Here is a 119,071-nt window from a genome sequence, read left to right as displayed (position 1 = left end):
ATAGTACAGGAGGCTGTCAAAAATTAGCACAACAGTCAGGCAGCAACCGAGGAGCAGGAAAATCAACATTGCCCGAAAAATGTTGATTTTCCTGCTCCTTGGAATGCTGCCTGACCTGCTGTGCATTGCCAGCACCACTCTAATCTTGATTCTGATCAGCAGTTCTCACTTTCACCTGTAAGAAATTAGCAGTTTTAAAACAAAAACCTGTTGCAATTCAAAGCTCTCAATGAGAGTCTGAGCTCGGCGTGAAGTTCAGGTAATCTTTACTGCGACCCAACTTTGTTACAGCTTCAGAATCTCCCAGCAGAAAGGCATCAAAAAAAGTAGCAATGTTTTAAAAACAGCTCACAGCCAAAAGTGCACACACTCCCTCCAACCCCTCACTTTCTTCATTATTGGTCACCACCAAGTTATTCCTTTGGAATTGGATCCTGGTACAGCCTTAACCCGGAGAAAGTATTGCCTCACTCAGCATTTTCAACCTGTATCCTTTATCCAAGTTAGTTGGATGGGCATTGCAGAGTCAATCATACTGCTATGGGTCAGGAGTCACGTGTAGGCCAGACTGGGTAAAGGATGCAGCTGGGACGACTGAGTGAATCCTCTCCCACAACAACAGTTCCCTTCAGTAAAAAAGAACGGGGACTTCTTCCACCCCACCCCACCGACAATGGTTTTACCATAGTTTCTGAACTCCAGATTTCTAACCAAATTCCAATTCCACCATCTGTCACGGTGGGATTCGAACTCAGGAGTCCCCAGAACTGAGTTGATAGTCCAGTTGGTAACGGCACTCGGCCGTCATTCCTTCAATACACCCGGGGTGGCTCATGAACTCGCTGGTGCTTCAGCAGGTACGAGGAGCGGGTGAAGGCCCTCCTGCACTTGGGGCAGCTGAAGGGCCTCTCCCCCGTGTGGACCCGCTGGTGCCTCAGCAGGTTAGAGGAATTGCTGAAGGCCTTCCCACACTCGTGGCAAGGGAACGGCCTCTCCCCTGTGTGGACCCGCAGTGGGTCAGCAGGTTGGTGGAATGCCTGAAGGCCTTCCCACACTCGGGGCAGCTGAAGGGCCTCTCCCCGGTGTGGACCCGCCAGTGGGTCAGTAAGTGAGAAGAATACCTGAAGGCCTTCCCACACTCTGTGCAAGGGAACAGCCTCTTCCCAGTGTGGACCTGCTGGTGGCTTAACAGGTTAGAAGAATTGGTGAAGGCCTTCCTGCACTCAGGGCAGCTGAAGGGCCTCTCCCCCGTATGGACCTGCTGGTGCCTCAGCAGGGCGGAGGAATTACTAAAGGCCTTCCCGCACTCAGGACAGCTGAAGGGCTTCTCCCCGGTGTGGACCCACTGGTGCCTCAGCAGGTGGGAAGAATTGCTGAAGGCCTTTCCACACTCAGGGCAGCTGAAGAGCTTCTCCCCGGTGTGGACCCACTGGTGGCTCCGCAGGTGGGAAGAATTGCTGAAGGCCTTCCCACACTCGGGGCAGCTGAAGGGCCTCTCCCCCGTGTGGACCCACTGGTGGCTCCGCACGTGGGAAGAATTGCTGAAGGCCTTCCCACACTGGGGCAGCTGAAGGGCCTCTCCCCCGTGTGGACTCGCTGGTGCCTCAGCAGGTGGGAGGAATTGCTGAAGGCCTTCCCACACTCGGGGCAGCTGAAGGGCCTCTCCCCCATGTGGACACGCCGATGGGTCTGGAGGTTGGAGGCCTGGGAAAAGGCCTTCCCACACTCGTGGCAGCTGAAAGGCCTCTCCCCCATGTGGACCCGCTGGTGGGTGTGGAGGTTGGTGGAATTGCTGAAGCCCTTCCCACAGTCAGGGCAGGGGAATGGCCTCTCCCCAGTCTGGCTGTGCCGATGAGTATCCAGGGCAGACGGGAAATGGGAGCCTTTCCCGCAATCGCCACACTTCCACGGTTTCTCCACACGGCGGGATTCCTCTGGTTTCTCCATGGCCGGAGCTTCAGCCACACACACACGTGTGCAGAGCCTATCCCCAGCGTGAATTCCTCTTTCCAGGCCATATAACTGCTTCAGGCTCCACACTCAGTGCACTGCAATGGTAGGGTCTCTCATCCAGTCCCATGATGCTGAAAATGTACTCAAACAGAAACCAAAAAGCTTTGCTCCTTCTCACAGAATCATAGTTGAAAACTGTTGCAGTCCCGATGGACTGAGTGACTGTCGAAGTGAGGACTGCAGACACTGGATAGTCAGATTTGAAAAGTGCAGTGCTGGAAAAGCACAGCAGGTCAGGCAGCATCTGAGGAGCAGGAGACTCAATGTTTTGGGCAAACAGCCTTCATCTGTTGATTTTGAAACTTCCGTCTTCAGATCTTCAAATACTCTGTAAAAAGAGATTATAAAGGTCATCACTGTCAGTGCAGGTAGAAATTCTGAACAAGGAATTTTACTTTCTGTGGAATATTCTTTTCTTTTGTTATTCCACAAAATTGAAAGCACCATCCCACTCTCTCTCCCCCTCTGTTCTGACTCCACTCTAACTAATTCCCTGAAGGTGCTGATTCAGGATCTTTCAGGGGCAGACAAACAAAAACATCAAGACTAACATCTCTCTGCATTTTGGATAACTCCACAACACTGGGATACTGTTGACAGTGAGCAGGTCTGATTCTGGGAAGCAAACATATGTGTGTCAATTCATGGGGTAACCTGCAATGCAGCTATTTGTGGAACAAAATGGTTAATGATCCCAGGAAGGTGGGAGCAAATTGAGACATCAAGGCATTAACACCAATACACTTCAGTGAAACTCTTCTGCTCCCAGTCAGGGCAAAATATCTTTGAAAGCTGCTCTGAAAGTCCAGTCTTCACAACCACACTTCTGCTTTTACCAAAGACAACTAGTGTCATACAGCACGGAAACAGACCCTTTGGCCCAACTTGTCCGAGCTGAACAGATATCCTAAAGTAATCTAGTCACATTTGCCATCACTTGGCCCCTATGTGGGCTGGGTGCTGGCAGTTAGGACTGAGTTGGGTTGGCCCAAAGGGTCTGTTTCCGTGCTGTACATCTCTATGACTCTAGTCGCATTTGCCATCACTTGGCCCTGATCCACTGAAACCTTCGTATTCATACACCCATCCACGTGCCTTTTAACTGTTGGAATTGTACCAGACCCCACCACCTCATCTGGCAACTCATTCCATAACTGCATCACCCTCTCCATCAAAAATAGTTGTCCCTGAGATCTCTTTTACATCTCCACACCCCCCCCCCCCCCCCCGCCTCACCTAAAACCTATTACCCTCTCGTTCTGGACTCCCCCATCCGAAGGAAAAGACCTTGAGGATTGACCCTATCCATGCCACTCAGAATTCTATAAAAAGTCGAGAATGTCACCCTTCAGACTCTGGGGAAAACAGCCCCACCCCATCCTTCCGTCCTTCCTCGCCCAGGTAATTAAGTTTGCAGAATCTGCTCCCTCCCTGGATTCACTCCAGCTGCTACGTGAACAGATTCCCCCCTCCCCTCTCCCCTCTCTCTCCTTCCCAGGATGAACAGTTGTCCAGAGGGAGGGAGTTTCACTCTGAAACTGACAGGGCCACTTCCTCGTTGTGACGTCATAGATGAAGCGAGGGGGCGGGGGAGTATGGGAGGCGGGGCAAGAGAAAGGGGCGGGACGAGACGCGGGGCTCGGCCGGCAGCGGGACCCCGCACTGCGCCTGCGCTGCCCTGCACAGTTCGCAGGAATTCCTTCCCTTCAGAGAATCCCCAGTGCAGAAGCAGGCCACGCGGCCCAACGAGTCCACACCCACCCTCCAAAGGGTAACTCACCCTCAACCATTCCCCGAGCCGTATTGCTCAATACTGTTAGAAATGGGATAAAGTGTTGATTTTGCAGATATAGAAAAAGCATACAGAAAAGGGCTACAGCAAGAGAACTATTAACCCTGCAGCTATTTAGGGACTTTTCAGCGTATAATTGTGGTTAATTAAATACTAACTTTGGTGTGTAATTACTATAACAAAACGTTCTTTTTGTAAAAGTATGCTTTCAGCAAAAAGCTGAGATAACCGAAATGCTTGAGCTGTACAAACCGATACAAGTCAATGAAATGTCGGAGGATGGAATGTACCAGCAGAATTGATACAAAATGTTAAACTAGATCTTGACAAAATAAATGTGTGTGTCAGCATTTACAGAAAGGAAGGTTGCCAACCTGGGGAAGGGGGAAGTAATAAGGGTGGGGCACAGCTGGGCAGTGGTCTGGTACAGTAAGAGAGGCTGGGTAATTAGGAGGCTGGAGAGATGACCTCACTCAGCTCAAAGGGGATAACTGTACACTAACCCAAGTTCTAATTTGCTCATTTGCTTCTGCATTTGATGCCCTTTCTTGCAAGATCATAGAATAAATTGTCTTGTTTCCAGTTTTGGTGGTCTCGTCTAAATGTTATTAAACCTGTTCCGGGATCCCAAGCTCCGGTCGCTCGGCATTCTTGGAGAAACGGAGAAGGTGCACCTCGCTGATTTCGGCGGTCTCTAGTTTCCCCTTGTTGCTGAGGTGGCTCTGGGAGAGCGTGATCCGGACCGGGAGACCCTGGAAACCAGACGGGCAGACGCGACGTTGCGGGTTCGGTCGGGTAACTCTTGTGCACAAGACCCGGGTCAGAAAAAGGTCTTAAATAAGTATTATCCGGGCGACTGGGGTAGGCAGCGGGTTTTGTTTTGTTGTCAGTCTTTGCCACGAGCGAGGCGCACTGAGACACGGCGGGTTGGTCGGGTAACTCTTATGGACTTAAGACCCGCATTCGCGGCCGGCCGGGATTTACAGCATTATTTGCTGTTTTGCTGTGGTTCTGGGTGTGTGGAGAGGTGGTGGGTTGGTCGGCATTCGCGGCCGGCCGGGATTTGTAGCATTACTTGCTGTTTCGCCGTGTTACGAAGGACACTAAGACGTGGTGGTTCGGTCGGGTTACTCTTGTGTACATAAGATCCGGGTAAAGGTAAATTTCGGGCGACCTAGATTGACAATGTATTTTGCTGTCTGGTATTGCTGCGGGATGGGGCGCGCATTCGACCGGGTAACTTCTGTGCACAGACTAAGATACGAAAATTGACCTTTAAGTATTAGCTTGGTGGTCAGTTCTGTACAAGAAGTACAGAGGAATTGGCAACTTAAAAAGATAGAGAATAAAGGTCTTTAATTGGCTAGATTAATCTAACAAGTAAGGTGTCTAGCTGATTCGATAACCCAGCCTCAGACCGGTTATTAAGAGGGGAAACCCCCACCCGGAGATTAGAACCCCGAAGTGGGTGTGGAAGAAGGTAACACCGAACTTCAGAGAGGTTATATAAAGAAAATGAGTATTAAAATGGGAAATAAGAATAGCAATATAGATGTAGAAGGGGAGATGAGAGGGACGTCCGAGGACCACACCCCAACGGACAGTCCTTTAGGAAAAATGTGAAGAGATTGGAAGGACAATCCTCGGACGTGAGGAAAGGATAAAAAACAAATGATCAAATGTCAATGAAAAACAGCCTTCCAGTCAGGAGGAATCAGATTATGCTTCGTGTCAGAAGGGCTAGTAGCTGAAGGGCTACTGAGGGTGCACTTCGTAACTAACGTATGGCCAGACGCCCAGAAAAATATTCAAAAGCTAGAGGAGTCGTTGCGGGAAACTCCAAGTGTCTGTGAGACATGGTGTCTGTGTGTGTGTGTGTGTGAGAGAGAGAGAGAAGAGCTGTTCAGCTAGTCGAAAGTTTAACCCTTTGTGATTCAGTCTGAATGCACATTTGTTTGTTGGTGATTGAATATTCCCGGGAGCTTGAGATCCGGGACTGTTTTGAATCTGATTTCTATTATGGAAATTTTAGCATGATTTCTTTTAAGGTTAAGGATTTTGCAAGGTTATGAAATAAAGTGTTCTTTTTACAGGTCATGACTGCCTTACTATCAGTTTCTAACTAATCTCTTTTATCCTTATGTAAAAGCGATTTATGGAGGACAGTTGAAGTTTTAACTTGAATAGACAAATCCTTTTAAGGCAGCTCTGGTTATTTCACGACCTATAGCATTGTAATTGAGCAATGACTGGTCAGGACCACTTGGGAGGACTAGTTTTGGATTTGAATCAGGGGACTGGAACCGGGTGATTGTGGTGGATTTCAGAGTTGGGTACTGAGTACATTTTGCATTTTGAATATTAAACACTGAATAAATGAATTTAGAATATATAAATATATATTTACAAGTAAGATTCCACAATGTATAGTTAGGAACAGGCTTTAAAGAAAAGCAAGCATAAATTGATAAATTGTATTTGAGATTACAGGGAGCAAGAAATATTGCAATATTTCTTTAAAAGAATCAAGGTCTAAACAAAACATTGGGTGATGAGGAATGGCCATGAGGTGGCCCTAAAGCTGTTCAGTTGGTTTAATCGGCTCAGCAATTGATCTGGCAACGTAACATCAGAAACAGAGACAGAAGGCAAAAATAACGATAAGTTAGTGAGGTAATAAAGAAAAAGACAAAACTAAAAGGAGAATGAAACCGGAATGGTGGCGGGCAGCTTGTTGAAAACAAAGGGAGGAGAAAGGATCGGGGAGGAGATGTTCCGGGGTTTGGTAGGAACAAGGATCAGAGTGGAACTCCCCACAGGCGGGATGTTATTAAGGTGGAAAGACAGGGCACTGTAAGAGAGAGTGTCCAGATTCGTGTATGAACCTTGATGATAAATAGGGGTGTCAGGAGTTCCTGTTCCCGGGGACCCACCAGGAACCCTTGATAAATTTAAAGATGGGACCTTACAAAGAGGACGTAGTTTCCTAGTCGATACAGGGGCAGCAAGGTCATCCTTAAATTTTAAGCCCAAGGGAGTGGGAACGAAAAAGTTAATTGGATTATGGCAACAGTTTTGTGATGAGAGGCACGAAGAATCGGTTTTGTGCTCATGACGAGGTATTGCCACCAAATTGGGGATCGAATTAACTGCAAATGGTGCTGTGGAATCTGTTGAGGTTCTTAAAAATGAATGTGCTCGAGCAAAACAATGACAGAGACAGAATGAGAAGTCACAAGTGACTGGTAAACAAACAGAACTGCGCGATTACAGGTTTTAAAATGTTTTCATCACTTGTTGTGTTTCCATCCTGAATTATATAATATATATGATTAATAATTAATATTTATAATAGTTCAATTGTGTTGGCCTGAATCAATATTAATTGGCAGGATTCCTTCATACATTCTCAATGACCTGTCATATTGATTCGTGGTTAATTTAAACCATGACTGCATTAATTCATTGTTAATTAAAGAATGGAAAGCTACATTACTGGCCAGAGTGTGTGCAGGCAGTGGTAGCAATAGCCTGATTGGTAGAGGAGAGTCGGAAACTTACTTTTAGGGGAGCCTGAGTAGTCAGCACCTCACACCAGGTACGGTCAGGAGAAGAAAGGGGCATGGTTAGAAGAGCTGCTCTGAGGGAATGGAAAAGAGACATCCGGTGGGTGTGGGAGTGATACCAGCCAAAAACAAATTCCCCAATGTGGACCCACGTTGGAAGGGTATGGATGAACACGATAGAGGAAAAATTAGGGACTTTTGAGAAATGGTCATTTTGGGTATTAAAGAAGCAGCACCTAAATCTCAGAATTTTTTAAAAGGATTTGAAGGAAGACAGGAAAAGGAGCAAGCCCCATCAGCCTTTTTACAGGGATTAAGTGAAGCGACTAGAAAATATTTGGGAATGAATCCCGATGATCCGGTGGCACAGGGACTTTTAAAGGTCCAATTTGTGACTAAATCATGGCCAGACATAAAAGAAATGACAGAAATTAGATGGCTGGAGTGAACAACAGATCGAAGATCTGTGATATGAGGCACAGAAAGTGTCTGTGAAAAGGGAAGAGGAGAAACAAAAACAAAAAGCTAAAATAATGGTTGCAGTGGTTGAAGAAATTACGATGAGAAAGTTAGAATCAGAGAACAGAGGAGGACAAGAGAGACAGAGAGCAGATGGTAGGGGGAAGGAAGCAACTGGCAGGATGTTATTACTGCGGAAAAACAGGACATTTTAAAAGACAATGTCCAAGGTTGGGACAACAAAGAGAAGCGGGATCATTGATGGTTTTTGGTGAAGATTAGGGGAGTCAGGGGTTCCCTTCTCCTGAGACCCACCGGGAACCCTGGATAAATTTAAAGGTGGGACCTGAAGGAGAGGAAACAGTGTTTTTAGTGGATACGGGAGCAGCACGATCATCTCTAAGCTTTAGACCTAGCGGTGTTAAATTAATTAACAAAAGTCTCAAGGTTTCTGGAGTAAAAGGCAAAGAATTCTTAAATCAGAATGCAGGACAATGGCTCACAGACTCTAGGATCTTAAAATAAGAGACAATCTTAATAGAACAGGATGACCTTGTGTTAGTCACAGACAGTTGCTTGAATCCAGCTGCATTTCTGTGGCGGAGAGAGAGGGGGGTGGCCCCTGGCAATCCAGAACATGACTGCCTTGATATTACTGAATATCAGACTAAAGTGCAAATGAACTTAAGAGACGTACCGTTGCATGCGAGAGCTCGGTTGCTTATCGACGGGTCCTCCCCGATGATTGAGGGTAAAAAGCACAATGAATATACTGTAGTAGACGGGATAGAGGGAAGCATTATCGAGGCTGAAAGACTGCCTAACGGCTGGTCAGAGTTCAATGAGAAGTTTTGAAAGAACTATATTGTGGCGCTCGGCTCGTCTTTGTCTATTCTTAGGAATACAGGCCTGTTGGTGCAGGCACTGCCACTTGAGTTTGCAGTACATCGAATACAACCGGGTGATTGGGTCCTGATCAAGACCTGGAAAGATACCAAACTGCACCCGCGCTGGGAGGGACCATTCCTAACCGTCCTAACTAGTGAAACAGTTATCCGGACTGCTGAGAAAGGGTGGAGTCATCACACTCGCGTTAAAGGTCCTGTGAACACCCCATTGGTGGAGTGGCACGCTCATCCTACAGACAACCCTCTGACAGTTCAGAAAGAAAGAATGAACTGAGACAAAAGACTCTTTTAACGTTTGCTGATATATGGGTTCAGAGATGGGTAGATATTGGTATAGTATTGTAATGTTAGTAGTACGAACCATTCAAGGAAGTGGGCAAAATCACTTCACTACGCTGTGCCAGAATTATGCTAAACAAGAGGGACTTGCCGACTGTTGGGTCTGTGCAGAGGTCCCACACCATGGCGAATCTGGAATCCCCACCTCAGTAATACCACTCACTAAAAAGAAATATACGATGTACAATAATTTGATGTGGGTTCAAATAATACAAAGTGGAGATCTGAAAGGAGCAATTATAACTTTGCGGGATGGTTCCCAAGGCCAGCCCCGAAAAATCAGGGTGCTACTGATAGTCTTAGAGTTTCCCCACCGAAAGGAGCAGTGAATCCCACCTGTTTCTGTGATCAGAATGATGCTGCACCTTTCCAACTGGGAACATCATCTTGTGTCCACACCAGTCAAGCCACTGCCACGACCACTCCCCGAATATTAAATGGAACATATTGGGTATGCGGTCTGAAGGCCTATCCATTTATTCCCGGGGGAAAATATGTTGGTGTGATTGAATGTGTCATGTTATGAAGTTGATGAAATACTTCCTCAAAACCAGAAAGGTTGGAGTGGCTGCTGTTACCTCGCTTATATAGTCCCTCACCTCCGAATAGGAAAGCATGAGGCCAACCTGAGAAAGGAGACGGGGGATAAGACATAAGACCCGAGAGGTCTCAGAAGGAGACCGTCTACTGTGGACACTACTCCCAAACTACGGCACTACAAGGGCAGGGGTGGAAATACAGAAAGTGGCGGCTGCAGTGATGGGAGAAACTCCATCCCAAATATCGGCCATAACCACCGAAATGATTGCCACAAGACTGACAGCTTTATGGAATTGAATGGTTTTAGACTATCTTTAGGCCAAAAAAGGGGGAACCTGTGCTCTGATTGGTAAAGAATGCTGCACCTTCATCCCAGACACCTCTTCCATAGTGGAAGGTAAGGCAGAAATAGTAAAGAAAAAGATAAGCAATATAAGAGAAATTGGAGATGAACTCCGAAAAGATGAAGGATGGGGATGGGGATGGGGTAACCCGAGATTGACCGGGTGGGAAAATGGTGAGTGAATTTAGGCATTTATGTGCTCCTCATAATTGTAGGTTTACTGATAGGGTTTAATGTGTTAAAATGGATAATGACTAAGCTAGTAATGTCTTTGGGAGGACAACAACCAATAATGATACAAACTTAGAAGGACAGAAATGACGAGATTGTGAACCTTGACGCCATAGGGTGAAAAGAGGGCAGAAAATAAGATTGCAAAAACAACAAAGGGTTAAGAAAAGAAATGGGAAAATTGTTAGAAATGGAGTAAAGTGTTGTTTTTGCAGATATAGAAAAAGCATACAGAAAAGAGGTACAGCAAGAGAACTATTAACCCTGCAGGTATTGAGGGACTTTTCAGTGTATAATTGTGGTTAGTTAAATACTAACTTTGGTGTGTAATTACGATAACAAAAAGTTCTTTTTGTAAAATTATGCTTTCAGCAAAAAGCTGAGGTAACCGAAATGCTTGAGCTATACAAACCGATACAAGTTAATGAAATGTCCGAGGATGGAATGTACCAGCAGAATTGATACAAAATGTTAAACCAGATCTTGACAAAATAAATGTGTATGTCAGCATTTACAGAAAGGAAGGTTGCCAATCTGGGGAAGGGGGAAGTAATAAGGGTGGAGCGCAGCTGGGCAGTGGTCTGGTACAGTAAGAGAGACTGGGTAATTAGGAGTCTGGAGAAATGATCTCACTCAGCTCAAAGGGTATAATTGTACACTAACTGAAGTTCTAATTTGCTCATTTGCTTCTGCATTTGATGCCCTTTCTTGCAAGATTGTAGAATAAATTGTCTTGTTTCCAGTTTTGGTGGTCTCGTCTAAATTTTATTAAACTTGTTTTAACAATACTAACGCTCCTGACTAATACACCTAACCTGCACATCCCTGGGCACTATGGGTAATTTAGAACTGCCAATCCACCCTAACCTGCACATCCCTACACACTATGGATAATTTAGCATAGCAAATCCCTCCTAAAATGGATAAAGTTAATAATCACACCACACCAGGTTGGCGACCAACAGGTTTGTATGGAAGCACTAGCATTTGGAGCCCTGCTCCTTCTTAGGTGGTTGTAGAGAATAAGGTCATAAGACACAGAATTTATGGAAAAACATGACAGTATCCTGCCACTGAAATGACATGTTAAACAACTCATTTTCGAATGGGTTGCAGGCATCATTAACATGCAAATCCCAGAACTACATGTAAGGCACCTTCTCAAGAGAACTTAAAGTTTTACAACAAAAAGTGACATTTCAGCCCAGCTTTGCAATTATAATTTTGCAAACATACACAAACAAGTCACTGGAGTGAATGTGTGTGTGTGTGTACATGGCAGAGAGAAAATGGCTATTTCCATCCTGTATGTCTCTACCTATTTGAGAACAGATGCCTTACTTCTGTTGGTGTAAGTATAGTGTAAATCATAGCTGGGTACTAATAGTTAGATACAAAGGGGAAGAGAATTCCTCAAGTAGGGCAGTATAAGAATCCTGGGAGAGCCCCATTTCTGGTTTACTTCCTAATGAACAAACATTAAACACAAGCACCTATTTATTTCAAATTTGGTTTCATTTTTCTTGTGTGATTCCTTACTGTGACGACACTGTGCCTGGATGGTTGACAGGCTGGGAGATTGTGGGTTGGGCCTTGATTGACTGAATGTTTTATTGTTTCAGAAGGTGTAGAATGAAACAGGGAGATCAACAGAGGACAGAGAAATCAGAACCTGAAATCCAAGCTGAACCAGACTACCCTGTGGTCAGTGCTTTGATGAGCAGTGCCAACCCTCCACCTTTACCGAGCTTCCCATTTGGGGACACCCTCAATATTAAGGATCCAATCCTTGTCATTCTGAAGCCATGTCTCTGTAGGGAGTGTCAGATTGCAATTATTCACTTCAATGTGTGTAGTTAATTCCTTCACTTTTGTCACAATGCAGCACACATTCAGACACACCATTTTTAGTTTCAATTTTTGTGATGTTTAGAATCCAGTTTTGATTGCTGGTACATTTATTCCCCTTGTCCCTTTCAATTGTTCTCTGATGTTCATTTTCCACATCACTACATTACTCACTGGCCTTGAGTTGGATTGGCCATAATATCCAGGGGCATGCTGGTTAGGTGGGTTAGCCATGGGAAATGCAGGGTTATAGTTTCAGAGTAATAGAAGCAGGAGTTGGCCATTTGGCCCATCCAGCCTGCTCTGCCATTCATTAAGATCATGGCTGATCTATCCATCATCTCAGCTCCTCCTCCCTGCATTGTCCCAACTACCCTTAATTCCCCTACCATTGCAAAAACCCATTCAACTGTGTCTTGAATATACTTAATGAAGCTGCCTCTACTGCTTCTTTGGGCAGAGAATTCCGAAGATTCACTATTCTCCAGGAAAAGCAGTTCCTCCTCATCTCTGTCCTAGACTTACTCCTCCTAATTTTGAGGCCTGGTTTCATTCACCAGCAGAAACGACTCAATAAGTAGAGCTTCATCCCCACAGTGCAATGAATTCCCACTTTCCACCAAAATCCTGGATGTACTCACTCACTTAGTTGTTGTCTCACAAATGCAGGATTTCATTGTAACTTCTTCTGCTCCCATTAAGGGCAAAACATCTTTGAAAGCTGCTCTGAAACTCCAGCCTTCACAATCACACTTCTGCTTTCACTGAAGAAGATTAAAGTCATACAGCACGGAAACAGACCCTTTGGTCCAAGTTGTTCAGCCAAACAGATATTCTAAATTAATCTACTTCCAATTTGCCTGCATGTGGTTCATATCCCTCGAAATCCTTCCTTTTCATCTACCCGTCCAAATGCTTTTTAAAATTCCCCCTCACCTCAAACATATGCCTTGGACTCTGGGGAAAAGACCTTGGATATTCACCCTATCCATCTATAAGGTCACTCCTCAGCCTCCAGTGCTCTAGGGAAAATATCCCCAGCCATTTGAGCCTCTCCCTGTAGCTTGAACCCTCCAACTCTGACAGCAGCCTTATAAATCTTTTCCAACCCCTTTCAAAGTTTCACAACATCTTTCCTATAACAGGGAGACCAGAAATGAATGCAGTCTTCCAAACATGGACTAACCAATGTCCTACACAGCCACTACATGACCTCCCAATTCCTGTATTCTCTGCTCTGACTAATAAAGGAAAGCATACCAAATGCCTTCTTCACTATCCTGTCTACCGGTGACTCCACTTTTAAGGAACTATGAATCTGCACTCCAATGTCACTTTGTTCTGCAACATCCCCCTTAACTGTGTCAGTCCTGCCTGGATTGCTTGACCAAAATGCAAACCACACACTTCTCTAAACTAAACTGCTATTCCTTGGCCCATCAGCCCACCTGATCAATTCTCATTCATAGTGAGCTTTCTTTCCTCTCTTATTCCTTTGAAGTTGAAAATCTCCATCCCACACACTCTCCCTCCATTCTCAGTTTGCTGAACCTAATCCTGCTGTAACTCATCCTGAAGGGTCTGCTTCATGCTGATTAACAGGCCCACACTCGGTGGGGGACCTAATTGAAACAAGGAATACTGAACAGCCTGGACAGAGTGGGAGTTGGAAAGGTGTTTCCATTGGTTGGAGGGACTAGAACTAGTGGGCACAGCCTCAGAGTAAAGGGAAGACCTTTCAGAATGGAGGTAAGGAGAAACTTCTTCAGCCAGAGAGTGGTGAATATATGGAATTCACTGCCACAGAAGGCTGTGCAGGCCAGGTCACTGAGGATATTTAAGATTGAGATGGATACGTTCTTGAGTTTCATGGTGATGGAGGGTTATGGTGATGAAGTGGGAGAATGTGGCTGAGGAACCTATCAGCCATGATTGAATGGCAGAGCAAACCTCGAATGGAACAATTTCTGCTCTGATGCCTTATGTTCTCTTGCTGTCCTGGACACACACACAGAGCACATCAGAAGCAGGAGTGGACTGTTTGGTCTTTCAAGCCTGCACCAACATTCATCAGATTGTTGGCAGATTCACAACCATCGAGGTGAATAGGTTGGGACTTGTTCACTGGATCACAGGAGGTTGAGAGGTGACCTGACAGAGGTTTATAAAAGCACGAGGGGCATAGATGAGGTGACCATTGGGTATCCTTTCCCTAAGGTGGGGGTTTCAAGATTAGGCAGCAAATTTGAAGGTGAGAGGAGAAAGATTTTAAAAAGGTGGGGGAGGGGCACTTTTCTTTTTACACAGAGTGGTTTGTACGTGGAATGAATGTGGATGCAGGTTGAGTAACAACGTTTAAAAGACATTTGGATAAGTATATGAGTAGAAAGGTTCAGAGGAATATGGGACAAATGCAGGCAGGTGGGACTAGTTTAGTTTGTGAATATAGTCGGCCTTAGACTAGTTTGACTAAAGGATCTGGTTCTGTTGGTGTCTGACTCTATACTGGTGTTAAATCATTTACTTGCCTTCCCCCAGAAACACCCACTTCTTTGGTGTTCAAAAATCAGACAAACTCAGCCTTGGATAATGTTCAATGACCCCCTAACGCAGGGAGACATCCCCACTTCTGAACTCAGTTCCTCTCGCTAATGTACCACTTGCCTTGCTGATTGCTTGCTGCACCTGTCCAGGCAAAAGTGAGGACTGCAGATGCTGGAAATCAGAGTCTAGATTAGAGTGGTGCTGGAAAAGCACAGCCGGTCAGGCAGCATCTGAGGAACAGGAAAATCAACATTTCAGGCAAAGGCTCTTCACCTGCACCTGTCTGACAACTGGCAGTGACTGGTGTAGAAGGACGCTGAGGCCCCTTTGTACATCCACATCTCATTCCTGATGGAATGCTCGGGACCGAAATGTCGACTCTCCTGGTCCTTGGATGCTGCCTGACCTACTGCCTTTTTCCAGCACTGCACTTTGACTCTAAATCTCCAGTGTCTGCAGTTCTCACATTCTCCACATCCCAATATATCACCATTTAAACAATACACCACCTTTCTGCTTTTTTTTCCCACAGCAATGGCTATAACTTCACATTGAGATACTGCATTTGCCACGTGTTTGTAAATTGTGGTCTTCTCAACATCGGGAAGACCGAGTGTAAACTTGGGGAACAGCTGGCACGCGATGAGCATCCCCCAGAGTTTTGCTGACACCAGTGGGCATGCGTACTGTGTTACTGACACCGGATAACATGCGCAGTATGCTCACTGGGCATGCAGGTGTTCGTGTCAGATTTTAAGAGTCCAAATGCCAAAAGGTAAAAAAGGGGTAGAGCCACAATTTGTTTTTCCCTGTGGTTCGACACTTCATTACTTTTGCATTCTGTCTGGCTGCTCAACTTTTGTATGTCTTTTCCCCACGTTGGGGGGCGAGTCCAGTACTGGAGGGCGCGGGTTTAGGGTGAGAGGGGGAAGGTTTCTGAGTGGTAATCTTTTTGCACAGACGGTGGTGCGTGTCAGCCAGAGGAAGTGGTGGAGGCTAGTACAGTGATAATATTTAGAATGCATCTGGATGGGGATATGAAGAGGACAGATTGAGGGATAAGGGGTCAAATACTGGCAAATGGGTCACTGGATTAATTCAGGATATCTGGTCGGCACAGGATATCTGGTCGGCACAGACCGAAGGATATGTTTCTGTGCTCTGTGACACTATTTCTAGATAGTTGGAACAACTTCACTCGGCCATTCACCCCTTACAATCAAGATCAGAGTGGTGCTGGAAATGCACAGCAGGGCAGCATCCAAGGGAGCAGGAAAATCGACGTTTCAGACAAAAGCCTTGAATGCTGCCTGATCTGCTGTGCTTTTCCAGCACCACTCTAATCTCCAGCACCTGCAGTCCCCACTTTCGCCCATTCACCCCTCCCAGCCTCTCCTGAGCTGTGGCCTGACTGCGCTTATTTCAGTGAAATTTTCAGAAAGATTTCAGCAGCTCTTTGAAAAACTTGAATGTGCATTCTGACTTTAATGATGTTTCTGAAGATATCATTTTAGGTATTCTCAATTTTGAAGATCAGCCATTTCTCACCAATCCCGACTCCCAGGTAGAGTCATCATTTTGTGTGTGTGTCCTTTGAAGAGCTTGATCCAGCGGTCAAAGCTGGTTCGAGGCACGAGAAAGGACGGGTGTGGTGGGGGCTGGGGAGAAAAGAGACAGAATGGATGTGGGACAGAGAGAGAGAAAATGGCGGTCAGAGGGTGGGGGTAGAGACAAAGAATGAGTGGGGTTGATAGAGTGATTGGGCAGGGGAGAGAGAATGGACGTGGCGGAGAAGTGGGCGATGGCACAGGGCAGGGTGACACTAGGCACACGGATACACAGGATGGTCACTGAGCCATCAGTTGGCCAACTTGACACACAAGATGGCCGCCGGATCACAATACTGAGAGAAACAGCAGAGCAGATACAGACACTGCCGGGGGCCACCAGAATGCCAGCACAATGGACTCACAACCCAGGTGATTAGCTTAAGGCGGGTGGGGGAGAGAATACACATGAGTATTGAACACTGCCCGCCGAAGTGTCTGGGTCCAGCCAACACCTCTTATAGAAATGCTAACAGCTTGATACAGACTCAATACCAAATGCTAATAGCCAGGGCTGCAGGAATCCTCCTTCTCAGGAAGAGCAATTAGCGCCCATTACTACAACAATGGATTTCCATGCAGACATTGAAATGGACAATGTCTTCACTGAAACTGACAACGACTGTGCGGAAATTAACAAAGGCTGTGCCTGAACTGACAATGATTGTATCAACTGTCAACGATTCTGCAAGGACTACCATAAACAAATCATGTTACAAAGACAATAATCTCATCCCTGACCGATTGTATCACAAGATAGAAAAAAGTTTCTTGACGTGTGTTCCGGGTTGAGAGAAGTCTCGCAGCTGACACTGTGCTGTTGGTGTCTTTCTCTCCCCGGAGCCCCGGGATTTCCTTGTGCAATCAACTCTGTCATTGAACCGCAATTCTGACTCCGAGCCTGGTGTTTTTCCCCACAACAGGGGAGAGAGAATGGACGGGGGTGGGGGTGGGGAGAGAGAATGGAGGGTGGGGGAGAGAGAATGGGAGGGAGAGAGACTAGGGGAAGGGAGGAGAGAATGGAGAATGGGCGGAAGGGACAGAGAATGGGGAGGGGGAGGGGAGAGAGAATGGGGGAGGGGAGGGGAGAGAGAATGGGGGAGGGGAGAGAGAATGGGGAAGGGAGAGAGAATGGAGAGAGAATGGGGAAGGGAGAGAGAATGGAGGAGGGGAGAGGGAATGGGGAGGGGAGAGGGAATGCGTGGGTGGGGGAGAGAGAATGGGCGAGGGGAGAGAGAATGGGGGAGGGGGAGAGAGAATGGGGGAAATGGGAGAGAGAATGGGGGAGGGGAGAGAGAATGAGGGGAAAGGGGAGAGAGAATGGGGGAAAGGGAGAGAGAATGGGGGAAGGGGAGGGAGAATGGGGGAAGGGGAGGGAGAATGGGGGAAGGGGAGGGAGAATGGGGGGAGAGAGAATGGGGAGGGGAGAGAGAATAGGGAGGGGAGAGTGAATGGGGGAAGGGAAAGAGAATGGGGAAAGGGGAGGGAGAATGGGGGAAGGGGAGAGAGAATGGGGAGGGGAGAGAGAATGGGGGAAAGGGAAAGGGAAGAGAGAATGGGGGAAGGGGGGAGAGAGAATAGGGAAGGGGAGAGAATGGGGGAGGGGAGAGAGAATGGGGAGGGGAGGGGGGAGAGAATGGGGGAAGGGGAGGGAGAATGGGGGAACGGGAGAGAGAATTGGGGAGGGGAGAGAGAATAGGGGAAAGGGAAAGGGGAGGGAGAATGGAAGGGGAGAGAGAATGGGGAAGGCGAGAGAGAATGGGGGAAGGCGAGAGAGAATGGGGGAAGGGGAGAGAGAATGGGGAGGGGAGAGAGCGTGGGGAAAGGGGAGAGAGAATGGGGGATAGGAGAGAGAATGGGGGGATATTATTGTGTATCTTAAGTGTTAAGGTATATCTGGCATATAGAGAGATGGCTTTGGTTGTTGGAGGTCAGTCATCTCAGTTCCAGGACGTCTCTGCAGGAATTCATAGGGTAGTGTCTTAGGCTCAACCATCTTCATCAATGACCTTCCTCCATCATAAGGTCAGAGATGGAGATATTCGCCAATAATTGCACAATGTTCAGCACAGTTCACAACTCCTCACAAACTGAAGCAGTTCAGTTTGAAATGCAACAAGATCTTAACAATATCCAATGGGCTGATGAGTGGCAAGTAACATGTATGCCATTCCAATGCCAAACAATGACTCATCCCCAAAAGAGATAATCTGACCACTGTCCCATGATATTCAACAGTGTTGCTGTCACTAAACACCCCACTATCAACATCATTGGGGTTTACCATTGACCAGAAACTCAACTAGACTAATCACAGACACAATGGCAACAAGAGCAGGCAACAGGTCAGGAATACTGTGGCGAGTGACTCACCTTCTGACTCCCCAAACCCTGTCCATCTTCTACAAAACACAAGTCAGCAGTGTAATGGAATACTCTCCCACCAGCTTGGATGGGTGCAGCTTCAACAACATTCAAAAAGCTTGATACCATCCAGGTCAAAGTCGCCTGCTTGATTGGCACCATCTCCACATACATCCACTCCCTCTGCCCACTGTTAAGAAGCAGGAATGTGTACGGTGTACAAGATGTACCACGGAAATTCACCAAAGATCCTTAGAAAACACCTTCCAAACCAATAACCACTTCCATTTAGAAGGACCAGGGCAACAGATAGATTAGATTACTTACAGTATGGAAACAGGCCGTTCGGCCCAACAAATCCACACCGACCCGCCGAAGCGCAACCCACCCATACCCCTACATTTACTCCTTACCTAACACTACGGGCAATTTAGCATGACCAATTCACCTGACCCGCATATCTTTGGACTGTGAGAGGAAACCGGAGCACCCGGAGGAAACCCATGCAGACATGGGGAGAACGTGCAAACTCCACACAGTCAGTCGCTGTGAGGCAGCAGTGCTAACCACTGTGCCACCGTGCCACCCACAAATACTTGGGAACACAACCTCTTGCAAGTACCCCTCCAATCCACTCACCATCTTGACTTGGGAAACATATTGCTGTTCCTTCAGTGTCCCTGGGTCTATATCCTGGAATTCCCACCCAAAGGACATTGTGGGTCACCGTACCATTATGGATCACAGCAGTTGAAGAAAGCGGGTCACCACCACCTTCTCAAGGGGAACTAAATGCTGGCCAGCCAGCGATGTACATGTACCATGAGTAACTTTTAATAAATGATTGAAACAGAGGTTTGGAACCCGCAAACTAAACAAAAATCGAGGTTCAGGTGGAACAGAAATAGGGCTTTGATTCTGTCCTGATGTGAGGACAAATAAAGAGTGCTGCACGGACACCGAATTGGAAATAGTGTTTAGAGTTGAATGCCTGCAGTGTTTCACTCAGTGTATCAATCTAATATCGATTAAAGATTAGTTCCTGACGTATACGTCACCAACATACGAAAAAGGACGGTTAAGAAGGCATATGGGACGCTTGAGTTCTTCTCTTTAATGGCTGATATACCACCCACAATCCCATGCGATCCATAAACCGTTCTATTGGCCGTGAGCAGTGCTGATAGTGCGCATGTGTGAAATCGATTTGGGGCCCCGCCCCTCATCGCTCTGATGGACGGGGAGACGAACCTTTGGGAAACCCTGAAGGACCGGAAGGAGCCTGGTCCTCCTGCCAATCAGAGCCCTCCTATTGTCTCAATGCGGAGGTTGGACCATGAGCTTCTGAAGCTGCTATTTCTGCTCCTGTCTCTGAATGAAGATTGAGCTTCACCCTGACTGTAAATTCCTTCCTCTGTTCAAGATCTGTGAGCACGGCACTCTCTTTTCTTGCCCCCTTTTCCATTTCTTTTTCCACTCTGGTGTTCAATTGTTGACTTGCAGCAACTGAAAGCAAAGGGAGTGAAACCGGGAGGAGACAGACTCTGGAAACATTGGTCTGAGTCTGTGTCTCAATTGACAAAATAGACAGGCAGGAGGCTGGAAGAACACAGCAAGCCAGGCAGCATCAGGAGATGGAGAAGTCGACGTTTCGGCTGTATCCCTTCTTCAGGACTGGGGATGGGTGTAGGGGAGATGCAGATAAAGGGGGTGCAAGGGGCAGTGTGGTGAAGTGGGGATAGGTGAAGACAGGCTGAGGGTACGACCTGGTTCGTCAAGGGGAGGAAGGAAACTGGTTGGTGGCAGGGAGGATTGGAAATGAGGGGTCGGGGCTTTGAAGGTAGTTGGGGATGGGAAGTGAGGTTATTTGAAATTGGAGAATGTTGAGTCCTTCGAGTTGTAGGTTGCACAGGCGGGAGATGAGGTGTTGTTCCTCCAAGTTGTGGTTTGGTGTGGTGTGGTAAGGCTGGAGGCCAAAGATGGTCATGTCAGGAATGGAGTGGGAAGGGGAATTAAAATGGATGGTGACTGGGAGGTCCAGTTGGCCTCTGTGGACCCAGCTGCGATGCTCGGCGAACCGTTCCCCAAGTATATGCTCAGTCTCCCCGATGTAGAGAAGACCACCATTGACAAACACATGGCAAATGCAGTACCACAATGTGAAGTTAGAGCCTTTCTGTGGAAATAAAAGCAGAAAGGAGGTGTATTGTTTAATTGGTGATGGATTGGGATGTGGAGAAAGTGAGAACTGCAGATGGTGGAGATCAGAGTCAAAGTGTGGTACTGGAAAAGCACAGTAGGTCAGGCAGTATCCAAGGAGCAGCAGAGTTGACATTTCGGGCACGAGCCCTTTATTAGGAATGATGTGTGGACATACCAAGGGGCCTCAGCGTCCTCCTACACCAGTCACTGCCAGTTGTCAGACAGGTGCAGCAAGCAATCAGCAAGACAAGTGTTATATTCGCAAGAGGAATTGAGTTCAGAAGTGAGAATGTCTCTCTGCAAGGCTGTGTTCATCTGATTTTAGAACAACAAAGAAGTGGATATTTATGGAGGAAGGCAAGAAAATGATTTTAAGACCAGTACAGAACAGTTACAGGGTCATACAGCACAGAAACAGACCCTTCAGCCCAACTAGTCCATGCTGACTATATTCACCAACTAAACTAGTCCCACCTAGATTGGCCCATATCCCTCTGAACCTTTCCTATTCATGGACTTATCCAAATGTCTTTTAAATATTGTTACTGTACCTGCATCCACCACTTCCTTTGGACATTTATTCCACACACAAACTATTCTCTGTGTTGAAAAAAAGGTGCCCCTCCTGCCTTTTTGAAATCTTTCTCCTCTCGCCTTCAAATTTGCTGCCTAATCTTGAACCACCCACCCTAGGGAAACAATACCTGGCGGACACTTCATCTGTCCCCCTCATGATTTTATAAACCTCTGTATGGTCACCTTTCAACCTCCTGTGGTCCATTGAACAAGCCCCAACCTATTCATCTAGATGTCGGCAGAATCACCACCAATCCGTTGAATGTTGGTGCAGATTTGTAAGACCAGATGGCCTACTTCTGCTTCCAATTCTCTGTCACTGTCCAGGACAACAAGAGAACATAAGACATTGGAGCAGAAATTTAGGCCATTCAGCCCCATCAGGTCTGCTCCATCATTCAATCATGACTGATAAGTTTCTCACTCACATTCTCACACTTTGTCTCCGTAACCCTCCATTGCCTTGATACTCAAGAATGTCTCTATCTCAGTCTTAAATATTCTCCGTGACCTGGCCTCACGGCCTTCTGTGGCAGTGAATTCCATATATTCACCACTCTCTGGCTGAAGAAGTTTCTCCTTACCTCCATTCTGAAAGGTCTTCCCTTTACTCTAAGGCTGTGCCCACTGATTCTAATCCCTCCAACCAATGGAAACATCTTCCCAACTTCCACTCTTTCCAGGGGGTTCAAGATTCTGTGTTTCAATTAGACCCTCCCCCTCCTCCCCCCCCCCCCCCCCCCCCCCCCCCCGCCCCCGTCCCGAGTGTGGGCCTGTTAATCAGCATGAAGCAGACCCTTCAGAATGAGTTACAGCAGGGATTAGGGTCAGCAAACTGAGAATGGAGGGAGAGGGTGTGGGATGGAGATTTTCAGCTTCTGGGGAATAAGAGAGGAAAGCGAGTTCACTATAAATTAGAATTGACTGGATGGGCTGATGAGCCAAGGAGTGACAGATGGAGTTGAATTTGGAGAAATGTCAGGTTTGCATTTTGGTCAAGCAATCCAGGCAGGACTGACACCGTTAAGGGGAGTGTTGCAGAACAAAGAGACCTTGGAGTGCAGGTTCATAGTTCCTTTAGAGTGGAGTCACAGGTAGACAGGATAATGAAGAAGGCATTTGGGATGCTTTCTTTTATTGTTCAAAGCATTGAGTAGATGAGTTGGGAGGTCATGTTGCAGCTGTACGGGTCATTATTTGGACCAAGTTTGGAATACTGTATTCAGTTCTGGTCTCCCTGCTACAGGAAATGTGTTGTGCAACTTTGAAAGGGATTGGTAAAGATTTGCTAAGCTGTTGCCAGAGTAGGAGGGTTTGAGCTACAGGGAGAGTCTGAATAGACCAGGATATATTATTGGTCGCCATTCAAAAGTGAGAACTGCAGATGCTGGAGATCAGAGCCATGATTAGAGTGGTGCTGGAAAAGCACAGTAGGTCAAGCAGCATCCTCCTGCCCGAAATGTTGATTTTTTTGCTCCTTGGATGCTGCCTGATCTGCTGTGCTTTTCCAGCACCACTCTGATCATGGCTCTGATCTCCAGCATCTGCAGTTCTCACTTTTGCTGAGCACAGAAAAAGACCCTTCAGCCCAACTAGTCCATGCTGACTATATTCGCAAACTAAACTAGTCCCACCTGCGTGTGTTTGGCCCGTATTCCTCCAAACCTTTCCTATTCATGTACTTATCCAAATGTCTTTTAAATGTTCACCTCATCTATACCCCTCATGATTTTATAAACCTCTGAAAGGTCATCTGTGCTCAAGTGAAAGTAGTCCCAGCCTCTGCACCGCTATGTAGGGAGATCCATATCCATTTATGATCTGTTCAATGCTGGTGCAGGCTTGAAAGACCAAATAGCCTACTCCTGCTCCCAATTCTCACTCTGTGTCCTGGACAGGAAGAGACCATCAGACATAGGAGCAGAAATATGACCTCCCAACTCCTGTACTCCTGGAGGGTAAAAAGACATAGCTTTGGCAAATACGGTGAAGGAGAATCCAAAGGGTTTTTACAAATACATTAAGGGCAAAAGGGTAACTAGGGAGGAGAAAGTGAGGACTACAGATGCTGGAGATCAGAGCTGAAAATGTGTTGCTGGAAAAGCGCAGCAGGTCAGGCAGCATCCAAGGAGCAGGAGAAACGACGTTTCGGGCATGAGCCCTTCTTCAGGAAGCTTCTTCAGAGAATAGACCCCTCCAAGATCAGCAAGGTGGCCTTTCTGTGGATCTGCAGGAGATGGGGGAGATACTAAACGAGTATTTTGCATCAGTGTTTACTGTGGAGAAGGACATGGAAGGTGTAGAATGTAGTCAAATAGATGGTGACATGTTGAAAAATGTTCATATTACAGAGGATGTGGTGCTGGATGTCTTGAAATGCATAAATCCCCAGGACCTGATCATGTGTATCCTAGAACTCTGTGGGAAGCGAGGGAAGTTGCTGAGATTTTGTATCATTGATAGTCACAGGTGAGGTGCCAGAACATGGTGCCACTGTTTAAGAAGGGCAGTAAGGACAAGCCAGGGAACTATCGACCAATAAACCTGATGTTGGTGGTGGGCAAGTTGTTGGAAGGAATCCTGAGGGACAGTATTTACACATTTGGAAAAGCAAGGACTGATTAGGGATCGTCAACATGGCTTTGTACATGGGAAATCATGTCTCATGAACTTGGTTGAGTTTTTTGAAGAAGTAACAAAGAGGATTGATGAGGATAGAGTGGTGGACGTGATCTATGTGGACTTCAGTAAGGTGTTTGAGGTTAGATCTCGTGGAACACAAGGAGAACTTGCTCGAAGGTAGAAGGCAGAGGGTGGTGGTGGAGGGTAGATTTTCAGACTTGAGGACTGTGACCAGTGGAGTGCCACAAGGATCGGTGCTGGATTCACTACTTTTCATAATTTACGTAAATTATTTTGATATGAACGTAGGAGGTATAGTTAGTGAGTTTGCAGATGACACCAAAATTGGAGGTATAGTGGACAGCGAGCAAGGTTACCTCAAATTTACAACGGGATCTTGATCAGATGGGCCAATGGCTGAGGAGTGGCAGATGGAGTTCAATTTAGATAAATGTGAGGGGCTGCATTTTTGGAAAAGCAAATCAGAGCAGGACTTATACATTTAATGGTAAGGTCCAGGGGAGTGTTACTGAACAAAGAGACCTTGGAGTGCAGGTTCATAGCTCCTTAAAAGTGGAGTTGCAGGTAGATAGGATAGTGAAGAAAGTATGCTTTCCTTTATTGGTCAGAGTGTTGAGTATAGGAGTTGGGAGGTCATGTTTCAGATGTATCACACCTCAGTTAAGTCACTTGTGGAATATTGCGTGCAATTCTGGTCTCCTTCCTTTTGGAAGGATGTTGTGAAACTTGAAAGGGTTCAGAAAATATGAACAAGGATATTGCCAGGGTGGGAGGGTTTGAGCTATAAGGAGAGACTGAAGAGGATGGAGCTATTTTCTATGGAGCATCAGAGGCTAAGGGGTAACTGTGTAGAAGTTTATAAAATCATGGACAGGGTAAATTAGACAAAGTCTTTTCCTGGGGCGGGGGAGTCAAGAACTGGAGGACCTTAGTTTAATGTGAGGGGGCAAAGATGTAAAGTCCCCCACCATAACCACTGTATTATTCTTACTGATAACTGAAATCTCCTTACAAATCTGTTTCTCAATTTCCCGCTGACTCTTAGTGGGGTATATAATACCATCCCAATAAGGTGATTATCCCTCTCATTTCAGTTCCACCCAAATAACTTTCCTGGATGTATTCCCAAGAATATTCTGCTTAAATACAGCTGTAATACCAACCCTTATCAAAAACACCACTCCCCACCTTGCTTGCCCCCTTTTCTACCCTTCCTATAGCATTTGTATTGTGGAACATTAAACTCCCAGTCCTGTCCATCACTGAGCCACGTTTCTGTGATTGCTGTCATATCCCATGCCCTGACTTCATCTGCATTTCATGTTAGGCCTCTTGCATTGAAGAAAATTCAGTTCAATTTACCAATCCTAACTTGTTCTCTGCTTTGTCCCTACCTACCCTGACTGCTTGACTCACTCCCTTTCCCAATTGTCCCAGTCTCAGATTGATCTCTTTCCTCACTATTCCCACCTAACTAGTTTAAAACCTCATGAGCAGCTCTCACAAATCTCCCTGTCAGTATATTAGTCCCCTTCCAATTCAGGTGCAATCCGTCCTTCTTGTACACGTCACTTCTACCCCAGAAGAGATTCCAACAATCCAAAAATGTGAGCCCTTCTCCCCTGCACAAGATCCTCAGTCATACATTCATCTTCTCTATCCTCCTATTCCTACCCTCACTAGCTCATAGCACCGAGAGTAACCCAGATATTACAACCCTCGTGGACCTTCTTATTTCAATTCCTGCCTAATTTTCTTTGACCCTTCAGAATCTCATCTTTTTCCCTTCTGATATCATTGGTTCCAGTGTGTACAATGATGACCTGCTTGTCCCTCTCCCCTTTCGGAACATTCTGCACCCTCTCTGAGACGTCCTTGATCCTGACACAAGGGAGGCAACACACCATTCTGATTATTCGCTGCTGGCTGCAGAAATGTCTGTCTGTGCATCTGACTAGAGGGTCCCCTGTCACAATCGAACACTTGGACCCCAGCATGCCCCTCATTACATTAGAGCCTGTCTCAATACCAGAAACTTGGCTGTTCATGCCACGTTCCCCTGGGAGTTCATCACCCCATACATTTTCCAAACCAGTATACTTGTTTGAAACGGGGATAGCCACAGAAGATTCCTGCACTAACTGTTTACCTCTCCTACCTTTCCTGGTGTTACTCCATCTATCTAACTGTATCTGCAGCTTTTCTCCCTTCCTATAACTATCTATTACACCCCCTAGCTCTTGTAAATTCCTCATTGCCTCGAACTGTTGCTCCAACAGATCCAGTCGATCTGATAGGAATCGTGACCAAGGACACTTGCTGCAGACAATCCTCAGTAACGTGGAAACTCTCCCTAATCTCTCATTTCCGACAGGAAGAATATATCGCTATACTAAAGGCCATTTTAGCTCATCCAAAATCTGCAGACCCAGATAACAACAATTTCTTTTTGCTCTTAAAAAGACGCACTCCAGGCTAAGTTAGCACTTATCACTTATACTTTTAAAATTTAATCAAGAGGCATTTTAATAAAACACTATAATCAAGAAAGAATCCATTCTGCTCACTTCTGAACAGGCTGAAAATTGAATAAAAAAAACTACCTTCGAACCCAAAAGAAACCCAACTTTTAGGGGCGGGGGCGGGCACAACTATCGCCCCGCCCCCTATTGTGTCCGAATTCTTGGAGGACTCCTCCAACCACGCCCCCTGAACTGGCGAAGACGTCACTCTTTATGACCCCGCCCCTATACGAGCTGGCGCATGTGCAGTGTAGCTCCCGCAGCCGGACGGCGGCCGAAGGAACAAGGACCGAAACCGCTGGGTCCAGCAGCGCGTTCCGGGTCCGGGGATCCTTCTTCAGAACACGGACAGGCCTCAGAGACATCCCGGGGGAGGTCGCCAGGCCCGAGCGCCAAGACCTGGCTCCTGCCCCCGGGGAGAGGAGATGGTGAGACAGGGTAGGATTGGGAACCGCGGGAGGAGGGAGACTGGGGAGTTTATAAACTCCTCGGGGGATGCCTGAGGTCTCCAATAAAAGCCGCCCAGGCCCACTGTTTACTTCACCGGCGAAGGACCCCTCGGGTTGCCCGGGCAACCGACGGCCATCTTTGTGAGGGTCAGGCGGAAGTTGTCTTTGGGCCGGGCTGGCGGGCGGCCATCTTGGTGAAGGCACCGTATGTCGTCATTTCCGGGAGGTAATTCCAACCTTGGGGCAGCCTTTGTGTCAACTAGAATTTCCTCATCTCACTCTCTGGGAGACCTGGCCCTGAGCTCGGTCTGTGTGCCCTTAAAACAGGAAAAGGAAGTGGGAGACAGGTCCAGAAAAAAAACAACACTTAGATGGGCTGTGAATTTGAGGTGAATTAATGTGATAATTTGTGGCACTGGAACAGGATGTGGGTGTTTCCGAGATGGCAGTGAGCAGGAGGGCATTGACGTGTTGGTGTTAGTTTCAGTTTGTAGACAAGAGAAAAGGGCGAACACCAGGAGTGGAGGAAAGACATGAGGATGGATTTGAATTTCAATGCAGGGGGAGGGATAATGTGTAGGATTCGAATTTAATACATTCAGCAAGTAGGTAGGAAAAGTGTTCTGTAGAAAGTTGAACTGTCCCCTCAGTCTTTTTTCCATCTTGTGCGCACAGTGATGTCTTTTGGACATTTCTTTTATAGGATGATGCGAGTTTCAGATGGGAAACTCAAGACAAACATCATAGCGTGGGAACAGACCCTTCAGTCCAACTCATCCATGCTAACCAGATATTCCAACCTAATCTAAATCCACTTGGCAGCAGCTAGCCCATATCCCTCTGAACCCTTCCTAGTCATATACCCATCCAGATGCCTTTTACATGTTGCAATTCTACTAGCCTCTACCACTTCCTCTGGCAGCTCATTCCACACATGCACCATCCTCTGAGTGAAAAAGTTGTCCCTTGGGTCTCTTTTATATCTTTTCCCTCTCACCCTAAGTCTATGCCCTTTAGTTCTGGACGTCCCCCATCCCAGGGAAAAGACTTTGTCTACTTATCCTATCCATGATTATGATTTTATAAACCTCTCTATAAGGTCAGTCTCCAATGCTTCAGGGAAAACAGCCCCAGCCTATTCAACTTCACCCTATAGCTCAAATCCTCCAAATCTAGCAACATTTTTGTAAAGCTCTTCTGAACCCTTTCAAGTTTCACAACATCCTTCCGATAGGAAGGAGACCAGAATTGCATACAATATTCCAAAAGTGGCCTAACTAATGTCCTGTACAGCCACAACATGACGTCCTAACTCCATTAATTATTGCTCCGACTAATAAAGGAAAGCATACCAAACACCTTCACTATCCTATCTGCAACTCCACTTTCAAGGAGCTATACACCTGCACTCCAAGATCACTTTGTTCACCAACACTCCCTGGGACCTTACCATTAAGTGTATAAGTCCTGCTAAGGTCAGCTCAAGATTTGACAATAGGATGACTTGGGCCATAGTCTGGCGTTTGGATCAACAGGTGCTGGGGATTTGTAAACTTTTAATCCCATCAATTTCCCCCAACACCATTTATACACAACTGCTCATTTCATTCAGTTCTGCTCTCAATGGGCCATGTGTTCCCCAACATCTTGGGGATGTTACTTGTGTCCTCCTTTGTGAGGATCAGAGCAACGTATGTGGTGAATTGGTCTGCCATCTCTTTATTCCACATGAGACCTTTGCCTGTTTCTAAGTGTAATTGTTTTCACTAATGCTTTTTTTGCCTCTTCACATAAACCCATTTCCCCTTCTAATCAATCCTTTTGTTGAAACCTAAGCTGCTCCCAGTCTTCAAATCTGCTGCTTTATTTTTAGCCAATTTGTACGCCACTTCTTTGGATCCAGTGCGATCCATAATGTCCCTTGTTAGCTGTGGCTAGGCCACCTTTTGTGTTTTATTTTGTCAGACAGGAAAGAACAACTGTTCCTTCTGGTGCTATTTAAATGTTTGTCATTTCTTTCAATAATGTTCCCTCATTTGTTGTAGCCAGTTCTTGTTTCTGCCTGTTCTTGCTTTAGATTTAAGTCCCCAGTCTCTGAATCAACTCTGTTCCTCTTCATCTAAATGGAATGTTCTCTCACTCAGTTCTTCACTCTTCTGCAAGGGGCCTCTCACAGCTACATTGCTGATTATTCCCTTCTCATAAAGAATTAACACTTTGGAATTAAATTGCCATTGTCCAACAGAACCACGGCCACTTCTGCAATATCGTGTCTCCCTCCTATTGGAAGGATGTTGTAAACATGAAAGGGTTCAGAAACGATTTGCGAGGATGTTGCCAGGGTTGGAGGATTTGTGCTATAGAAAGAGGCTGAACAGGCTGGGGCTGTTTTCCCCGGAGCATCGGAGGCTGAAGTGTGACCTTGTAGAAGTTTATAAAATCATGAAGAGCATGGATAGGGTAAATAGGCAAGGTCTTTTCCCTGGGGTGGGGGAGTCCAGAACGGGAGGGTAATTGGTTCAGGGTGGGGGAAAGGGGCATGTGTAAAACTGACCAAAAGGGCAATTTATTAACCCAGAGGATGGTACGTGTAAGGAATTAGCTTCCAGAGGAAGTGGTGGAGGAAAGTACAATTACAACATTTAAAAAGGCATCTGAATGGGTATATGAATAGGAAGGGTTGAAAGGAATATGGGCTAATGCTGGCAAATGGGATTTGATTGATTTGGAACATAGGCAATAGGTGCAGGAGTAGGCCATTGTGCCCTTTGAGCCTGCACCACCATTCAATACGATCATGGCTGATCATCTTTAATCAGTATCCTGGTCCTGCCTTATCTCCATAACCCTTGATTCCACTATCCTTGAGAGCTCTATCCAACTCTTTTTTTTAAAAGAATCCAGAGACTGGACCTCCACTGCCCTCTGGGGCAGAGCATTCCATGCAGCCACCACTCCCTGGTGAACAATTTTCTCCTCATCTCTGTCCTAAATGGTCTACCCTGTATTTTTAAGCTGTGTCCTCTGGTTCGGCACTCACCCATCAGCGGAAACATGTTTCCTGCCTCTAGAGTGTCCAATCCTTTAATAATCTTATATGTCTCAATCAGATCCCCTCTCAGTTTTCTAAACTCAAGGGTATACAAGCCCAGTCGCTCCAGTCTTTCAGCGTAAGGTAGTCCCGCCATTCCAGGAATTGACCTCGTGAACCTATGCTGCACTTCCTCAATAGCCAGAATGTCTTTCCTCAAATTTGGAGAGCAGAACTGCACACAATACTCCAGGTGTGGTCTCACCAGGGCCCTGTACAGCTGCAGAAGAACCTCTTTTCTTCTATACTCAATCCCTCTTGTTATGAAGGCCAGCATGCTATTAGCCTTCTTCACTACCTGCTGTACCTGCATGCTTACCTTCATTGACTGGTGTACAAGAACACCCAGATCTCTTTGTACTGTTTGGTACAGGCGTGTTGAACCAAAGGGTGTTTCTGTACTTTATGTCTCTATGACCCTGGCTTTCCAACGATGTTTGCCACGTCTGTATGTTCAGTTTTTCTCTGGTGTCGGTGTTAATGCCTCGATGTCTCATTTTGTTCCCCCCTTCCCGGGTCGTTAACCATTTTGTGTCTGGTTCTTCCTCAAGAAGCTGCATTGCAGGTTCACCCTGAATTGGCACTTTTTTTTTTGCTTCCCAAAATCAGACCTGCTCACTCTCAGCAGTATCCCAGTGTTGTGAAAGATATTACCTTCCGGGTGGAGTTATCCAAAATGCGGAGATGTCAGTCTTGATGTTTTTGCTTTTCAGCCCCTGGAAGATCCTTCAGGAGAATTAGTTAGAGCGGAGTGAGATGGTGCTTTCAGTTTTGTGGAATAAAAAAAAGTATTCCGTAGAAAGTAGAATTGCTTGTTCAGAATTTCTACCCTGGACTGACAGTGATGACCTTTGTAATCTCTTTCTTTTTACAGAGTATTTGAAGATTTGAAGACGGAAGTTTCAACATCAACAGATGAAGGGTTATGCCCGAAACGTTGACTCTCCTGCTCCTCGGATGCTGCCTGACCTGCTGTGCTTTACCAGCGCTGCACTTTTCAAATCTGACTTCCAGCGTCTACAGTCTTCACTTTGATGTCAATGTCTGACAGTCACTCAGTCCATCGGGAACGTAACAGTTTTCAACTATGAGTCTGTGAGAAGGAGGAAAGCTTTTTGTTCCCATTTGAGTACATTTTCAGCATCAATGGGATTGGATGAGAGACCCAACTGTTGCAGCGCACTGAATGAGGTGTGTGTAGCAGTTATACAGCCCGGAAAGAGCAATTCACGATGTGTTTGTGCGCGGCTGAAGCTTTGGCCATGGAGAAACCCAAGGAATCCCGCCCCATGGAGAAACCATGGAAGTGTGGTGACTGTGGGAAAGGCTTCCGTGCTCCGTCTGCCCTGGAGATTCATCGGCGCAGTCACACCGGAGAGAGGCCATTCTTCTGCCCTGAGTGCAGGAAGGCCTTCAGCAATTCCTCCGCCCTGCAGGCCCACCAGCAGGTCCACACAGGGGAGAGGCCATTCCCCTGCACTGAGTGTGGGAAGATCTTTAGCAATTCCTCCATCCTGCTGAAGCACCGGCGGGTCCACACGGGGGAGAGGCCCTTCAGCTGCCCTGAGTGCGGGAAGGCCTTTACACAGGCGTCCATCCTGCTGACCCACCGGCGGATCCACACTGGGGAGAGGCCATTCTCCTGCCCCGAGTGTGGGAAGGGATTCAGTCAGGTGGGCAACTTGCGTACGCACCAGAGGGTCCACACCGGGGAGAAGCCCTTCAGCTGCCCCGAATGTGGGAAGGCCTTCACCTATTCCTCCGACCTGCTGAAGCATCAGCGCGTCCACACCAGGGAGAGGCCCTTCAGTTGCCCCGAGTGCGGGAAAGGCTTCAGCGATTCCTCCGACCTGCTGAAGCACCAGCGGGTCCACACGGGGCAGAAGCCCTTCAGCTGCCCCGAGTGCGGGAAGGCCTTCAGCGATTCCTCTGCCCTGGTGAAGCATCGGCGAGTGCACACGGGGGAAAGGCCCTTCGGCTGCCCCGAGTGCGGGAAAAGCTTTGCCCGGTCCTCCAACCTGCTGACCCACCGGTGGATCCACACGGGGGAGAGGCCCTTCAGTTGCCTCGAATGCGGGAAATGCTTCACCCGCTCTTCCCACCTCCGGAGCCACCAGCGAGTTCACATGCCATCGCAGGGGGATTGAAGGAGTGACGGCCGAGTGCCATTATTGACTGGACTATCAACCCAGTTCCAGGGATTCCGGATTCAATTCCCACCGCGACAGATGGTGGAATTGGAATTTGGTCAGAAATCTGGAGTTCAGAATCTAACGGTGAAACCATTTTAGGGGTGTGGGGGTGGAGAAACCCCCATCTGATTCACTCAGTCGTCCCAGCTGCATCCTTTACCCGGTCTGGCCTGTATGTGACTCCAGGCCCACAGCAGTGTGGCTTATTCCCCCCGCCCCCCGCCCCCCCAAAAGCCCCTGGCAAATGGGCGAGGAGAAACTTACTTGGACACAGGGTATGGGTTGAAATTGCTGAGTGAGGCAATACTTCCTCCGGGTTATGGTTGTAATGAGGATCCAATTACAAAGAGACAATTTCGTGCTGGCCAATATTAAAGAAAGGGGAGGCAGGGGTCTGTGTGCACTTTGATCTTGAGGTGTTTTGTTTTTTAAAAATCTGCTTTGCTTTCTCTGCCTTTTTGCTGGAGAGAATCTGAAGCTGTAACAAAGTTGGGTCACAATAAAGGGTTACCTGAACTTACCCCCGGCTCAGACTCTCATTGAAGGCTTTGAGCTCCAAGAGGTTTTGGTTTTAAAGCTGCTCATTTCTTTCAGCCTCATGCAGAGTTTCCAATGTTGTGTATCAGATGGAGCAGTGAATGAGGAGCCAGTATCGTTAGAATTTTTTCAGGAGTACAGAGTGCACCGTGTCATCGGCATTGTAAGGTTTCCTGGCAGCACCAGGAGCTGTGGGCTGTATTCACTGGGAACGATGTGGAAGTGCCGGTGTTGGACTGGAGTGGATAAAGTGGAAAAAATTACACAGCACCAGATTATCATCCAACAGATTTATTTGGAAGCAGTAGCTTTCGGAGTGCTGCTCTTTCATCGGGTAGCTATGGAGCAGGAACATATCGCAACCGATCAGTGTCATACTACTGATAGGATATATTGAACAAATCAAGATTGTGGTTTAGTCTTTCATCTTCTAGAATGGGTTGTGGGTTTTGTAATTAATATGTAAAGCTCAGAAGTACTTTTGAGTCACATTCTTGAGATGACTTAAGGTTTTATAAAAATCAGTGACATCTCAGCTCAGTAAATGAAGAATGTGAGGTTTGACTCTGTCTGTATCCCAATCTTGAATTTCCAAAGTAGGAATGTATAAAATATTACATGGATTGACTGCCTGCCGATTGTGTGCTTTTTTTGATCAAAATTGAATGTATCTGCAATTGCAAATTTACCCCATTGACCTGTGTGTGTCTGTGCATGCATCAGAGTGTGTGTGTGTGTGACTTTGTGTGTGAGAGTTTGCCTAAGAGTATATGTTTGCCTGTGTGCATGCATGGTAATGTATGAGGAGTATAAACCTGTGAGAGTGTTGAGTGGTGTGTGTCTGTGTTTGAGAGAGAGCGTGTGTACGAGAGAGAGGTATAGATAAAAGCGAGGAATTGCATTTTGCTTAAAAAAAGAAGGGGAGGAATTGCAGTTACTGGCAGGGCCCTGGGTTATGTTGTAGAACAGAGACATGGAAGTATGGTTCAGGTACATAGTTCTTTGAAAGTTGCATCACTGGTAGACTAAGTGGTTAAGAGTTGTTTAGCCCACTTGCCTTCATTGTACACACCGTTGAATGTTGGAGTTGGGACATCATTTTGAAATTGTACAGGATGTTGGTGACGCTACTTTTACAACAGAGTACAGTTCTGGTGGCTCTGTTCTGGGAAGAATACTATTAGAGAGGGTTCGGTAAAGAGTTACCAGGATGTTGCCAGGACTGAAGGGTTTGAGTTATAAGGAGAGGCTGAGACTTTATTCTCTGGAGTGGAGGAGGTTGAGGGGTGACCTTATTGAGATTTGTAAAATAATGAGGGGTGCAGGCAAGGTGACTAGCAAAAATAGTGAGGAGCATGTTTGGTTAGGTCGAGTCACGGGGGAAAAGAAATATTGGTTCTACCGTTTCTTTTTCTCCTATTGGCATTTGGAGACTTAAATTTGTCAGTAATCGCAGCATTGCCACCGAGTGTACGGCGCATGCTCCTCCGTGTCAGCAAGAACGGCACATGCTCCTAGCTGTCCGCTGCAACGGGGGCGATCTTCTTTAGAAGCCAATGGAGAGCCTTGGAGGACCGAACGGAGAGTAGTCCTCCTGCCAATGAGAACATCCCCTATTGTCTGAATGCGGAAGTTGTCCCATGAGCTTCTGAAGCTGCTGCTGCACCTCTCTCTTTGAATGAAGATTGAGCTTCACTCCAGAGTGCAACCTCCTTCCTCTGTTTAACATCTGGGAGTACGGCACTCTCTTTTCAATTTCTTATTTCATTGTGGGCTTCAATTGTTGACTCGCAGCAACTGAATGTAAAGGCAGTGAATCCAGGGAGGAGCAGTCTCAGGAAATGTTGATCCAGGTCTGCGTCTCAATTGGCAAACAGTCCCACAGTGTGAAGTTATAGCCTTTGCTGTGGGGAAGAAAACAGCAGAAAGGAAGTGCATTGTTTAATTGGTGATATATTGGGATGTGGGAAAGGGGAGGACTGCAGGTGTTGAAGATCAGAGTCAAAAAGTGTAGCACTGGAAAAGCACAGCATTCAGGCAGCTTCCAAGGAGCAGGAGAGTTGAAGTTTCAGGCCCGAGCCCTTCATCAGGAATGATGTGTGGATGGACAAAGGGGCCTCAGCGTCCTCCTACACCAGTCACTGCCTGTTGTCAGACAGGTGCAGCAAGCAATCAGCAAGGCAAGTGGTATATTAGCAAGAGGAATTAAGTTCAGAAGTGGGGATGTCTTCCTGCAGTTCGGGGGTCATTAAATATATTCAAGGCTGAACTCATCTGATTTTTGAACAACAAAGAGGTGGATGTTTCTGGGGGAACACAAGAAAATGGTTTCAAGGCCAGTATAGAACAATTACAAGTCGGACAGCACAGAAACAGACCCTTCAGTCCAACTAGTCCGTGCTGACTATGTTTACAAACTAAACTCATTCCACCTGCCTGTGTTTGGTCCATATCCCTCCGAATCTTCCGGCTTTTGCTGCTCCTTGGATGCTGCCTGAACTGCTGTGCTCTTCCAGCACCACGAATCCAGAATCTGGTTTCCAGCATCTGCAGTCATTGTTTTTATCTCCCTCTGAACCTTTCCTATTCATGTCCTTATCCAAACATCTTTTAAACGCTGTTACTGTACCTGCATCCACCATTTCCTCTGGACATTCATTCCACACACAAACCACTCTCTCAAAGGAAAAAGGTGCTCCTCATATCTCTTTTAAAATCTTTTCACCTCGCACCTTTAAAATTTGCTCCTAATCTTGAAACAACTCCTGCCATTCACCTCATCTATGCCCCTCATGATTTTATAATTCTCCTATAATGTCGCATCTCCACTTCCTGTGTTCCATTGAAAACATCCCAGCCTATCCACCTAGATGTAGGTAGATTAATATCCAGTTATGATCTGTTCAAAGCTGGTGCAGGCTCGAAAAACCAAATGACCTACTCCTGCTCCCAACTCTCTCACTTTGTCCAGGAAGATAAGAGACCATAAGACAGGAGCAGATATTTGGCCATTCACCACATCGGGTCTGCTCATACCATTCAATCGTGGCTGATCGGTTTGTCAACCCCATTCACCTGCTTTCTCCCAATACGTCTCGATCCCCTTGATACTCAAGAACCTACCTGTCTCAGTTTTAAATATACCCAGTGACCTGGCCTCCACAGCCTTCTGTGTCAAGGAATTCCATAGATTCACCACTCTCTGGCTGAAGTTTTTCCTTTTCTCCATTCTAAAAGGTCTTCTGGTCCTAGTCTCTCTTACCAATTGAAATATCTTCCCAATGTCCAGGTCGTTCAGTATTTGGTATGTTTCAATTAGATCCCCCTCCTGGTGAGTATGGCCCTGTTAATCAGCATGAACCAGACCCTTCAGGATGTGGTACAGCAGGGATTAGGTTCAGCAAACTGAAAATGGAGGGAGAGTGTGTGGGATGGAGATCTTCAGCTTCTCTGGAATAAGGGTGGAAAGAGATATAAATGAGAATTGATCGGATGGGCTGATCGGCCAAAGAGTGGCAGGTTGAGTTTAATTTAGAGAAATGTGAGGTTTGCGTTTTGGTCAATCAATCCAGGCAGGACTTGAACAGTTAAGGGGAGTGTTGCAAAACAAAGAGACCTTGGTATGCTTTCCTTTATGGGTCAGAGCATTGAGTACGGGATTTGGGAGGCTGTTGCGGCTGTGCAGGACATGTGGTTAGGCCACTTTTGGAATACTGCATTCAGTTCTGGTCTTCCTGCAATAGGAAAGGTGTTGTGAAACTTTGAAAGGGGTGGGAAAACTTTATAAGGCTTGTTGACAGAGTTGGAATGTTTGAGGTACAGGGAGAGGCTGATAGGCCAGGGATATTTTCACTGGAGCATCAGAGGCTGAAGGGTGACCTTATAAAAGTATATAAGGGGCATGGATCAGGGCAAGGTGTTTTCACCTAGTCCAGAACTAGAAGAACATAGGTCTGAGGTGAATGGGGAAAGGGAAATGAGCAGAATTTTTTTCTCACAGAGGGTAGTGGAGGTGTGGAACCTGCTGCCAGAGGAAGTGGTGGAGGCTGAAATAATGACACAATCTAAAAGGCATCTGCATATGTGAATAGCAAAGGTTTGGAAGAATGTGGGCCAAATGCTGGCAAATGGAACTGCGTTAATTTATGATGTCTGGCTGGCGTCTGTCTAGGTTAGGGTGGATTAACCATAGGATGTGCAGGTTAGGTGCATTAGTAAGGGTTAAATGCTGAGCAATAGGAGTTGGAGAATGGGTGTGGATGGGTTACCCTTCGGAGGGTCGGTGTGGACTCCCTGGGCCGAGTGGCCTGCTTCCATACTATGGAACTTCTCCGAAGGGAAGAGGTTTTGCAAACTGCGCAGGCGCACTGCGGACCAGACGGCCGCCGCCCGGAGCAGGCGCAGTGTGGGGGCTCCCGCTGCCGGCCTTGCTCCATTGGTGACGTCACAACGCGGAAGTGGCCATGTCAGTTTCAGAGTGCAACTCCTTCCCTCTGGGGAACTCTGCATCCAGGGAGGGAGGGGGAATCTGTTCGCTTGTAGCAACTGGAGTGAATCCAGGGAGGGAGCAGACTCTGCAAACTAAAGGTGAGGAGAGACGGATAAAGGGAGGGGGGGTGACCTGAAAGACTTTTATAAAATGAAGAGGGGCGGGGAGAGGGTAATTAGACAAGGTCTTTTCCTTGGGATGGGGGAGTCCAGGCCTGGAGGTTAATAAGTTAAGGGTGTGGACGGGGGTGGGGGCGTTTGTGATTTAAGCGGCCTAAAGGGGTATTCTTTTTACGCAGAGGGTGGTGCATTTATGGAATGAGCTGCCAGAGGAAGTGGCTCAGGCTGGTACAGTTGCAGTATTTTAAAAGTCATCTGGTTGGGGATATGAATAGGAAGGGCTCAGAGGGATTTGGGCCAAGTGCTGGCAAATGGGACTAGATTAATTTTGGATATCTGGTCAGCGCCGAAGAGTTTGATCCAAGTGTCTGTATGTCTGTGACTCTGGCTTTCCACAAACATTTGCGACATCTTTACCTTCAGTTTCTCTCTGGTGTCTGTTAATTCCTTGATGTCTCATTTTGCTCCCCCGCTTCCCGGGGACGTTAACCATTTTGCGTCTAGTTCTTCTTCAAGAAGCTGTATTGCAGGTTCACCCTGAATTGACACTCTTCCCAAATCAGACCTGCTCACTCTTAGCAGTATCCCAGTGTTATGAAAGATATTCACTTTCAGGTGGAGGTATCCAAAATTCAGAGAGATGTCAGTTTTGACGTTTTTGCTTTTCTGCCCCTGTAAGATCCTGAATCAGCACTTTCAGGAGAATTAGAGTGGAGTGAGATCGGGGTTGGGGGGGGGGGGTGAGATTGGGATGGTGCTTTCAATTTTGTGGAATAACAAAAGAAAAGAATGTTCCACAGAAAGTAGAATTAATTGCTTGTTCAGAATTTCTACCCTGCACTGACAGTGATGACGTTTGTAATCGCTTTTTACAGAGAATTTGAAGATCTGAAGACAGAAGTTTCAAAATCAACAGGTGAAGACCTTATGCCCGAAACGTTGATTCTCCTCCTCGGATGCTGCCTGACCTCCTGCGCTTTTCCAGCGCTGCACTTTTCAACACTGACTCTTCAGTGACTGCAGTCCTCACTTTGATGTCAATGTCTGACAGTCACTCAGTCCATTGGGAACGCAACGGTTTTCAACTCTGATTCTGTGAGAAGGAGCAAGGCATTTTGGTTCCTGTTTGGGTACATTTTCAGCACCAGTGGGACTGGATGAGAGACCCTACTGTTGCAGTGCTCTCAGTGAGGATCGTGTAACAGCTATACGGCCTGGGAAGAGGAATTCATGTTGGGGAGGGTCTCCACACGTGTGCAGCTAAAGCTTCGGCCATGGAAAAACCCGAGAAATCCTGCCCTGTGGAGAAACAGTGGAAGTGTGGCGACTGCGGGAAAGGCTTCCGTGCTCCGTCTGCCCTGGAGGTTCATCGGCACATCCACACGGGAGAAGCCGTTCTCCTGCCCCGAATGCTGTAAGGGCTTTACCCAGGACTCTATCATGCTGATCCACTGGCGTATCCACACAGGGGAACGGCCCTTCCAGTGCCCGAGTGTGGGAAAATCTTCAGGAATTCTTCAAACCTGCTCAGGCACCAGCGGCTCCACACTGGGGAAAGGCCCTTCAGCTGTCCCGAGTGCGGGAAGGCCTTTGTCCGGGCCTCCCACCTCCTGACCCACCAGCGGGTCCACACGGGGCAGAGGCCCTTCAGCTGTCCTGAGTGTGGGAAGAGATTTACCCAGGCCTCCAACTTGCTGACCCACCAGTGGGTCCACACACAGTAAAGGCCCTTCAGTTGCCTTCACCTGCTCCTCCCGCCTGCGGAGGCACCAGCGAGTTCACGTGCCATTGCAGGGGGATTGAAGGAGCGACGGCCAAGTGCCATTATCGACTGGACTATCAACCCAGTTCCAGGGACACCCAGGTTTGAATTCCACCGCAGCAGATGGTGGATTTGGAATTTGGTCAGAAATCTGGAGTTCAGAATCTAACGGTGAAACCATTTTCGGGGGTTGGGGGTGGAGAAACCCCCATCTGATTCACTCACGTCCTTTTTAGGGAAGGAAACTGTCGTTGTGGGAGAGGATTCACTTGGTCATCCCAGCTGCATCCTTTACCCGGTCTGGCCTACACGTGACTCCAGACCCACAACAGTCTGGTTGACTCTAACTGCCCTCCCCCCCCCCCCCCCCCCACCCCCCCCCCCACCCCCCCCCACCCCCCCCACTGGCAAATGCGTGGAGAGAAACTTACTTGGAGACAAGGTATGGGTTGAAATTGGTGAGTAAGGCAGTATTTCCTATGGGTTACGGCTGTAGCAAGGACCCAATTACAAAGGGACAACTCGGTGCTGACCAATAGTAAAGGAAGAGAGGGGGGTGGCAATGTGTGCACTTTGACCTTGAGCTGCTTATTTAAAAAACAGCAACTTTTTCTACGCCTTTTTGGTGAGGTGGGGGGGGGGGGGAATCTGAAGCTGTAACAAAGTTGGGTCACAATAAAGGTTACCTGAACTTACTGCCGGGCTCAGACTCTCATTGAAAGCTTTGTGCTCCAAGAGGTTTTTGTTTTAAAGCTACTCATTTTTTTTGCAGCCTCCTGCACTGAGTTTCCAATGTCGTGTATCAGGTGGAGCAGTGAATGAGGAGCTAGCATCGTTAGAAATTGTAAATTTTTTGTGAGTGCAGGTACTGCATCGTTTCATCAGAATTGTAAAGTTTACTGGCAGCACCAGGAGTTGTGGGTTGTGTTCACTAGATACGCGTATCTTTACAATTAAGAATACCTAAAATGATATATTCAGAAACATAGTTGAAGTCTGAAAGCATTTTAAATTTTTTAAAAGAGCTGTTGAAACCTTTCTGAAACTTGCACTGAATTATATGCAGTTTAACCACATATTGGAAGGGGTGAATGGCCTGTTCCTAGTCTTGTGAAATTGGTTCTGACTATGTAGAAATAGAGTCATAGAGTTGTACAGCATGGAAACAAACCCTTCAGTCCACGCCGACCAGATATTCTAAATGAACCGAGTGACCCATTTGCCAGAATTTGGCCAATGTCCCTCTAAACCCTTCCTATTCATATCCCCATCCAGATGCCTTTTAAATGCTGTAATTCTATCAGCCTCCACCACTTCCTCTGGCAGCTCATTCCATAAACGCCATAAACGCACCACCCTCTGCGTGAAAAGGTTGCCCCTTAGGTCCCTCACAAATCTTCCACCCCCTCCCCCCAACTCTATGCCCTCTAGTTCTGGACTTCCCCCCTACCCCCAACTCTGGGGAAAAGAGATACAAAAGTTCATTTACTCCCCCCACAGGATAAAGAGTTGCCCAGAGGGAGGGGGTTTCACTCTGAACCTCACAAGACCAGTTCTGTGCAGTGACATCAACAATGGAGTGAGGGGGTGGGGTAAGGTGTCTGGGTAATGGGGTGGGGCCAAGCTGAAAGCAGTCCATACACAATTTGCAAAAATCCCAACCCGAGGAATCCACCCGAGGCAGATGGGAAATGGAAGCCTTTCCCACAGTTGCCACACTTCCACGGTTTCTCCACGGGGCGGGATTCCATGGCTGAAGCTTCAGTTACACACAAACGTGTGTGGAGCCCCTCCCCACCCAGAATTCCTCTTCCCAGGCCCTATAACTGTTTCAGGCTCCACACTCAATGTGCTGTAACAGTAGGGTCTCTCATCCAGTCCCACTGATGCTGAAAACCTACTCAAACAGGAACCAAAAAGCTTTGCTCCTTCTCACAGACTCATAGTTGAAAACTGTTGCAGTCCCAATGGACTGAGTGACTGTCAGACATTGACATCAAAGTGAAGACTGTAGACGCTGGAGAGTCAGTCGAAAAGTGCAGCGCTGGAAAAGCTCAGCAGGTCAGGCAGCATCCGAGGAGCAGGAGAGTCAATGTTTCAGGCATAAGGCCTTCATCTGTTGATTTTGAAACTTCCGTCTTCAGATCTTCAAATACTCTATAAAGAGAGATTACAAAGGTCATCACTGTCGGTGCAGGGTAGAAATTCTGAACAAGCAATTCTACTTTCTGTGGAATATTCTTTTCTTTATTATTCCACAAAATTGAAAGCATCATCCCACTCTCCCTTCCCCTCTGTTCTCACTCCACTCTAACTAATTTCCCTGAAGGTGCTGATTCAGGATCTTACAGGGATAGAAAAGCAAAAATATCAAGACTGACATCTCTCTGAATTTTGAATAGTTCCACCTGGAAGTTAATATCTTTCACAACACTGGGATACCACTGAGAGTGAGCAGGTCTGATTTTTGGAAGCAAAAAAAGTGTGTCAATTCGGGGTGAATCGGGAATACAGCTTCTTGAGGAAGAACCAGACACGAAATGGTTAACGTCCCCAGGAAGGTGGGAGCAAAATGAGACATCAAGGCATTAACACCGACATTAGAGAGAAAGTGAACCTATTGACGTGGCAAATGTTAGTGGAAAGCCAGAGTCATAGAGATGTACAGCACAGAAACAGACTCTTTGGTCCAACTCATCAGTACCAACCAGATATTCTAAATTAATCCAGTCCCATTTGTCAGCACTTGGCCTATGTCCTCTAAACCCTTCCTATTCGTATACCCATCCAGATGCCTTTTAAATACTGTAATTGTACCAGCCATCACCACGTTTTTTGGCAGCTCATTCCTTACATACACCACCCTCTGAATATAGGAGTTGCCCTTTAGGTTCCTTTTAAATCTCACCCTCACCCTGAACCTAAGACCCATCCAGGGAAAAGACCTTGTCTATTTACCCTATCCATGCCCCCCATGATATTATAAAAGTTTGTAGGGTCACCCTCAGCCTTTGGCGCTCGACAGAAAACAGCTCCACCCTGTTCAGCTCAAACCCTGACAACATCCTTGTCAATCTTACCTGAATCCTTTCAGGTTTCACAACATCCTTCCTCTAGCAGAGAGACCAGAACTGCACACAATACTCCAAAAGTAGCCAAACAAATGTCCTGGAGAGTGCACAACGTAACCTCCCAACTCCGATACTCAGAGGACTGGAAAAGTTTTCAAAACCCACAAAAGACAACCGGGAAAGAATGGAGGGACAAACCGATCTTGGACATCGGGGGGGGTGGCGGATGGGAATGAGGGATGGAAGCTGAATGTGCTGGAGCCAAGGCAGAGGAAGAACAGAGGATGAAAAACCGACTTGAAGGAATACTACATGTGCTGTACTTGTACCTGTTGCAGTTACTGGTGGGAATCGGGTTCATTTTAAACATTGAAACAGAAAACTATCTACCCCTCCGCCTTCCCAACGTCGATCCTTCCGTCCCTCCTCACCCGGGTAACTAAGACACATACCTGAGTTTGTGGAGTCTCCTCCCTCCCTGGATTCACTCCAGTTGCTACAAGTGAATAGATTTCCCCTCCTCCCATCTCTGTCTCCCTCCCGGGATGAAGAATTGCCCAGACAGAGTGAGGTTCACTTAAACGGACAGGGCCACTTCCCTGCTGTGACATCAACATATCAAGAGGCGAGTCACAGTTTGCAAAACCCCTTCCCTTCAGAGAATCCCCACAGTGTGGAAGCAGGCCACTCGGCCCAAAAACTCCATACCGACCCTCTGAAGGTTAACCCACCCACACCCATTCCCCTACACCTGTTGCTCTACATTTACCCCGACTAACCTGCACATCTCTGGGCACTAAGTAATTCAGCATGGCCAATCCACCTTAACCTGCACATCCCTGGGCACTATGGGTAAGTTGGCATGGCCAATTCCCCCGGACCTGCACATACACACACACATCTATGGGGGTGAATTTGTGTGTGTGTGTGTGTGTGTTTGCATGAGAGAGAAAAAAATCTACATCAGTTTATCTCTGCCTATTTGCTAACAGGTGCTTTATTTCTGTTGGTGTAAATATTGTTGTAATTCATAGCTGGGTGCTAACAGTTAGATGGAAGGGAGACAAAATTCCCCAAGTAGGGCACCATGAGAATCCTGGGAGAGCCCCATTTCTGGTTTACTTCTGAATGAACAAACATTAAGCACGAACACCTATTTATTTCTAATTTTGTTTCATTTTTCTTGTTTAATTCTCTGTTATGACTACACTCTGTGCCTGGATGGTTGACAGGCTGGGAGATTGTGGGTTGGGGCTTGATTACTGAATGTTTTATTGTTCCAGAAGGTGTAATAGGGAACAGGGAGATCGACAGAGGACAGAGAAATCAGGCCCTGAAATCCGAGGTGACACCAGTGTACCCTGTGCTCAGGGCTTTGATGACCTTTGCCAACCCTCTGCCTTTACCTCACTTCCCATCTGACTACCCCCTCGATATTCAGGATCCAATCCTTGTCATCCTGAAGCCATGTCTCTGTTAGGAGTCTCAGATCATAATTATTCTCTTCAATGTGTGCAGTTAATTCATTCACTTTTGTTACAATGCAGCACACATTCAGACACACTGTTTTTAGATTCAAGTTTTGTGACCTTTAAAATCCAGTTTTGATTGCTGGTACATTTACTCCCCTTGTACCTTTCTATCATTCTCTGATGTTCATTTTCCACATCACTATACTGCTCACATGCCTTGATTTGGATTGGCCATGCTAAATTGCCCAGAATGTCCTGGGATGTGCAGATTAGGTGGGTTAGCCATGGGAAATGAAGGGTTATAGTTTGATAGTAATAGAAGCAGGAGTTGGCCATTTGGCCCATCCAGCCTGCTCCACCATTCATTAAGATCATGGCTGATCTATCCATTGACTCAGCTCCTCCTCCCTGCATTGTCCCAACTACCCTTCATTCCCCTACCATTGCAAATACCCATTCAACTCTGTGTTGAGTTTAGAGTCATAGCAATGTTCAGCATGGAAACAGACCCTTTGGTCCAACCCGTCCATGCTGACCAGATATCCCAACCCAATCTTGTCCCACCTGCCAGCATGTCACGAACCATGTCTCTCCAAACCCTTCCTATTCATATACCCATCCAAATGCCTCTTAAATGTTGCAATTGCACCAGTCTCCACAACTTCCTCTGGCAGGTCATTCCATACACACACCAGCCTCTGTGTGAAAAAGTTTCCCCTTTAGTCTTTTATATCTTTCCCTTCTCACCCTAAACCTATGTCCTCTAATTCTGGACTCTCCACCCCAGAGTAAAGATTTTGTCTATTTATCCTATCCATGTCCCTTATGATTTTATAAACCACTATACGGTCACCCTTCAGCCTCTGACGCTCGAGGGAAAACAGCCCCAGCCTGTTCAGCCTCTCCTTATAGCTCAAATCCTCCAACCCTGGCATCATTCTTGTACATCTTTTCTGAACCCTTTCAAGTTTCACAACATCTTTCTGATATGAAGGAGACCAGAATTGCACGCAATATTCCAACAGTGGCCTAACCAACGTCCTCTACAGCCGCAACATGACCTCCCAACTCCTGTACTCAGTACTCTGACGAATAAAAGAAAGCATACCAAACACCATCTTCACTATCCTATCAACCTGTCACTCCACTCTCAAGGAGCTATGAACCTGCATTCCAAGGTCTCTCTTAGTGAAGATGCCTCTCCTGCTTCCATGGGCAGACAATTCCATAGATTCACTACTCTTTGGGAAAAGCGGTTCTTCCTCATCTCGGTCCTAAATCTGCTCCTCCTAATCTTGAGGTCTTATCCAGCAGCAGAAATAACTTGATAGCGTAGGGCTTCATCCCCACCGTGCAACAAATTCCCATCTTCCATCAAAATCCCGGATGTAGTTACTCACTCAGTTGCTGTCTCACAAATGCAAGATTTCATTGTAACTTCTTCTGCTCCCATTAAGGGCAAAACATCTTTGAAAGCTGCTCTGAAACTCCAGCCTTCACAATCACACTTCTGCTTTCACTGAAGAAGATTAGAGTCATACAGCACGGAAGCAGACCCTTTGGTACAACTCATCCATTCTGACCAGATATCCAAAATTAATCTTGTCCCATTTACTAGCATTAGGTCCACATCCCTCTGCATCTGGATGGGTACATGAATACGAAGGGTTTTGAGGAATATGGGCCAGATGCTGGCAAATGGAATAGATTGATTTCGGATATATGGTTGGCAGAGACGAGGTGGGCTGAAGGATCTGTTTCTGTGATGTATGACTCTAACTGTCTTCGGTGAAAACAGAAGTGTGGTTGAGAAGATGGGACTTTCAGAGCAGCTTTCAAAGATGATTTGCCCTTACTGGGACGAGAAGAAGTTACAATGAAATCTTTCATATGGGAGACAGCGAGCAACTAAGTGAGTACATCCGGGATTTTGGTGGCAAGTGGGAATTCATTGCACTTTGAGGATGAAGCCCAATCCTATCCAGTCATTTCTGCTAGTGGCTGAGACAAGGCCTCAAGCTTTGGGGGAGTAGGTTTAGGACAGAGATGAGGAGGAGGAAGTGAGGGCAGTTGCTTTTCCCAGAGAGTAGTGTATCTGCGGAATTCTCTGCCCGAAGAAGCAAGCTCCAAAATGCCCCGGTCCTAACTCTTCGACTTGACATACCCGTGAATGTAAACTCTGAAGTGTTTTGGTTAACTGATGCAAATATTTCCACTTGTTCAACAATCCAGTGTCAGCTGTTTCAGTCATTAAGATGGTTTTGATTCATCTACTAAGAAAATCTATTCCTATGAGACAATATTCATGACAATGTACACGAGGTGATACTATATATGCAAGTTGTAGACAATTAAAAAAGGCCAACCAAGCAAGGAGGTGGTTAACAAACCCAGGCCATCCCTCTTAGAGTATGCATCATGTTTGTTTACAAATTAAACACACTTCAGATCTTTTCCTAGCTGCTTTCCGAAAATCTGGGTGCCACCAGGTTTGTGAGTGTGTCCAATAATGTACGTAATCAACAGAAATAGGCAGCAGCAAAGAATGAACACAAACCCGTCCAGCAGGGGGCACCCACATTTTGGTTTGAGTATTGAGGGAGTACCCTTTTTGAGGCCCCTATGATATCAGTACCATACCCAGGCTAATCTGCATTGAAACCAGATTATGAAGTTTTAACCTTTCTGCAAACTTCTGCCTGTGTGTGTGTCTCTGTAACATTTTCCAACTTTCTTCATATCTCAGTTTGTCAGCTTTTGTTTATTCCTTCCTTCCTTCCTTCCAAGGGTAATGAGGCACTCACATTCCAGAACAGCCCAAGTTAGGGAGTTGAGCCTCCTAAATCCTGGCTGTGACACATTGCTGCTTAACCAAGTGTGCAAACTCTAAATCCCTCTCAGCTGTTCCATTTGCAAATCGAACACTGAATTCAAGGCAAGTTGTTCATGTCTCTGCATTAGTCCACAACCTGGGGAAATACAACGGAGTCTTTAATAGTTGCCCAATGTGTCCTGTATACCAAATTCATTCAAGTCTGGACGTCCTGAAGCGAGCAATTATACTTCAGATTTCTACTCGCCAATTAAAACTAATGTTGGGCACTCAAACAGATCGGAGGCATCTTGAAGCATGCCACGGTCCTCAGTGTGGGTCCAGGAGTTATCAAATAGGGTTTCACCTCTCGTAACCCTGGGGCAAGCCAATTCATTATTACTAACTTTGGAAAGCGCAAGTGCTCTCAGCAACATTACATCCAGACACTAGGACCCTGTTGAGTTCTCTCACTAGTATCTTGTGGCTGAGTAGGGAGAATTGTATCAACATTTCTAACAGCACTTTTGTCCATGGCCAGCTTTCCTCTTTATTTTGGACACATCAAAAGTAGCAACCACCCTCTATATTTCATCTCTCAAAGGATATCAGCCAGTGACCTGAGAGGACCAGGGTATCTCCTGCCTGACTCGCCAACTGTGGGGGATGGAAATAAAGCCCCATGTCAGGAAAGCATTTGTTTATCAGGAAGCAGTACAGCTGCAAGGCCAACCGTCTCCGCTGAGCCTGGGAAACACAAGCTTTAGCAAACAGGCACTAAGCTGAGATTCGAAATGGTTTCCAGGTTTAATATGTGACAAAATGGCTGACCCAAATCTAACAATTCTCCCACATCATCGCAGGGAATAAAACAAGAAAAATGAAACAAATGAGAAATAAATAAGCGATCGTCCTTAATGTTTGTTCATTACGAAGTAAACAAGAATTAGGGGTCTCCCAGGATTCTTAGGGTGCCCTACTTGAGGAATTCTGTCCAACAAGTTTAATTGGAAGCAGTATCTTTCGGAGTGCAGTTCCTTCATCAGGGGATTGTGGAATATAAGATTGTAAGACACAGAATTTATAGCAACAGTTTATAGTGTGATGTAACTGAAATTATATATTGAAAATGACCTGGATTGTTTGTTAAGTCTCTCATCTGTTCGAATTACCATGATAGTTTCAGTTCTTTCAAATGTAAATCACAAAACTTTTTTAAATAATTAAATCCTCAAGTGAACTTTACCAATTGGTGTCACGTCAGCCCAGATAATGTATTGAAGGTGTGAGCTCCCCTGTGTGAGACTGTCTGTGCCACAATGGTTAAACTGACTTATAGAATCTTACATGGATTCATGCAGTTTTTGAGCAAAGTAAGACATAATTCTGCAAGTACAAATTCACCCAACAAATTTGTTTGTATGTGTGTGGGGATGTATATTTGCAGATACATTCTATGTGCATTTTTTTAAGAAAAAATCTGCAGGCAGTCAATACATGTAATAGTTTGTAAATTCGACTTTGGAAACAGAACCAGTCTGACACCAGATTGGGATACAGGCAGACTCTGACCTCACACCTTTAATGCATTGTCTGAGCTGAGATGTGAGCTTTTGCTATAAAACCTTGTTATCTCGAGAAGGTGACAAGAAGTTCTGGGATTTACATTGTAATGAGACCTGCAACCTATTTGAAAAGGTGGAAGACTAAACAATCCAGGCTTGTTCAGTATACCATTTCAGTGGCAGGACACTGGAATGTTTTGCTCTAAATTGTGTCTTAGGATCTTATCCTCCACAGCCACCTGATGAAGAGGCAGCACTCCAAAAGTTCCTGCTTCCAAAGAAGCCTGTTGGACTACAGCCTGGAGTTGTGTGATTCTAGAATCTGGTTCCCAGCATCTGCAGTCCTTGTTTTTACCTAGTTGATTTAACCCTTGCAAGGATGCCTGCCTTGAAGAAGTTTTCCTCCTCTCTCTACAAGAATCTCAGGGAGTCCCTCTCCCACTGCAACTCTCAGATCATTTCCTCTGCCCTGAAGCTCTTCAACCATGTCCTGAAACAGACTCACTACCACAGCCACATTTGCTTCCTCAGTGCCTGCCTCCGTAACCAACTCATCCTACACAGATTCCAGACCATCTTTAAACCAGTAGAGTTCGGATCCGAACAGGCCAATCCACCCTCCTATCTGGCCTATCACCTTCATCCCCACCCCCATTCACCCATTGTAGTCTTTGCTACCATCCCCCACCCTCCTCCCTGACCTATCCCCTCCATTCACACCCCCATTTACCTATTGTACTCTATGCTACTTTTTCCCCACCCACACCCTCCTCTCATTTATCTCTCCACCCTGCAGGCTCTATTCATGATGAAGGGCTTTTGCCCTAAACGTCGATTTTCCTGCTCCTTGGATGCTGCCTGAACTGCTGTGCTTTTCCAGCACCATTCTCATCAAAAGTGGATTGGCCATGTTGAATTCCCCATAGTGCCCAGGGATGTGCAGGTTAGGGTGGATGGCTATGCTAAATTAGGCATAATGTGCAGGTAAGACGCATGACTCAGGGTTAAATGTAGGGTAATGAGTGTGGGTGGGTGACCCTTGGAGGGTCGGTGAGGCCGAGTGGCCTGCTTCCACACTGTGGGGATTCTCTGAAGGGAGGGGGTTTTAGAAAGCGTGTTCTCCTCCCGTTCTGCTGCAGGCGCAGCGCATGCGCAGTGCGGCGTCCCGCTGTCGGTCTTGCCCCGCCCCCTGCACCGTCCCTTTTCCTCGCCCCGCCCCGTTCCCTTGTGACGTCACAACGCGGAAGTGACCCTGTCAGTTTCAAAGTGAATCTCCCTCCCTCTGGGTAACTCTTCATCCTGGGAGGGAGGCAGAGATGGGAGGAGGGGAAACTGTTCACTTGTAGCAACTGGAGTGAATCCAGGGAGGGAGGAGACTCCACAAACTCAGGTATGTGTCTTAGTTACCCGGCTGAGGAGGGACGGAAGGATAGAAATTGGGAAGGGAGAGGGCTGGATATCTTTTCTGTTTTGATGTTTAAAATGCACCCGATTCCCACCATTAACTGCAACAGGTACAAGTATAGCACATGCAGTATTCCTCATTGCAGCTTCAAGCCGGTTTTGCATCCTCTGTTCTTCCTCCACTTTGGCTCCAGCACGTTCAGCTTCCTTCCCTCATTCCCTTTCCCCCGCCCTGATGTTCCAAGCTGACCCGCAAAAGATCGGTTGGTCCTTCCATTCTTTCCCGGTGGCGCCCATTACTCTTGTAATTATGGTTGCAGAAGTAACACTGTAGTTGTTGTGGGAGGAAACCCACGCACACATGGGGAGAATGTGCAAACTCCACACAGCCAGCCGCCCCAAGGCTGGACTTGAACCAGGGACCCTGGTGCTGTGAGGTAGCAGTGCTAATCACTGGGCCACCAATGAGTATCCCCAGAGTGCCAGAAGAATCTGCCGACTTCCTCCCAGAGTCCAAAGATGCGCAGGTCAGGTGGATTGGCCATGCTAAATTGCCCATAGTGTTAGGTGTATTAGTCGGAGGGAAAATGGGTCTGGGTGGGTTACTCTTCTGATTCACCGATGCTGAGGCAAACCTTCTTCATTGCCTTACAGCATCCTGTTATCACTTGGTGAGCCCAGGTGTCCCTATCTTTAAGTTCTTTCTTCTTTCTGAGCCTTCCTGCCTGTTTATTTCCTAGTGCAGGAAATGTACACAATAATATAATAACAGAAGAATATTCCACAGAAAGTAGAATTGCTTGTTCTGAATTTCTACCCTGCACTGATAGTGATGACTTTTGTAATCTCTTTTTGCAGAGTATTTGAAAATCTGAAGACTGAAGTTTCAAAATCAATGGATGAAGGGCTGACGCCCGGAACATTCACTCTCCTGCTCCTCGGATGCTGCCTGACCTGCTGTGCTTTTCCAGCGCCACATTTTTTGACTGACTCTCCAGCGTCTGCAGTCCTCACTTTGATGTCAATTTCTGACAGTCACTCAATCCATTGGGACCACAACAATTTTTGACTGTGATTTCTGTGAGAGGGATCAACACCTTTTGGTTCCTGTTTGAGGACGTTTTCAGCATCAGTGGGACTGGACGAGAGACCCCACTGTTGCAGCGCACGGTGTGTGGAGCCTGAAACAGTTATAAAGCCTAGGAAGTGGATTTCACGGTAGGGAGGGGCTCTACACGTGTCCGTGAGCAGCTGAAGCTCTGGCCATGGAGAAACCTGAAGAAGCCCGCCCTGTGGAGAAACCGTGGAAGGGTGGTGACTGTGGGAAAGGCTTCCGTGTCCCGTATGCCCTGGAGACTCATCAGCATAGTCACACCGGGGAGAGGCCATTCCCCTGCACCGACTGCGGGAAGGCCTTCAGCACATCCTCCCACCTCCGGACCCACAAGCGGGTCCACACGGGGGAAAGGCCCTTCACCTGCTCTCAGTGCGGGAAGGGCTTCAGTACTTCCTCCAATCTGCTGACCCACCAGCATGTCCACACCGGGGAGAGGCCGTTCACCTGCTCTCAATGCGGGAAGGGCTTCACCTGCTCCTCCACCCTGCAGAGCCACCAACGGGTCCACACGGGGGAGAGGCCCTTCAGCTGCCCCGAGTGCAGGAAGGCCTTCAGCACTTCCTCCAACCTGCTGGCCCACCAGCGGGTCCACACCGGGGAAAGGCCATTCACCTGCTCTCAGTGCGGGAAGGGCTTCACCTGCTCCTCCCGCCTGCGAAGCCACCAGCATGTGCACACAAGGGAGAGGCCCTTCAGCTGCACCACGTGTGGGAAGGGCTTCACTTGCTCCTCCACCCTGCGGAACCACCAGCGTGTCCACACCGGGGAGAGGCCGTTCACCTGCTCTCAGTGCGGGAAGGGCTTCACTTACTCCTCCACCCTGCGGAACCACCAACGTGTCCACATGGGGGAGAAGCCCTTCAGCTGCCCCGAGTGTGGGAAGGGCTTCACCTGCTCCTCCACCCTCCAGACCCACCAGCGTGTCCACATGGGGGAGAGGCCCTTCAGCTGCTCTCAGTGCGGGAAGGCCTTTACCCATGTCTTCTCCCTGATGAGGCACCAGCGGATCCACACGGGGGAGAGGCCTTTCAGCTGCGCAGAGTGCGGGAAGGCCTTTACCCAGGCCTCCACCCTGCTGACCCACCAGCGGGTCCACACGGGGGAGAGGCCCTTCAGCTGCCCAGAGTGTGGGAAGGCCTTTACCCAGGCCTCCAACCTGCTGACCCACCAGCGGGTCCACACCAGGGAGAGGCCATTCACCTGCTCTCAGTGCGGGAAGGGCTTCAGGTATTCCTCCCACCTGCTGATCCACCAGCGGGTCCACACGGGGGAGAGGCCCTTCAGCTGCCCCGAGTGCGGGAAGGGCTTTAGCACATCCACCATCCTGCTGAGGCACCAGCGGATCCACACCGGGGAGAGGCCGTTCATCTGCTCTCAGTGCGGGAAGGGCTTCACCTACTCCTGCAACCTGCGGAAGCACCAGCGAGTTCACGTGCCGTCTCAGGGGGATTGAAGGAGTGACGGCCGAGTGCTATTGTCGATTGGACTATCAACCCGGTTCCAGGGACTCCCGGGTTTGAATCCCGCCACGACAGATGGCAGAATTGGTATTCGGTCAGAAATGTGGAGTTTGGAATCTAATGATGAGAGCGTTTTTTTAATCCTTGTGCTGTTTACCCTCACTATTTTTTTAATCCTTGTGTCTTTTATTCTTGCTTTTACCTGTGCAACTGTTTATAGTAACGTGTAAACACTAGTGAAGGAGATTATGCACCAGCATTTTATGTTCCTCAGTCATTGATTAGTAAAGCAGGTTGTGCACTAAGCCTTGTTAACATCGATATAGTTTGTTCATTGGAAAAGTAGACTTTTTATTATTTCGAGTCATAGAGATGTGCAGCACGTAAACAGACCCATTGAGTCGAACCTGTCCACGCCAACCAGATATCCTACATTACTCTCGTCTCCTTTGCCAGTACTATATCCCTCTAAACCATTCCTATTCATATACCCATCCAGATACCTTTTAAAGGCTGTAATTGTACCAGCCTCCACCACTTCCTCTGGCAGCTCATTCCATCCCTGCACCACCCTCTGCATGGAAACATTGCCCTTCAGGTACCTTTTGGTACCAACTATGTCCTCTAGTTGTGAAGGTCACCCCAACACAGAGGAAATGACTTAACAACATTGAGTAGCCAGCCAAATGCAAAAGCAATCAAATATCGAGCCACATGGGGGAAAAAATATTGCTCTGCCCTTTTTGATCTCCGATAGGCATTTGGAAACTTAAAATCTGTCAAAAACACCAGCATTGCTACACCTCATATTGTGTACACTCCTCGGTGTCAACAAGCAGGGCACATGTTTGCCAGTGTCACCAAAACACTGGGCGTGTTCCTCGCTGTCAGCAGAAAAGGGACGAAACCTACTTTTGATGAACAAATAAGGATCACTGGAGGACCGGAAGGAGACTTGTCCTCCTGCCATTCGGAGCTCCCCTATTGGTGAATGCGGAAGTTGGGCCATGAGGTTCTGAAGTTCCTGCCCCTCCCCTCTCTCAATGAAGATTGAGCTTCACTCAGACTGCAGCTTCCTTCCTCTGTCCATCATCTGTGAGTACAGCACTCTCTTTTCTCACCCCCTTTTCCATTAACGTTTCATTCTGGGGTTCAATTGTTGACTTGTAGCAACTGAAAGGAATGGGAGTGAATCCAGCGAGGGCACAGACTCTGGAAAAGTTAGTCCAGGCCTTTCTCTCAATTGGCAAAATAGACAGGCAGGAGACTGGAAGAACGCAGCAAGCTAGGCAGTATCAGGAGGTGGAGAAGTCGAGGTATCTGGTGTAATCTTTGTTCAGGATTGGAGGTGGGTATAGGGAGAGCTGTGGATCAAGGGTGATGAAGTGAGGATAGGTGGAGACAGGTAGAAGGTACAATAGGTGCAGGAGTCGGCTCTTCTGCCCTTCGAGCCAGCACCACCATTCATTATGATCATGGCTGATCATCCTCAATCAGTATTCTGTTCCTGCCTTATCCCCATAATCTGGTTGGTGAATGGGAGGAAGGAATCTAGTTGGCAGGGAAGAGTGGAAGGGGCTGGGAAGTGAGATTATTTGAAATTGTAGAATTCAGTGTTGAGTCCTCCAGGCTGCGGACTGTTCAGACAAGATGAGGTTTTGTTCCTCCAATTTGTCAGAAAGGGGGTGGGAAGGGGCATTAAAATGGGTGGAGACTGGGAAGTCCGCAAAGCCTCTGTGGACCCAGCTGTGACGCTCGGCAAACCATTCCAAGTTTACGCTCGGTCTTCCTGATGTAGAGACGACCACAACTGGCAAAGCACAGTGGGTCGAGCAGTAGGACAGTCGTAGTTTGGGGCACAAGCCCTTCATCAGGAATGATGCGTGGATGTTCAGAGGGACATCAGCGTCCTTCTGTGCCAGTTGTCAGACAGGTGCAGCAGGCAATGAGCAAGGCAAGTGGTGCATTAGCAAGAGGAATTAAGTTCAGAAGTGGAATGTCTTCCAGCAGTTAGGAGGTCATTGAATATATTCCAGGCTGAGTTCACATGATTTTAATGTGGATGCTTGTGGGGGAAGGCAAGAAAATGGTTTTAAGACCAGTATCCAGTTTTAAGACAGTTCCAGAGTCAGACAGCACAGAAACAGATTCTTCAGTACAACTAGTCAATGCTGACTACGTTCTCAAACTAAACCAGTCCCACCTGTCAGTGTTGTGGCCCGTATCCCTCCAAACCTTTCCTATTCATGAACTTATCCAAATGTCTTTTTAACGTCATTACTGTATGTGCATCCGCCACTGCCTCTGGACATTTAGTCCTCACGTGAACCACTCTGTATAAAAAATTGTGCCCTTCAAGTCTTTTTATAATCTCTTTCTCCTGTCACCGTCAAAATTTGCTCCCTAATCTGAAACCCCAACCCTAGGGGAAGGACACCTGTCGTTCACCTCATCTCTCCCCTCATGATTTTATAAATCTTGATAAGGTCACATCTCCACCTCCAATGCTCCAGTGGAAAAGTCCCAGCCCATCCACCTAGATGAAGGTAGATCCATATCCAGTCATGATTGGTTCAATGCTGGTCCCAATTCTCTCTCGGTGTCCAGGACAGCAAGAGACCACAAGACATAGGAGCAGAAATTAGGCCACCAGGTCTGCTCATTCTATTCAATCATGGCTGATAAGTTTCTCATTTACATTCTTCCGCGATAAGCAAAGTGAAAATGGAGCGAGTGTGGGATGGAGATTTTCAGCTTCCAGGGAATGAGAGAAAGAGTTCACTATAAATTAGAATTTATGGGATCAGCTCATGAGCCAAGGAGAGTCAATTGAAGTTTAATTTAGAGAAATCAGAGGTTTGCATTTTGGTCAAGCAATCCAGGCAGGACTGACACAGTTAAGGGGAGTATTCCAGAATAAAGAGACCTTGGAATGCTGGAGTCTCAGGTGGACAGAGTAGTGAAGGCAGCGTTTGGTTTGATTTCCTTCATTGCTCATGGCATTGACTATAGGAGTTGCGAGATCATGTTATTCACCCTTCCCACTCGAATGTGTGCTATCTAACTGCTTAACTGTTTTTAGTGAGTATAGTCCACACCTCCCGCTGCTGCCATAACGTGGTTTGTTTGGAAGCCCTAGCTTTCAGAGTGATTAGATTTACTTTAGATTTTATTACTTAGTGTGAAAACAGGCCCTTCAGCCCAAACCGACCCTTCGAAGAGCAAACCACCCAGACCCATTCCCCTACATTTACCCCTTCACCTCACAATATGGGCAATTTAGCATGGCCAATTCACCTAACCTGCGCATCTTTGGATTGTGGGAGGAAACCGGACCACCGGAGGAAACCCATGCAGACACGGAGAGAATGTGCAAACTCCACCCAGACAGTTGCCCAAGGAGGGAATTGAACCCAGATCTCTGGCGCTGTAAGGCAGCAGTGCTAACCAACAGTGCTGCTGCTGCTTCAGGTGGTTGTGGAGAATACGATGATTAGACGATTTACAGCCAAAGGAATCCAGTGTCATGGAGATGTGATACATTCAACAATTTAGATTAAATCGTTCATCTTTTAGAATGGGGTTCTGTTCTTTGGTATGTTAATCCCAGAACCTGTTTCAAGTAATTTTCTCAAGAATGTAATTTAAATGCAGAGCTTTTCTATCAAAAATGTCAGGCTGACTCGACGTTGGGACCCAGACAGAATTCACACCTATTGAAGAGTAGGCTGGGACTTTTATTCACTGGAGCACAAGAGATTGAAAGGTGAAGGTGTCGGGTGCCTCATTAGCGAGTTCGTAGATGACATTTAGATTGATGGAATATCAGATAGTGAAGGGGACTGTCAGACGATACAGCAGAATATATAGATTGGAGAGTTGGGAAGAGAAATGGCAGATGGAGTTCAATCCAGACAAATGCGAGATGATGCATTTTGGAAGATGCAATTCAAGAGCAAGCTATACAGTAAATGGAAAGGTCCTGGGGGAAATTGATGTAGAGAGAGATCTGGGTGTTCATGTCTATTGTTCTCTGAAGGTGGCAATGCATGTCAGAGTGGTCAAGGCAGCATACAACACACATCATCAGACAGATTGAGTAAAAGAGCTAGCAGGTCATGTTAAAGATATAAAAGATTTGGGTTTGGCCACATTTGGAATACTGCATACAATTCCAGTCGCCAGATTTCCAAAAGGATGTGGATACTTTGGAGAGAGTGCAGAGGAGGTTCGCCAGGATGTTGCCTGTTATCGAGAGCGCTAGCTATGAGGAGAGGTTGAGTAGATTAGGATTATTTTCATTGGAAATAAGGAGGTAAAGGTGGGGGGGGGGTTCTGACTGAGGCCTATAAACCATGAGAGATGTAGACAGGGGTGGATAGGAAGAATTATTTTCCCAGAGGGGGAGACTTAATTACTCAGGCTCACAAGGTCAAAGTGAGAGGGGAAAGGTTTGAGGGAGATATACGTAGAAAGTTTTTTTACGCAGAGGGTGGTGGGTGCCTCGAATGCATCGCCAGCGGAGGCGGTAGGGGTGGGATTGACAGCATCATTTAAGATGTATCTAGACAGATACATGAATGGGCAAGGAGCAAAGGAATACAGATCCTTAGAAAATAGGTGACAAGTTTAGATCGAATATCTCGATCAGCAGAGCCTTGGAGGGCTGAAGGGCCTGTTCCTGTGCTGTAAGGTTCTTTGTTCTCTTTTATAGAGGTTGACAAAACCATGAGGGGCAAAGATAAGGTGAACAGCATGCGTTGTTTCAAGATTAGGGAGCAAATTACGATGAGAGGAGAAAGATTTAAAAAACATACGAGGAGCACTTTTTTTTAAAAAAGTGGTTTGTGTGTGGAATGAACGTCCAGAGGAAATGGTGGATGCAAGTTGAGTAACAACGTTTAAAAGACATTTGGATAAGTACCTGAATAGGAAAGGTTCGGAGGAATATGGGCCAAACGCAGGCAGGTGGGACGAGTTTAGTTTGTGAATATAGTCAGCATGGATCAGTTGGGCTGAAGGTAAAAACAATGACTGCAGATGCTGGAAACCAGATTTTGGATTAGTGGTGATGGAAGAGCACAGCAGTTCAGGCAGCATCCGAGGAGTCCAATTTAGTTGGGCTGAAGGGTCTGTTTCTGTGCTGTATGACTAATTGTTCTGTACTGGTCTTAAAATCATTTTACTTGCCTTCCCCCATCAACATCCACTTCATTGTTGTTCTAAAATCAGATGAACTCAGCCTTGAATACATTCAATGACCCCCTAACTGCAGGAAGACATCCCCACTTCTGAAATCAATTCCTCTTGCTAATATACCTCTTGCCTTACTGATTACTTGCTGCACCCGTCTGACAACTGGCAGTGACTGGTGTGGATGGATGCTGAGGCCACTTTTTACATCCACACATCATTCCTGAGGAAGGGCTCGTGCCTGAAACGTCGATTCACCTGCTCCTCGGATGCTGTCTGACCTCTTGTTCTTTTCCAGTGCCACACTTTTCGACACTCATCTCCAGCATCTGCAGTCCTCACTTTCTTCACATCCCAATATATCACCATTTAAACAACGTACCTCCTTTTGGCAGTTATTTTTTTCATTAGAGGCTATCACTTCACACTGTGGGACTGCATTTGCCATGTGTTTGCCAATTGAGACACAGACCTGGACCAACGTTTCCCGACTCTGTCCCCTCCCCGGATTCACTCGCTTTCTTTTCAGTTGTTGCAAGTCAACAATTTAACCCCAGAATGAAAAAGATGAAATGGAAGAGAGTGCCGTACTCACAGATGGTGGATAGAGGAAGGAAGTTGCAGTCTGAAGTGAAGCTCGATCTTCATTTGGAGAGGAGCAGCAGCTTCAGAACCTGATGGTCCATCTTCCGCATTCAGACAATTGGGGAGCTCTGATTGGCAGGAGGACCAGGCTCCTTGTCTGGCTTCTCATTGGTCCATTTGAAGAAGGATTTGCATACAGCGAAGAGCATGCGCGGCTTTCGCTGAACCAGCACAGAGCAATAGAAATGTACAGCATGGAAACAGACCCTTCAGTCCAACCCGTCCATGCTGACCAGATATCCCAACCCAATCTAGTTCCGCCCCTCAACATCTGGCCCACATCCCTCCATACCCTTCCTATTCATATACCCATCCAAATGCCTCCTTAAATGTTGCATTTGCACCAGCCTCCACCACTTCCACTGGCAGCTCATTCCATACATGTACCACCATCTGTGTGAAAAAATTGCCCCATAGGTCTCTTTTATATCTTTCCTCCCTCACTCTAAACCTATGCCCTCTAGTTCTGGACTCCCCGACCCAAGTGAAAAATCTGTGTCTATTTATCTTGTCCATGCCCCTCAATATTGTAAACCACTATAAGATCACCCCTCGGCCTCTGACACTCCAGAGAAAACAGCCCCAGCCTGTTCAGCCTCTCCCTCTACTGCAAATCCTCCAACTCTGGCAACATCTTTGTAAATCTTTTCTGAACCCTTTCAAGTTTCCTAAGTTTCCAATAGAAAGGAGACAGAATTGCACGCAATATTCCAACGGTGGTCTAACCAATGTCCTGTACAGCCGCCACATGACCTCCCAATGCCTATACTCCATATTCTGACCAGTAAAAGAAAGCATACCAAACGCCACCTTCACTATCTTATCTACCTATGACTCCACTTTCAAGGAAGTATGAACCTGCACTCCAAGGTCTCTTTGTTCAGCAACGCTCCCAAGGACCTTACCATGAAGTGTATAAGTCCTACTAAGATTTGCTTTCCCAAAATGCAGCACCTCGCATTTATCTGAATTAAACTCCGTTTGCCACTTCTCAGCCCATTGGCCTATCTGGTCACGGTCCTGTTATAATCTGAGGTAACCCCCTTCGCTGTCCACTACACCTCCAATTTTGGTGTCATCTGCAAACTTACTAACTGTACCTCTTATGCTCGCATCCAAATCATTTATGTAAATGACAAAGTAGAGGACCCAGCACCGATCCTTGTGGCACTCCAGTGGTCACAGGCCTCCAGTCTGAAAAATAACCCTCCACACCACCCTCTGTCTTCTACTTTTCAGTCAGTTCTGTATCCAAATGGCTAGTTCTCTCTGTATTCTTTGAGATCTAACCTTGCTTATCAGTCTCCCATGGGGAACCTTGTCGAACGCCTTATTGAAGTCTATATAGATCACATTATTGCTCTACCTTCCTCAATCCTCTTCGTTACTTCCATAAAAAACTCAATCAAGTTTGAGAGACATGATCTCCCAGCACAAAGCCATGTTGGCTATCCCTAATCAGTCCTTGCTTTTTCAAATACATGTACATTCTGTCCCTCAGGATTCTCTCCAACAATGTGCCCACCAGTGATGTCAGGCACACTGATCTATAGTTCCCTAGCTTGTCCTTACCACCCTTCTTAAACAGTGGCACCACGTTAGCCAATCTCCAATCTTCTGGCACCTTACCTGACATGCACAATATGCTCCATGATGGATTTAAAGTGTCCAAATGACACAATTTCTCCCCCCCCCCACCCACTTGACACAACCGTGCAGGCTCCTCGCTATTTGATGTTCATGTTACTTAGAACCCTCATGATTATATCAATGAGGTTACCCCTCAACCTCCTGTGCTCCAGTGAAGACAGCCTCAGCTTCTCCTTATAACTCAAACCCTCCAGTCCTGACAACATCCTGGTAAACCTTTACTGAACCCTCTCTAGTAGAATTCTTCATATTACAGGGCCACCAGAAGCCTTCTCAGTACTCTACAAGTGACTTCACCAACATCCTGTACAACTTCAACATGATGTCCCAACTCCTTTATTCAATGGTGTGAACAATTAAGGTAAGTGTGCTGAATGCCTTCTGAAGCACCCTTTCAACCAGTGATGCAACTTTCAATGAAGTATGTACCTGAACCCCGCCCCCCATATCCCTCTGTACAAGCCCTGCCCTTCCTTATTTTAGGAAAATGCAATCCCTCACTTTTATCTATACTTCTCTCATACACACGTTCTCTCTCAGACATACACAGTGTCTCTCAGGCCTCTCTTCCATCACACTCACTTTACAAAGCATGTGCACACATACCCTTACGTGCACACACACAACGATAGGGTGCATTTGCAGAATTGTATTTGCAGATATATTCAATGTCGCACAAAAAGCATACAACATGCAGGTATTCAATCCATGTAATATCTTATAAATTCCTAGTTTGGAAATAGAACCAGTCCGATTTAAGATTGGGATACTGACACACCTTTCATGCATTGTCTGAGCTGAGCTGTCATCTGTTGTTTTTAAAAAAAACCTTAAGTTACCTTGAGCATGACTTAATAGTAGTATTGCGATGTACACATTAATGAACTAAAACCTGCAACCCATTCTAAAAGATGAAAGACTTACCATCAATCTACATTTGTCAATATATCATATCTGTTGCATGACAGTGACCTTTTGCTCTTAACTCTGCATCTTATGATCCTGCTCCACAGCTACCCGATGAAGGAGCAGCACTCCAAAATCTAGTGCTCCCAAATAAAACTGTTGGACTATAACCCGGTGTTGTGATTTTTAAACCATGTCCCACCTAGTCCAACAGCAGCACCTCCACCTTCTTTCTAATGAACACAGCCCATACCTCCCGGTGCTGCCAGTAAACTGCCGATGAAACGATGCAGTGCCTGCACTCCTGAAAAGTTTATAATTTCTAACAAAACCAGCTACTCATTCACTGCTCCATCTGACACACTACTTTGGAAACTTATTGCAGGAGGCTGCAAGAAATGAGCAGCTTTAAAACAAAAACCGCTTGGAGCTTTCAATGAGAGCCTAAGCCCAGCAGTACGTTCTGGTTACCTTTTTGTGGCCCAACATTGTTACAGCTTCAGATGCCCCCAGCAAAAGGGCAGAGAAAGAGTAGCTGTGTTTTAGACAGCTCAACAACAGAGGGAGGAGCAAGGGGCAGGGCACGACGCCTACGTTGCCTTGCAGTTTACAAAAACCCCTTCCCCTTCAGAGGCTCCCCACAGCGTGGAAGCAGGCCACTCGACCCAAAGGCTACACACCGATCCTCCAAAGGGTAACCCACCATGCAATTCCCCTACCCCTATTGCTCAACATTTACCCCTGACTAATGCACCTAACCTGCACATCCTTGAGCACTATGGGTATTTCAGTACTGTCAATCCACCTGAACCTGGACAACTCGCATATGCCAACCAGATATCCCAACCCAATCTAGTCCCACCTGCATGGGGCCCATATCCCCCCATTTGCCTTTTAATTGTTGCAGTTGTAGCAGCCTCCACCACTTCCTCTGGCAGCTCATTCCATATACGTACCACCCTCTAAATGAAAAGGTTGCCCCTTAGGTCTCTTTCATATCTTTCCCCTCTCACCCTAAACCTATGACCTCTAGTTCTGGACTCTCCCATCCCAGGAAAAGACTTTGTCTATCTATTCTATCCATGCCCCTCATGATTTTATAAACCTCTATAAGGTCACCACTAGGCCTATGACGCTCCAGGGAAAACAGTCCTAGCCTGTTGTCTCTCCCTATAGCTCAAATCCTCCAGTCTTGGCAACATCCTTGTAAATCTTTTCTGAACCCTTAAGTTTCATATCTTTCTCATAGGAAGGAAACCAGAATTGCACGCAATATTCCAACTGTACAGCAGTAACATGACTTCCCAACTCCTGTACTCAATATTCTGACGAATAAAGGAAAGCATACAAAACACCATCTTCACTATCCTATCTACCTGCGACTCCACTTTCAAGGAGCTATGATCTTGCAATCCAAGGTCTCTTTGTTCAGCAACACTCCCTAAGACCTTACCATTAAATGTATAAGTCCTGCTAAGATTTGCTTTCCCAAAACGCAGCACCTCACATTTATCTAAGTTAAACTCCATTTGCCACTTCTCAGCCCATTGGCCCATCTGATCAAGATCTCATTGTAATCTGAGGTAACCTCCTTTGCTGTCCACTACACCTCCAATTTTGGTGACATCAGCAAACTTACTAACTATACCACTTATGCTCACACCCAAAAAGTAGGGGGCCCATTATCTATTTTCCAAATGGAATTTACAATATATTACACGTATTGACTGCTGCAGATTGTGCAGTCTTTCAGCAAAAGTAGAATGTTTAGGGTGCAGGTTTGCTCGCTGAGCTGTAGGTTTGATATCGAGACATTTCATTACCTGGCTAGGTAACATCAGTGGCGACCTCCAAGTGAAGCGAAGCTGTTGTCACCTGCTTTCTATTTATGTTTGTCCTGAATGGGGTTCCAGGGGTTTGCAAGGACTGCCACAAACACTACGTAGGACAAACAGGAAGAAAGTTAGCCACCAGGATACACGAACACCAGCTAGCCACAAAAAGACACGACCCTCTATCCCTTGTAGCCCTACATACAGATGAAAAAAACCACCACTTCGACTGGGACAACATCCATCCTGGGACAGGCTAAGCAAAGACATGCCAGAGAATTCCTAGAGGCCTGGCACTCCAACCACAACATCATAAACAAACACATAGATCTAGATACCATCTATCAACCCCTCAGAAAATGAACAGGAAATGACATCACCACAAACCCCAGGAACCCTATCCAGGACAAACAAATAGAAAGCAGGAGACAACAGCGTCGCTTCACTTGGAGGTCGCCACTGATGATGTTACCTAGCCAGGTAATGAAACGTCTGGATATCAAACCTACAGCTCAGCGAGCAAGCCTACACCCTAAACCTCAACCTGAGCTACAAACCTTCACAAACCTTGCAAAGTAGAATGTATTTGCAAACATCATGCTGCAAACACAAACTCACCCCCATGGATGAGCTATCTCGTGTGTGCATGAGATAGAGAAACAGTCTATTTCCGTGCTGTTTATCTCTATTTGATAACCGATGCTTTATTTCTGTTGGTGTAAATGTTGTTGTAATTCATTGCTGGATCCTAATAGGTGTAAGAGTGACAGAATTCCTCAAGTAGGGCACTGGAAGATTCCTGGGAGACCCCTATTTCTGGTTAACTTCCTCATGAACAAACATTAAGCACGTGCACCTCTTTATGATTTTGTTTCATTTTTCTTGTTTGATTCCCTGCTATGACTACACCTTGTATTAGGATAATTGACAGGCTGGGAGATTGTGGCTTGGGTCTTGACTGAATATTTTATCGTTCCAGAAGTTATAAAAGGCGGGGTCAAAGCTTTAGCAGAAATCCAGCAGAGCTGAGAACAGACCAACATCTTAGTCTGTGGGAACAGGGAGATCAACAGAGGATTGAGAAATCAGGTCCTGAAACCAGACCACCCTGTGATCAGTGCTTTGATTAGAGGCATCCTTCTACATCAGTCAATGCCAGTTGTCAGACAGGTGCAGCAAGGCAATTGGTATATTAGCAGGCTGAACTGAGATTAGAAGTGGGGATGTTTTCCTGCAGTTAGGGAGTCATTGAATTTATTCAAGGCTGAGTTCATCTGATATTTGAACAATAAAGTGTGGATTTTATGTTGTGTGCATGAGGGTTTTTTGTGGTTTATGTGTTGGATGCAGGTACAGTAACCACATTTAAAGTGGAAGGCAAGAAAATGGTTTTAAGACCACGACAGAACAGTTACGGTCAGACAGCACAGAAACAGACCCTTCAGTCCAACTATTCCATGCTGACTATGTTCTCAAACTAAACTAGTGCCACTTGCCAGTGTTTGGCCCATATACCTCCACACCTTCCCTATTCATGTACTTATCCACATGTCTTTTAAACGTTGCATCTGAACATGTATCCACCACTTCCTCTTTACATTCACTCAATACATGAAACACTCTGTAATAAACAAACTTTTCCCAATTCTGTCCATTCCATGGATTCATTCTTTTTCCTTTCAGTTGCTGCAAGTCATAAATTGAAGCCCAGAATGAAAAAAATGGAAAAGGAGTTGTGAAGAGAGTACCCTACTCACAGATGGTTGACACAGTAAGGAGGGTGGAGTCTGGAGCAAACCCGAAATGTCGATTTTCCTGCTCCTCGGATGCTGCCTGACCTGCAATACTTTGCCAGCACCACTCTAATCTTAACCCTGATCTCCAGCATCTGCAGTTCTCACTTTCTCCTGTAAGAAATCAGCAGTTTTAAACCAAAAACCTGTTGCAGTTTAAAGCTCTCATTGAGAGTCTGAGCTCAGTGTGAAGTTCAGGTAATCTTTATTGTGACCCAACTTTGTTACAGCTTCAGAATCTCCCAGCAGAAAGGCGTAAAAAAAGTAGCAACTTTTTAAAAACAGCTCAAGGTCAAAGTGCAACCCCTCACTTTCTTCATTATGGGTCACTACTGAATTGTCCCTTTGTAATTGGATCCTTGGTATAGCCTTAACCTGGAGGAAGTATTGCCTCACTCAGCAATTTCAACCTGTATCCAAGTAAGTTGGATGAGCAGCGTAGAGTCAACCAGACTACTGTGGGTCTGGGGTCACGTGTAGGCCAGACCGGGTAAAGGATGCAGCTGGGATGACTGCTCTAATAACTGCTCAAGTCTTCCCTCAAAAAGAACTGAGCGAATCAGATGGGGGTTTTCTTCCACCCCCACCCCACCGACAATAGTTTCACCGTTAGATTCTGAACTCCAGATTTCTGACCAAATTCCAATTCCACCATCTGTCGCGGTGGGAATCGAACTCGAGAGCCACTGGAACTGGGTTAATAGTCCAGTTGGTAAAGGCACTCGGCCGTCTTTCTTTCAATCCCCCTGCAATGCTGGTAGGTCAGCAAGGAGGCGGCCTGGGTAAAGGCCTTCCCGCACTCGGGGCAGCTTAAGGGCCTCTCCCCCATGTGGATCCACTGGTGGGTCTGGAGGTTGGAGGAATCGCTGAAGCCCTTCCTGCAGTCAGGGCAGGGGAACGGCATCTCCCCAGTGTGACTGCGCCGATGAGTCTCCAGGACAGACGGGAAACAAGCCTTTCCCACAGTCGCCACACTTCCATGGTTTCTCCATGGGGCGGGATTCCTCGGGTTTCTCCATGGCCGAAGCTTCAGCTGCACAAACGCATGTGGAGCTTCTCTCCACCGTGAATTCCTCTTTCCAAACCGTAGAGCTGTTACACGCTCCTCACTCAGTGCATTACAACGGTAGGGTCTCTCATCCAGTCCCACTGATGCTGAAAACGTACCCAAACGGGAACCAAAAAGCTTTGCTCCTTCTCACAGAATCATAGTTGAAAACTGCTGCGGTCCCGATAGATTGAATGACTCTCAGACATGGACGTCAAAGTAAGGACTGCAGACGCTGGAGAGTCAGTCAGAGTCAGAAAGTGCGGCTCTGGAAAAGCACAGCAGGTCAGGCAGCATCCGAGGAGCAGGAGTGTCAACGTTTTGGGCATAAGGCCTTCATCTGTTGATTTTGAAACTTCCATCTTCAGATCCTGAAATGTAAAAAGAGATTACAAAAGTCATCACTGTCAGTGCAGGGTAGAAATTCTGAACAAGGAATTCTACTTTCTACGGAATATTCTTTTCTTTTGTTATTCCACAAAATTGAAAGCACCATCCCACTCTCTCTCCCCCTCTGTTCTCACTCTGATCTAACTAATTCCCCTGAAGGTGCTGATTCAGGATCTTCCAGGGGCAGAAAAGCAAAAAATTCAAGACTGACATCTCTTTGAATTTTGGATAACGCCACCTGAACGTTAATATCTTTCACAACATTGGGATACTGCTGAGAGGTGAGGAGGTCTGATTTTGGGAAGCCAAAAAAAAAATAATGAGTTTGTGCCAATCCCTTCAGAGAATCCCCAGAGTGTGAAAGCAGGCCACTCAGCCCCACAAATCCACACCAACCCTCTGAAGGGTATCAGACCCACACCTATTCCTCTACATTTAACCCCTGATTAATGCACCTAACCTGCACATCTCTGCATGGTCAATCCATCCTAACCTGGACAAAAGTTAAAAATCACAACACCAGGTGAGTGTTCAACAGGTTTATTTGGAAGCACTCGCTTTCAGAGCGCTGATCCTTCATCAGGCAGTTGTGGAGAATAAGATCATAAGACACAACTTATAGAAAAACATTATAGTGTCCTGCCACCGAAATGATATATTGAAGAAACCTGGATTGTCAAGTTTTTCATCTTTTAGACTGGGTTGCAGCTATCATTCACATGTAAGTCCCAGACCTTCCTGCAAGGCACCTTATCAAGATAACTCGAGGTTTTATCGCAAAATGTGACATCTCAGTTCACACAACGCATAAAAGGTGTGAGGTCAGAGTCTGTCTGTGTCTCAGTCTTGAGTCAGACTGGTTCTATTTCCAAAGTGGAATTTACAAAATATTACATGGATTGACTGCTTACAGATGGTGTACTTTTTGAGCAAAATAGAATGCATCTGCAAATATCATTCTGCAAATACAAATTCACCCCCATGGACTTGTCATGTGCGTCTGTGCATGAAAGAGAGAAAAAGTCAATGTCCGTGCTGTATAGCTCTATGCCAATTTGATAACAGATGCTTTAGTCCTGTTGACGTAAATATTGTTGTAAATCAGAGCTGCATACTAACAGTTCAATGTAAGAGAGAAAGAATTCCTCAAGTAGGACACCATACCAATCCTTGGGAGAGCCCTATTTTTTTGGGGGTGGGGGGGGGGAATCAAAGCTTCAACAGAAATCCAGCAGAGCTGAGAACAGACCGACATCCACATGCCTTTTAAATGTTGTAATTGTGCCAGTCTCAACCACTTCCTCTGGCAGTTCGTGCCATACATGCACCACCCTGTGTGAAAAGGTTGCCCCTCAGACCCCAGTTAAATCATTCTGCCCTCACCTCAAACATATGTCTTCTAGTTTTCTTGGACTCCCCTACTCTGGGGAAAAGACCTAGGTTTCCCCCCCACTATCCATGCCCATTACAAAGGTCTATAAGTTTACCCCTCAGCCTCTGATGCTCCATGGAAAATGTCCCTGGCCTATTCAGCCTCTCCCTATAGCTCAAATCTTTTCTGATCCCTTTCAAAGTTTCATAACAGCTTTTCTACAGCAGGGAGACCAGAACTGAACGCAGTATTCCAAAATTGGCTTAACCAACATCCTGGACAGCCACAACATGAGCTCCCAACTCATCTACTCAATGCTCTGACCAATAAAGGCCATCCTACCAAATGCCTCATTCACTATCCTGTCCACCTGAGACTCCACTTTCAAGGAACTATGGAACCTGCACTCCAAGGTCTCTTTGTTCTGCAACACTCCCCTTAACTGTGTCAGTCCTGCCTGGATTGCTTGACCAAAATGCAACAACTCACATTTCTCAAAATTTAATTCCATCTACCACACTTTGGCCCATCCGATCAATTCTAATTTATAGCAAACTCACTTTTCTCTCACATTCTCTAGAAGCCGAAAATCTCCATCCCACACACTCTCCCTCCAGTCTCCGTTTACTGAACCTAATCCCTGCTGTACCTCATCCTGAAGGGTCTGGTTCATGCTGATTAATAGGCCCACACTCGGGAGGGGTGGGGGGTTCTAAATGAAACATACATAATCCTGAACAGCCCGGACAGAGTGGACATTATGAAGATGTTTCCATTGGTAGGACAGACTCAGACCAGGGGGCACAGCCTTAGAGTAAAGGGAACTCCTTTTAGAAAGGAGAAACTTCTTCAGCCAGAGAGCGGTGAATCTGTGGAATCTATTTCCATAGAAGGCTGTGGAGGCCAGGTCACTGGGGATATTTAAAACTGAGACAGATAGGTTCTTGAGTATCAAGAGGATTGAGGGTTACGGGGAGAATGGGGTTGAGAAACCTAGCAGCCACGATTGAATGGGGTGATGAACTGAATGGCCTAATTTCTGCTCCTCTGACTTAGGGCCTCTTGCTGTTCTGGACACAGAGGGAGAGAGTTGGGAGCAAGACGCAGGCCATTCGGTCTTTCGAGTCTGCACCAGCATTGAACAATTCATAACTGGATATGAATATACCTACAGCTAGGTGGATAGGCTGGGACTTTTTTCACTGGAACACATGAGGTTGAGAGGTGACCTTAAAAGAGGTTCATAAAATCATGGAGGGTAGATGAGGTGAACCGCAGGTGTCCTTTCCCTAGGATGGGGGTTTCAGGATTAGGGAGCAAATGAGGAAGGTGAGTGGAGAAAGATTTTCAAAAGACTGGAGTAGTGCCTTTTTTTTTTAAAGAGTAGTTTGTGTGTGGAATCAATGTCCAGACACGGTGGTGGATGTATGTAGAGTAACAAGGTTTAAAAGACATTTGGATAAGTACATGAATAGTAAAGGTTCAGAGGAATATGGGCCAAATAATCTAATCTAATCTAATGATGTCCCAACTCCTGTACTCAGCATGTGAACAATGAAGGCAAGTATGCTGAGCACCTTCTTCACCCCCGTCTACCAGTGATTTAACTTCCAAGAACACTGAACCTGAACACCTCCAGGTCTCTGTTCTACAACATGACCCAGGGCCCTACCATTACCTGTTCAAGTCTTGCCCTCCTTTATTTTAGCAAAACGCAATCCCTCACTGATATCCATACCCCTCTCATACACACATGCTCTCTCTCAGACATACACATACAGCAGCCCCTCAAAACTCTCACAGACTCATACTCCATCACAATCATACTTTATCAAGCAGGCACACATGCAAATACACACTCACAGCACACAGTCTTATACACAAACTCACACACACACACTTCCCTGAAGGGAGTTTCCCTGAAACATCAATTTTCCTGCTCCTCGGATGCTGCCTGACTTGCTGAAGCACCACATGTTCAATCCTAAATTTATTACCCTCTAGTACTGGACTGCCCCATCCAAAGGAAAATACGTCTATTTACCCTATCCATGCCCCTCATGATGATATAAAAGTGTATAAGGTCACTCCTCAGACTCTGGCAAACTACGGAAAACAGTCCCAACCTGAACTTCTGTCTCTCCTCACCCAGGTAACCAAGACACATACCTGAGGTCGCAAAGTCTGCTCCCTCTCTGGATTCACTCCAGTTGCTACAAGTGAGCCTGCTCCGTCATTCATTAAGATCATGGCTGATCTATCCATCGTTTCATCTTCTCCTCCCTGCACTGTCACAAGGAACTCCTTAATTCCCCAACCAGACCAAATTCCACCCAACTGTGTCTTGAATATACTTAATGAAGCTGCCTCTATTGCTTCTTTGGCCAGAGTATTCCCTAGATTTTGATGAAGGGCTTTTGCCCGAAACATCGATTTTCCTGCTCTCTGGATGCTGCCTGACCTGCTGTGCTTTTCCAGCACCACTCTAATCTAGACTATTCCATAGATTCACGACCCTCTGGGAAAAGCAGTTCCTCCTCATCTCTGTCTGAAAGCTACTCCCTCTAACCTTGAGGCCTCGTCTCACCCACCAGAAATTACTGGACAGGCTAGGGCTTCATCCCCACAGTGCAATGACATTGGGAAGAAGTTTCCATTGGTAGGAGAGACTAGGACCAGAGGACACAGCTTTAAGAATAAAGGGAAGACCTTTAGGAACAGAGATAAGCGATGTCTCCTTTTCTGCCGACAGCGAGGAGCATGGACAATGTACTGGTGACACCAGCGAGCAGGTGCGCTGTTGTTCACACCGAGGAGCAGGCACAATGTGCTCTGTGGCGATGCTGGTGTTATTGACAGATGTTAAATGTTCAAATGCCAAGAGGAGAAATAAAGGGTAGAGCCACAGTTCTTTTTCCCCATGTGGCTTAACATTTTATCGCTTTTGTCTGGCTGCTCAACATTTTTTTTAATGTCTTTTCCCCAGAATAGGGGTGAGGTTCACAACTACAGGGCATAGGTTTAGGGTGAGAGCAGAAAGATATTAAAGGTACCTAAGGGGCAACTTTTCCATGCAGAGGATGGTGCACGTATGGAATGAGCTGCGAGAGGAAGTAATGGAGGCCGTATAATTACAGCATTTAAAAGGCATCTGGATGGGTATATGAACCAAGTGGTGACAAATGGGACTAGATTAATTTAGGATATCTGGTTGGCATGGACAGGTTGGACCAAATGGGTGTGTTCATGTGCTGTACATCTTTATGATTCTAAATAATAAAAAAAGTATATTTTTCCAAATACCAAACTCTCCATGTTAACAAGGCTTAGTGCACGATATGCTTTACTAACCATTCTCAACAGGTCCTGCCCCTTCAATAACTGAGGAACATATACATGCTGGTGCATAGTATCCTTCACTAGTATTTACACACTACCCTCAGCAATTGCACAAGTAACAGTGAGGGGTAAACAGCACAAGCGCCAGTAAAAGCAGATGGAAAGTGAGTGTAAAATGTGACTATGACAGGACAGGCCCCACATTCCTTCCCCTCCGTCCCCCCCACAACCTGCCTCACCTTTCACCTCCCGGGCCCAGTACCTTCCAGGTGGCCCCATAGTTGACACAGGGGCCGCCCCACGACCAGTAGAACTCCACCACCCAGGCGGCCGACCAGTTCCCAAACAGGTCCTTAACCCCATCCGCCTCCAGAATGGTCACCGGCTCCTGCCTGCTGTACAGCCGGCCAGTGTGGCCGTGACACAGCAGCTGCACCAGGAAGGCGGCGGTGACCAGTGACGGGGGTCTGCCCCGGGCCGCACGGCGCCATTTTCCTAACGGCCGCCGCTTCCCCGCTCGAGCGACTTCTCCTCCCAACCGCCTTCACCCCCGCGTGACGTCTGCACGGGGGGATGGGCGGGGCCGGGGGAGCCTCACCGTCACCAAGCAACAGCCACCTCGCGCTACAACTGCTCATTCACAAAAACAAACTCTCCTGTCTCGCTCTGCAGCTGCAGGGGGGTCACTGCCACGTTTCGAGGAGCCCTGTCTACGTTGGGAAAGCTCACGGCTCCATTTAAACAGATATTCCGACATCTAACGGAACGGCCTCATATCTAAAGGGGGCAATCTGCATTTTAAAGGGACATGGACATTTTAACGGGTATATCTGCAAATAAAGAGATTTAAACAGACGAGATTACATTTCAAAGGGATGTGGCACATTCAAAGGGATATCTTAATATGTAAAGTGACGCAGTTATATCTAAATGAATCTACATTTCGAAGAGACGTTGCCCTGTTTATAAGCAGAGACAATAGTTGTGAATTCTGTCTGTGTCCCAATGTTGAGTCAAACTGACAATTTTCTTAGAAAAGCTCTGCACTTAAATTACATTCTTCAGAAGGTAATTTACACATTAGAGTGTAGGTTAGGGAGGATTGGCCGTGCTAAGTTACCCATAGTGACCAGGGATGTACAGGTTAGGGTGGATTGGCCATGGGAAATACGGAGTAAGGGGTTGGGTATGGGTGGGATACTGTTCAGAGGGCCAGAGTGAAATAGATGGGCTGAATGGCCTGCTTCCACATTGTCGGAATTCGAGACCCTCCCCACAAAGGGGCATTTTATCTGCATCTATCCTGTCAAGTCCCTTTCAGAATTTGACTGGTTTCAATAGAGGTATACAGCACAGAAACAGACACTTCGGTCCAATTCGTTCATGCCCACCAGGATTCCAAACTAAACCAGTCCCACTTGCCTGCATTTGGCCCATTTCCCTCTAAACCTTTCTATTCATCTACCCATCCAAATGCTGTTTCAATGTTGTAACTCTACCTGCATCTATCACAATGTTGTAACTGTACCTGCAACTACCACATCCTCAGTAAGTTCATTCCACATGCAAATCACCCTTTTTCAAAATGTTGCCCCTCCAGTTCCTTTTAAATCTCTCTCCTCACATTTAAAAAAAATGCCCCCCGAGTTTTGAGCTCCCCGCCGCGAAGCAAGAGCCATTTGCTATTCATCTTACCTCCATTCATGATTTTATCAATCTCAATGAGGTCACCCCACCAACCTCCTGTGCTCCAGTGAATAAAGTCCCAGCCTCTCCTTGTAACTCAAACCTTCCAGTCCTTACAACATCCTGGTAAATCTTTATTAAACACTCACTAATAGTATTCTTCCTATTACAGTGCCACCAGAACTGTACTCAGTACTCTGAAAGTGGCCTCACCAACATCCTGTACAACCTCAACATGATGTCCCAACCCCTATACTCAGTGGTGTGAACAATGAAGGCAATGTTGCGAGATGCCGTCTGAAAACCATTCTGTCTAGCAGTGATGCAACTTCCAAAGAACTATGTATCTGAACACCCCCCCACAAACATGTCTGTCTGTTCTACAACACGACTCATGGCCCAACCATTATCTGTACAAACCCTTGCCTTTATTAAGCGTCTCTCTCACACACATACTCTATCTCAGACAGACAGACACACACCCCTCAACACTCTCTCACACTCGCAGCCTCATACTCCATCACACTCTCACTTTCCCAAGCATGCACACACAAGCTTCTGTGCACTCTCACACACAAACTCAAATGCACACACACTCACTTTCTCATGCACACACTACTCTTTGGGGTGAAATTGTATTGGCAGAATTATATTTGCAGATACATTCAATTTTGTTCTAAAAGCACACAATCTGCAGGCAGTCAATGCATGTAATATTCTACAAATTCCGACTTTGGAAACAGAACCGGTCTGATTCAAGATTGTAATACTGACAGACTCAAATCTCACACCTTTAATGCATTGTCTGAGCGGAGTTTTTTTTAATATAAAACCTTAAGTCATCTCAAGAACATTGTTACATATTAATGAACCAAAACCCGCACCCATTCTAAGAGATGAAGACAATCTGAGTTTGTTCGATTATTCTATCAGTTGCATGACACTTGATCTTTTGATACAAGTTCTGTGTCTTATGATGCTGTTCCATGAGGCTTATGTGTTGACGAGGCAAGATGGTACAGATGAGGCGATGGAGAATTATAGATCACCGAGGAAGGATTTAAAGAGAGTGTGGACTCGATGGGCCGAGTGGTCTGCTCCCACTCTGTGGGGATTCTCTGAAGCGAATGGATATGAGCAAACGGTGCAGGACAACGCAGGCGCAGTGCGTGCGCCCGGCTTGGCCACGCCCACCCGCTCCTTTCGTGACGTCACAACGCGGAAGTGACAATGAATGAAAATCCCTCCGTCTGGGAAAATCTGTTCACTTGTAGCAACGGGAGTGAATCCAGCGAGGGAGCAGATCCTGTCAACTCAGGTATAGGACTTAATTACCAGGTGAGGAGGACAGATTGGGAGGAGTACATATCTTTTCTGTTTTCCTTTTCAAAATGCACCCGATTTCCACAAGTAAATGCAACAGCACATGCAGCTTCAAGCTGGCTGTGCATCCTGTGTTCTTCTTCTGCCTTGGCTCCAGCACTTTTGGCTTCCTTTCCCTTCTCCACTGCCCCCCGGTGTTGATACCTCAATGTTTTCCCGGTTGTCGTTTGTGGGTTTTGAAAACTTTCCCAATCGTCTGAGTACAGAATTTGGGAGATTACGTTGTAGCTGTCCACGACATTGGTTACAAATGTGTTGCTGGTCAAAGCACAGCAGGCCAGGCAGCATCTCAGGAATAGAGAATTCGACGTTTCGAGCATAAGCCCTTCATCAGGAATAAGAGAGAGAGAGCCAAGCAGGCTAAGATAAAAGGTAGGGAGGAGGGACTAGGGGGAGGGGCGATGGAGGTGGGATAGGTGGAAGGAGGTCAAGGTGAGGGTGATAGGCCGGAGTGGGGTGGGGGCGGAGAGGTCAGGAAGAGGATTGCAGGTTAGGAGGGCGGTGCTGAGTTGAGGGAACCGACTGAGACAAGGTGGGGGGAGGGGAAATGAGGAAACTGGAGAAATCTGAATTCATACCTTGTGGTTGGAGGGTTCCCAGGCGGAAGATGAGGCGCTCCTCCTCCAGCCGTCGTGTAGTTGTGTTCTGCCGGTGGAGGAGTCCAAGGACCTGCATGTCCTCGGTGGAGTGGGAGGGAGAGTTAAAGTGTTGAGCCACGGGGTGATTGGGTTGGTTGGTTCGGGCGGCCCGGAGGTGTTCTCTGAAGCGTTCCGCAAGTAAGCGGCCTGTCTCACCAATATAGAGGAGGCCACATCGGGTGCAGCGGATGCAATAGATGATGTGTGTGGAGGTACAGGTGAACTTGTGGCGGATATGGAAGGATCCCACCTCCATCGCCCCTCCCCCTAGTCCCTCCTCCCTACCTTTTATCTTAGCCTGCTTGGCTCTCTCTCTCTTATTCCTGATGAAGGGCTTATGCTCGAAACGTCGAATTCTCTATTCCTGAGATGCTGCCTGGCCTGCTGTGCTTTGACCAGCAACACATTTGCAGCTGTGATCTCCAGCATCTGCAGACCTCATTTTTTACACGACATTGGTTAGGCCACATTTGGAATATTGTGTGCAGTACTGGTCTCTCTGCTGTAGGAAGGATGTCATGGATGTTGTGAAACTTGAAAGGGTTCAGAAAAGATTGGCAAGAATGTTGTCAGGGTTTGAGCTGAACAGGATGGGGCTGTTTTCCCTTGAGTACCAGAGGCTGAGGGGTGACCCTACAGATTACTATAAAATCATGAGTGGCATGGATAGGATAAATAGACAAGGCATTTCCCTGGAATGGGGGAGTCCAGAACTAGAGGGTAATAGGTTTAGGGTTGGGGGAGATTTAAAAGGGCCCTAAGGGGCTACTCTTATATTCAGAGGGTGGTGTATGTAAGGAATGAGGTGCCAGAGGAAGTGGTGGAGGCTGGTACAATTACAGCATTTAAAAGGCATCTCGCTGGGTATATGAATAGAAAGGGTTTAGAGGGATGTGGGCCATGTGCTGTCAAATGGGACTAGATTGATTTAGGATATCTGATTGGCATGGATGAGTTGGACCGAAGGGACGATTTCTGTGCTGTACATCTGGTAGACAATGGTCCTCAAAATTCTGTTCCCATTAGGCTCTCCCTTAGCTCTATTGCACATGATAGCCAACCCAATTTAGTCCCAGCTGCCAGCACCCGGCCCATATAGGGGCCAAGTGATGGCAAACGTGACTAGATTAATTTAGGATATCTGGTCAACTCGGACAGATTGAGCTAAAGGGTCTGATTCTGTGCTGTGTGACTCTAATTGTCTTCAGTGAAAGCAGAAGTGTGGTTGTGAAGGCTGGACTTTCAGAGCATGTTTTGCCCTGACTGGAAGCAGCTGAAAATGTGTTGCTGGAAAAGTGCAGGAGGTCAGGCAGCATCCAAGGAGCAGGAGAATCGACATTTCAAGCGTGAGCCCTGCAGTCCTCCCTTTCTCCTGACTGGGAGCAGAAGAGTTTGACTGAAGTGTATTGGTGTTAATGCCTTGATGTCTCATTTTGCTCCCACCTTCCTGGGGTCGTTAACCATTTTGTGTCTGGTCCTTCCTCAAGAAGCTGCATTGCAGGTTCACCCTGAATTGACTTTTTTTTGCTTCCCAAAATCAGACCTGCTCACTCTTAACAGTATCCCAGTGTGGTGAAAGATATTAACTTTCAGGTGGAGGCATCAAAAATTCAGAGAGATGTCAGTCTTGAAGTTTTTGCTTTTTCTGTCCCTGTAAGATCCTGAATCAGCACCTTCAGGGGAATTAGTTAGAGCGGAGTGAGAACAGAGGGGAAGGGAGAGTGGGATGGTGCTTTCAATTTTGTGGAACAGCAAAAGAATATTCCAGAGAAAGTAGAATTGCTTGTTCTGAATTTCTACCCAGCACTGATAGTGATGACTTTTGTAATCTTTTTGCAGAGTATTTGAAAATCTGAAGACCTGAAGTTTCAAAATCAGCAGATGAAGGGCTTATGTCTGAAACGTTGACTCTCCTGCTCCTCGAATGCTGCCTGACCTGCTGTTTTTCCAGCGCCACATTTTTTGACTGATTCTCCAGTGTCTGCAGTCCTCACTTTGATGTCAATGTCTGACAGTCACTCAATCCATCGGGACCACAACAATTTTTGACTGTGTGATTTCTGTGAGAGGGATCAACGCTTTTTGGTTCCTGTTTTGAGGACGTTTTCAGCATCAGGTGGGACTGGGCGAGAGACCCCACTGTTGCAGCGCACTGTGTGTAGAGCCTGAAACAGTTATACGGCCTGGGAAGGGGATTTCACGGCAGGGAGGGACTCTACACGTGTTTGTGTGCAGCTGAAGCTGTGGCCATGGAGAAAGCTGAGGAATCCCGCCCTGTGGAGAAACCGTGGAAGTGTGGTGACTGTGGGAAAGGCTTCCATGTCCCATCTGCCCTGGAGACTCATCGGCGCAGTCGCACCGGGGAGAGGCCATTCCTCTGCACTGACTGCGGGAAGGCCTTCAGACATTCCTCCCACCTGCTGGCCCACCAGCGGGTCCACACTGGGGAAAGGCCCTTCAGCTGCCCAGAGTGCGGAAAGGCCTTTACCAACACCTCCTCCCTGATGAGGCACGAGCGGATCCACACTGGGGAAAAGCCCATCAGCTGCCCCGAGTGCGGGAAGGCCTTCAGGTATTCCTCCAACCTGCAGAGCCACCGGCGCGTCCACACAGGGCAGAGGCCCTTCAGCTGCCCCGAGTGTGGGATGGCGTTTACCCACGTCTCTGCCCTGCGGTGCCACCAGCGGATCCATACAGGGGAGAGACCCTTCAGTTGCCCCGAGTGTGGGAAGGCCTTTACCCACGTCTCTGCCCTGCGGTGCCACCAGCGTGTCCACACCGGGGAGAGGCCCTTTAGCTGCTCTCAGTGCGGGAAGGCCTTCAGCGATTCCTCCCACCTGCTGACCCACCAGCGGGTCCACACGGGGGAGAGACCGTACACCTGCTCTCAGTGTGGGAAGAGCTTCACCTGCTCCTCCAACCTCACAGCCACCAGCGGATCCACACGGGGGAGAGGCCCTTCAGCTGCCCCGAGTGTGGGAAGGCCTTTCGCGATTCCTCCATCCTGCTGAGGCACCAGCGGATCCACACCGGGAAGAGGCCGTTCATCTGCTCTCAGTGCGGGAAGGGCTTCACCTACTCCTCCCAACTGCGGAGGCACCAGCGAGTTCACGTGCCTTCACAGGGGGATTGAAGGAGTGACAGCGAGACCCATTATCGATTGGACTATCAACCCGGTTCCGGGGACTCCCGGGTTTGAATCCCGCCACGACAGATGGCAGAATTGGTATTCGGTCAGAAATGTGGACTTCGGAATCTAACGATGAGACCGTTTCAGGGAGGGGGTGGTGCAGGGGAGAAAGCCCCCATCTGATTCCCTCTCTCCCTTGTTAGGGAAGGGAACCGCCATTGTGGGAAAGGATACACTCAGTCGTTCCAGCTGCATCCTTTACCCGGTCTGGCCTACACGTGACTCCAGACCCACAGCAGTCTGGTTGACTCTACACTGCCCCTTCCTGGCAAAGGAGCGGGGAGAAACTTACTTGGAGACAGGGTATGGGTTGAAATTGCTGAGTGAGGCAATACTTCCTTCGGGTTATGGCTGTACCAAGGATTCAATTACAAAGGGACAACTTGGTGCTGATCAATAGTAAAGACAGTGAGGGGGGGCACAGGGGAGGTGTGGTGTGTGGACTTTCACCTTGAGCTGTTAAAAAAGCAACTACTTTTTGCTGGGGGGATCTGAAGCTGTAACAAAGTTGGGTTGCAATAAAGGTTACCTGAACTTACCACCAGGCTCAGACTCTCATTGAAAGCTTTGAGCTCCAAGAGGTTTTTGTTTTAAAGCTGCTCATTTCTTTCAGCCTCTTGCACTAAGTTTAGAACATAGAACAATCCAGCGCAGAACAGGCCCTTCGACCCTCGATGTTGCGTTGACCTGTGAACTATTCTCAGCTCATTCCCCGACACTATCCCAAAATCATCCATGCGCATTATCTAAGGATTGTTTAAATCTCCCTAATGTGACTGAGTTGACTACCTTAGCAGGTAGGGCATTCCACGCCCTTACCACTCTCTGGGTAAAGAACTTGCCTGTGACATCTGTCTTAAAGCTCTCGCCCCTCAATTTGTAGTTATGCCCTCTCGTACAAGCTGACATCATCATCCTAGGAAAAAGCCTTTCTCTGTCTACCCTATCTAATCCTCTGATCATCTTTAATGTCTCTATCAAATCCCCCCTTAGCCTTCTTCTTTCCAATAAGAACAGATACAAGTGTCTCAGCCTTTCCTCATAAGACCCTCCCTCCAGACCAGGCAACAACCTGGTAAATCTCCACTGCACTTTTTCCAATGCTTCCCACATCCTTCCTGAAATATGGGGACCAGAACTATGCACAATATTCCAAGGGTGGCTGCACCAGTGTTTTGTATAGTTGCAGCATGATATTGCGGTTCCGGAACTCAATCCCTCTACGAATGAAACCTAACATACCGTATGCGTTCTTAACAGCACTATCCACCTGGGTGGCAATTTTCAGGAATCTATGCATGTGGACTCCAAGATCACTGCCTTCCTGTTATTCTTCCCAAAATGAATCACCTCACATATAGCTGCATTGAACTCCATTTGCCACCTCTCAGCCCAATTCTGCAGTTTATCCAAGTCCCCGTGCAACCTGTAACATTCTTCCAAACTGTCCAGTACTCCACCGACTTTAGTGTTGTCTGCAAATTTACTAATCCATCCACCTATGCCTGCGTCTAAGTCATTTATAAAAATGACAAACCGCAGTAGTCCCAAAACAGATCCTTGTGGCACACCACGAGTAACCGGACTCCAGGCTGAATATTTTCCATAAACCACCACTCGCTGCCTTCTTTCAGAAAGCCAGTTTCTAATACAAACTGCTAAATCACCCTCAATCCCATGCCTCTGCATTTTCTCCAACAGCCTGCCATGTGCAACCTAATCAAAGGCTTTACTGAGGTCCATGTAAACCACGTCAACTGCCCTACCCTCATCTACATGCTTGGTCACCTTCTCAAAAAACTCAGGGGTTTGTGAGACATGACCTGCCATTGATGAAACCATGTTGACTATCTGAAATCAAATTGTTGCTTGCTAGATGATTATAAATCCTATCTCTAATATTCCTTTCCAAAAGCTTTCCTTCAACCGAAGTAAGGCTCACTGGTCTATACTTACCTGGGTCATCTCTGCTGCCCTTCTTGAACAAGGGCACAACATTTGCAATCCTCCACTCTGGTACTAAACCCGTAGACAATGACGACTCAAATACCAAAGCCAAAGGCTCTGCTATCTCCTCCCTCGCTTCCCAGAGAATCCTCGGATAAATCCCATCCGGCCCAGAGCACTTGTCTACTTTCACTCCTTCTAGAATTGATAATACCTGTGTGCAACTAACCTCGATCCTTTTCAGTCTAATATCTTGTACCTCATTCTTTTCCTCTCCAATATTCTCCTTTTCCTGAGTGAAGACCGATGAGAGATATTCATTAGCACCTCTCCAAGCTCCACAGGGCCCACATTCACTTTCCCACTTCTGTCTTTGATTGACCCTATTCCTACCCTAATCATCCTTTTATTCCTCAGATACCTAGAGCAAGCTTTAGGGTTCTCCTTTATTCTATGTGTTAAAGACTGCTCATGTCCTCTCTTTGCTCTTAACTCTCTCTTTAAATCCCTCCTCGGTGATCTGGAACTCTCCATCGTCTCATCTGAACCATCTTGCCTCATCAACACATCAGCCTCCTTCTTCTTTGTAACAAGAGATGCAATTTCTGTTGTAAACCACGGTTCCCTTACCTTATCACTTCCTCCCTGCCTGACAGGGACATACCGATCAAGGACACGCAATATCTGTTCCTTAAACCAGCTCCACATTTCAATTGTCCCCATTCCCTGCATTTTGCTACCTTATTCTATGCATCCTAAGTCTTGCCTAATTGCATTATAATTGCCCCTGCCCCATCGATAACTCTTGACCTTTGGCATGGTCGTATCCCTTTACATCGCTAAATGAAACCTAACTGAATTATTGTCACTCTCTCCAAAGTGCTCACCTACCACTAAATCAAACACCTGGCCTGGTTCATTACCAAGCACCAGATCCAGTGTGACCTCCCCTCTTGTCGGCCCTTCGACATACTGTGTCAGAAAACCCTCCTGCACACACTGGACAAAAACTGATCCGTATGACGTACTAGAGTGAAAGCATTTCCAGTCAATGTTTGGGAAGTTAAAGTCCCCCAAAATGACCACCCTGTTCCTTTCATTCCTACCCAGAATACTTTTGCTAATCCTCTCTTCCACCTCCCTGGAACTCTACGGAGGCCTATTTAAAAAAAAAACTCCAAGCAGTGTGACCTCTCCTCTCCTGTTTCTAACCTCAGCCCACATTACCTCAGTAGACGAGTCCTCATCAAAAGTTCTGTCAGCCACCGTTATACTATCCTTGACTAACAAGGCCATGCCTCTCCCTCTTTTACTGCCTTGCCTGTTCTTAATGAAAGATCAAAACCCTGGTACCTGCAACATCCATTCCTCACCCTGCTCTATCCGTGTCTCCGAAATGGCCACAACATCCAAGTCCCAGGTACTTAGCCGTGCTGCAAGCTCACCGACCTTATTGCAGATACTCTGGCGTTGAAGTAGACAAACTTCAAACCACTTCGCTGTCTGCCAGCACATTCCTGTGACCCTGAAATCCTGTCCCTGTCCTCCCTACTCTCATCCTCCTGGGCACTGCAGCTACACCCCCGGTTCCCATCCCCCTGCTGAGCTAGTTTAAACCCACCCGAATAGCACCAGCAAATTTTCCCACCCAGGATATTAGTACCCCTCTGGTTTAAGTGAAGACAGTCCTGTTTGTACAAGACCCACCCTCCCCAGAATGAGCCCCAATTATCCAAAAGTTTGAAACCCTTCCTCCTGCACCATCCTTGCAGCCATGGGTTCAGCTGATATCTCTCCCTATTCCTTGACTCGCTATCACGTGGCACGGTTAACAAACCAGAGATAACCAATCTGTTTGTTTTAGCCCTCAGCTTCCACCCTACCTCCCTGAAATCCTGCCTTACATCCCTATCCCCCTTTCTACCCTATGTCGTTGGTACCTACATGGACCATGACTTGGGGCTGGACACCCTCTCCCTTCAGGACCCCAAAGAAATGATCTGAGACATCATGCACCCTGCCACCTGGGAGGCAACACACCAACCGTGAGTCTTGTTCATTCCCAACAAACCCTCTATCTGACCCTCTAACTATCGAGTCCCCAATGACTAACACTTTCCTCCTTTCCCTCCTTCCCTTCTGGTGCAACAGGGACAGGCTCTGTGCCAGCGACCTCAGTCCCAGTGCATACCCCCGGTAGGTCGTTTTCCCCCCTCAACAGTACCCACTGACTTATACAGCAGGAAGGAAATAAAAATAAATCGTCCCTCCTCTCCAAGGAACTTCTGCTCTCCGACTTCAAATTTAAAATCTCAAATCAGTGACTCCCCGCTCCTGGGTTGCTGCTGCTGAAAAATAGAAAATGTCACCTTTTTTTGTGGTTAGCACTGCTGCCTCACAGCGCCAGAGCCCCGGGTTCAATTCATTCCCCCACATCTGCGTGGGTATCCTCCCACAGTCCAAAGACTGCGCGGGTTAGGGTGATTGGCCACGATAAATTGCCCCGTAATGTTAGGTGACAGGGAATGGGGCTGGGTGTTTTGCTCTTCGGCGGGTCGGTGTGGACCTGTTGGGCCGAAGGGCCTGTTTCCACACTGTGGGGAATCTGCTCTAAAGTTCTGGAATTTATATATTGATGAACTGAAACCTGCAACCCATTCTAAAAGATGAAGGACTCAGTAGCAGTCCAGGTTTGTTCGAAATATTGCATCGGTTGCATGACACTGTGATCTTTTGCTATTAATTCTGTGTCTTATGATCCTGCAGCACAGCTCCCCGCAGAAGGAGCAGCGCTGCAGAAGCTAGTGCTTCCAAATACACCTGGGTGGGCGGGGTTTACGGAGAGGCGGGTTTTAGCGGGAGGGCGTGCTCATTGGCGGGGCATGTCTCGTGAGAGGGTCGCGAGTTAGTAGGCGGGGCGAGGCTCAGCGGTAGAGCGGCGCGTCGATCCTGGAGGCGACGGCTTTGTGGGCGGTTGCGCGTGGGGGAAGAGGGCGTGGTTTAGACATCGCGCGTGGAACGCGGCGAAGGGGCGGGGATTGGTGCGAGGGGGAAAGAGGTTTGGTTCCAAGAGGCGGGACTTTGTCTCGAAGGGGCGGGGTTTACGTCCACTGTTCGGAAGGGCGGGGTTTACGAGCAGCCTTCCGAAGGGGTGGGGTTTACGTGTTTCATTGGCGCCGGAGGGGGCGTGGCCATCCCGAAGACGGAAGTGTGTCCGCGGCCTATTGCCTCCGCTGGAGTCTCGGCTGCAGCAAGTAAGGTAAAGCTTTATCAATATTTCCTTTTACAGAGTTTGTATTCAATAACCAGTAATGGCTACTCAATATCATCATAAGGTCCCAAAATGCCATTCATTTCAATCCATTGCAGATAAACACTAAGAGTTAATTTTCTACGGGATTCAACAGCCTCAGCACTAAAATGGTCTCACAAGGGAACGGCTGTGAATGTTATTACTTGGTGTCCTGTTCACACAGATTCACCGATGCTGAGACAAACCTTCTTAATTGCCTTACAGTATCCTGTTATCACTTGGTGAGCCCAGGTGTCCCTATCTTTAAGTTCTCTCCTCTTTCTGAGCCTTCCTGCCTGTTTATTTTCTAGTGCAGTAAATGTATTCAATAATTCAGCATTACATTATAGTCTGAATGTTTAATGACAAGTTTTAAGGCTGGAGACTTTATCACCCAGATGCCCACACCCTCATTCCTGCATTTGATTGCACCGCGATCACTGAAAGAGAAGGCTAGTCCAAATGAATGCCCTTCAAGGTGGTCCAGCCATCAACATCCTGTAGAGCGGCACCACCATCTTCGCAGCTCATCTGGTCATATTTATCATCACCATCGACATGTGTGGGTGAGCCATCGGAACGCAAAAGGAGCATCTTCTGGGACAAATCTATATCACTAAGGGACCTCATAAGTTTAACAATTAAACACCTAACAAGAGCAATACTGACAAACAGAGGAAAAGTATTCTACCATACATGGCTAAATTGATAAGCCAATTGTACCATGAGCCCAATCTGCAGTTTCCCCAACTGGTCTCTTCAGTCATTCTGTCAAGGAATACCTAGATCTCTTCTTGTATCTTAGTAATATTGCCAGTGAGATCAGGAATGCCCATAGTGCATTTATCTTGGACAATGGTGCAGACCTCACCCTCCCGGGCGAGTATATAGTCTAAGGCATACCGATTCTGCATAGAGTAAAGACACAGGTCTGATAATCCCACTTTACTCTGTTCCAGAGCCTCTTTAGTCTTATTTTCTCGAATGGTCAGGCCACAAAAGAGGGAATTGCGGTTCTTTTGACTTGTCACCCCTGCCGAACCTTCCAACCTCAAGGTATTCTGGATTCTGCATCCTATTGGGTGTCCTGTATTGTCACCCAGTCTGTTCCAGATCCATGTGCCACATAAGGCCTGCTGTACCCCAGCTAGTGTTACACCAGCTGTTTGTATACACAGACCGGAGCTATTGGAAAGTGATATTTCTCTTCACAGGGTCGGCAGTAGCAAGTCTGACGAATAGAATGGAATCGGGGACTGGGGACAGGGCAAGTAAGTCATCTCCCGATAGAGAGGAGTAACATACTACTGCCTCTGGGGTGAAGAGCGTTCTGTGGGCCTGTATAAATCAGTTGTTTGTGGATTGTGGAGTTTCCCCTATCAGGCTTCTCTTTTCTCGAGTCGGCCCGTCCTGCAAAAAGGGATGGTATTCCTGGGCGCCCTTAAAATATTTACCATAATAACGGGGTTGATCATTTTTATCCTCACTAGGCTTGTGTCTGCAGGTAAAATTTTAAAAAATGGTAACAACATGGTAACTGCCACTGATTTCTACTGTCCAGATGGACCATCTGGTCTTTCTGATGTAAGAGTCCATTGCAATAATCAATCTTCATCACGTCCCACACGTCAAAGGCGTCTGTTCCGGTGCACTGGACGACATCTCCTCAGCATGGGTGGTGGATAATCTCTGATCATTCCTGGTCGCATCCATACTTAGTGGCTTTCCCCATCAGGATGTTGTACATGATCAGAAAGATGAAGTGATAGGCGATCCCCCACATGTCCCTCCTCTTAGTTCAAGTATCTGTAATAAGGTTAACATTAGAACAACAGCAAAATTCAAAAACCCAAATAGACATGGTCCACTCCTTTTGTTGGGATTCCAGTATTCTCTCCTCCTCTTTCCCCAATTTTGATTGGTGCGAGCAATCAAATTACAATGGTGCAGTTGGACCCAAGCCGAGAGCCCAGCGACTTTGACTGTCGTAGGGGTGGGAAGTAAAACCTGGAAGGGGCCATCCCAACGAGGTTGGAGACCTTTGCCAGTCCAGGTCTTGACGAGCACCAATGAACCAGGCTCTACCCGTGACAAGGCTGAAAGGGAGGGAACATCGCTGTTGGCCGCACGCTCCTGGGATTGAAAGGCACACGTGACACTAATTAGAGCAAGAATATTACCAACCATTGCTTCGGTCATGTAGTGGATGTGGACTGAGTAGGGAGCCGAATCATTCCAAGGAGTATGGACGGGGTGACCAGAGAGACTCTCTCCTGGAGACAGTCGTGTCCTGCCCGCAGACATGGATCGCATCTGAAATAAGGCCACAGGGATTAGCATAACCAGGAAAGGCCAGACTCAGCCTGCAATCTCCTTCCTGACCTCTCTGCCCCCACCCCACTCCAGCCTATCACCCTCACCTTGACCTCCTTCCACCTATCACATCTCCATCGCCCTCCCCCAAGTCCCTCCTCCCTACCTTTATCTTAGCCTGCCTGGCACACTCTCCTCATTCCTGATGAAGGGCTCTGGCCCGAAACGTCGAATTTCTTGTTCCTTGGATGCTGCCTAACCTGCTGTGCTTTAACCAGCTACACATTTTCAGCTCTGATCTCCAGCATCTGCAGACCTCACTTTTTACTCAGCCATTAATTTGGCAAGTTTCGTCTTGACTCTGGTTAAAACATTCACCGCCTGAGGATGATAAGCACCATGCAGTTGCCGACAAATACAAAGCTGGGAACAGAGTTTTCTGTTAATATTACCTACAAAGTGTGGTCCATTGTCCGAGCTAATGCACGCAGGTATACTGAAGCGGGGAATTATTTCCTTCAACAAAATCTTCACCACAGTCTCAGCAGTAGCGTTAGGAGGAGGGTAGGCTTCAGTCCACTTCGAAAAGACATCAACAATAAGCAAAACATATTTATAGCAACTCAACTCATTTCTACAACTCAATGAAGTCCAGTTGAAGTGTCTCCAAGGGACCCTCCAGCAAGGGAGTTCTCGTAGAGATACTTGAACTAAGAGGTGGGGGATCGCCTACCCACAGACCTGTTTGATCACGTACAACATCCTGATCAGGAAAGCCACTGACTGACTATCGATGTGATCTGGAACGATCTGAGATTATTCTGATGTCATCTGGTGCACCAGACCAGACGCTTTCAACGTGGAGTCGCTGTGGAGTGGGTGTTATCAGTGGTGGGTGCTGGTACGATGACAAGTTAAAAGGCTCCTGGATGGGCATCTGAATATGAAGAGTTCAGATGGGTCAGGGCCAAGTGAATGCAAATGCGACTGGAGTCATAGAGATGTACAGCACAGAAACAGACCCTTCGGTCCGACTCGTCCTTGCTGACAAGATAGCCAACCCAATTTAGTCCCAGCTGCCAGCACCCGGCCCATATAGGGGCCAAGTGATGGCAAACGTGACTAGATTAATTTAGGATATCTGGGCAGGTTGGGCCAAAGGGTCTGTTTCCGTGCTGTGTGACACTAACTGTCTTCAGTGAAAGCAGAAGTGTGGTTGTGAAGGCTGGACTTTCAGGGCATGTTTTGCCCTGACTGGGAGCAGAAGAGTTTGACTGAAGTGTATCGGTGTTAATGCCTTGATGTCTCATTTTGCTCCCACCTTCCTGGGGTCGTTAACCATTTTGTGTCTGATCCTTCCTCAAGAAGCTGCATTGCAGGTTCACCCTGAATTGACACTTTTTTTTTTGCTTCCCAAAATCAGACCTGCTCACTCTCCGCAGGATCCCAGTGTTGTGAAAGATATTAACTTTCAGGTGGAGGTATCCAAAATTCAGAGAGATGTCAGTCTTGACATTTTTGCTTTTCTGCCCCTGTAAGATCCTGAATCAGCACTTTCAGGGGAATTAGTTAGAGCAGAGTGAGAACAGAGGGGAAGGGAGAGTGGGATAGTGCTTTCAATTTTGTGGAACAGCAAAAGAATATTCCACAGAAAGTAGAGTTGCTTGTTCTGAATTTCTACCCTGCACTGATAGTGATGACTTTTGTAATCTCTTTTTGCAGAGTATTTGAAAATCTGAAGACTGAAGCTTCAAAATCAATGGATGAAGGACTTATGTCTGAAACATTGACTCTCCTGCTCCTCGGATGCTGCCTGACCTGCTGTTGTGCCAGCGCCACATTTTTTGACTGACTCTCCAGCGTCTGCAGTCCTCACTTTGATGTCAATGTCTGACAGTCACTCAATCCATCGGGACAAAACAATTTTTGACTGTGATTTCTGTGAGAGGGATCAACACCTTTTGGTTCCTGTTTGAGGACGTTTTCAGCATCAGTGGGACTGGACGAGAGACCCCACTGTTAGAGCTCACTGTGTGTGGAGCCTGAAACAGTTATACGGCCTGGAAAGGGGATTTCACGGCAGGGAGGGGCTCTACACATGTTTGTGTGCAGCTGAAGCTGTGGCCATGGAGAAACCTGAGGAATCCCGCCCTGTGGAGAAACGATGGAAGTGTGGGGACTGTGGGAAAGGCTTCCGTTCCCCGTCTGCCCTGGAGACTCATCGGCGCAGTCACACCGGGGAGAGGCCATTCCCCTGCTCCGACTGCGGGAAGGCCTTCAGAGATTACTCCCATCTGCTGGCCCACCAGCGGGGCCACACGGGGGAGAGGCCCTTCAGCTGCCCCGAGTGCGGGAAGGCCTTCATATTTTTCTCTGTCCTGTTGGTCCACCGGCGGGTCCACACGGGAGACAGGCCGTTCAGCTGCCCTGAGTGTGGGAAGGCCTTCAGCAATTCCTACAACCTGCAGAGCCACCGGCGTGTCCACACGGGGGAGAGGCCCTTCAGCTGCCCCGAGTGCAAGAAGGCCTTTACCGACCTCTCCGCCCTGGGGAGACACCAGCGTGTCCACACAGGGGAGAGGCCCTTCAGCTGCTCCGAGTGTGGGAAGGCCTTTACCCACGTCTCTGCCCTGCGGAGCCACCAGCGTGTCCACACCGGGAAGAGGCCCTTTAGCTGCCCCGAATGTGGGAAGACCTTTACTGACATCTCCTCCCTGATGAGGCACCAACGGATCCACACGGGGGAGAGGCCCTTCAGCTGCCCCGAGTGCGGGAAGGCCTTCAGCTATTCCTCCTCCCTGCTGACCCATCAGCGGGTCCACACCGGGGAGAGACCGTACACCTGCCCTCAGTGCGGGAAGGGCTTCACCAGCTCCTCCAACCTCCAGACCCACCAGCGGATCCACACGGGGGAGAGGCCCTTCAGCTGCCCTGAGTGTGGGAAGGCCTTTCGCGATTCCTCCACCCTGCTGACCCACCAGCGGATCCACACGGGGGAGAGGCCCTTCAGCTGCCCTGAATGCGGGAAGGGCTTCAACTGCTCCCCCCACCTGCGGAGCCACCAGCGGATCCACACAGGGGAGAGGCCCTTCAGCTGCCCTGAGTGTGGGAAGGCCTTTACCCACGTCTCTGCCTTGCGGAGCCACCAGCGGGTCCACACCGGGGAGAGGCCCTTCACCTGCCCTGAGTGCGGGAAGGCCTTCAGCTATTCCTCCACCCTGCTGATCCACCAGCGGATCCACACAGGGGAGAGACCGTACACCTGCTCTCAGTGCGGGAAGGCCTTCAGCAGTTCCTCCACACTGCTGATCCACCAGCGTGTCCACACCAGGGAGAGACCGTACACCTGCTCTCAGTGCGGGAAGGCCTTCAGCACATCCTCCCACCTGCGGAGCCACCAGCGGATCCACACCGGGGAGAGGCCGTACACCTGCTCTCAGTGCGGGAAGGGCTTCACCTATTCATCCAACCTGCGGAGCCACCAGCGAGTTCACGTGCCATCGCAGGGGGATTGAAGGAGTGACGGCCGAGTGCCATTATCGATTGGACAATCAACCCGGTTCCGGGGACTCCCGGGTTTGAATCCCGCCACGACAGATGGCAGAATTGGTATTCAGTCAGAAATGTGGAGTTCGGAATCTAACGATGAGACTGTTTCAGGGAGGGGGTGGTGCAGGGGAGAAAGCCATTATCTGATTCACTCTCTCCCTCGTTAGGGAAGGGAACCGCCATTGTGGGAAAGGATACGCTCAGTCGTTCCTGCTGCATCCTTTACCCGGTCTGGCCTACACGTGACTCCAGACCCACAGCAGTCTGGTTGACTCTACACTGCCCTCCCTCCACTGGCAAAGGAGCGGGGAGAAACTTACTTGGAGACAGAGTATGGGTTGAAATTGCTGAGTGAGGCAATACTTCCTCCAGGTTACGGCTGTACTAAGGATCCAGTTACAAAGGGACAACTTAGTGCTGACCAATAGTAAAGACAGTGAGGTGGGGGGGGGGGGGGGGGTGAGGAAACAGGGGAGGTGTGGTGTGTGCACTTTCACCTTGAGCTGTTCAAAAAGCAACTACTTTTTCTCTGCCTTTTTGCTGGGGGGATCTGAAGCTGTAACAAAGTTGGGTTGCAATAAAGGTTACCTGAACTTACCACCGGGCTCAGACTCTCATTGAAAGCTTTGAGCTCCAAGAGGTTTTTGTTTTAAAGCTGTTCATTTCTTTCAGCCTCCTGCACTAAGTTTAGAACATAGAACAATCCAGCTCAGAACAGGCCTTTCGGCCCTCGATGTTGTGCCAACCTGTGAACTATTCTCAGCTCGTTCCCCTACACTATCCCAAAATCATCCATGCGCTTATCTAAGGATTGTTTAAATCTCTCTAATGTGGCTGAGTTGACTACCTTAGCAGGTAGGGCATTCCACTCCCTTACCACTCTCTGTGTAAAGAACTTGCCTCTGACATCTGTCTTAAAGCTATCACCCCTCAGTTTGTAGTTATGCCCTCTCTTGAATAAGGGGACAACATTTGCAATCCTCCAGTCCTCAGATACTAAATCCGTTGACAATGACGACTCAAATATCAAAGCCAAAGGCTCTGCTATCTCCTCCCTAGCTTCCCAGAGAATCCTCGGATAAATCCCATCCAGCCCAGGGGACTTGTCTACTTTCACTCCTTCTCGAATCGATAACACCTGTGTGTAACTAACCTTGATACTTTTGAGTCTAATATCTCGTACCTCATTCTTTTCCTGAGTGAACACTGATGAGAAATGTTCATTTAGCACCTCTCCGATCTCTACAGTGTCCACACTCAACTTCCCACTTCTGTCTTTGACTGGCCCTATTCCTGCCCTAATCATCCTTTTATTCCTCACATGCCAATGGGAAGCTTTAGGGTTCTCCTTTATTCGATTTGCTAAAGACTGCTCGTGTCCTCTCTTTGCTCTTCTTAACTCTCTCTTTCAATCCTTCCTCGGTGATCTGAAATTCTCTATCATCTCATCTGTACCATCTTGCCTCATCAACACATAAGCCTCATGGAACAGCATCATAAAACACAGAACTTATATCAAAAGATCAGTGTCATGCAATTAATAGAATATATTGAACAAACTGAGATAGTCTTCATCTCTTAGAATGCGTGCGGGCTTTGGTTCATTAATATGTAACAATGTTCTTGAGATGACATAAGGTTTTATAAAAAAAGACATCTCCGCTCAGACAATGCATTAAAGGTGTGAGATTTGAACCTGTCAGTATTCCAATCTTGAATCAGACTGGTTCTGTTTCCAAAGTCGGAATTTGTAAAATATTAGATGCATTGACTGCCTGCAGATTGTGTGCTTTTTGAACAAAATTGAATGTATCTGCAAATATAATTCTGCCAATACAATTTCACCCCAAAGAGTGTGTGTGTGTGTGTGCATGAGAGAGTGAGAGTGTGTGCATGTGAGTTTGTGTGTGAGTGTGCACAGAAGTGTGCGTGTGCATGCTTGGGAAAGGGAAGTGTGATGGAGTATGAGGCTGCGAGTGTGAGAGAGTGTTGAGGGGTGTGTGTGTGTGTGTCTGTCTGAGAGATAGAGTATGTGTGTGAGAGAGAGCCTTAATCAAAGCAAGGGGTTGCATTTTTGTTAAAACAAGGACTTGTACAGATAATGATCGGGCCATGAATCGTATTAGAGAACAGACAGACATGGGGGAGGTGGGGGGTCGTGGTTTTCAGATAATGATCGGGCCATGAGTTGTGTTAGAGAACAGACAGACATGGGGGAGATGGGGGGTCGTGGTGTTCAGGTACATAGTTCTGTGGAAGTTGCATCACTGCTCGACAGGGTGGTTAAGGCAGCATTTCGCAACATTCCCTTCATTGTTCACACCATTGAGTATAGGGATTGGGACATCATGTTGAGGTTGTACAGGATGTTGGTGAGGTCACTTTCAGAGTACTGAGTACAGTTCTGGTGGCCCTGTAATAGGAGAATACTATTAGAGAGGGTTTAATAAAGATTTACCAGGATGTTGTAAGGATTGGAGGGTTTGAGTTATAAGGAGACTTTATTCACTGGAGCACAGGAAGTTGGGGGGTGACCTCATTGAGATTGATAAATTCATGAGGAGTGGAGGTAAGTGAATAGAAAATGGCTCTTGTTTAGCGTAGGGGAACTCAAAACTCGGGGGACTTTTTTTTAATATGAGGAGAGAGATTTAAAAGGAACCGGAGGGGCAACATTTTGAAAGAGGGTGATTTGCATGTGGAATGAACTTGCTGAGGATGTGGTAGATGCAGATACAATTACAACATTGAAACAGCATTTAGATGGGTACATGAATAGAAAGGTGTAGAGGGATATGGGCCAAATGCAGGCAAGTGGGACTAGATTAGTTTGCAATCCTGGTCGGCATGGACGAATTGGACCGAAGTGTCTGTTTCTGTGCTGTATACCTCTATTGAAACCAGTAGAATTCTGAAAGGGGCTTGACAGGATAGATGCAGATAAAATGCCCCTTTGAGGGGAGGGTCACAGAATCCTGACAATGTGGAAGCAGGCCATTCAGCCCATCTATTTCACTCTGGCCTCTGAACAGTATCCCACCTATATCCAACCCCTGACTCCGTATTTTCCATGGCCAATCCACCCTAACCTGTACATCCCTGGTCACTATGGGTAACTTAGCACGGCCAATTCTCCCTAACCTACACTCTAATCTATAAATTACCTTCTCAAGAATGTAATTTAAGTGCAGAGCTTTTCTAAGAAAAATGTCAGTCTGACTCAACATTGGGACACAGACAGAATTCACACCGATTGTCTCTACTTATAAATAGGGCAACGTCTCTTCGAAATGTAGATTCATTTAGATATAACTGCGTCACTTTACATATTAAGACATCCCTTTGAATGTGCCACATCCCTTTGAAATGTAATCTCGTCCATTTACATCTCTGTATTTGCGGAAATACCTGTTAAAATGTCCACGTCCCTTTAAAATGCAGATTGCCCCCTTTAGATATGAGGCCGTTCCGTTAGATGTCGGAATATCTGTTTAAATGGAGCCGTGAGCTTTCCCAATGTAGACAGGGCTCCTCGAAACGTGGCAGTGTCCCCCCTGCAGCTGCAGAGCGAGACAGGAGAGTTTGTTTTTGTGAATGAGCAGTTGTAGCGCGAGGTGGCTGTTGCTTGGTGACGGTGAGGCTCCCCCGGCCCCGCCCATCCCCCCCGTGCAGACGTCACGCGGGGGTGAAGGCGGTTGGGAGGAGAAGTCGCTCGAGCGGGGAAGCGGCGGCCGTTAGGAAAATGGCGCCGTGCGGCCCGGGGCAGACCCCCGTCACTGGTCACCGCCGCCTTCCTGGTGCAGCTGCTGTGTCACGGCCACACCGGCCGGCTGTACAGCAGGCAGGAGCCGGTGACCATTCTGGAGGCGGATGGGGTTAAGGGCCTGCTTGGGAACTGGTCGGCCGCCTGGGTGGTGGAGTTCTACTGGTCGTGGGGCGGCCCCTGTGTCAACTATGGGGCCACCTGGAAGGTACTGGGCCCGGGAGGTGAAAGGTGAGGCAGGTTGTGGGGGGGACGGAGGGGAAGGAATGTGGGGCCTGTCCTGTCATAGTCACATTTTACACTCACTTTCCATCTGCTTTTACTGGCGCTTGTGCTGTTTACCCCTCACTGTTTTATTAATCCTTGTGCTGTTTACCCCTCACTGTTACTTGTGCAATTGCTGAGGGTAGTGTGTAAATACTAGTGAAGGATACTATGCACCAGCATGTATATGTTCCTCAGTCATTGAAGGGGCAGGACCTGTTGAGAACGGTTAGTAAAGCAGGTTGTGCACTAAGTCTTGTTAACATGGATATGTTCATTGGAAAAGTTGACTTTTTATTATTTAGAGTCGTAGAGATTTTCAGCACGGAAACAGATCCCCTCAGTCCAACCTGTCCACGCCAACCAGATATCCTACATTAATCTAGTCCCCATTGCCAGCACTATATCCCTCTACACCATTCCTATTCATATACCCATCCAGATACTTTTTAAAGGCTGTAATTATACCGGCCTCCACCACTTCCTCTGGCAGCTCATTCCATACACACACCACCCTCTGCATGGAAACATTGCCCTTCAGGTATCTTTTATATCTTTGTGGCCTCACCCTAAACCTATGTCCTCTAGTTGTGAAGGTCACCCCAACACTGAGGAAAAGTCTTAAAAATATTGATTGCTTTTGCATTTGTTTGGCTGCTCAAATATCGAGCCACATGGGGGAAAAAATATCGCTCTGCCATTTTTGATCTCCAATAGACATTTGGAAACTGAAAATCTGTCAATAACACCAGCATTGCTACAGAGCATATTGTGTACACTCCTCGGTGTCAACAAGCAGGGCACATGTTTGCCAGTGTCACCAAAACATTGGGCGTGTTCCTCGCTGTCAGCAGAAAAGGGGCGAAACCTACTTTTGATGGACAAAAAGGCTCACTGGAGGACCAGAAGGAGACTTGTCCTCCTGCCATTCGGAGCTCCCCTATTGGTGAATGCGGAAGTTGGGCCATGAGGTTCTGAAGTTCCTGCCCCTCCCCTCTCTCAATGAAGATTGAGCTTCACTCAGACTGCAGCTTCCTTCCTCTGTCCAACATCTGTGAGTACAGCACTCTCTTTTCTCACCCCCTTTTCCATTAACGTTTCATTCTGGGGTTCAATTGTTGACTTGGTGCAACTGAAAGGAATGGGAGTGAATCCAGTGAGGGGACAGACTCTGGAAAAAATAGTCCAAGCCTTTGTCTCAATTGACAAAATAGACAGGCAGGAGACTGGAAGAATGCAGCAAGCCAGGCAGTATCAGTAGGTGGAAGAGTTGAGGTATCTGGTGGAACCCTTGTTCAGGATTGGGGGTGGGTATAGGGAGAGCTGTGGAACAAGGGTGTGCTGGGGGCAGGGTGATGAAGTGAGGATAGGTGGAGACAGGTAGAAGGTACAATAGACAATAGGTGCAGGAGTCAGCTCTTCTGCCCTTTGAGCCAGCACCACCATTCATTATGATCGTGGCTGATCATCCTCAATCAGTATCCTGTTCCTGCATTATCCCCACAACCTGGTTGGTGAATGGGAGGAAGGAATCCAGTTGGAAGGGAAGAGTGGAAAGGGCTGGGAAGTGAGTTGGGGGATGGGATGGGAGATTATTTGAAATTGGAGAACTCAGTGTCGAATCCTCCGGGCTGTGGACTGCTCAGACAAGATGAGGTTTTGTTCCTCCAATTTGTCAGAAGGGGAGTGGGAAGGGGCATTAAAATGGGTGGAGACTGGGAAGTCCGCAAAGCCTCTGCGGACCCGGCTGTGATGCTCGGCAAACCATTCCCCAAGTTTACGGTTGGTCGTCCTGACGTAGAGAAGACCATAACTGGCAAAGCACAGTGGGTCGAGCAGTAGGACAGTCGTAGTTTGAGGCACAAGCTCTTCATCAGGAATGATGCGTGGATGTTCAGAGGGGCATCAGCGTCCTTCTGTGCCAGTTGTCAGACAGGTGCAGCAGGCAATGAGCAAGGCAAGTGGCATATTAGCAAGAGGAATTAAGTTCAGAAGTGGGAATGTCTTCCAGCAGTTAGGAGGTCATAGAATATATTCAAGGCTGAGTTCACGTGATTTTTATGTGGATGCTTGTGGGGGAAGGCAAAGAAATGGTTGTAAGACCAGTATCCAGTTTTAAGACAGTTCCAGAGTCAGACAGCACAGAAACAGACCCTTCAGTACAACTAGTCAATGCTGACTATGTTCTCAAACTAAACCAGTCCCACCTGGCAGTGTTTTGGCCCATATCCCTCCAAACCTTTCCTATTCATGACGTTACTGTACCTGCATCCACCACATCCTCTAGACATTTAGTCCTCACGTGAACTACTGTGTAAAAAAAAATTGTGCCCTTCAAATCTTTTTAAAATCCTTCTCCTGTCACCGTCAAAATTTGCTCCCTAATCTTGAAACCCCAACCCTAGGGGGAAGGACACCCTTTGTTCACCTCATCTCTCCCCTCATGATTTTATAAACGTTGATAAGGTCACATCTCCACTTCCAATGCTCCAGTGAAAAAGTCCCAGCCCATCCACCTAGATGAAGGTAGAATCCTGTCCCTTAGGATTCCCTCCAACAACGTGCCCACCACTGATGTCAGGCACACTGATCTATAGTTCCCTGGCTTGTCCTTACCACCCTTCTTAAACAGTGGCACCACGTTAGCCAACCTCCAGTCTTCTGGCACCTCACCTGACATGCACAGTATGCTCTATGGAGATGCTGTTTTTGATGGATTTAAAATGTCCAAATGCCACAATTTCTCCCCCACTCACTTGACATAACCGTGCAGGTTCCTCGCTATTTGATGTTCATGTTACTTAGAACCCTCATGATCATATCAATCTCAATGAGGTCACCCCTCAACCTCCTGTGCTCCAGTGAAGACAGTCTCAGCTTCTCCTTATAACTCAAACTCTCCAGTCCTGGCAACATCCTGGTAAATCTTTACTGAACTCTCTGTAATAGTATTCTTCCTATTACAGGGCCACCAGAAGCCTTCTCAGTACTTTACAAGTGACTTCACCAACATCCTGTACACCTTCAACATGATGTCCCAACTCCTTTATTCAATGGTGTGAACAATTAAGGTAAGTGTGCTGAATGTTTAACATCAATCTACATTTGTCAATATATCATATCAGTTGCATGACACTGTGACCTTTTGCTCTTAACTCTGCGTCTTATGATCCTGCTCCGCAGCTACCCGATGAAGGAGCAGCACACCGAAAGCTAGTGCTTCCAAATAAATCTGTTGGACTATAACCCACTGTTGTGATTTTTCAACCTTGTCCCACCTAGTCCAACAGCAGCACCTCCACCTCCTTTCTAATGAACACAGCCCATACCTCCCAGTGCTGCCAGTAAACTGCCGATGAAATGATGCAGTGCCTGCACTCCTGAAAAGTTTATAATTTCTAACGAAACCAGCTACTCATTCACTGCTCCACCTGATACACGACTTTGGAAACTTAGTGCAGGAGGCTGCAAGAAATGAGCAGCTTTAAAACAAAAACCGCTTGGAGCTTTCAATGAGAGCCTGAGCCCAGCAGTATGTTCTGGTTACCTTTATTGTGGCCCAACATTGTTACAGCTGCAGATGCCCCCAGCAAAAGGGCAGAGAAAGAGTAGCTGTGTTTTAGACAGCTCAACAACAGGGGGAGGGGCAAGGGGCAGGGCAAGGCCAACGGCAGGCCCCCGCACTACGCCTGCGTTGCCTTGCACAGTTTACAAAAATCCCTTCCCCTTCAGAGACTCCCCACAGTGTGGAAGCTGGCCACTCGACCCAAAGACTACACACCGATCCTCCAAAGGGTAACCCACCATGCAATTCCCCTACCCCTATTGCTCAACATTTACCCCTGACTAATGCACCTAACCTGCACATCCCTGGGCACTATGGGTATTTCAGTACTGTCAATCCACCTGAACCTGGACAACTCGTATATGCCAACCAGATATCCCAACCCAATCTAGTCCCACCTGCCAGCACAGGGCCCATATCCCCCCAGTTGCCTTTTAAATGTTGCAATTGTATCAGCCTCCACCACTTCCTCTGGCAGCTCATTCCATACACGTACCACCCTCTAAATGAGAAGGTTGCCCCTTAGATCTCTTTCATATCTTTCCTCTCTCACCCGAAAACCTATGCCCTGTAGTTCTGGACTCTCCCATCCCATAGAAAAGACTTTGTCTATCTATCCTATCCATGCCCCTCATGATTTTATAAACCTCTATTAGGTCACCCCTCAGCCTCTGACGCTCCAGGGAAAATAGCCGCAGCCTGTTCTGTCTCTCCCTATAGCTCAAATCCTCCAGTCTTGGCGACATCCTTGTAAATCTTTTTAGATTAGATTAGATTAGATTACTTAGTGTGGAAACAGGCCCTTCGGCCCAACAAGTCCACACCGACCTGCCAACGCATATATCACCCAGACCCATACTCCGGGAGTTTGCAAGGACTGCCACAAACACTACATAGGACAAACAGGAAGAAAGTTAGCCACCTGGATACACGAACACCAGCTAGCCACAAAAAGACACGACCTTCTATCCCTCGTAGCCCAACATACGGATGAAAAAAAAAACACCACTTCGACTGGGACATCTATCCTGGGACAGGCTAAGCAACGACATGCCAGAGAATTCCTAGAGGCCTGGCACTCCAATCACAACACCATAAACAAACACATAGATCTAGATACCATCTATCAACCCCTCAGAAAATGAACAGGAAATGACATCACCACAAACCCCAGGAACCCTATCCAGGCCAAACATATAAATCGAAAGCAGGAGACAACAGCGTCGCTTCATTTGGAGGTCGCCACTGATGACGTTCCCGAGCCAGGTAATGAAACGTCTGGATATCAAACCTACAGCTCAGCGAGCAAACCTACACCCTAATCCTCAACCTGAGCTACAAACCTTGCAAAGTAGAATGTATTTGCAAACATCATGCTGCAAATACAAACCCACCCCCATGGATGATCTATCTCGTGTGTGCATGAGATAGAGAAACAGTCTATTTCCGTGCTGTTTATCTCTATTTGATAACCGTTGCTTTATTTCTGTTGGTGTAAATGTTGTTGTAATTCATAGCTGGATCCTCATAGGTGTAAGGGTGACAGAATTCCTCAAGTAGGGCACTGGAAGATTCCTGGGAGACCCCTATTTCTGGTTTACTTCCTCATGAACAAACATTAAGCACGTGTACCTATTTATTTACGATTTTGTTTTATTTTTCTTGTTTGATTCCCTGCTATGACTACACCTTGTATTAGGATAGTTGACAGGCTGGGAGATTGTGGCTTGGGTCTTGATTGAATATTTTATCGTTCCAGAAGTTATAAAAGGCGGGGTCAAAGCTTTAGCAGAAATCCAGCAGAGCTGAGAACAGACCGACATCTTAGTCTGTGGGAACAGGGAGATCAACAGAGGATAGAGAAATCAGGTCCTGAAACCAGACCACCCGGTGATCAGTGCTTTGATTAGAGGCATCCTTCTACATCAGTCAATGCCAGTTGTCAGACAGGTGCAGCAAGGCAAGTGGTATATTAGCAGGCTGAACTGAGATTAGAAATGGGGATGTCTTCCTGCAGTTAGGGAGTCATTGAATTTATTCAAGGCTGAGTTCATCTGATTTTTGAACAACAAAGTGTGGATTTTTATGTTGTGTGGATGAGGTGTGTTTTTTTTGTGGTTTATGTTTTGGATACAGGAAGAGTAGACATTTTTAAAGTGGAAGGCAAGAAAATGGTTTTAAGACCACGACAGAACAGTTATGGTCAGACAGCACAGAAACAGACCCTTCAGTCCAACTATTCCATGCTGACTATGTTCTCAAACTAAACTAGTGCCACTTGCCAGTGTTTGGCCCATATACCTCCACACCTTCCCTATTCATGTACTTATCCACATATCTTTTAAACGTTGCATCTGAACATGTATCCACCACTTCCTCTTTACATTCACTCAATACATGAAACACTCTGTTATAAACAAACTTTTCCCAATTCTGTCCATTCCATGGATTCATTCTCTTTCCTTTCAGTTGCTGCAAGTCATAAATTGAAGCCCAGAATGAAATAAATGGAAAAGGAGTTGTGAAGAGAGTACCCTACTCACAGATGGTTGACACAGTAAGGAGGGTGGAGTCTGGAGCAAACCCGAAATGTCGATTTTCCTGCTCCTCGGACGCTGCCTGACCTGCAGTACTTTGCCAGCACCACTCTAATCTTGACCCTGATCTCCAGCATCTGCAGTTCTAACTTTCTCCTGTAAGAAATCAGCAGTTTTAAACCAAAAACCTGTTGCAGTTTAAAGCTCTCATTGAGAGTTTGAGCTCAGTGTGAAGTTCAGGTAATCTTTATTGTGACCCAACTTTGTTACAGCTTCAGAATCTCCCAGCAGAAAGGTGTAGAAAAAGTAGCAATTTTTTAAAAACAGCTCAAGGTCAAAGTGCAACTCCTCACTTTCTTCATTATTGGTCACCACCGAGTTGTCCCTTTGTAATTGGATCCTTGGTGTAGCCTTAACCTGGAGGAAGTACTGCCTCACTCAGCAATTTCAACCTGTATCCAAGTAAGTTGGATGAGCAGCATAGAGTCAACCAGACTATTGTGGGTCTGGAGTCACGTGTAGGCCAGAGCGGGTAAAGGATGCAGCTGGGACGACTGCTCTAATAACTGCTCAAGTCTTCCCTAAAAAAGAACTGAGTGAATCAGAAGGGGGTTTTTTTTCCACCCCCACCCCACCGACAATAGTTTCACCGTTAGATTCTGAACTCCAGATTTCTGACCAAATTCCAATTCCGCCATCTGTTGTGGGAATCGAACTCGGGAGCCACTGGAACTGGGTTGATAGTCCAGTTGGTAAAGGCACTCGGCCGTCTTTCTTTCAATCCTCCTGCAATGCCACGTGATCCCGCTGGTTGGTCAGCAAGGAGGCAGCCTGGGTAACGGCCTTCCCGCACTCGGGGCAGCTTAAGGGCCTCTCCCCCATGTGGATCCACTGGTGGGTCTGGAGGTTGGAGGAATCGCTGAAGTCCTTCCTGCAGTCAGGGCAGGGGAACGGCCTCTCCCCAGTGTGACTGCGCCAATGAGTCTCCAGGGCAGACGGGAAACAAGCCTTTCGAACAGTCACCACACTTCCGTGGTTTCTCTACGGGGCGGGATTCCTCGGGTTTCTCCATGGCCGAAGCTTCAGCCGCACAAACGCATGTGGAGCTTCTCTCCACCGTGAATTCCTCTTTCCAAACCGTATAGCTGTTACACGCTCCTCACTCAGTGCACTGCAATGGTAGGGTCTCTCATCCAGTCCCACTGATGCTGAAAACATACCCAAACAGGAACCAAACAGCTTTGCTCCTCACGGAATCATAGTTGCAAACTGTTGCGGTCCCGATGGATTGGATTGAATGACTGTCAGACATGGACGTCAAAGTAAGGACTGCAGACGCTGGAGAGTCAGAGTCAGAAAGTGCGGCGCTGGAAAAGCACAGCAGGTCAGGCAGCATCCGAGGAGCAGGAGAGTCAACGTTTTGGGCATTAGGCCTTCATCTGTTGATTTTGAAACTTCCATCTTCAGATCCTGAAATGTAAAAAGAGATTACAAAAGTCATCACTGTCAGTGCAGGGTAGAAATTCTGAACAAGCAATTCTACTTTCTGCGGAAAGTTCTTTTCTTTTGTTATTTCACAAAATTGAAAGCACCATCCCACTCTCTCTCCCCACCTCTGTTCTCACTCTGATCTAACTAATTCCCCTGAAGGTGCTGATTCAGGATCTTCCAGGGGCAGAAAAGCAAAAACGTCAAGACTGACATCTCTCTGAATTTTGGATAACTCCACCTGAAAGTTAATATCTTTCACAACATTGGGATACTGCTGGGAGGTGAGGAGGTCTGATTTTGGGAAGCAAAAAAAAATAATGAGTTTGTGCCAATCCCTTCCCTTCAGAGAATCCCCAGAGTGTGAAAGCAGGCCACTCAGCCCCACAAATCCATACCGACCCCCTAAAGGGTAACAGACCCACACCTATTCCCCTACCCCTATTGCTCAACTTTTACTCCCTGATTAATGCACCTAACCTGCACATCTCTGGGCATGGTCAATCCATCCTAACCTGGACAAAGTTAAAAATCACACCACCAGGTGAGTGTTCAACAGGTTTATTTGGAATGACTCGCTTTCAGAGCGCTGATCCTTCAGGTGGTTGTGGAGAATAAGATCTTAAGACATAACTTATAGAAAAACATTATCGCGTTCTGCCACCGAAATGATATGTTGAACAAACCTGGACTGTCAAGTCTTTTATCTTTTAGACTGGATTGCAGCTATCATTCACATGTAAATCCCAGACCTTCTTGCAAGGCACCTTATCAAGATAACTCGAGGTTTTATAGCAAAATGTGACATCTCAGTTCACATAATGCATTAAAGGTGTGAGGTCAGAGTCTGTCTGTGTCCCAGTCTTGAGTCAGACTGGTTCTATTTCCAAAGTGGAATTTACAAAATATTACATGGATTGACTGCTTACTGATTGTGTATTTTTTGAGCAAAATACACAATGTATCTGCAAATATCATTCTGCAAATACAAATAGAGCCTTATTTCTGGTTTACTTCCTAATGAATAAACATTAAACGCGAGCACCTATTTATTTCTAATGTTGTTTCATTTTTCTTGTTTGATTCCCTTCTGTGACTACACTGTGCCTGGATGGTTCACAGGCTGGGAGATTGTGCATTGGGACTTGATTGACTGAATGTTTTATTGTCCCAGAAGGTGTAAAGATAGTTGTTGGGGGGGGTGTCAAAGCTTCAACAGAAATCCAGCAGAGCTGAGAACAGACTGACATCCATATGCCTTTTAAATGTTGTAATTGTGCCAGTCTCCACCACTTCCTCTGGCAGTTCGTGCCATACATGCACCACCCTCTATGTGAAAAGATTGCCCCTCAGACCCCTGTTAAATCATTCTGCTCTCACCTCAAACATATGTCTTCTAGTTTTCTTGGACTCCCCTACCCTGGGGAAAAGACCTTAGGTTTCCTCCCCTATCCATGCCCATTACAAAGGTCTATAAGTTTACCCCTCAGCCTCTGATGCTCCATGGAAAATATCCCTGGCCTATTCAGCCTCTCCCTATAGCTCAAATCTTTTCTGACCCCTTTCAAAGTTTCATAACATCTTTCCTACAGTAGGGAGACCAGAACTGAACGCAGTATTCCAAAATTGGCTTAACCAACATCCTGGACAGCCACAACATGACCTCCCAACTCATCTACTCGATGCTCTGACCAATAAAGGCCATCCTACCAAATGCCTCATTCATTATCCTGTCTACCTGAGACTCCACTTTCAAGGAACTATGGAACCTGCACTCCAAGGTCTCTTTGTTCTGCAACACTCCCCTTAACTCTGTCAGTCCTGCCTGAATTGCTTGACCAAAATGCAACAACTCGAATTTCTCAAAATTTAATTCCATCTACCACACTTTGGCCCATCCGATCAATTCTAATTTATAGCAAACCCTCTTTTCTCTCTCATTCCCAAGCTGAAAATCTCCAATCCACACACTCTCCCTCCATTCTCATTTTGCTGACCCCAATCCCTGGTGTACCTCATCCTGAATGGTCTGGTTCATGCTGATTAAAAGACCCACACTCGGGGGGGGGGGGGGGGGGGTTCTAATTGAAACATACATAATCCTGAACAGCCCAGACAGAGTGGATGTTGCTAAGATGTTTCCATTGGTAGGACAGACTCAGACCAGAGGGCAGCGCTTCAAGTAAAGGGAAGTCCTTTTAGAAAGGAGAAACTTCTTCAGCCAGAGAGCAGTGAATCTGTGGAATCTATTTCCATAGAAGGCTGTGGAGGCCAGGTCACTGGGAATATTTAAAACTGAGACAGATAGGTTCTTGAGTATCAAGGGTTAAAGGAGAATGGGGTTGAGAAACCTAGCAGCCACGATTGAATGGGGTGATTAGACCTGATGGACTGAATGGCCTAATTTCTGCTCCTCTGACTTAGGGCCTCTTGCTGTCCTGGACACAGAGTGAGAGAGTTGGGAGCAAGACTAGGCCATTCGGTCTTTCGAGTCAGCACCAGCATTGAACAATTCATAACTGGATATGAATATACCTACAGCTGGGTGGATAGGCTGGGACTTTTTTCACTGGAACACATGAGGTTGAGATGTGACCTTAAAAGGAGGTTCATAAAATCATGGAGGGTAGATGAGGTGAACCGCAGGTGTCCTTTCCCTAGGATGGGGGTTTCAAGATTAGGGAGCAAATGAGGAAGGTGAGTGAAGAAAGATTTTCAAAAGACTGGAGTAGCGCCTTTTTTTTGAGAGTAGTTTGTGTGTGGAATCAATGTCCAGACACGGTGGTGGATGTAGGTACAGTAACAAGGTTTAAAAGACATTTGGATAAGTACGTGAATAGGAAAGGTTCAGAGGGATATGGGCCAAATACACACAGGTGGGACTAGTTTAGTTTGTGAACACAGTCAGCACGGTTTAGTTGGACTGAAGGGTCTGTTTCTGTGTTGTCTGACTCGAACTGTTCTAAAGTGGGCTTAAAACCATTTTCTTGCCTTCCGCAATAAACATCCACTTCTTTCTTGTTCAAAAATCAGATTAACTCAACCTTGAATTTATTCAAATGACCCCCTAACTGCAGGATGACATTCCCATCTCTGAACTCAATTCCTCTTGCTAACACACCACTTGCCTTGCTCATTGCCTGCTGCACCTGTCTGACAACTGGCATAGAAGGACACTGATGCCCCTCTGAACATCCACGTATCATTCCTGATGAAGGGCTTGTGCCCGAAACTTCGACTGTCCTACTGCTCGGATGCACCTTGAATGAATCTACCGTCCCTACCTCTGCTGGCAATGCGTTCCAGGCACCTATCACCCTCTGAGTAACGTACTTTCTGTGTGCATCTCCAACATGATGTCCCAACTCCTGTACTCAGCATGTGAACCATGAAGGCTAGTGTGTTGAACACCTTCTTCACCCCCCTCTACCAGTGATGTAACTTTCAAGAACAATGAACCTGAACACCTCCATGTCTCTGTTCTACAACATGACCCAGGGCCCTACCATTACCTGTTCAAGTCTTGCCCTCCTTTATTTTAGCAAATGCAACCCCTCACTTATATCCATATCCCTCTCATACACACACGCTCTCTCTCAGACATACACACACACCACCCCCTCAAAACTCTCACCCTCTCGCAGACTCATACTCCATCACAATCACACTTTATCAAGCAGGCACACATGCAAAAACATACTCACAGCGCACAAACACACACACACCCACACACACACACACACACTTCCCTGAAGGGAGTTTCCCTGAAACGTCAATTTTCCTGCTCCTCGGATGCTGCCTGACTTGTTGCTGCACCACACGCTCGATCCTAAACTTATTACCCTCTACTTCTGGACTGCCCCATCCAAAGGAAAATACCATGTTTATTTACCCTATCCATGCCCCTCATGATGATATAAAAGTGTATAAGGTCACTCCTCAGACTCTGGCAAGCTACGGAAAAAAGTCCCAACCTGAACTTCTGTCTCTCCTCACCCGGGTAACCAAGACACATACCTGAGGTCCCAAAGTCTGCTCCCTCGCTGGATTCACTCCAGTTGCTGCAAGTGAGCCTGCTCCGTCATTCATTAAGATCATGGCTGATCTATCCATCGTTTCATCTTCTCCTCCCTGCACTGTCACAAGGAACCCCTTAATTCCCCAACCAGGCCAAATCCCACCCAACTGTATCTTGAATATACTTAATGAAGCTGCCTCTATTGCTTCCTTAGCCAGAGTATTCCCTAGATTTTGATGAAGGGCTTTTGCCCGAAACATCGATTTTCCTGCTCTCTGGATGCTGCCTGACCTGCTGTGCTTTTCCAGCACCACTCTAATCTAGACTATTCCATAGATTCACGACCCTCTGGGAAAAGCAGTTCCTCCTCATCTCTGTCTGAAAGCTACTCCCTCTAACCTTGAGGCCTCGTCTCACCCACCAGAAATTACTGGACAGGCTAGGGCTTCATCCCCACAGTGCAATGACATTGGGAAGATGTTTTCATTGGTAGGAGAGACTAGGACCAGAGGACACAGCTTTAAGAATAAAGGGAAGACCTTTAGGAACAGAGATAAGCGATGTCTCCTTTTCTGCCGACAGCGAGGAGCATGGACAATGTACTGGTGACACCAGCGAGCAGGTGCGCTGTTGTTCACACCGAGGAGCAGACACAATGTGCTCTGTGGCGATGCTGGTGTTATTGACAGATGTTAAATGTTCAAATGCCAAGAGGAGAAATAAAGGGTAGAGCCACAGTTCTTTTTCCCCATGTGGCTCAACATTTTATCGCTTTTGTCTGGCTGCTCAACATTTTTTTAAATGTCTTTTCCCCAGAATAGGGGTGAGGTTCACAACTAGACGGCATAGGTTTAGGGTGAGAGCAGAAAGATATTAAAGGTACCTAAGGGGCAACTTTTCCATGCAGAGGATGGTGCACGTATGGAATGAGCTGTGAGAGGAAGTAGTGGAGGCCGATATAATTACAGCATTTAAAAGGCATCTGGATGGGTATATGAACCAAGTGGTGACAAATGGGACTAGATTAATTTAGGATATCTGGTTGGCATGGACAGGTTGGACCAAATGGGTGTGTTCATGTGCTGTACATCTTTATGATTCTAAATAATAAAAAAGTATATTTTTACAAATACCAAACTATCTCCAAGTTAACAAGGCTTAGTGCACCACATACTTTACTAACCATTCTCAACAGGTCCTGCCCCTTCAATAACTGAGGAACATATACATGCTGGTGCATAGTATCCTTCACTAGTATTTACACACTACCCTCAACAATTGTACAAGTAACAGTGAGGGGTAAACAGCACAAGCGCCAGTAAAAGCAGATGGAAAGTGAGTGTAAAATGTGACTATGACAGGACAGGCCCCACATTCCTTCCCCTCCGTCCCCCCACAACCTGCCTCACCTTTCACCTCCCGGGCCCAGTACCTTCCAGGTGGCCCCATAGTTGACACAGGGGCCACCCCACGACCAGTAGAACTCCACCACCCAGGCGGCCGACCAGTTCCCAAGCAGGCCCTTAACCCCATCCGCCTCCAGAATGGTCACCGGCTCCTGCCTGCTGTACAGCCGGCCGGTGTGACCGTGACACAGCAGCTGCGCCAGGAAGGCGGCGGTGACCAGTGACGGGGGTCTGCCCCGGGCCGCACGGCGCCATTTTCCTAACGGCCGCCGCTTCCCCGCTCGAGCGACTTCTCCTCCCAACCGCCTTCACCCCCGCGTGACGTCTGCACGGGGGGATGGGCGGGGCCGGGGGGAGCCTCACCGTCACCAAGCAACAGCCACCTCGCGCTACAACTGCTCATTCACAAAAACAAACTCTCCTGTCTCGCTCTGCAGCTGCAGGGGGGACACTGCCACGTTTCGAGGAGCCCTGTCTACATTGGGAAAGCTCACGGCTCCATTTAAACAGATATTCCGACATCTAACGGAACGGCCTCATAATCTAAAGGGGGTAATGTGCATGGACATTAAAGTAACATGGACATTTTAACGGGGTATTTTTGCAAATAAAGAGATGCAAATGGACGAGATTACATTTCAAAGGGATGTGGCACATTCAAAGGGATATCTTCATATGTAAAGTGACGCAGTTATACCTAAATGAATCTACATTTCGAAGAGACGTTGCCCTGTTTATAAGCAGAGACAATAGGTGTGAATTCTGTCTGTGTCCCAATGTTGAGTCTGACTGACATTTTTCTTAGAAAAGCTCTGCACTTAAATTACATTCTTGAGAAGGTAATTTATAGATTAGAGTGTAGGTTAGGGAGAATTGGCCGTGCTAAGTTACCCATAGTGACCAGGGATGTACAGGTTAGAGTGGCTTGGCCATGGGAAATATGGAGTAAGGGGTTGGGTATGGGTGGGATACTGTTCAGAGGGCCAGAGTGAAATAGATGGGCTGAATGGCCTGCTTCCACATTGTCGGAATTCGATGACCCTCCCCACAAAGGAGCATTTCATCTGCATCTATCCTGTCAAGCCCCTTTCAGAATTCTATTAGTTTCAATAGAGGTATACAGCACAGAAACAGACACTTCGGTCCAATTCGTCCATGTCGACCAGGATTCCAAACTAAACATAGAAGGATACAGTGCAGTACAGGCCCTTCGGCCCTCGATGTTGCGCCGACCGAATCCTCCCTAACCTGTACTAGCCCAATAACTTCCAAATGCCTATCCAATGCCCGCTTAAATGACCATAAAGGAGAGTTCACCACTGATACGGGCAGGGCATTCCATGAACTCACAACCCGATACAAACCAGTCCCACTTGCCTGCATTTGGCCCATATCCCTCTAAACCTTTCTATTCATGTACCCATCCAAATGCTGTTTCAATGTTGTAACTGTACCTGCATCGACCACATCCTCAGCAAGTTCATTCCACATGCAAATCACCCTCTTTCAAAATGTTGCCCCTCCGCTTCCTTTTAAATCTCTCTCCTGACATTTAAAAAAATGCCCCCTAGTTTTGAGTTCCCCTACGCTAAGCAAGAGCCATTTGCTATTCACCTTACCTCCACTCCTCATGAATTTATTAATCTCAATGAGGTCACCTCCCCCCCCCCCCACCTCCTGTGCTCCAATGAATAAAGTCCCAGCCTCTCCTTATAACTCAAACCCTCCAGTCCTTACAACATCCTGGTAAATCTTTATTAAACCCTCACTAATATTATTCTTCCTAATACAGGGCCACCGGAACTGTACTCAGTACTCTGAAAGTGGCCTCACCAACATCCTGTACAACCTCAACATGATGTCCCAACTCCTATACTCAATGGTGTGAACAATGAAGGCAATGTTGCGAAATGCCGCCTTAACCACCCTGTCGAGCAATGATGCAACTTCCAAAGAACTATGTACCTGAACAGCCCCCACCTCTGCTCCCCCACCCCCCATGTCTGTCTGTTCTCTAACACGACCCATGGCCCAACTGTACAAGTCCTTGTTTTAGCAAAAATGCAACCCCTTGCTTTGATTAAGCCTCTCCCTCACACACATACTCTACCTCTCAGACAGACACAGACACACACCCCTCAACACTCTCTCACACTCGCAGCCTCATACTCCATCACACTCTCACTTTCCAAGCATACACACACACACTTCTGTGCACACACACACAAACTCACATGCACACTCTTTCATGCACACACACACTACTTTATGGGGTGAAATTGTATTGGCAAAATTATATTTGCAGATACATTCAATTTTATTCAAAAAGCACACAAACTGCAGGCAGTCAATGCATATAATATTTTACAAATTCCGACTTTGGAAACAGAACAAGTCTGATTCAAGGTTGGAATACTGACAGACTCAAATCTCACACCTTCATTGCATTGTCTGAGCAGAGATGTCTGTTTTTTATAAAAGCTTAAGTCATCTCAAAAACACTGTTACATATTAATGAACCAAAGTCCGCACCCATTCTAAGAGATGAAGACTATCTCAGTTTGTTCAATATATTCGATCAGTTGCATGACACTGATCTTTTGATACAAGTTCTGTGTCTTATGATGCTGTTCCATGAGGCTTATGTGTTGATGAGGCAAGATGGTACAGATGAGGCGATAAGAGAATTACAGATCACCGAGGAAGGATTGAAAGAGAGAGTTAAGAAGAGCAAAGAGAGGACACGAGCAGTCTTTATCAAATAGAATAAAGGAGAACCCTAAAGCTTTCTATAGGTCTGTGAGGAATAAAAGGATTAGATTAGATTAGATTACTTACAGTGTGGAAACAGGCCCTTCGGCCCAACAAGTCCACACCGACCCGCCGAAGCGCAACCCACCCATACCCCTACATTTACCCCTTAGCTAACACTACGAGCAATTTAGCATGGCCAATTCACCTGACCCGCACATCTTTGGACTGTGGGAGGAAACCGGAGCACCCGGAGGAAACCCACGCAGACACGGGGAGAACGTGCAAACTCCACAGTCAGTCGCCTGAGTCGGGAATTGAACCCGGGTCTCTGGTGCTGTGAGGCAGCAGTGCTAACCACTGTGCCACCGTGCTGCCCAGATGATTAGGGTAGGAATAGGGCCAGTCAAAGACAGAAGTGGGAAGTTGAGTGTGGACACTGTAGAGATCGGAGAGGTGCTAAATGAACATTTCTCATTGGTGTTCACTCAGGAAAAGAATGAGATATGAGACATTAGACTCGAAAGGATTGAGGTTAGTTACGCACAGGTGTTATCAATTTGAGAAGGAGTGAAAGTAGACAAGTCCCCTGGGCTGGATGGGATTTATCCGAGGATTCTCTGGGAAGTGAGGGAGGAGATAGCAGAGCCTTTGGCTTTGATATTTGAGTCATCATTATCGACGGGTTTAGTACCTGAGAACTGGAGGATTGCAAATGTTGTGCCCTTGTTCAAGAGAGGGCATAACTACAAATTGAGGGGTGATAGCTTTCAGACAGATGTCAGAGGCAAGTTCTTTACACGGAGAGTGGTAAGGGAGTGGAATGCCCTACCTGCTAAGGTAGTCAACTCAGCCACATTAGGGAGATTTAAACAATCCTTAGATAAGCGCATGGATGATTTTGGGATAGTGTAGGGGAACGAGCTGAGAATAGTTCACAGGTCGGCGTAACATCGAGGGCCGAAAGGCCTGTTCTGCGCTGGATTGTTCTATGTTCTAAACTTACTGCAGGAGGCTGAAAGAAATAAGCAGCTTTAAAACAAAAACCTCTTGGAGCTCAAAGCTTCCAATGAGAGTCTGAGCCCGGTGGTAAGTTCAGGTATCCTTTATTGCAACCCAACTTTGTTACAGCTTTGGATCCCCCCAGCAAAAAGGCAGAGAAAAAGAAGTTGCTTTTTGAGCTCAAGGTGAAAGTGCACACACCACACCTCCCCTGTTTCCCCCGTCCCCCCACTGTCTTTAATATTGGCCAGCACCAAGTTGTCCCTTTGTAACTGGATCCTTGGTACCGCCGTAACCCGGAGGAAGTATTGCCTCACTCAGCAATTTCAACGCATACTCTGTCTCCAAGTAAGTTTCTCCCCTGGAACGACTGAGTGAATCCTTTCCCACAATGGCGGTTCCCTTCCCTAACAAGGGAGAGACGGAATCAGGGGCTTTCTCCCCTGCACCACCCCCTCCCTGAAACGGTCTCATTGTTAAATTTCGAACTCCACATTTCTGACTGAATACCAATTCTGCCATCTGTCATGGCGGGATTCAAACCCGGGAGTCCCCGGAAATGGGTTGGTAGTCCAATCGATAATGGCACTCAGCCTTCACTCCTTCAATCCCCCTGCGATGGCACGTGAACTCGCTGGTGCTTCCGCAGCTGGGAGGAGTAGGTGAAGCCCTTCCCGCACTGAGAGCAGGTGAACGGCCTCTCCCCGGTGTGGATCCATTGATGCCTCAGCAGGGTGGAGGATGTGCTGAAGCCCTTTCCGCACTTGGGGCAGCTGAAGGGCCTCTCTCCCGTGTGGATCCGCTGATGGGTCAGCAGATGGGAGGAATACCTGAAGGCCTTCCCGCACTCGGGGCAGCTGAAGGGCCTCTCTCCCGTGTGGACCCGCCGGTGGGTCAGCAGATGGGAGGAATACCTAAAGTCCTTCCCGCACTGAGAGCAGGTGAAGGGCCTCTCCCCCTTGTGGACCTGCTGGTGGGTCAGCAGGTGGGAGGAGCAGTTGAAGCTCTTCCTGCATTGAGAGCAGCTGAACTGCCTCTCCCCCATGTGGATACGCTGGTGCCTCAGCAGGGTGGAGGCCTGTGTAAAGGCCTTCCCACAATCAGGGCAGCTGAAGGGCCTCTCCCCCGTGTGGACCCGCTGGTGCCTCAGCAGGGCGGAGGAGCAGGTGAAGCCCTTCCCGCACTGAGAGCAGGTGAATGGCCTCTCCCCCGTGTGGATCTGCTGGTGGGTCAACAGGGTGGAGGAATTCCTGAAGGCCTTCCCACACTCAGGGCAGCTGAAGGGCCTCTCCCCGGTGTGGACCCGCTGGTGGGTCAGCAGGTGGGAGGAATCACTGAAGGCCTTCCCACACTGAGAGCAGGTGAACGGCCTCTCCCCCATGTGGACCCGCTGGTGCCTCCGCAGGGAGGAGGAATCGCTAAAAGCCCTCCCACACTCAGGGCAGCTTAAGGGCCTTTCCCCTGTGTGGACCCGTCGGTGGGTCAGCAGGTGGGAGGAATTGCTGAAGGCCTTCCCACACTCTGGGCAGCTGAAGGGTCTCTCCCCCGTGTGGACATGCTGGTGGCTCCGCAGGGCGGAGGAGCAGGTGAAGCCTTTCCCGCACTGAGAGCAGGTGAATGGTCTCTCCCCCATTTGGACCCGCTGGTGGGCCAACAGGGTGGAGAAATTGCTGAAGGCCTTCCCACACTCGGGGCAGCTGAATGGTCTCTCCCCTGTGTGGACTCGCTGGTGCCTCAGCAGGTGGGAGGAATACCTGAAGCCCTTCCCGCACTGAGAGCAGGTGAAGGGCGTCTCCCCCATGTGGACCTGCTGGTGGGTCAGCAGATGGGAGGAGCAGGTGAAACCCTTCCCGCACTGAGAGCAAGTAAACGGCCTCTCCCCCGTGTGGACCCGTTGGTGGGTCAGTAGGGTGGAGGAATGTCTGAAGCCCTTCCCACACTCAGGGCAGCTGAAGGGCCTTTCCCCCGTGTGGACACGCTGGTGCCTCAGCAGGGAGGAAGCCTGGGTAAAGGCCTTCCCGCACTCGGGGCAGCTGAAGGGCCTCTCCCCCGTGTGGACCCGCTGGTGGGTCAGCAGGGTGGAAGCCTGGGTAAAGGCCTTCCCGCACTCGGGGCAGCTGAAGGGCCTCTTCCCCCATGTGGACCCGCTGGTGGGTCAGCAGATGGGAGGATGTGCTGAAGGCCTTCCCGCACTCTGGGCAGCTGAAGGGCCTTTCCCCCGTGTGGTTCTGCTGGTGGGCCAACAGGTGGGAGGAATGTTTGAAGGCCTTCCCGCAGACAGGACAGGAGAATGGCCTCTCCCCGGTGTGACTGCGCCGATGAATCTCCAGGGCAGACGGGACACGGAAGCCTTTCCCACAGTCACCACGTTTCCACGGTTCCTCCACAGGGCGGGAATCCTCAGGTTTCTCCATGGCTACAGCTTCAGCTGCATACAAACATGTGTAGAGCCCCTCCCTGCCGTGAAATCACCTTTCCAGGCCGTATAACTGTTTCAGGCTCCACACACAGTGCGCTGCAAAAGTGGGGTCTCTCGTCCAGTCCCACTGATGCTGAAAATGTCCTCAAACAGATACCAAAAAGCGTTGATCCCTCTCACAGAAATCACAATCAAAAATCGTTACTGTCCCGATGGATTGAGTGACTGTCAGATATTGACATCAAAGTGAGGACTGCAGACACTGGAGAGTCAGTCGAAAAATGTGGCACTGGCAAAGCACAGCAGGTCAGGCAGCATCCGAGGAGCAGGAGAGTCAATGTTTCGGGCATAAGCCCTTCATCCATTGATTTTGAAACTTCAGTCTTCAGATTTTCAAATACTCTGCAAAAAGAGATTACAAAAGTCATCACTATCAGTGCAGGGTAGAAATTCAGAACAAGCAACTCTATTTTCTGTGGAATATTCTTTTGTTGTTCCACAAAATTGAAAGCACCATCCCTCTCTCTCTCCCTCTGTTCTCACTCCGCTCTAACTAATTCCCCTGAAGGTGCTGATTCAGGATCTTACAGGGGCAGAAAAAGCAAAAAGATCAAAACTGACAACTCTCTGAATTTTGGATACCTCCACCTGAAAGTTAGTATCTTCCACAACACTGGGATCCTGCTGAGAGTGAGCAGGTCTGATTCTGAGAAGCAAAAAAAAGTGTGTCAATTCAGGGTAAACCTGCAATGTAGCTTCTTGAGGAAGGACCAGACACAAAATGGTTAACGACCCCAGGAAGGTGGGAGCAAAATGAAACAACAAGGCATTAACACCAACACACTTCAGTCAAACTCTTCTGCTACCAGTCAGGGCAAAACATGCTCTGAAAGTCCAGCCTTCACAACCACACTTCTGCTTTCACTGAAGACAATTAGAGTCACACAGCACGAAAACAGACCCTTTGTCTCAACCTGCCCAGATATCATTTATGCCACTCATCCACAGATTCTATCAACAAACACATTGACCTGGACCCAATATACCGGCCACTGCAGCAGACAGCTGGAACTGACAACCGGAAGCAGCAGAGACAAACCACTATAAATGCCGGAGGAAACATCACAGAAGCGATGTGGAGGCTCCCAAGCACTGAGGATGTCACCTAGACAGGGGACGAAACGTTTGCAACACAAATTCCCAGCTCGGCGAACAGAACCACAACAAGATACAAGAAGGAGATCCAGGTATTCCTTGACAGAATTACTGAAGGGACCGGTTGGGGAAACTGCAGTTGGGCTCATGGTCCAATTGGCTGATCAATTTAGCTATGTATGGTAGAATACTTTTCTTCTGTTTGTCGGTATTGCTCTTGCTAGGTGTTTAATTGCTAAGATTATGAGGTCCCTTAGTGATATAGATTTGCCCCAGAAGATGTTCCTTTTGCAATCCGATGGCTCACCCACATGTGTTGATGGCGATGATAAATATGACCAGATTAGCTGCGAAGATGGTGGTGCCGCTCTACAGGATGTTGATGGCTGGACCACCTTGAAGGGCATTTGTTTGGACTAGCCTTCTCTTTAAGTGATCACGATGCAATCAAAGGGAGGAATGAGGGTGTGGGTATCTGGGTGATAAAGTCTATAGCCTTAAAACTTGTCATTAAACATTCAGACTAAAATGTAATGCTCAATTGTTGAATACATTTACTGCACCAGAAAATAAACAGGCAGGAAGGCTCAGAAAGAGGAGAGAACTTAAAGATAGGGACACCAGGATGCTGTAAGGTAATTAAGAAGGTTTGCCTCAGCATCGGTGAATCTGTGTGAACAGGACACCAAGTAATAACACATTCACAGCCGTTCCCTTGTGAGACCATTTTAGTGCTGAGGCTGTTGAATCCCATTGAAAATTAACCCTTAGTGCTTATCTGCAATGGATTGAAATGAATTGCATTTTGGGACGTTATGATGATATTGAGTAGCCATTACTGGTTATTAAATACCAACTCTGTAAAAGGAAATATTGATAAAGCTTTACCTTACTTGCTGAGGAAACAGGCCGCGGGCACACTTCCGGTTTCGGGGATGGCCACGCCCCCTCCGCCGCGACACATAAACCCCGCCCCTTCCTAACGCGGCACGTAAGCCCCGCCCCTTCCAAACGCTGCACGTAAGCCCCGCCCCTTCGGGACAAAGTCCCGCCTCATGGAAACAAACCTTTTTCTCCCTCCGAGCACCAAACCCCGCCACTTCGCCGCGATCCCCCCGCGAGTCAAAACCACGCCCCCTTCCCCCTCGCGCAACCGCCCACAAAGTCACGCACCTTCAGGCTACACGCACCGCACTGCCCGCTGAGCCTCGCCCCGCCAACTAGCGCGCGACCCTCTCACGAGACACGCCCCGCCCTCCCGCTAAAAACCGACCCAGGCTAAACCCCGCCCCTCCTGGTAAACCCCGCCTCCCCAGGTGTATTTGGAAGCACTAGCTCCTGCAGCGCTGCTCCTTCTGCCGGGAGCTGTGCTGCAAGATCATAAGACACAGAATTAATTGCAAATTGCAATATTGTGAACAAACCTGGACCGCTGCTGAGTCTTTTAGAATGGTTGCGGGTTTCAGTTCATCAATATATCAATTCCAGAACTTTAGATCAGATTCCCTACAGTGTGGAAACAGGCCCTTCGGCCCAACACGTCCACACCGACCCGCCGAAGAGCAAAACACCCAGCCCCATTCCCTGTCACCTAACACTACGGGGTAACTTAGCGTGGCCAATTCTCCCTAACCTGCAGGTCTTTGGACTGTGGGTGGAAACATACACGGACGTGGGAGGGGAATTGAACCCGGATCTCTGGCGCTGTGAGGCAGCAGTGCTAACCACAAAAAAAGGTGACATTTTCTGTTTTTCAGCGGCAGCAGCAGCAGCAACCCAGGAGCGGGGAGTCACTGATTTGAGGTTTTAAATTTGTAGTCGGAGAGCAGAGGTTCCTGGGAGAGGAGGGACGACTTATTTTTATTTCCTTCCTGCTGTATAAATCAGTGTGTACTGTTGAGGGGGGAAAACGACCTACCAGGGGTATGCACTGGGGCCCAGGGCTCTGGCACAGAGCCTGTCCCTGTTGCACCAGAAGGGAAGGAGGGAAAGGAGGAGAATGTTAGTCATTGGGGACTTGATAGTTAGAGGGTCAGGTAGAGGGTTTGTTGGGAACGAACACGACTCGCGGTTGGTGTGTTGCCTCCCAGGTGTCAGGGTGCGTGATGTCTTGGATCGTATCTTTGGGGTCCTGAAGGGAGAGGGTTTCCAGCTCCAAGTCATGGTCCACATAGGTACCAACGACATAGGTAAAAATGTGAGAAACAGAACTCACTCCCAAATCAATCAGCCTGAGACAAAGCCTTGGAAACAAGAACAATTTATTACAATCTTGCAAGTACCGGACACTTTTGCAATCAAGCAGAAATGCGCGCCAAATGCAGGATTTCATTGTAACGTCTTCTGCTCCCATTAAGGGCAAAACATCTTTGAAAGCTGCTCTGAAACTCTAGCCTTCACAATCACACCTCTGCTTTCACCGAAGAAGATTAGAGTCATACAGCACAGTAACAGACTGTTTGATCCAAGTTGTTCGGCCAAACAGATATCCTAAATTAATCTACTTCCAATTTGCCTGCATGTGGCTCATGTCTCTCAAAACCTTCCTTTTCATGTACCCATCCAAATGCCTTTTAAAATTCCCCCTCACCTCAACATGTGCTTTCTAGTTTTGGACTTTTCTACTTTGGTGAAAGTAACTTGGGTATTCACCCTATCCATGTTGAGAGAGAATGGGGAGAGGGGAGAGAGAATGGGGAAAGGGAAAGAGATTGGGGGCGGGGAGAGAGAATGGGGGAGGGTGCAGAGAATGGGGAAAAGGGGGTGAGAATGGGGAGGGGAGAGAGAATGGGGAGAGGGGAGAGAGAATGGGGAGAGGGGGAGAGAATGGGGGAGGGGAGAGAGAATGGGGGAGAGGGTGGGAGAGAATGGGGAACGGGGAGAGAGAATGGGGAGGGGAGAGAGAATGGGGAGAGGGGAGAGAGAATGGGGAGAGGGGGAGAGAATGGGGAGGGGAGAGAGAATGGGGAGGGGAGAGTGAATGGGGGAAAGGAAAGAGAATGGGGGAAAGAGGAGGGAGAATGGGGAAGGGGAGAGAGAATGGGGAAGGGGAGAGAGAATGGGGGAATGGGAGAGAGATGGGGAAGGGGAGAGAGAATGGGGGAGGGGAGAGAGAATGGGGATAGGAGAGAGAATGGGGGATATTATTGTGTATCTTAAGTGTTAAGGTATATCTGGCATAAGAGAGATGGCTTTGGTTGTTGGAGGTCAGTCATCTCAGTTCCAGGACAACTCTGCAGGAATTCATAGGGTAGTGTCTTAGGCTCAACCATCTTCATCAATGACCTTCCTCCATCATAAGGTCAGAGATGGAGATATTCGCCAATAATTGCACAATGTGCAGCACAGTTCACAACTCCTCACAAACTGAAGCAGTTCAGTTTGAAATGCAACAAGATCTTAACAATATCCAATGGGCTGATGAATGGCAAGTAACATGAATGCCACCCCAATGCCAAACAATGACTCATCCCCAAAAGAGATAATCTGACCACTGCCCCGTGATATTCAACAGTGTTACTGTCACTAAACACCCCACTATCAACATCCTTGGGGTTTGCCATTGACCAGAAACTCAACTAGACTAATCACAGACACAATGGCAACAAGAACAGGCAACAGGTCAGGAATACTGTGGCGAGTCACTCACCTTCTGACTCCCCAAACCCTGTCCATCTTCTACAAAACACAAGTCAGCAGTGTAATGGACTACTCTCCCACCAGCTTGGATGGGTGCAGCTTCAACAACATTCAAAAAGCTTGATACCATCCAGAACAAAGTTTCCTGCTTGATTGGCACCATCTCCACATACATCCACTCCCTCTGCCCACTGTTAAGAAGCAGGAATATGTACGGTGTACAAGATGTACCATGGAAATTCACCAAAGAACAGATAACAGATAGATTAGATTACTTACAGGGTGGAAACAGGCCCTTTGGCCCAACAAGTCCACACCGAAGCGCAACCCACCCGTACTCCTACGTTTACCCCTTACCTAACACTACGGCAATTTAGCATGACCAGCATATCTTTGGACTGTGAGAGGAAACCGGAGCACCCGAAGGAAACCCACGCAGACACGGGGAGACTCCACAGAGTGGGTCGCCTGAGGCGGGAATTGAACGCGGGTCTCTGACGCTGTGAGGCAGCAGTGCTAACCACCGTGCCGCCCACAAATACTTGGGAACACAACCTCTTGCAAGTACCCCTCCAATCCACTCACCATCTTGACTTGGGAAACATATTGCTGTTCCTTCAGTGTCCCTGGGTCTATATCTTGGAATTCCCACCCAAGGACATTGTGGTTCACCGTTCCATTATGGATCACAGCAGTTGAAGAAGGCGGGTCACCACCACCTTCTCAAGGGAACTAAATGCTGGCCAGCCAGCGATGTACATGTACCATGAGTAACTTTTAATAAATGATTGAAACAGAGATTTGGAACCCACAAACTAAACAAAAATCGAGGTTCAGGTGGAACAGATATAGGGCTTTGATTCTGTCCTGATGTGAGGACAAATAAAGAGTGCTGCACTGACACCAAATTGGAAATAGTGTTTAGAGTTGAATGCCTACAGTGTTTCACTCAGTGTATCAATCTAATATCGATTAAAGATTAGTTCCTGACGTATACGTCACCAACATACGAAAAAGGACGGTTAAGAGGGCATATGGGACACTTGAGTTCATCTCTTTAATGGCTGATGTAGCACCCACAATCCCATGCGATCATTAAACCGTTCTCTATGGCCGTGAGCAGTGTTGATGGTGCGCATGTGTGAAATCGATTTGGGGCCCCGCCCCTCGTCGCTCTGATGGACAGGGAGACGAACCTTTGGGAAACCCTGAAGGAGCCTGGTCTTCCTGCCAATCAGAGCCCTCCTATTGTCTCAATGCGGAGGTTGGACCATGAGCTTCTGAAGCTGCTATTTCTGCTCCTGTCTCTGAATGAAGATTGAGCTTCACCCTGACTGTAAATTCCTTCCTCTGTCCAAGATCTGTGAGCACGGCACTCTCTTTTCTTGCCCCCTTTTCCATTTCTTTTTCCACTGTGGTGTTCAATTGTTGACTTGCAGCAACTGAAAGCAAAGGGAGTGAAACCGGGAGGAGACAGAGTCTGGAAACATTGGTCTGAGTCTGTGTCTCAATTGGCAAAATAGACAGGCAGGAGGCTGGAAGAACACAGCAAGCCAGGCAGCATCAGGAGATGGAGAAGTCGACGTTTCGGCTGTAACCCTTCTTCAGGACTGGGAATGGGTGTAGGGGGAGATGCAGATAAAGGGGGGTGTAAGGGGCAGTGTGGTGAAGTGAGGATAGGTGAAGACAGGCCGAGGGTATGACCTGGTTGGTCAAGGGAGGAAGGAAACTGGTTGGTGGCAGGGAGGATTGGAAATGAGGGGTCGGGCTTTGAAGGTAGTTGGGGATGGGAAGTGAAGTTATTTGAAATTGGAGAATCAATGTTGAGTCCTTCGAGCTGTAGGTTGCACAGGCGGGAGATGAGGTGTTGTTCCTCCAAGTTGTGGTTTGGTCTGGTGTGGCAACGGAGGAGGCCAAAGATGGTCATGTCAGGAATGGTGGGAAGGGGAATTAAAAATGGATGGTGACTGGGAGGTCCGGTTGGACTCTGTGGACCCAGCTGCGATGCTCGGTGAACCGTTCCCCGAGTTTATGCTCAGTCTCCCCGATGTAGAGAAGACCACCATTGACAAACACATGGCAAATGCAGTACCACAATGTGAAGTTAGAGCCTTTCTGTGGAAATAAAAGCAGAAAGGCGGTATATTGTTTAATTGGTGATGGAGTGGGATGTGGAGAAAGTGAGAACTGCAGATGGTGGAGGAGACCAGAGTCAAAGTGTGGTACTGGAAAAGCACAGTAGGTCAGGTAGTATCCAAGGAGCAGCAGAGTTGACATTTCGGGCACGAGCCCTTTATTAGGAATGATGTGTGGACATACCAAGGCCTCAGCGTCCTCCTACACCAGTCACTGCCAGTTGTCAGACAGGTGCAGCAAGCAATCAGCACGGCAAGTGTTATATTAGCAAAGGACTTGAGCTCAGAAGTGAGAATGTCTCTCTGCAGTTTGGGGTCATTGAATATATTCAAGGCTGAATTCATCTGATTTTAGAACAACAAAGAAGTGGATGTTTATGGGGGAAAGCAAGAAAAGTGGGCGGCATGGTGGCCCAGTGGTTAGCACTGCTGCCTCACAGCGCCCAGAGACCCGGGTTCATTCCTGACTCAGGTGACTGACTGTGTGGAGTTTGCACATTCTCCCCGTGTCAGCATGGGTTTCCTCCGGTGCTCCGGTTTCCTCCCACAGTCCAAAATGTGCAGGTCAGGTTAATTGGCCATGCTAAATTGCCGTAGTGTTAGATAAGGGGTAAATGTAGGGGAATGGGTGGGTTGCGCTTTGGCGGGTCGGTGTGGACATGAAGGGCCGAACGGCCTGTTTCCACACTGTAATTAATCTTAATCTAATCTAAAATGATTTTAAGA

At 47.4% G+C, this 119,071-nt stretch overlaps 2 protein-coding genes, 3 long non-coding RNA genes and 1 pseudogene across 7 annotated transcripts in view; 3 read left to right on the top strand and 3 right to left on the bottom strand.

Annotated features, from left to right (window-relative positions):
• Window positions 1-32,749, top strand: part of LOC132808142 (zinc finger protein 850-like) — a 47,747-nt gene extending 14,998 nt beyond the window's left edge. Inside the window, exon 2 of the mRNA XM_060822019.1 lies at window positions 31,333-32,749. Within this exon, the coding sequence (XP_060678002.1) occupies window positions 31,333-32,184 (852 nt within the window). The 3' untranslated portion in view covers window positions 32,185-32,749. The remainder of the gene's footprint in view (window positions 1-31,332) is intronic.
• Window positions 32,750-49,307: 16,558 nt separating this feature from the next.
• LOC132808138 (zinc finger protein 229-like) lies at window positions 49,308-88,635 on the top strand. 3 transcript variants are annotated; one of them, XM_060822012.1, is made up of 4 exons: window positions 49,308-49,446; window positions 50,319-52,014; window positions 76,266-76,822; window positions 86,938-88,635. In XM_060822012.1, exons 2-4 carry the CDS (start codon window positions 50,726-50,728, stop codon window positions 88,167-88,169), a joined length of 3,078 nt encoding a protein of 1,025 aa, XP_060677995.1. In that variant the 5' UTR covers window positions 49,308-49,446; window positions 50,319-50,725; the 3' UTR covers window positions 88,170-88,635. The 3 variants fall into 3 exon arrangements, with proteins under 3 accessions (XP_060677995.1, XP_060677993.1, XP_060677994.1); XM_060822010.1 differs by lacking the exons at window positions 49,308-49,446; window positions 50,319-52,014; window positions 76,266-76,822 and adding an exon at window positions 82,268-82,308 and having other exon boundaries at window positions 86,377-88,635; XM_060822011.1 differs by lacking the exons at window positions 49,308-49,446; window positions 50,319-52,014; window positions 76,266-76,822 and adding an exon at window positions 83,589-83,612 and having other exon boundaries at window positions 86,377-88,635.
• LOC132808153 (uncharacterized) lies at window positions 64,245-70,743 on the bottom strand. Its single transcript, XR_009642040.1, has 2 exons — window positions 70,445-70,743; window positions 64,245-65,475 (listed from the first exon to the last, which is right to left on the bottom strand). It is a non-coding gene; the product is annotated as an uncharacterized LOC132808153 (long non-coding RNA).
• On the bottom strand, window positions 82,744-105,544 carry LOC132808152 (uncharacterized). The gene is made up of 4 exons (XR_009642039.1): window positions 105,248-105,544; window positions 98,339-99,802; window positions 84,526-84,654; window positions 82,744-84,147 (listed from the first exon to the last, which is right to left on the bottom strand). It is a non-coding gene; the product is annotated as an uncharacterized LOC132808152 (long non-coding RNA).
• LOC132808150 (uncharacterized) lies at window positions 92,017-95,726 on the top strand. Its single transcript, XR_009642038.1, has 3 exons — window positions 92,017-92,197; window positions 95,197-95,301; window positions 95,414-95,726. It is a non-coding gene; the product is annotated as an uncharacterized LOC132808150 (long non-coding RNA).
• Window positions 105,545-109,085: 3,541 nt separating the features above from the next.
• On the bottom strand, window positions 109,086-113,521 carry LOC132808136 (gastrula zinc finger protein XlCGF26.1-like; annotated as a pseudogene).
• Between the last annotated feature and the right edge of the window lie 5,550 nt (window positions 113,522-119,071).

The sequence above is a fragment of the Hemiscyllium ocellatum genome (genome assembly GCF_020745735.1).
Source record: "Hemiscyllium ocellatum isolate sHemOce1 chromosome 27 unlocalized genomic scaffold, sHemOce1.pat.X.cur. SUPER_27_unloc_33, whole genome shotgun sequence".
Taxonomy (NCBI): domain Eukaryota; kingdom Metazoa; phylum Chordata; class Chondrichthyes; order Orectolobiformes; family Hemiscylliidae; genus Hemiscyllium; species Hemiscyllium ocellatum.
Note: the sequence above shows the minus strand (reverse complement) of the source record. Positions and strands in the feature narration are given on the sequence as shown.

What these genes read in the sequence shown, in the direction of transcription:
- LOC132808138 (XM_060822012.1), top strand. Translation starts at nt 50,726, where the DNA reads ATGGAGAAACCTGAAGAAGCCCGCCCTGTGGAGAAACCGTGGAAGGGT. An exon ending in CACCAGCGAGTTCACGTGCC is followed by an intron (nt 52,015 to 76,265) that starts GTCTCAGGGGGA and finishes TCATCGGCGCAG; the next exon opens with TCGCACCGGGGAGAGGCCAT. An exon ending in GTGTGGGAAGAGCTTCACCT is followed by an intron (nt 76,823 to 86,937) that starts GCTCCTCCAACC and finishes AGGCCTTCAGAG; the next exon opens with ATTACTCCCATCTGCTGGCC.